At 42.6% G+C, this 144,179-nt stretch overlaps 3 protein-coding genes across 4 annotated transcripts in view; 1 reads left to right on the top strand and 2 right to left on the bottom strand.

Moving 5' to 3' along the window:
• Nucleotides 1–20,803, bottom strand: part of ALDH1A2 (aldehyde dehydrogenase 1 family member A2) — a 135,898-nt gene extending 115,095 nt beyond the window's left edge. Inside the window, exons 1-4 of the mRNA XM_034660919.1 lie at nucleotides 20,652–20,803; nucleotides 4,203–4,368; nucleotides 3,604–3,716; nucleotides 1,774–1,825 (exon numbers count right to left, since the gene is read on the bottom strand). The gene's annotated coding sequence lies outside the window, so the exon portion shown is untranslated. The remainder of the gene's footprint in view (nucleotides 1–1,773; nucleotides 1,826–3,603; nucleotides 3,717–4,202; nucleotides 4,369–20,651) is intronic.
• Nucleotides 20,804–46,207: 25,404 nt separating this feature from the next.
• On the top strand, nucleotides 46,208–117,597 carry AQP9 (aquaporin 9). 2 transcript variants are annotated; one of them, XM_034660918.1, is made up of 7 exons: nucleotides 46,208–46,704; nucleotides 72,958–73,084; nucleotides 78,281–78,418; nucleotides 79,778–79,896; nucleotides 82,595–82,812; nucleotides 114,205–114,341; nucleotides 115,530–117,597. In XM_034660918.1, the coding sequence occupies exons 1-6, from the start codon at nucleotides 46,594–46,596 to the stop codon at nucleotides 114,317–114,319; spliced, it is 828 nt and encodes a 275-aa protein (XP_034516809.1). In that variant the 5' UTR covers nucleotides 46,208–46,593; the 3' UTR covers nucleotides 114,320–114,341; nucleotides 115,530–117,597. The 2 variants fall into 2 exon arrangements, with proteins under 2 accessions (XP_034516809.1, XP_002920714.1); XM_002920668.4 differs by lacking the exons at nucleotides 114,205–114,341; nucleotides 115,530–117,597 and adding an exon at nucleotides 87,416–89,347 and having other exon boundaries at nucleotides 46,211–46,704.
• A 20,087-nt stretch (nucleotides 117,598–137,684) lies between these two features.
• On the bottom strand, nucleotides 137,685–139,423 carry LOC105238270 (calcium uptake protein 3, mitochondrial-like). The gene is given in 3 exon segments (XM_034660917.1): nucleotides 137,685–138,621; nucleotides 138,624–138,924; nucleotides 138,926–139,423. Coding segments are annotated over 3 exon segments (1,557 nt in total). The 3' UTR covers nucleotides 137,685–137,863.
• Between the last annotated feature and the right edge of the window lie 4,756 nt (nucleotides 139,424–144,179).

The following is a 144,179-nucleotide window of genomic DNA, read 5'->3' as shown; positions in this document are numbered from 1 at the left end:
AGCTTCAATCTAGGGGCAGGATGAGCTCAGCACTTTATCGATAGTCACACTTAACAGGCACAGGGAGAAATTAAAATCCCAGCTCTGCCGCCTTCTCTGCCAGGCCTGAGGAAAAAGGCATTAGCTCCCCCTGCAGTTGATGGCATGCATGTGCAAACGAACACGAAATGTCGAATGCCCAAAGTTTGGATTTAGTGTCTTTTATCTGCTACTGATGAGAAATGTTTGGAGTTGTTACAGTTTTAATTTGAACTAGGCTGGAGGGGAAAAAGAAATCTCAGAATTCAGGCAAATTTCAAACTACAGTTAATTTAGGAGAGGGACTTTCATTAGAAAAGCTTTTGACTTTTAGAAACAGAATGATTTTGTTCATTAGCCGACAGTCCTGCTCGCACAGTAGTCTATGGCATGCGGTGTCCCCGAGCCAGTCACACGGGTGTGTCTCAGATGGGGAGCAACTATTTTTATCATGCTTGGTGAGGAAGAGTTACTAAAAAAAAAGAACCCCTTTGGCATGTCACTAAGTTAAGTTTGCTTCTGTGTTTTCCTTTCATGTTCCTTAATTTGCAGTTTTCCTTTCACTTTTAAAATTCTTCACATCTACACGTAACTCTTAACTGCTGCTGCTTACTTTAGGGCTCTCCCCATTCTTTTTTTTTAATAATATTTTTTATTATATTATGTTTGTCACCATACAGTACATCCCTGGTTTTTGATGTAAAGTTCGATGATTCATTAGTTGCGTATAACACCCAGTGCACCATGCAATACGTGCCCTCCTTACTACCCATTACCAGCCTATCCCATTCCCCCACCCCCCTCCCCTCTGAAGAAACAAACTGAAGGCTCTCCCATTCTTAAACATAGCTCCTTCCCCAAGTCCTTCTGCCCTTAGGCGGTCAGTCATCCAAAGGGTCTTTCTTCCTGTGGAATGGTCACGTGAACTTTGGTGATATTTGGGGCAGATCATGTTCACAAGAAGACGAGGCTCATTGAACAGTCATCGTCTCCCTCTTTTCCGTGCTAGAATGAGCCACTGAAACCCTTTTCACTTTAGATGTCTTGAAAACAGAGGGGGAGTGCCGCTTCTTTCTTCTCAACCACACAATTCAAGCTGTGAAAGACACAGGGCAAAACTGGGGGGCATTCAGAGCCGGGACATTGACATCCAAGGTGGGACAGCCCACCCCAAACTGCAGAGAACGGGTCTCCTGCTTCAGGCATACATAGTCCCCCTTCTAGGGCGTCTGTGACTCCCTGACTACTGGTGCTAAACATAGACTCTGTCCTCCCTCTCCCGGTCACAGAGGTCCTACTGAACAACTATTCCCTGACAGTACATTAAGAGCCAAGCATTGACATGGAGTCTCGAAAGAACAAAAAAGAAGCGTATGGGATGACAGCGGCTACGGACATGAAGCTATCCCAGGGCCGGATGAGACAGGAGAGCAGAAGCTGCGGTGCACAACGCGAGTGAAAGGCTGTGGCACACAGGGCACAACCTGTTTGCAAACCCCTTTGTCCACCTTTCCATGGGCCTCTAGGAGCTACGGGTGGGGGGGCATATGACACAAGCGGTAAAGATAACATCTCCCAAAACATGGCCCAAAAAAGAACTCCTTTGAAATCTTTTAGTGTGAAGCCAACTAATGTGATTGGAGAGGTTGGCTATTTGTAAAATTGCAATTCCCAAAAGCAAATACTCAGAGCCGAGATTCCTCCTACTTAAATCCAAGTTAAATGTTCTCAAGTATAAGACCTTTTGGTACAGACCTATCCAGAAGAGAAGGTAGAGGGACCAAGGACAGCTGAATTTTTTCCTCACCTAGGAAGAAAAGAAAGCACTACGTATGACATTAGGTCATGATTCTAATGGTTACATCTCTGCTATGGATTGATATTGCCACCTTACTCCTGCTTAGTTGGGATGATCAGACATTTCATGGAATGGTCCAGTGGTTTTCAACCCAGCTTCCAATTATAATCATGTCGCGAGCCTTAATGGAGGCCTGGTTCCACCTCCGAAGATTTCAGTTAGTCTAAGGTAGGGCCCAAGGCACTGCTATTTTAAACAAAACTTCCTGGTGTCTGTAAGACACAGCCAATTTTGAGAACCACTGGTTAACCCACAGAAGGTTAAATCTGTGGAGTTACTTGAATCCACTCTGCAACCTCTGGGTTGGAAAAGTGGATTCCATGCTTCCTACTCTGTAGTGCTCTTTGATTTGCTATTTTTAATTTACTATTTGAAAAACACATCAAGCCTCAAATGGATTGACCTTTCTGCTAATGTATTTCACCTAAATTAGCAGAGGCAATTAACTAATTTATATTGGAATTGTGCACTTTCCAGTTCACATTTATCAACTCTTAAATGCTCGATCTGGTGTTGCAGTTTAAATTTTTTATTATTACCCTTTAAATCTGAAGAAATGTCTTACATCTAATTAGCCAAACTTACATATTCAATTAATAGATTCATTATGGGCTAATGAATATGGAGGCAGCACGAGGGCAACATCTGCTTGCCAGTTGAAAGGACTCAAACTTTCTGCCATGAAAAAAGAAAAATCTGTTCTATAGCTAAAACAGCTTGAACTTTCGGTTTTCACATTTCTGCATGCTGTAATGCCCATAAGGAGTTTTAGGGGCCTACTAACACAGGAAAGACAATATATTGTCCAGAGATAACTGCTGTTCCAGAGAAATATGAGAATAAGAACTGCAAAAGAAATACACCTCTGCAGACCCTTTTTGATATAAAACCCATACAGGTCTAGATTTTCACCTCAAATTATTGAGGTTTTTCTAACCTGCATTTTTCATGAAAAATGCTTAAGAAAATAAACTCAATGGAAAAACGAATATCACAAATGAAACAAAATCTTTAACTTGCTGTAATATACTTTAGGATCGTTCCAAACTCATGTGACTTCATAGATTTAAAGATATGGCCAGACATTACCTTGGGAACTGGACATTTCAGTTATCAGTTATATTTGGAATCTAGATAATTCAGAGACCTAAAATGAATTTCCACAATATTTTCAATTATTGAAATTCTGGTTTTTTATTTCTCTAGCTATGAGAAAATTAGACATTTTTAGTAATCATGAAAAAGCCATGAGTTTCAGGAAAGGTGGCTGAGAGCTAGAATTCATGTGAAAGACTCTTTTTAGAGATGGCAAGATTGTGGGGAAAATAATCAGAAATCCCTTCCCAAGCACGTGTTAGGTCCCACGTCAGAGCAAGAATTAAACGAGTGACTTTGGACTCGTGTCTGCGATGTGACAGTAAGGGTATTTCAGGACATGTGCATGCTACCATACTGGGGCATTATAAATCTTTTTTTCTTTTTTCATTTTAGACTCCTTACATTCAAGCCGACACCTGGAATACGAAAAGACCATATTTCTTACTTTTAACGATAGAAGTGCACAGTCCCAATAATCCTTGCTATCGTATCAACTGCACATTTGTCAAATATTTTTAAAATGAATTACTGTGCTATTCCTTATGACTACTACTGATGGCCTCCTACGTGCCTAGCACTGGCCAGACTCCCTGGGGGTATGACAAGAAAATTATAAGGTCTGGTCATACCTCAAGGAATTAATAATTTGATCCTCATAAGAAAAATCTCTGTAAGTGACAACACATATACCCAGGCGAATAAGATTTACTGCATTTCAAAGGTGGTTTATCCTCTTCGGCATCTGGAAAAAAAAAAAAAAGTGCCTGTGTGAGTAAATGTTCCCCATGCTGCTCCCAGTAGAAGCAGCAGAGGAAAAAAGAAAAAGAAAAACCAAAAAAAAGGCCCCTGGTCTGCTCAGGGGGCCTGGAAGGAGAACACATAAGCAATACCTGAGTCAGAGGGATGTCAGAGGGGCACCCCTGCTATACAGGGCCCTGAAGTTACAAATACAAAAAGAACCAACTTAATAAAAATACCCAGGCGCCTTGGTCATTCAAGATCTGCCCCTCAGTGCTCGTAAGCCCTAAATATCCACTGTCACCACTAACACAGTTCAGGCCCCGAGGAAATGCTCCTTCTCATCTCTTGTCCTGTGTCCTGAAAACAAAAGACAGCACGCGTGCTGGAAGATTGATTGGCATGTCGAAGCATGGTCTTCGTGAGCGCACAGGGAGGTCTGAGCAGTGCAAGCGTGGAGGTGAGGAAAAGGACAAATGAGCTAGCTTACCAAGTCCTTTCTCTCCGACAGCATGAATGCAACAGGCTTCCAGCGTGCAAGCATTGTTGCCCGAGAGTGCCAAGTGTCCATTTTCTTGCTTCTCTTCATATTCCAGTAGATGGCTTTCATGGTAGTCACAAATTAACATGGTATTCTTATCAGGTGTATGCATTCACTGAGGAATATTTTGCAATATTAAACAATTTATAATACTTTAAAACATGTATGTATGTACGTCTAGACATAGCCTGCATTAAGTGTGATATTGATTCTTTATCTTGGCAACTAGATGGATATTAAACTCTAGAATTTCTAATAGTTTTATGTTTTTTAATTTTTAATTCCAGTATAGTTGACGTAGAGTGTCATACTAGTTTCAGGTGCACAATATAGAGATTCAGCACTTCCATACATCATCCAATGCTCATGGCAACACGTGCCCTCCTTCATCCCCATCATCTGTTTCACCCATCCTCCCCTTATCTCCCCTCTGGTAACCATCAGTTTGTTCTCTGTAGTTAAGAGTCTGTTTCTTGGTTTGTCTCTCTTTCTCTTTTTCCCCCCTTTGTTCATTAAATTCCACATTGGAGTGCAATCATATGGTATTTGTCTTTCTCTGACTGACTTATTTCACTTAGTATTATACTCTCTAACTCCATCTATGTCATTGCAAATGGGAAGATTTCATTCTTTTTTATGGCTGAATACTATTCAATTGTATGCACATACAACATCTTCTTTATCCATTCATCTATCAGTAGACACTTGGGCTGCTTCCATAATTTGGCTATTGTAAGTAATGCTTTTATAGACATAGAGGTGTATGTATCCCTTTAAATTCGTGTTTTTGTATTTTTTGGGTAAATATCCAGTAGCGTGATTACTGAATCATAGGGTAGTTCTATTTTTAACTTTTTGAGGAATCTCCATTCTGTTTTCCACAGTGACTGTACCAGTTTGAAAGCCCACCAACAGTGCAAGAGAGTCCCTTTTACTCTGTGTTTTTGATCTTAGGCGTTCTGATAGGTGTGAGGTGATAGCTCCTTGTAGTTTTAATTTGCATTTCCCTGATGATGAGCAATGTTGAGCATCTTTTCGTGTGTCTGTTGGCCATCAGTAGCTCTCTAGATCCATCCATGGATCCATCCATATTGTCACAAATGGCAAGATCTCATTCTTTTTTTATGGCTGAGTAATAAGCCATTGTTTATATACTACCTATTCTTTAACCATTCATCTATTGAGAGGCACTTGGGTTGTTTCCATATCTTGGCTATTATCATCAATACTGCAATAAACATAGGGGTGCATATATCTTTTTGAATTATTTTGTTTGTTTGTTTTCTCTGGGTAAATACCCAGTAGTGGAATTACTGGATCATAGGATATTTCTATTTTTAATTTTTTGAGGATCCTCCATCCTGTTTTCCGTGGTGGTTGCATCAATTTACATTCCCACCAACAGTGCACAGAGTTCCCTATTTCCATTTATTTGTCAGGATTTATTATTTCTTGTCTTTTTAATATTAACCATTCTGACAGGTGTGCAGTGATATTTCATTGTGGTTTTGATTTCCATTTCCTTGATGATTAGTGACATTGAACATCTTTGCATTTGTCTGTTGACCATCTGTATGTCTTCTTTGGAAAAATGTCTGTTCAAGTTCTCTGCCCATATTAAAATCAGATTATTTGGGGTTTTTTTGGTGTTGAGCTTTATAAATTCTTTATGTATTCTGGATAGTAACCCTTTCGGATATATCATTTGCAAATATCTTCTCCCATTCCTTAGGTTGCATTGTTGTTTCATTGGTGGTTTCCTTCGCTGTGCACAAGCTTTTGATTTTGGTATTTATTTTCATGATAATTTTTTGTTTGTTTACCTTATTTCAATATGGAAGGGGCACTGGATCAGAATTTAGGAAGCCTAAATTCTATCCTGAATATTCCCTTACTCGCTATGCTTTAACCATTGAAATGTACCCTGCTTTCCCCAATAGAAAATGTTTATGCTAATGTGAGTATACCCTCATGAGAAAATGCCAAAGTTTGTATTAGGAAATCTGCATTTTTTTTAAACCAAGGAAAACAATGTCAATTTTCTATGTTACAAAGCCGTTCTCAAAACTGTGGAATAGTGAATTAGGGTATAGTTGAGCTAAACAAGTTATGGTACAAGTGCAGTGTGATTATTACATTACACCTTCACAATCCAACAAAACTAACTACAGCACGGTTAGGAACTCAGGGCTCTAAAGATGCATAAACTGTTGCCTCAGATGAAAACTCTGTGTTCAAGCCAGCAGGGAGCGTAGTGGTGCTCTGACAGGTGTGCAGAGCTACAGAGATCAGAAGAGAAAGTTGTTAGGTCTCCGTGGGAACCAGAAGATGGCATTTGAGCTGTACGTACATGGTAGGGCACATAGGCAAGACTAGTATGGTGGCAGGAAGACTGGAGCAAATTTTGGAAAAGTGTTAACAGACCTGTAGATAAATGGTAAGGACATAGCCTAGAAGATAAGCTAAGAAATCTATTTAATAGAACAGCGAGCTAGAATAAAGTACCTCTTTCTTTGTCTCTGTCTTTGTCTCTCTCTCTCTTTCACACACACACCTCTTTACATGAGGATATTACCTGGGTTACATAGATGGTAGCAAATCCTAGAGAAGTGTGATGTGTAAGTTATTGCCCTTCAACATTGTAAATAGCCAGGCAAAACCAGAAAAAGGTCCAAAAGATCAATGCACAAATCAAAAGATTCCCAGATATGAGGGAAATTCCTAGGGTCATAGGAGGGGGAAGCAAGGTGATGAAAAGGAAAGGGTTGTGAGATGCCTGGAGGTGTTGCTAAGAAGGGGGTAAAAGTCACTTCCACCTCCTGGCTGTAATTCCTTGCAAGGTACAGGCTGGTCTCTGCGTTAACCCTCTCCTCCCCCAGTTCTGTATCTTCTAGCTCACTACCATTCTCCCTGTCCCGCCCTTTCTCTCACCTCTATGCCACTGCTTTGGTCCTGCTCTTCCCCATCTCTTGAATAGCATAGGTAGCTCTGCAAAGTCCTACACCGACAAGAATGAATTTCAGTTAAAGTGAAGTGATACCAGGTCAGTTCCTGTGGGATATGGGAAGCGGGAATGCTCTGAGCCACTGATAGGAAAAGAGGATGTTTGGACTATTATAATAATTTTGTCCTTACTGCTTCTGGCCTTGTACTGCCCTTCACATGGCTAATAGAGTGGCCTTTCCACATCTCATTTATCATCATGCTACTCTTCTCTATGGTGGCTTCAGTGCCTATAGGATGAAGCCCAAACTCCTTGATGTGGCCTTAGCTGATCAGAGCTGTGACTTTGGAGGGTTAATTATATAACCAAATGTGAGAGAAGTAGACCATTCATTCAAACCCAACAAGAGAACTTGAGGTCATCTAGTCTGGGCTTTCCTAAACTCCCCTCATCACTCATGAATATAACAGAATCCCAGGGTCCTTCCAGGCCCACTGGATCGGTTACCCAAGGAAGGGCCCAGGAGTCTGTGTGTTTAACAACCGGAGATCTCCCAGAGTATTCTTATCTTCAGGTGGTTTGGGGAAACAGTGAGAGAGCCCACCACCTTTTACAACAGATGAGGATAAGCCATATTCCAGAATGGAGGGACCCAAAAGCAGGAGAGCTGTGAATGAGACTCAAACCTCATGATTATGTCACCAAAGTGTCCATGCCAGAGCCTAATCTAAGGTCCACCTTGGGGCTTCTGGGAGTGTGTGATCCTGGTAGGTAGGGGCCGTTCTCCCACTCCCATCAGCCCTGTGGAGCTACAACAGCAGCCACTCTTGGGCATCAGTGGCTGTAGAAAGTACTAGAAGAGCAGGAGAAAGAGGAAATTCCTAGGCTGCATTCCCACTGACTTACTGAGATCAGGCGGAACACGTGATATTTTTGCCCCCAGCTTCTAGTTGCTCAGAAAGTGAGCAAGATTTGGCTGAAGGCAAAACTGTGAGTGCAGCAGACTTTGTTGCTGGTGTTTATAGCCTTCCCTTTTTGCTTTCTTTCCCGGCTTGTTAGTGTCCTCGCCACCTCATCCCCTCGGTGAGTCTTTGTTCTCAACCCTTTCTTCTCTAGATACATAGAAACGGCTTTGTTGTCATCAGCCATACTGTGACAGAGGCAGTGACTAGCTTTCACCGGGCATTTGTACTACCCAGCTTTCTCTCTCTTCATCTCTCTAAGGCTTAAAAAAGTAAATTATTTCAGACAGCAGTAGAAATAGAAAAAAAATAATTGCACTGGAAGGTCAAGGAAGCCACCTTGCCCTTGAAATGATAATTTTCCAAAGGTTGCCTTAAAGTTTTCTTCAGCCATTCAACTCACAGTTAGTGGGTGGAGCCCTTGTGTTAAGTAAGCACTGTGTTGAATATTTGGCAACCAGAAGAGAACACGGAAACATGGAGATAATAATAATAATAAATAATAGAGCTTGGTCTTTTTCTTTGACTTGCTCACAGTCTGGTGAGGATGAAAAGTCAACCAGATAACACTGTTAAGACAGAGATATGTGTAACATACATAAGATCCTAGGGAACAGAAGAGTTCACCTTCCTTGGGCTGAGACAAGAAGGCTTTACAGAGATGCTACACTTGAATTTGGACTTGAAGTGGAAGATTTTTACTAGAGAGTTAACATGGAGAAGGAAGGACATTCCAGGTATAAGGAATGGCATATACAAGGGTGCAGAGGCATGGAAAATTTGACATGTTCAAAGAAAAAAAAAAAACTAAACAAAACAGTCAGTTTGAGAAGTGTAGAGAGTGGCAAGGAATAGAAGGAAATAATGCTGAAAAGGTAGGTGGGAGGTGAAAGGTCTACCATGTCACAGACTGTATTTTTCAAGTGATACCATTTTTCAAAATGACTTCACTAATATATGTCCCATCCCAAAGGATCTACAATCCTCCATCCAGAGGTGAGGTCTTGGTTCCCTCTCCTTGAACCTGGGCTATCTTTATAACCTCCTTGACCAATAAGATGTGGCAGGAGTGATGCTGCATGACTTCCAAGGCTTCTTCTAAGGCTAGTTCATGGAAGACAATATGGCTTCCGCCCTGCCCGCCTTCTCTCCCTCCTTCTTTCTCTCTCTTCCTGCCTCCCTCCCTCTCTTTCTGGACCCTTGTCTTTGGAAGTCAGCATGTTGTGAGGATGGCCGGGTGAAATGGAGAAGCCAAGTGTGGGTGCTCTGGCCATGGCGCCCCAGCTAGGCCCCAGACGTGAGATGAACAGGCCTTCAGATGACTCCTGCCAGTGAGTCTTCTGGCGGGGACCGAGACATTGCAAAGCAGTAACAAACCACCCCTGCTGTATTCTGCCTGAATTTCTACGCACAGTGACCCTGAGGAACAATAAATGATTATTATCATTTTAAGCCACTTGGGTTTTAAGCCAGTGAAGGTGTTTTCATCAAGGAGGTGGTGTAAGAATTGCAAATTAGAAAGATAGCCCTGGTGCGATATGGAAATAGGTTGGTGGGGGAGGGGTGGTTTAGAGGCTGAGAAAACAGGAGACTATTACAGTTATCCAGACCAGAGGGAATGGTAGGGCAGGAAAGCACTTCATTTTTAAGGCAAACTTTCTAAATTTTAGTTTGGTTTAGGAACTCTGTTACTTTTATGTACCCAAATGGCGACAGTCAGTAAAGACAGCAAAATGTTTGACCTGATTCTCTTTCACTCTCCCTGAGCCCTGCCTTTTTATCTCCTTTCTTATATCCAGGTCCTAGAATTTTAGTCTATTTTCATGGTGCCCTCACTCCTTCCTAATGATGTCTCATGGCCAACAGCACACTTCTCCTAGCTGGTGTCTTCTCCTTGCTTACTGAAGGTCATGATGCCAGTCTTATAATCTAGAGTTTCTGTTGCCTCTAGCTCATGGGCATCTGGGTTCAGAGGAAACCTTAGTCCTGGAGGTCTGTAGGGGGCATGGAAGGATGTGTTTAGGGGAAAGAGGATCTCAACTGTAGCAGAGGGAGACCCTGGCTCTTTCAATATAGATAAGTGAAATATTGATAATCCTGAGACTTATATGATTTATACTATTGAGTCCTATTTTGACACCAAAGATGACTGTAAATACCGAAGAAGTAACGATGTGTTTCTTAATATATATTTGGTCATATAGTGTTCACTGTATGATATCATTCACCACTTAAAGAAAGACTCTTTAACCATTGCCAATTGTCAAGTATATATTGTAGAATGTGAAATCTAAGAGATATTTAGAAAAGCAGTACAAGCCAAAAATAAAATGAATTAAAATTTTTCTTGCACTTCATTTTGCTTCATTCTTCCTGTTAAATATTGGACTCATCTCTAAATTTATCTAGAAGTAGTTGGCAATAATATCTTACATGAGCTGTCATGCAATTTTATTCATTTTGTTAACATTTCTGTTTCAACTTTTTCAGAATTCCCCTATTGAGCAATTTCTTTCTGCCGGGATCTTTCATATTCACAACCTTACCCAATCCTCGCATTAAGTTCTTACAAAGTAGTATTTTATCTCTATTTTATAGTTAAGAAACCTTTCCTGATTTTAAGTTAAGCGACACGCTCAAGGTTAAATGGCTCTCAGCAATAAAGCAGGGCCCTGATGCTAAGTATTTGAGCTTTCAGATTCAGAATTCTTTTCACTGTGTACCAGAAAGTATATGATGGACTGAGGCCACATCTTTACAACGGCTGTCATCGAAGGCAAACTGCTTTTATTGGTTATGATCACTTAATTTGTTTTTATCCGCATAGTGACAAACTGACAGGTAGTACCCAAATCGTTGGTTAGATGTTCAGATCTGTGCTGCTAAGTCTTTTAATATGTGGTCAGTTTTACACGCCGTGTGTGAGCATCTGTCCCAGCACTCGATCGCTTTCCATTCCATTATGAGAATTTGTGGACATTTCTGGCACTAAAAAAATTAATCTCTTGAGCCAGCTGTTTAGAGTCAGATCCTAACTCTGCCTCTTGTTAGTTCTGTGACCTTAAGGAATTATTTAACCTCCCTGTGCCTTAGTTACTTCACCTTTGAAATGTAGATAACAACAGTGTGTATCTTGTGAGTTTGTGTTTAGGGTTAAATAAGTTAATGTAGATAAAGTTCTTAGAACATTGCCTGGAACATAGTAAATGCTATTTAAACGTTATCATTGTCATTATCATTATTATTATTATTATTATTATTATTATTATTATTACTATTACAATTCCAGGGACCTAAAGAAATCAGTATAGCAATTTAGTAGCACACATTATGTGTGGTTATGTGTGGATATGTATATAACTGGGTTTTTTTTTTCTTTCACAGTCTAATTTTCCAACCGAAATTTAAGAATCCCGTTGTCTGGAACTTGAAAAATCTCTCTCTCTTCAGTCCTCATGGTATCTAGACAAAATAAGTGATGACTTGTATCAGTTTGCTAGGGCTACCATAACAAAATGCCATCAACTGGTTGGCTTACACATAGAAATGTATTTTCCCCACAGTTCTGGAGGCTGGAAGTCCAAGATCGAGGCACCAGGAGGTTTGATTTTTTTCTGGGGTCTCTCTCCCTGGCTTGAAGGTAGCTGCCCTCTGGCTGCTTCTTCATATGGTTTTCTCTCTGTGTGAGCACATCCCCAGTATGTCTTTGTGCGTCCAAATTTCCTCTTCATATAAGGACACCAGTCGGATTGGATTAGTTTCTCATTTTCAGCTTTATCACCTCTTAAAAGCCTTATCTCCAAATATGGTTACATTCTGAGGTGAGTGGTTAGGACTTCAACATAGGAATGGGGCAGGGATGGGGGGAGGCATCGTGTGACTATTCGGATTATTTTATGTTAACGTGTCTACTGGGTGGGAGCTGTGGTCTCTTACTAGTATTATGTAAATCCCCAGAATTTCCCAAGGATATTGTCCCTGGCAGTTGGAGACTTGCATAGACTGCTGGTTGAAGTATGATAGCTTGTAAAATACTCTTGGGCATTCAGCTGGATTGCTGGGAAGGAAGGTAAGTGAGAAGTATAGCCACCCCTGAGAGTCCCCTCTGCGACTTGTCATTGACCTGCCAGGTGCTGCTATGCTTAAGTGACATAGAACCAGGTGGGACCCAGAAAGTGGATCTGCTGGAAAATGCCAAGATTGATCAGAGTATTTTCCCTGGGTTTACTTTGAAAGTTTTTGACCATTGAACTTGAAAATAGCTGTAACTTGGCTTTTTCAAGGAGGCAGTGCTAGAAGACTGGAGCAGAAAGAAAAGAGGGAGGTTGGAGGGAGCAGTTAATCATGTGCCCTTAGGGCAAGAAAACTCCAGGTTCACATCTCTTAGATCAGTCAGCCCTGGAGGCATCGGGTGGTTGACATGGTGGGACATGCTTGTGCATGGATGGGCGTAATCAAATAGCCCTAATCATCCTGGTGCTCATTTGCAAATGGTTTTTCTCAATAAAATATCATTAACATAAGGAGAGGGAGGTGCAACCAGGGCCATGGGGAGTGGAGTCAGTGCAGTTCAGCATCAGCTATCTTCAAAACTATCTTGTCTGAGTTCCCGTTTTCCCAGAATGCATTGCTGTCACTAGTTCTTGTTTTCCTTCTCCTAAAGCAGATTTCCCCTTTGATCAGTAATAGTCAAATCTTCTTCACCTTCTTTCTCAAATTTTATCCCCTTAGGGGCACCTGGGTGGCTCAGTACATTAAATGTCTGCCCTGGGCTCAGGTCATGATCCCAGGGTCCTGGATAGAGCCCTGAGCGGGGTAGGGCCCACTGCTCAGTGGAGAGTCGGCTTCTCCCTCTGCCTCTGCCCTTCCTCCTGCTCGTGTGTGCGCTCTCTCTCTCTCTCTCAAATAGATAAAATCTTAAAAAATAAAATAAAATTTCTAAAAAAAACTTTATCCCCTTATAAAAAAGAAACGAGCTTCTGAATTTTTTCATAGCCTTCTCTTGTGCTCCGTCTTCCCATCATAAATAACATAAAAGAGGGGCACCTGGGTGGCTGAGTCAATTAAGCATCTGCCTTCAGCTCAGGTCACGATATCAGGGTCCTGGGATCGAGCCCAGGCTCCCTGCTTAGCGGGGAGTCTCCTTCTCCCTCTGCCTCTGCCTCTCCCCTCCTCTCCTGTTCTCTCTCAAATAAATAAAATCTTAAAAAATAAATAAATAAAAGAATGATCAATTTAATGTATGTGCCTAAAAATCATGTTGAAATTATCGATAAGATTGTGAAATAACGGTGATGCAGCTATGAGAGTTTTGGATTTGGAGTCATAGGATCTTGATTTGCATCCTGATTCTGCTATTTACCAACCCTGTGAAGCCGAATCATTGCTTACTTCCTCATTTATAAAATGGGGAGAGGAAGACCTCTCTCAGGATTATACTGAGGATTACATAGGGCATAGCTTATAAAAGTGCTACACCTAGCACAGGGCCTTACCTATAGAAAGTACATGGCATATCTTCATTAAATCCAAATCTGTTGTATTAAGAATTTTTAAAAAATCTTTATATTATGGAAATTTTCAAGCATGCACAAGAAGGAAACCAAACCCAATGTACCCAGTACCCACTGTTCAACGCATGCCCCCAGTGTGTCAAATTTGTTTTACCTATCTATCAATACTTTCTGTTCTGTTACATGTAAATACTTTAGTACACATCTCTAACTTACCCCCATATCACTATTATACCTAGAATTAACAGTGATTCCCTAATACCATCTATAACCTGGTTGATATGTAAATGTTCTCGATTATCTTAAAGTGACTATTTTTAGTCAACTTATTGGAATAAGGACAAGACCCTATACTGCATTTATTTTATCTCTTAAGTTTCTTTTTTAAAAAATAGTCCCCAATTTCTTGTATTTTTTTTTACTTTATGCCACTGACTTTTAAAAACAAACATGTTAATTTGTGTTATAGAATATCTACATTCTGGATTCAATTGTTGTTCTGGATTTGTGGTGTTATTTAACTTGTTCCCCTATCTCCTGCTTTTCCTGTAAACTGATGGTTGGCTCTAGAGGCTTGATTATGCTCATGTCCAAATTTTATAGACCAGAATGCTTCATAAAGGATGCAGAGTTAGCAGTCTTTTGAGAATGATTAATGATGTTTTTTTCACTATTTCACCATCAACCGCAAAAGCCTTCCTCTGCCACAAACCGAGGGATATAGTGACCATGATGGTAGTTCCATTCATTTGACCACAGATCTCCGTCAGCTTACTTTGCCATTGAATGTGGCTGTATTGTTTTGTTGTTGTTTGTTGTTGTTTTTGTTTTTTTAATAAAAGGCTGAGATCTAGTACTGTTTTGGAAACTATGATGCCCCTAACTCTAGTTAATCAACTACTTTTGTGAATCACTCACCATTCACTTCACATACACAGATATTTAGTTCGAGGTAGTGTTGAGTTAGAGTATATTTAAAAAAAGTAATTGTCTCAAATTGAATATGATAGGAAGGGGCACCTGCATGGCTCAGTCTTTTGAGCATCCAACTCTTGATTTCAGCTGAGGTCATGATTTCAGGATCCTGGGATCAAGCCCCATGATGGGTCCCACACTCAGCGTGGAGTCTGCTTGTCCCTCTCCCTCTGCTCCTCCCCCCACTCATGCTTTCTGTCTCTCTCTCAAATACATAAATAAGTAAAACCTCTAAAAAATATATGATAGGAATTGGTCAGAAGACAATAATTATCTTCTCTATGGTCATGCATCAAATTAAAAATAACTGGAGTTCTGGATTCTGGATAATTTAGAATCCCAAAATAGCTCTTCCCCCATTGTCTAGATATTCTTTTGAAATATTGAGTCAATTCACATGATTTCCCTCAAGTAGTTTCACAAATTAAAATTTATCCAGCCCTACTTTGAATAAGTCAAGTTTGCAAGGTGCTACAAGATAAGACTTAGTTTCTTCCCTCAAGGACTAAGTCTGGTAGGGAAGACAGTGAGTACACACATATTTATAATGTAAAGTATGTGTTATAAGAGAGGCAAAAACAAGGCATGCATAAATTTAGTTTAGAAAGGTTATGGGAAAGTTTTTGGTGGCATTTGAGATGAACAGTGATGATCTGGAAGGTTTTGTTTGGCCCTTGAAAGATGGAAAATTGTAACTTTGGCAGGAATGGAATATATGAAAAAGCATCTAAAAATCCAGGCTTAGGGACACCTGGTTGGCTCAGTTGTTTGACTGTCTGCCTTCAGCTCAGGTCATGATCCCAGGGTCCTGGGATCAAGTCCTGTATCAGTCTCCTTGCTCAGCAGGGAGCCTGCTTCTCTCTCTGCCTCCCACTCCCCCGCTTGTGCTCTCTCTTTCTGACAAATAAATAAATAAAATATTTTGAAAAATGAAAATAAAATAAAAATCCAGGCTTGAAATCACTGGATATGGTTTGCCTCCAGCTAAAAAGATAAGCAGAGGGGCGCCTGGGTGGCTCAGTCTGTTAAGTGCCCAACTCTTGATTTTGGCTCAGGTCATGATCTCATGGGTCCTGAGATTGAGCCCCTCGTCAGGCTCTGTGCTCAGTGGGGAGTCTGCTTCTCTCCTCCTCCCTCTCCCTCTGTCCTGCCCCCTACTTGTGCTCTCTCTCTCTCTAAAAACAAACAAATAAATCTTTAAAAAAAGAGAGATGAGCAGAGATTGAGACAAAAAAATAAATCCATACCTTCCTTCGTTTCTTTCTTTCTTTCTTTCTCTCTTTCTTTCTCTCGTTCTCTCTCTCTCTCTCCCTCTCTCTCTCTCTCCCTTCCTTCCTTCTTCAGAAGGTAACAGAAAAACCATTAAAGTACTGTGACATACAGTGGTGTCAAAGCCAAAAGAAGGAAGAGTTTTAAGATGAAAAGAAGCATCATTATTCACCATAGCCAAAAATGTAAACAACTCAAATGTTCATCAACTAATGAATGGATAAACACATGTGGTATAGCCGTACAATGGCATATTGTTTTAACCATAAAAAGGAATGAAGGACTGTTACACATTACAATGTGAATGAACCTTGAAAACATGCTAAGTGTTTTCACTTAGCTAGTGAAGAAGCCAGTCAGAAAGGACTACATATGAAATTTTATTTATATAAACTGTCTAAAATAGACAAATGCATAGAGGCAGAAAACAGATTAGTGGTTGCCTAGGCCTGGGAGGGCAGGTGGAAGGATTGGAGGGTGACAGCTACAGAGAGTGGTGTTTCTTTGGGGGTAATGAAGTGTTCTAAATGGATTGTGTTGATCAGTGCCCAATTCTGTGAACATATTAAGAGCCATTGGGTTGTATACTTTGTTTGAATGAATTTTATGGTATGTGAATTATATCTCAGTCTAGCTGTTTAAGAAGAAAAATAATGAAGGGAGTGGTCCATTGTATCACTTTTTGCAAGAAGGTCAAGGAGAATGAATCCTGAATAAGGCTATATAATTTGATGATGAAAAGTTCATTGGTGACCCTAGAACTTGATGATTAAAAGTTCATTGGTGACCCTAGAACTTGATGATTAAAAGTTCATCGGTGACCTTTAAAGGGGAATTTCTTCCCTGAAATGGTGGGAGTTGAAGTGAGTGGGTGAAGAGGAAGTGGAAGCAGACTTGCCTTTTAAGATATTTGGCCGTACGGGGTGAAGCCGTAGGACATGGCTGCTTCAACTTCCCCTACTCAGCCTCATCATCTCATTAATAGTGGTTATTTCTGAAGAAAACACCATCCTTTGGGGCTGAGGCTCACCTTTTACCTTAGTTCTTGAGCTTAATTTCTACTCCCAGTTCCCAAATCTTGCCTGGCTTATTGTGTTCTAACTCAATTCAGTCATGAAGAAGCATCATACAAATGCAAGCTGTGGGGCATTCTACAAAGGAAATTGGTCTGTCATGATTAAAAATGTCAAGATCAACACAGTCCAGAAAAACTGAGCAATCCTCCTAATTCAGGAGGCTGAAGAATTAATGTGATAACAAGGTGTAACACATGATTCTAGACTGGCTGCTTCTGTTATAAAAGACATTACTGGGACAATTGCTCAGACACGAATGGGGTCTGAGGATTGGGTAATAGTAATATATCAACGTTAACCTCCTGATTTTGATGGTTGTATCACGTCTACATGGGAGAATGTCCTTGTGTGTAGGCAATACTAAGGTAAATGGAAGCGATGGAACATCACTTGGCAACTTAATTTCAAATAGTTCACGGATGCAGTTCTTTGTATAATTCTTGCAACTTTCTGTAAATTTGTGATTATTTCCAAAATATAAATACAAGGATCATCGTGAAGTAAAAATAAAGTGAGCCTGGAAAGATAATCCTCCCAGCAACCTGCATAAGTAAGCCCAAATCCTTCCTGAAGGAACAAAAGTTTAGCCTGGGTCTCAAAGAATTCTCACTTATGAAGTCATAGTTAAAATCGTAGAACACAAGAAAGTAAGTTATGAGGAAAAGCCAGCAGAAATAATGCATAGCATAATTTGAGCCATAAAGACTTCAGATTTTGGAATTAGCAAAAAATGTAACTTTTAAAATATGTATTAAAAATATGTTTAACATGCTTTAAGAGGTAAAAAGAAGATTTGAATATATACAGGAGACTATAAAAACAACCAAGAAGACTTGAAAAAAAAAAAAGATCCAAATAGAAATTCTGGAAAAGAAAATTTATTTTAAAGTAAAAATTTTAATTTTTGATATTAAAGAAAAGATCAGACATAGTTCAAGAGAGAGCTAGTGAACTTAAAGATAGTGTCAAAGAAACTTCCAGAATATAGTTCAAGGAGATAAAAGGATGGAAAATATGACGAAAAGAGCCACAGAGGCTAGATTGTGAAGGACTAATGAATATGTGATTGGAATTTCAGAGAGAAATAATAGAATTGGGAAGAGTCAATATTTGAAGAGCTACGAGGTTGAGAATTTTCCCAGAATTGTTGAAAAACAATCAGCAGTTGTCAAAATAAAAATTACCAAAAATCATCTGGCAAGTACCAAAGAGAAACTGGTCTTTATCTAATATTAGCACCACACTTACATAAACGAGAGATATTTAGTGTTCAGGTTAGAAGACTTAATATTGTAAATATGCCAGTTTGGCCCACATAATTACACTCTCAATGCAATTCCAATAAAAATCCCAATAGAAATTTTTATGGAACTTAACAGACTGGGTCTAAAAAGTATGTGGAAATACACAATACCCAGGAGATCAAAGATACTCTTAAAAATGAACGAGATGGGAGAACTTGCTCTACCGTGTATCAAGATTTATAATAAAGCAATAGTAATTAAGTTAGTGTGACATTTGTCCAGGGATAAAGAAATAGACCCCTGGAATGAATATGGAGCCCAGAAAAAGATCTATATGAGTACTGACAGAGGGGCACTACAGGGCAGTGGGGAAAAAGAAAGACTTTTTAAACAAATGGGGCTGAAACAGTTACCTATCCAAATGAAGAAAAATGAAGCTAGATTTCTACCTGACACCATACAGAAAGATCAATACTAGATGTTTAAAAATCTAATGTAAAAGGCAAAATTAGAATTCCTTAAGAAGATTATATAGAAGGTCATCTTCATGACCTTAGGATTTGGGAAAAAATTTTTTTAAACAAGCTATAAAAAACCACACAAGAAGAGACTGATAAGTTGGATTCCATTTAAAATTAAGAACATTGAGTCATTAATTTTACGTTTAAAATGTTGTATTCTTTTTCTTAAAGAAGGCACCCAAATTGTATATCTTCACTCCCCACAAAACCTGCATCCACATCTAGTCCTTTCAAGCAATACCTTCTTCATTTCCCAAGCATACTTTATTCCCAAAGACAATATTCTAGATATAGGCCTTTTCTATTTTCTCCTTCACTTTCATGTTTGTAATAATTCCATTAAGAAATTTCTCTTCTGGAACCCAAGAAGGATACCATAGTCTCTTTATAATAAAAGCTTCTGTTCTTTTTGATTGGTTCATGAATACGATTAAAAGATGGACAATTTTGTGGAAGAAACCAGATCTCAAATCATGGTCATAGCTGATAAAACAAACAAAACCAGGGCCAACTTGAGAGCACCTGAGCCTCTGAACAAACTATGTAATTCTAAAAGGGTAATTCATTCACCACTACTTCTCTTGGCCCTAGCAACAGCTCAAACACAAAGGGGCTTATCTGGTTCTTCCTAACTCGGCCTGGCAAGAAACTCACATGTTAGTGCTTTGTAGCCCAAGTAGAACGGGCCTAACTATCTTTACAGGCTAAAGTCACGGTTGCTAACTTTGCTGATAAACTAAATAAAAACAATGAAAATTGTTCCATAAATCAAAATCAATGCGTAAAACACCTGTACCTTGAAGCTTTGTCTATAATGAAGTGAAATTTTCCTGGAGTTTTATGATGAAGTTCCCCATAACCTAATCCTTGTTCCAACCAGGCTGAAACTAAACTGAATCTGTGTAGGCCAAAGTCACGCCTATCTAGGTCATATGAAGGTTCACATGCTACATGCGCTTATTAAGGCCGTGCTGTCCCTCTCCAGGTATAAATAACTACGTAGTTATAAAAACTTGCCAACCTACAAATTCTTTCAAACTGTCAAAGGTAAACACCATGTGACTCCAACGCCTAGAGTCTTCTATTTCCTCATGTAATTGCCCTCAGAAGCCTCAACCACTATGTGATATTTTAGATTTCACAGTATCAGTCCTTATACTTTATATAAACAATTAATTGGATATGTGTGTTGCGTGTATAAATACAGCTCTCATTTTCTGCCTGTTTGCTTGAAGAATTCTCTCCTCATCAACTAAAAATGCCCTTATTTATCATTCTGTATTACTTTTACTGGTATGTATGGTTTGTCTTTTCAATTTGAAGATTCAGTTTCTCATTTACTTTAGAGATATTTAAAATGTTCCCTGGAACTCTTTTTTTCTCTGTCTCATTTTTGGGGCTTTCTATAATAGAGGTAGCAATTACCCTTGTGTTGGATTGTCTCCTTTGCTTCCTTCTCTCTAATTGCTTTAATCTCTTTCCCTCATTTTTTTTTTTTCTTTTTGGCTTGTTGGTTTCTTTTTGGTTCACTCTGAATAGCTCAAGACATCTGATCTCCAGAGTTGTAATATAATAAATTTATGTTGTTTCAAGCCATGAAGTTTGTGATAATTTGCTACAGCAGCTATGGGAAATGCACACATCATCCACCAGGGCCCATCCTCCTGGGCAGGGGGGAGTACCACTTCTGTGGATGCCAGCTGACTCCCCCAAACCCAGCAGCACGCCCCGGATGATGTCAAGTCCTGCAGTCCCTCCAGCCTGGGCTAGGGCTCCACAGTGACATAGGAGAGCACCTGCTTCGCTTTTACAAAGGCTGCTGACTTGTTGCTATAGCATCCTCCTTACAAACTGAAGAATATTCGTGAGTATCCTCAGGGTTGAGTTCACTCACCTTCTCCCTTCGTTAGGCCTCCGAGAGGTGGGGGCCAGGTTACGGCCACACTGCCTCAGACCCATATTCTCCATGTTTTCTTCAGTACGATTTGTGGAGTGTTGTCCTCCTTTCTTGACTGGTTGCTGCTCATGAATCTTCGACCCTTTATTTTTAGTTAATTTCCTAAGGAATTGGGGGAGGATACATCAGTGATCTCACTCCAGTTTACCACTTTCACCTGGAAGTCTTCCACTATGGTTTTTAAGTTTTCATCTCCATGCATTTATTTCTTGATCTCAGAAATTCCTTCTTTTGCTCTTATGTCATCTTGAAATCATGAATGAGAAATTATCCAAAGTTATGTTTTTCCAAGTAAGAAGCTAATTTTTTTAAAAGAAGACATTTGCTCCTATTACATAAAGTGATTTTTTTTTTTAAGAGCAGAATCTTTTCATGTGCCTGGTGATTTTATTTTGTTTTCTATTAACGTATCCTTAAAGATGGCTATATTTGTCCAAACTTTGAAGATGAGCTATGTTGCACAGAAATAAAGGAAGAAGAAAGAATTTTAAATTTTCATCTTTTTTCTTTATTATTCTAAATATGCAGCAGCCTAGGGAAGGTAGGAAGAGAGCTGGTGCCCATTGCATTTCAGAAGAAAACTTTGCCATGGCAGCCAAGAATTAAGCAGGCCAGGGCCTCTGTTTGGAAGGTAAGTTAATAGAAGTGCTGCCACCTACTCCCTCCAGGTGCTCTTCTAAGCAGAAGCTAGACTATCTTTGTGTTCCCTGAGCTGACCCATGGCATATACATTCACCTCCAGTCCTCACCACTGAGTGAGTATTTTATGGATTTCCAATAAAATGCCCTTTTCAGTCTAGTCACTTATCTGTTCAAAAAAATTTAGAAGTTCCCTGTCATTAAAAAAACAAAAACAAAAACAAAAAAAACCCCACAAAAACCTTGCATCTCTAAGGGTGAGTGGAATTTTTATAAAAACAGGACCACGAAACAATGAGAAACAGTGGAAAGTGAGTACTCACATTACCTTTCATTACCTTTCCTTTCTCCTTTTCCCATTAGCACCTCAGATTTGCCTGTAGACTTTATTCATTCACTCAGTATTTATAGGCCTAAGAGCCTGGTTATATGTTGAGCAAAAAGAACTCAAAGATAAGTAACATGAACTTCTGGTAAGATAGTGATTGGATCCTTGATGGTCAACAGGATATAAATATTATAAAATAAATCAGCACTAGAAACTTAAAAAGGGATTCAAATATTAGACATTATAGAAGAATTTTTGCTAATTATAGTTTATACAGGACTAGATTAAGCAAGGGCCAACCTTTGGCTCTTCTCGTGTAGAAACCAGCAGTCAGCCCTCAGGTCATTCAAAGGCTTAACAGTCTAAAATTGGTCAAAACAGTTGTAATCACTTGGGGGGAGAATTTTACCTCAGGTTGTGAGAAGCAGAGGCCCCAAGGAAGTGATGGCAAAGAAGTGCCTCTACTGACGTCAGTGACAGCAGAAGGAGACAGGGCTTTGGGGCACACGTAGTGCTACTGGGGGAAGTGGTGATGAGGGTAACAAGAGCAAGCTGAGCCCAAACCCACCAGGAAGAAGGGCCACAAACCCTTCTGTGACTCCTAAGCGGGTCGAGTCACATTTCTTTGCCATTAAGCCCAAGACAGGCATGGTATGAACAAATCGATATTCCATTCCTAACAGGGAACTCAAATACGCCTCCTTATTAATTCCACCCCTTGATCCTAGTCCTGCCCCTGGAGCCATCTGCTTTGTCTTCCACATCAAAGCCCTTTATACATTCAAAGACAATTATCATGCCCCACTCTATTCTTCTTTTCCCAGAATACACCTGGGCAGTTCCTTGGACTCTGTCCACAATTTTCAGGTCACCTTCCTCTGCAGACACTTTATTTTGTCAGTTCCTCGTTCAGTTCCTCTTCTTTCAGTTCATGCTGGAGAGAAGTTGCCGGCCTTTGGTTTAGTCTCCAAACATGGTTCCAATTTAAGGGTTTGTCTATTTGTTTCATTATTTGTTTGTGCTATAAATCTAAGTGTTTCGGGACCTTGACCTCGGTTCTACTCAATTCAATTAGTTGTCTCACTCTCTGTTGATGATATTTGGGTAGTTAGTAACCTAAGGGAGACCAATATAAATAGTTTCGAAACTGAAGTTTCTTGGGTCAGAGGTGGAATTTCCCGCCAGGTGTATGAACATGGGTCTTGGCCAAAAATAAGAATTTGGATGTGTATACATTAAATTGGCATGGGCTTTCTCTTCTTGATTTGGAATTTGAAATGGGTTTTGTTGTTGTTTTGTTTTTTTGTCAGGACCATTGTGCTTCTTCTAATCCTCTTAACTCTCTGTGCCCTGGCGTACTCACTTATTCAGTTTCAGGAATTAAAGAAGGAACCAGAATAAAAGTGAGGGCTAGAAATGTGAACAGTTTACATTCTTTAAGATGATTTAAAAGTATGATATGAGAGACTCAAAATATGTGCTGACAAGTTCTTTATGTAACAGTGGGCATTTTTCAAAGTTGTAAATGACAGTAATATGTTGTAAGAGGATTCGCCTTTCTCAGCATCCTTGCCAACATTTGTTTTTTCCTGTCTTGTTAATTTTAGCTATTCTGACTGGTGTGATGTGGTATCTCATTTGATTTGTATGGAAATAAAGTGATTTTTTAAAGCCTTCTTTTTAAGAAGCTCATTAGAATGCTAGTTGAAAATTTCAAAACTCATAAGCCTGAAAGGTTGAGCCCAATAATAAGTTTAGACACTTTTGTTGTCTAAAAGTCTTGTATGATTTCCCCCTCTGCAGAAGAAGTCAATAGAGCTCATGTTTTGTAGCTTTAGTGGTTTGTTCCCTTCCCTTTGTATTTTGGAAGTTGTGGGGGGGGAGGCTTTGTCACTTATTTTTGCTATAATTATTGATTATGGACTTTTGGTTTTGCTCTCCAGTCATTCTCTCTCTTTTTATGTGGTGAATTGGGAAGATAAAATTATGTTGCTGCAGCTACTTTAAATGTGCTAAATTTTGTGCCAGGGCTCTAAGAAAAAGGTGGCTATCAGGAGAAATAAGTTGTAGCTTCTGCTGGCAAAGAGCTCACAGTTTAATAAAGGAGACAGAGAAGCCAATTAGGATGGGTGTTGCTGATAGCTCTGTGTACATGTATTATGTATGCAAAAAGAGAGTCACCTGACTTTATAAAATAGTAGGGAGGAGATCAGGGACAATCTTCTGGAAGAGGTAACATTAGAGCCTAGTGTTGACGGATGATTGGAAGTTAAATGGAATGATGGACTCTGGGAAGCTTCCCTGCACCAAGGAAACTGCATGGGCAAAGGCGTGGAAGTTGGAGGTGACATGGCATAGCTGGGTACCACATATTAAACTGCGGCTGTGTAGGAAGCCTGAGCAGGATTCAGGGAAGTGATGATATATGAGCCTAGAACAGTAAGTGAGTTCATGAGGGAAGGGAAGTGATGATATATGAGCCTAGAACAGTAAGTGAGTTCATGAGCTAGTTCATGAAGACTGAGGTTGTAAGCTGAGGGAAAGGAATAAACTGGGCAGGTATCACTTACAGATAGAAGAGAGCTGTGTGTAACTGTCTCACAGGATGCCCTGCTCTGCCTGTTGCTCAGAGAAATCACTCCAACTCTGACCTCCACCTCTGACCCCTACCTGACCCTTCTAGGTCTAAAAAAACAAGCCCCTGTGGTCCTACTAACTTGGGCCATTCAGCTAGTTTGTTTGGGGCTCACTTTTCAGATTTTGCCCCAGCTTCTGCACATTCTTTGGCTGCAACCTCTTTATGATCACTGGTTCCCATTGGGGCCGACTCTGTTCACTCCCTAGCATCCCATCCCCACTCATCAGCTCTGACTCTAGGACAACTTCCTGGCTCCTGGAGTCATTACAGCCCTCATTAATTTATTCTTTTGCTCATATATTAAACTTATCAAGCTTTTGAAATGTGCCAATGAGATGAATAAGAAATTCTCAGTCTTCGATTGAAATCCCTCCAAATGCAGACACTGAGATGAGGATTAGGGTGCAGTTTGTTTACTTGGGGGACGATCCCAGGGAATATAAGTGGAAGATCAGGGAAAGCATGACAGGGAAAGGATAAAAACCAGTAAATGTTACATTACTGAGTGGGTAACCAGTGTGGACAATCGAGGCTGAATGTCTCTGTGAATCCTCTTTGAAACTATGTAGAACATGCCTCAGAATTGTTCTATCAAGGGCCAGAAAGCTGGGACATCTATCCGTAGATTTCTGTCACTCACTGGTTGAGTGACTCACTCACTGGTTGAGATTTCTGTCACTCCTGGAAACAATACATCCTTGGCATTTCTGCTCTGCAGAGTAGAGCAAATTCCTATGGCACAGGAGAAAGCCCTCAGGCAGCCAAGCATATCAACGTAACACTTGAGCCAGGAAGCTGTCAGTGTGCACACTAGCTGTCAGCTGTAGCTGCAGGGAGGCTCAGAGTCAGCAAAAGGGGCATAGGGCAAGGCACCAGCTGCATAGTCTTTGCTCTCAAGAGGGTTTCTTTGCATAGGAAAAGACAAGCGTATGAACAACTGTGTGTCATAGTGTTGTGGGTGTTGTGGTAGAAGAACATACTGGGTATGTGTGAGAGAAGGCACAAAGGAGGAAGCGGTGCATTCTACCTGGAAAGAGCAGGAAACATTTCCTAGGAAAGTCACCCATGCAATCCACCCCATCCCACTTGGCCTGATCCTTCAACTGAGACACAGCCTGACTGAACCAGTGGAGGGTTGACAGTAGGAGAATTATATGTTCTAGTCTGCATTTTAGATAGTCACTCCTACGGCAGTGTGGAGGGTGGACTGGAGCAGAACAAGACCAGAGGAAAAGCTAGTTCCATTAGAAAACTCTTGTCATCCACACAAAGTATATCAGCTTGGATTAAATCTGTGGCGATGGGAGAAAAAAGAAATTCTAGAAGCATAAAGGAGATAGGATTGAGACAGCATGATGATGGATTGCAAATAGCGTTTACAGGAGAGTGAGTTTAAGGATGTTTCTGGATGAAGTGACTAGGCGGACGGTGATACCATTTGTGGAGATGGGGACACAGGAGAGAAAAGAAGCTTTACAGGGAAGAGAGTCAACTCAGTTTGGGGCATGGAGAATTTGCATGCTCTTGAGGCATAATGTGGCCAATGAATTTGGAGCTCAAAGGAAAGAGGGTGGAGGAAATAATGAGGATTCAGAAGAGCTGGTCTCTTTCCCTTGTCTTGGAGATGCAGGGAGGCAAGGGGATGTAGAGGAATGAGTCGTTGGATTAGAGTCACAAAGGAAACTGGGTTCCTAGAGGAAAGACAATTTACAGTTAGAGCCAAGAAGAGAAGCAAATGGAGAAGGTGAAGGTGGAAGGGTCCTGTTATCAACCAGGGGATTTGCCCAGAGTTCTAAAGAGAATTTTACAAAAATTTGTCTAGGCACTTTAACCATCCCTATCCCCAAATGATGGAAAGAGGAAAAGATAGACTCAGCGTGTTTTCAACTCACCATAAATAAACAACACATTATTTTGTACTAAAATTAAAATAATCCCCCTCTTCAAACTTGTCCAAACTGTGCCCTTTCTCCATCCCTTATAGGGGGGAAAACCTGCAAAACTTCTCTTGGGCTTTTAAATATCAGAGGTTGAAATAAAAATAGTTTCGTTAGTTGAATAAAATTCTTTTAAAATTCTTGTCCATCAAACTTTTTTCTTTGTGTAAGTCACATCATGGACCATATTTCAAAATCGTTACTGTTGGATAGTGGAGGAAGGACCAGAAAGAAGGCCGCAGTGTATTTGTAGAGTATAGACTTGTTTTCTGGGGAGAGGTAGAAGAGGTAGAAGGAGCTCTTCATTCATAAGCTCCTCTTAGTGTTTTGAGGAATGTAAAAGAAACTTCTGCCCTTAGAATATTTGGTCATCCTCAGCTAGAGATAATACATCATTGTAGTTTTGGTCAGCATTGACTCTAAGCCTTCATAAAGGAAAACATGATAGGTGCTAAATGACATGAAGGAAGGTCTTTGCTAAAAAGGAAAGAAATTACAGTGATGGAGAGGACTGAGTCAGGAGGTTATGTGTGGCAGGTGAACAGTGTGAACAGGGGCAGAGCTGGGAATAATAATGCATTCTTAGGGGAATGATTTTGAGTGTCTCGCATTGCGGAACTTTGGGAATGAGATTAGAAAGATCAATTAGGGCCCATTGGCTAATAGCCTTGAATGCTGGGCTCAGAAAGTATGTTAATCTGATAGACAAGTGGAAGTCATTGTCAATTTATACAGAAGATGGCAAGATGAGAGTGATGTTTGAGAAATAGTTGTGTGAGTATTTAAAGAAGCCAGTTAAGATAGCATATTTTGGGCATTAACCCCTGTGGTAAATTGAATAATGCCCCCCCACAAATCTTTCTAATGTTCTAATCCCCAGAACCTGTGAATGTTATCTTATATGGCAAAAGAGACTTTGCAAATGTGATTAAATTAAGGGTCTCAAGAAGGGGAGAATATCCTGGATTACCTGAATGGACCCAATGTAATCATAAGAGTCATTCTAAGAGGGAGGCAGAAGATCAGCATGAGTAATAGCAGATAATAGTAACAGAAGCAAGAGGTTGGAGAGATGCAAGGAAGGGGCCACAAGCCACAGGATGCAGGTGGCCTGTAGAAATTTAAAAAAAAACGAGAACATAGCCTCCAGAGAGATTGCACCCCTGACAACACTTTGATTTCAGACTTGTCACTTCCAGAACTGTAAGAGAATAAATTTTTGGTTTTTTAGGCCTGTAAATTTTTGATAATTTGTTTCAGTGATAATAGCAAGTCGACATGTTTCCCTTTGAGAGACTGATAAAAATGATTATTTTACATAGAAAAATGCATGTATGTCCTAAAGCAGAATACCCATTCTTTTCTTTTTTTAATTATTTATTTATTTTAGAAAGAGAGAGTGTGCACAGAGGGAGGCACAGAGGGAGAGGGAGAGAATGAATCTGCAGAAGACAGCCCTCTGAGTGTGGAGCCCAATGTGAGGCTCAATCTCACAACCCCGAGATCATGACCTAAGCCAAAATTGAGTCAGATGCTTAACCGACTGAGCCACCCAGGTGCCCCAAATACATATTCTTTTCAAGGGCACATGGGACATTCTCCAGAACAGATCATATACTAGGTCACAAATCAGGCCTCAATAAATACAAAAAGATTGAGATCATACCATGATATTTTCTGACCATAACACTATAAAACTTCAAGTCAATCACAAGAAAAAATTTGGAAAGATCACAAATACATGGAGGCTAAATGGCATGCTTCTAAAGAATGAACAGGTCGACCAGAAAATCAAAGAAAAAATTGTAAAAATACATGGAAACAAATGAAAATGAAAACATGACAGCTCAAAACATTTGGGATGCAGTAAAAGCACTCATAAGAGGGAAGTATATAGCAATACAGAGCTACCTCAAAACGCAAAAAAAAATCTCAAATAACCTAACACCTAAAGGATCTAGAAAAAGAACAACAAATGAAGCCTAAAGCCAGTGGAAGAAGGGAAATAATAAAGAGTAAAGCAGAAATAAATAATACAGAAACTAAAAAAAAAACAATAGAACAGATCAATGAAACCAGGTGCTGGTTCTTTGAAAAAAAATTAATAAAATTGATAAACCCTTAGCCAGACTTATTAAAAAGAAAAGAGAAAGGACCTAAATAAATAAAACCACAAATGAAAGAGGAGAAATAACAACCAACACCACAGAAATACAAACAATTATAAGAGAATATTATGAAAAAAAAACACACGCCAACAAATTGGACAACCTGGAAGAAATGGATAAATTCCTAGAAACATATAAACTACCAAAACTGAAACAGAAAGAAATAGAAAACTTGAACAGACCAATAACCAGCAAAGAAATTAAATCAGTAATCAAAAATCTCCCAACAAACAAAAGTCCGGGGCCAGTTAGCTTCACAGGGGAATTCTACCAAAAATTTAAAGAAGAATTAATAACTATTCTCAAACTATTCCAAAAAATAGAAATGGAAGAAAATTTCCAATTCAATCTATGAGGCCAGCATTACCCTAATTCCAAAACCAGACAAAAACTCCACTAAAACAGAGAACTACAGGCCTATATCCCTGATGAACATGGGTGCAAAAATTCTCAATAATAACTAGCAAATAGAATCCAACCGTACATCAAAAGAACCGTTCGCCATGATCAAGTGGGATTTATTCCTGGGCTGCAAGGGTGGTTCAGTATTTACAAATCAATCAACATGATACACCGTATCAATAAAAGAAAGGATAAGAACCATATGAATCTTACAGTAGAGACGGAAAAGGCATTTGACAAAGTATAATATCCATTCATGATAAAAACCCTCAACCAGGTGGGGTTAGAGGGGAACATATCTCAACATCATAAAGGCCATAGATGAAAAACCCACAGCTAATATCATCCTCAGTGGGGAACAACTGAGAGCTTTTTCTCTATGGTCAGGAACAAGACAAGGATGTCCGTTCTCATGACTGTTATTTAATATAGTACTGGAAGTCCTAGCCTCAGCGATCAGACAACAGAAAGAAATAAAAGGCATCCAAATTTGTAAGGAAGAAGTAAAACTTTAACTATTTGAAGATGGCATGCTAGTCTATACAGAAAACCCAAAAGATTACACCAAAAAATTGCTAGAATTGATATACAAATTCAGTTAAGTCTCAGGATAACAAAATCAACATACAAAAATTTGTTGCGTTTCTATACACCAATAATGAAGCAGCAAAAAGAGAATTCAGGTAATCGATCCCATTTGGAATTGCACCAAAAACCATAAGATACCTGGGCATAAACCTAACCAAAGAGGTAAAAGATCTGTACTCTGAAAACTATAAAACACTGATGGAAGAAATTGAAGAGCACAAAAAAATGGAAAAGTGTTCCATGCTCATGGGTTGGAAGAACAAATATTGATAAAATGTCTATAATACCCAAAGCAATCTATATATTTAGTATAATCCCTATCAAAATACCAGCAGCATTTTTCACAGAGCTAGAACAAACATTGCTAAAATTTGTATGGAACCACAAAAGACCCTGAATAACTAAAGCAATCTTGAAAATGAAAAGCAAAGCTGGAAGTATCACAATTCTGGACTTAAATTATTTAACAAAGCTGTAGTGATCAAGACTTTATGATACTGGCACAAAACCAGACACATAGATCAATAGAGCAGAACAGAAAACCCAGAAGTCAACCCACACTTTATGGTCAATTAATCTTCGACAAAGTAGGAAAGAATATCCAATAGAAAAAAGTCTCCTCAACAAATGGTGTTGGGAAAACTGGACAGCAACATGCGAAAGAATGAAACTGGACGACTTTCTTACACCATACACAAAAATAAACTCAAAATGGATGAAAGACCTAAATGTGAGACAGGAAACCATCGAAATCCGAGAGGAAAACACAGGCAGCAACCTCTCTGACCTCGGTCATAGCAACTTCTTCCTAGATATATCTCCTGAGGCAAAGGAAACAAAAGCAAAAATAAACTACTGGGACTTCATCAAATAAAAAGCTTCTGCGCAGTGAAACTAGAAAGCAACTTACGGAATGGTAAAAGATATTTGCAAATGACATATCTGGTAAAAGGTTAGTATCCAAAATATATAAAGAACTGATAAAACTCAACAACCAAAAAACAAATAATCCAGTTTAAAAACATGAATAGACATTTTTCCAAAGAAGACAACCAGATGGCCAACAGACACATGAAAAGATCTTCAATATCACTTGGCATCAGGAAAATAGAAATCAAAACTACAATGAGATATCACCTCACGCCAGTCAGAATGGCTAATATAAACACAGGAAACGAGGTGTTGTCAAGGATATGGAGAATGGGGAACCCTCTTACACTGTTGGTGGGAATACAAACTGGTGCAGCCACTCTGGGAAACAGTATGGAGGTTCCTCAAAAAGTTAAAAATAGAGCTGCCCTATGATCCAGCAATTGCACTACTAGGTATTTACCCAAAGGATACAAAAGTACTGATTTGAAGGGATACACGCACCCCAATGTTTATAGCATCATTATCAACAATAGCCAAATTATGGAAAGAGCTCAGATGTCCATAGACTACTGAATGGATAAAGAAGATGTGGTACACAGACACAGACACACACATACACACACACACACACACACTGGAATATTACTCAGCTATCAAGGAGACTGAAATCTTGCCAATTGCAATGACATGGATGGAGCTAGAGAGTATAATGCTAAGTGAAATAAGTGAGTCAGAGAAAGACGAATACTATATGATTTAACTCATGTGGAATTTAAGAAACAAAATAAATGAACAAGGGGGGAAAAGAGAGAGAGGCAAACCAAGAAACAGACTCTTAACTATAGAGAGGAAACTCAGGGTTGATGGAGGGAGGTGGGCGGAGGATGGGCTAGATGGATGATGGGTATTAAAAATGGGACTTGCTGTGATGAGCACCAGCTGTTGTAAGTAAGTGATGAATCACAAATTCTAAACTTGATACTAATATTACACTCTATGTTAACTAACTGGAATTTAAATAAAAACTTGGAAAAAAAGAAAAAGAAAAATGTATTTTTCTCATCAGTATTTTTAAAAATAATATCAGGGTTTTACAGACCCATTAGAGCTTATATATTGACTTTCTAGGGGGTGTTTGGTTCTTAGGTTGAAAACTCTGGAGCTCACAGGTTATGTTACTACCTCATACACATAATGGAAAGGCTTAGGACTATGACAGCAAGATAGGAAAAGATGATGTAAATTCATGAGCAACTATGGTAGAAGGCTAGGCATGCAGTCTAAGGACAGACATACATCGAAGGTGACTCCAAGACTGTAAATCTGAGAGACTAAGAGAATGAAGATACGTTAATAAGAAATGGAGAAGGTGGAAAGACGAGTAAGTTTGCCGGGAAAAGTTATGGGGGAACGCCCATGATACAGAGCCTGAAAGAGGACTTCAACTACCTCCATTCTGACCTCAGTCTGTACTTTCTAACTGATTAAGTTAGTTCTTCTTTCCAGCTTATCTCTTAATCCAGGCGAAAGACCCTGCGGGCAAAGCATCCCGCGAAGGGAACCGAAAATACCCCCTCAAGCAATAACGACTGCCCTGAGCCAGCAAGACCCTGCAAAACTGATACCAAGTCGAGGATGGACCTGACCTGTACTGCCCACCTGCCCATACCCACCAACCTCTGTCCCACATTCTCTTTATGTAAACCTGGAAGTGTTTTTGGAACTTTGGAGAAGGTCTTCGAGACACTAGTCCACTGTCTTCCGGGTGCTGGCCTCACTGAAATAAAGTCCTTTCTGGTTTTGCCAGCGCTCATCTCTCTACCTCGGGATTTTGTCAGTGGCCAGTGGCCACGCCTGGTCTGTGTGGGACCCCTGGACCCAAGCACTCTGGCACCCGTGGGCCCCAGTCACAAGCCTGCCCTATGGGACCAAAATCCAAGTTCCTAGTTTATCTCAGAACTTAGGATCTCCAAGGGGAGCATTTGTGTGTGTGAAACACCCAGAAGGCAGACTCAGGCTGGAGGGAGCATCCCAGGACAGAGTTTTGGGGACTGCTTCCTTAGCCAGGAATTGAGTAGAGCCAAGAAGGGATGGGATGATCACCATGGAAGATACCATGGAAGCCTCATGGCCATGAGGAGGATGCCCTCAATATGTATCTATTCCTCTAATAGATATGCTGACTCTTCCCAGGGAGTCTACCCCACATCCAATCCTGTCCACAGCAGGAGAGGAATTTAGAACTCTAGGTTAAGAATTGATTAACTCTATGATTAGTAAATTGGTTTTCAGTCAGAAGGATAGTCAGATAGAAAAGTTCAGTTCATTGGTTCCCGTTAAGGTAAGGAATCCTGAATTGGTACCAAACTAACAATAGCAACAATAGAAACAAAACAAATAAATAAAATGCAGAGAGTGCCTAGTGCCAAAAGGTACAACCAAGGTTGTCCCAAGAAGTTCTGGGCATCTGGCCTGAATTGATTATGGACAATGAGATCTGTGTCATTCTTTGGGGAGTCCATAAGAAGGTATCTCTCCAATATGCAGACAACTTAAGGAAAGGGTCACTCTGCATTTTATGAAGGAGACAATAGAGCATTCTGGAGAAAAGCATGGGTTCTGAAACTAGGAAGACCTTGGTTCAAATCAGGGCTGCTCCAGTTTCTACCCATCCCAGGCAAATGTCCTAAGGCCAGGAAGCGTAGTTTCCTCATCTTTAAGAACTGCAAAAACAATACCTTCCTTTACAAGGATGTTGTCAACGTTATGTGTGGTAATATTCATAAAGCAATTTGCGTGGTGCCTGGCGCATAAAAAGTGCTCGATAAGTGGTGGCTGTTGTCACTGCAATTAGGCACCTACTAAGTTGTGTACCCTGGAAATGGTATGCAAATGTGAATGTGTGGTCTAATCTAATCTAGTCCTACATCAAATCAAGAGGGTGTTACTCTGAAACTATAACCCACCCAATTGTATTGTGAAACATCTCAGGTCATTGTGCTGTCCTAGAGGAAAGGGGCTGCTTGGACTCTAGAACACGTATAGACCAAGAGGAGGAGCAAATATTGTGCGCTTCCTGTGTGCCTTATGGATTGTGTTATATAAAAGAATTCATTTACTCCTCAAAACAGTCCTCTGAGGTATGAGCTATTATAATCCCCTTTCTAGAAAAGAGGAAGCTGAAGTGCAAAGCTGTTAATAACTTGCCTAAAGTACCACAACTGTTGAATGGTGCCAGGAAAATAGACACTCAAGCTCTCCTAACTCCGGGCCCTACACATTCAACCCCATACTCTACCCTCTCTCAGAAGGAGGACTAGTCTCCTGAACTGCTAATGGAGTCCTAACCAATGGGCACATGTTCTAATTCCTCCACGGACACGTCCCCACAGTAGAAACAGGTACACGAATCAGGTTACTTTCTGAATCCTCTCCAGGGCAAAGTGATCAGGAGAAGGGTGCTAGACTATTGATTGAAGAAGGATTCTGGCTGCTGGAAATAAGTAGATTCAGTGCCAAGAGTTATCTGAAGGACAGAACCCAGGGGTGAGAGTCAGGTGGAAAACCAGGGACCATCTAAGGAAATATCAATCCCAGACCAGTTGAACTGAAAGGTGAAAACCTGGTTGAGGGAAAGGAAGTATGAAAAGAAGCCAACAAGATGCGGTCATCAAATTCAGCTGAATTTGGATCCTGGAGAGAGAATCCCTGAGTGCGGAATGGGAAGCAGCTCCTTTTTTGAAGGGAGCCAGCCTGTGTATGGAAAGAGCAATTATTAAGGCAGCCAGTTCCTCCCGTGCTAATCCATGTTTTCCAAGTCGGCCTCTGTGAAGACAGTACTACTGAAGAGGTGTGCATGGATCAGTGGAGTGACGTGGTGGTTTTTCACATTACAAACTAATAAGCAGGCCAGTCATTTATTAGTCAGCACCAAGTGAATTTGGTAACTTGAGTCAGGCTTCCAGGGCTTAGTCACATGTAGGAAACATAGTAAAATGAAGTTTCAGACCTAAGGAGCTGAAGACAACATCCTGGGTCTCAGGTGATTCCATTCGAAGGACAATCTCCTTTCAGAAGAGAGTTATTCAGCCTTTTTCCTTAATGCCTTTTTAGGGACAAGAAGTTCAGGAATTCTATGAACTTAGAGTTCACCCAGTTTGATCATTCATGCATTTGTCAGATTTATCAACAACAATCTATGTGGTTTCTTCATTGGAGTGGGATAATCTTAAAGGCCCAGGCTGTTCTCATTGATCTTCATGTGCCCAGCACCTCGCACAGTGGCAGGCACGTGTATACTCAAAAACTGTTTGTTGAACTGAACAACTGTGGATAAGAACAATGTACCAGACTATAGACAATACGGGTATAATATACCCAATATGTTTCAGGGAGTTGATAAAGATATCATTTTATCTCTCTGTGTGTACCAAATATAAAAGATATTTTTAAATGATAGATGGAATGCTCATTTGAAAAATGTGACTGCCATTTTGTTTCAAACTGATTGTAATGTTTTCCTTCATGTTCTTTCCGTGAGAACATGTTCCTCATGTTCTGGTAGCATACCAAATTTTAACAGTTAAACCCTCTGATATCATAGAACAAACAAAAATAAAAGTGACCTTGCTTTAGTCAACACATTTTCCCTTAAACAAATTCTCTCTGAGCAAACATTTGGGTAAACAGATATCCTTCGTCTTTGTACCCAGAAGATCGATGAACTCAGATAGTAGAGGTCATGAAAATAATGGAGTCAAAGATCCCTTCACTGAGCACACATTAGTTATGTCTCTGTTCAAGTCAGATGATTCAATCAAAATGGAGTTGACTAGATTTTTTCTGTAGTGCCTACGTGGTTATTAATTGATTGGTTACTTTTATTAATTCAACTGTTTAAGTACCTCAGCTATGTGGAGATTTGATCAATTATTCAGAGATTAATCTGCAAAAGGACTATATGGGGGGGCCACTATCATAGTCTCTAAATTCTTTGTATTAAACTAGAAGACATTTAGAGGTATTTTGAGAGTGTACTTCCATTGGGAAATACAGCATTTCAAAACACACTCTTCACTTACTACCAAGGACAAAAGTTTTGCTGCCAACGGTGTGTTTTGCAGTGAGTTCCTAGATCACGGTCTATTTGAAAATATGATTTTTGTTTTACAATTTCTAGCGGTCATTGTACTTTTCATCAGCTAAGAAGTTAATTTTTAAGAATCGTAATAATTAAGCCCTCAGTGGATTCAGGAGATGAGAGAAACTTACCTCCCATGTGTGCCTCGGTGTCTCATAGGAGTCTCCTAAAAGTAAGTCTTGGAGACAGAGCTCCAGGATGTTCTTTAGCTTAGGATGCCACATCTTCTCTGAGGATCAGGTAAATGTCACCTTCTACTTAAACCCTTTATTAAATGTCTTTACTGGGGAGTGGACCAGTGATCATGGCTGTCTCTCCCCATTGTGTTACAATTAATATAAAGTTACCCCCGAAAAGAGCTCTAAAAACCGATATCGGTGCTCTGTGCTCTAATGGAGCAGTTAGAATTAAAATTTGTGGAGTAGCTTCTAAAAGCAAGGCCTTCTGATCTAGCACTCTCATGGATATGACTGACAATGTAACCAACGGAACGAGTGCTAGCTACTTGCTAGAACAAGAAGGAACTCCAGGTCCTGGAGAGCACACTGGGCTCTTACACAGCACAGTAGGCATTTGGGGCTCTCCACTGGCAGAGTTTGAAAAACAAGCAATGCATTTCTGTCCCAATTGCTGAGAGATTTGGAGGGGCCCTTCGGTGTCTTTCTCAGGATATCGCGTCCAGCATCCTTGCTAGTGGGGTGATGCATGGACTTCCAGGGCAATGGGTGTCCTTGTGGGACGTGTGACTCCTTACCCTGATCCCCAACCTAACAAATATTTTCAGGTCCTGAAATCCTAAAGTTGCAGCTGTAATAGTAACTGAGCTATGCCCAGCTGTCGTTGCAAATGCACTGTCAGGAGGGCACCTGCTTTTGTTTTCACAGTTCTGCAGATGGATTTGTAGATCACTCCCGTCCTGTGTGATCAGCTTTGTGTGATTGAGAGATGCACGTGGCTGGGGCCGTCGAGTCCATCCAGACCTTAAGGCCTCGGCCTAGGCCTCATTCTCACAGAGCTGCAATTCTACCTGAGAAATGTTTTCCCAATTATAGTGTGTTCATTCTATGAAATAGCACACTTATAAAGAAACTAGGAAAGGTCGAATAAAAATCTACCCATAAGCCGAAATCTTTCAGTTTGTGACAAAATCAGACTTCTCTATTGTGTTTGAGCAATGGTAGAAGGTACATTGGATCCAGAGTCCAAAGGTTCCAATTTGAATCCTCACTGTCCCACCAACTGCATGGTTTTGGATAGGTCACTGCTCTTTCTTGGGCTTCAGTTTCTTCAACTGAAAGTGAAGATTCTCTTCACTCCCTAACTCCACGTGTTTGTTCAAAGCTTACATGCCTTGGGCACATGGGTGTCCAACACAGTCAACATAGTTTCTAACCTTCTAGAAAGCATCAGTGTGGTATGAGAGACCAGCCAAGTAGCAAAAAGTTGTAATTTATATCTGCCTCTTTTTCTTTACATAATTGTTTTGAGATAAAAATAAATGATTTATGCAATGCTAGATAAACTGTGAAAAGCTATTTTAAAAGGCCCAGCATTCTGCCCATACTTTATTCTCCATGAATATTTATTAAATTGTACTTCTATGATGATCATTTTATTGTGAGAGGATTTGTGTGTTTGGTAAAGACAGATTTATAGGCTTTCTTAATTCATGAAATTGAAGAACCTTAAAATAAGACCATGTTTCCAAAGCAGAATATTTGACAGGACCACGTGTAGTCTCTGACGGGCTCTCTGCTCTCTCTAATTCTTTCCCAAAGCCTCATCCACCTCCCATCAAACTCTAAGACACACGACTCCTTACCTCACTCTGAAGTGAGTGACTTAAGCCCACTGACCAGGGGTCGTGTAGATAGGGTGAGTCTCAGAACACAGGGGGCAGATCAGGATGGGGGAGTCTGTCGTGCATATTACTAGTCAATTTTGTTTAAGCTGAACATTTAAAAGTTTGTTTCTTGGGTCATGTAAAAATGTCCCTGTACCATGGTGCCTGATTAAAAATGCCTACATTGGAATGTCACATAAGTGAAAATATTTCTGAAAGGAAAGACCACTGGGAAATTTGAATATCACAGCACGTAATTGTAAGCTAGATACAGTCCAATACATTAACGTTAGAATTAATTTTGAAAACTGTTTCTAAGTTTGATTTGAGTCATTTTCAAAGCATTCCATGCCATGAAAAAAATGGAGAAAGCTTATTTATTCGTATGACAAATGTTTACTGTGCTAAGCCTTTTAGGTCATATCAAGAAATATAAAACATAGCTCTTACTTTTGAAGAGTTTATCACCAAATGGTGAGGAAAAAAACACACATATGCATACACATACACACACACACACACACACACACATACACACACACACACACAAGAAGGGTTAAGAAACTGTATATGATTAAGAGTGAAGTGAGTAATTTACACCATGAGTGGTATGGGCATTTGATTGTGGGAATATAAGCATTTCATTGTGGGATATTTCACTGTTCAGTGGAATTATGAGAGTTCATAAATGAGTTAGCAAGTGGGCTTGACCTTCAAAAGAAGAAGTGAATAGGGTTTGGACAGGAAGAGAGGCAGAGGAAGGGCATTCCAGATGAAAGGATAGAGCACAAACAAGGACTTGTAGGCAGAAATGAGCAAGGCATTTAGTGAGAACTGTATGGGCCCTTCTAGATAAAATGGAGTGCATCTTGTTGGGGGATATTGATATGTATATTTGGGCATATGAGGAAGAGTGATATTTGTGGAAGACCTTGAATGTCAGTCAAGGGAGCTTGGACTTGACCCTTCAGAGAATGGGGAGTCAATGAGTTTTAGGGGAGGGAATGTTGTAATTAAATCATGTTTTGAAAAGATTTCTCTCTCAAGGGTGTATACGGTGAATCAGTGAGGAGAGGGAAGCAGGGAGTTCGTTTTTTTTTCTGTTATTTTCAATGTTGTTTTATTTTTTTCTCTTTATTAATAAAACAAATATGAAGTATAAAAATTCATGATACAGTGAACATCCATTTCCCAGTTTCTGATGCGTAGTGGGACCATTATTTGACAGCCCCCTGTTTGGTTCCTCAAATCTCTCCCTTCTCCCACCACCTGATAACTAACCCCTATCTTGAGCTTTTTGTTTATCATCCTTTTGCATTTCTTCATAGATCTAGTACCTTAGTTTGGTCCCTAAAAATATATTAAACAATTTTGTATAAAAATGAAAATTAATTAATCAGTAAACTTAAAGAAATAAACAAGAACAGTAAAAGAAATTAATATAAATCAGAAGAAATATATGAAGAAAAATGAGAAACTAGTTGACCTTAAATAAAACAAAACCATAATTGACAAATAAATTCAAGGCATGCTTCTTCAAATATAACAATAAAAGTAATACACTTCTAGCAACTGAGATCAGGAAGAAAAGAGAGGAAAGTATAAGTAAATAATGTATGAAATGAAAAAAGGTGTTTTAAAATTGTATGATGTATCTGTATTAATTATTTTGAGACTCTGCATTGAAAAAAAGAATTTATAGGAAAGTATAACTAACCAAAATTCACTTAAGACATATAAACAACAGTAACTGTGATAGATATTAAAACATTCTCAAAGATGTACTATCCAAAAAGGAGCTTGGCTCATATTTGTATATAAATGGAGATTATCATTTTTTAAGGAACAGATATTTCTTGGATTATTTAAATAGTTCAATAAAATAGAGAAATATGGAAATCTTTCCAGTTCATTTGTTCATGGGTAGTATTAGTATGATATCAAAGTCTGATAAGTAAAACACAAATCACCTATTTATAATTTTAATGGTGAATATCCAAGCCAAAAAAATTTAAAAACTTATTAGAAAATTATATCCAGCAGTATATGTATAAGTGTATCATGACCAAGTAGGGTCTTTTCAGGAATGCAAGGTATTTTAACAGTAGAACATTTAAAATACAGTATAATTAATTAATGACATATGGTTAACAGAGTAATTTTTTAAATGCAATATCCTCATTAAATATCCAAAAGACATTTGATAAAACCCAATATCCATTCCTGTTTTTAATAACATTTCTTAGTAAATTTTTTAAGTCTTAGTATGATAAATAGGAAACATGAAACTTAATGAATGACGTAATAAAAACATGGTCTTCAAATTCGGAAACAGTACAAAGATGCCTATTTTCATTATTATGATTCAATATTTTTGTATTTTGTAATGATTTCTGCCCATGTAATGATTTCTTGCCCAAGGCAAGAAAAAAAAATAGGAACAAATAGGAATATTAAAATAAATAGGAATATTAAAAAGAAAAAGAGTAAATGATGGTTATTTATAGTTCATAGTATATTCTATTAGCTTAATTAGAAGCCTATTTCCCTCCAAGGTTATAGGATGGCTATATGTAATAATTGAGGCTATAAGCTTCCCTGTACACGTCCAAGAGATGATAGAAACCTGGATTCTTATAGCTTTCAAAGAATTGAGAAATTCCTTTCCAAAACCTTAGAAAGTTTCTTCTCAGATTTATTGGCCCAACTTCAATCACATTATTATTCCTGAACCAAACATGTGTTTGAGGGTGGGAAAATGATTCTGATAGTCTTAGACTAATCAGTGTTTACCCTTAAACGTGGGTATAATCGATCTTTCACCCAAAGCCTATAATTACGTAGAATAAAGGGTAGATATCCAAATGAAAATCTGGTACTATTAAAAAGAGGATTTAATAGATGCCAAGTAGGCAACTAACAATTTTCACTACAATGTCAACTAGAAACCTATGTGAAACTGTAAGAAAGTTCATTAGGGTGGACAGTTAATATATATATATATAGAAATAGAGTTTTGTTTGTAGCGGTCAGTCAGAAAAGAGAATAAAATAAGGGATTCCATCCTAACTCCAAAAATAAATACAACTAAATATCAAATAAATTTAAGAATTTGCAAGACTGGGTACAATGTAATTTTGTTTGAGAACATAAAAAAGACCTGAATAAATGGTGAGATGGGAATTATATTTCTGAATGGGAAAATTCATATTATAACTTTATCTATAAAGTTAATGCTTTCTCATTAATTATAGCTGAGAAGACTTGGAACTTAAAAAATGATTCTAAAGTTCACCTAACTAATAAATATTGGAAAATAATAATGAGGGGGGTACCTCATCAAAAAGCAGAAAGACATCAAAAAGTATAGCAGGACTAAAGTAATTAAAAATCATAATTTTATGTTGGGGAATTTTTTATATAGGATAGATGAAATTTCAAATCAAATGGTGTTGGAAAACCTGTCAAAATAGTTGGGAAATATATTAGAGTCCTACCTTATGCTATACATCATACTCTAGAAAACTGCAAAATTTAAGTGTGAAAAGTAAAATCATACTAGAATACTAGAAAATACTAGAAAAAATATAGGACAAAGTTTAATATTTTTGTAATTTTGATGTATATCAGGTCATTTTTAGAATAAATAACAAAGTTGGAAACCATCTAGAAAAAGGTTTATAGACTTGAGTACATAAATTTTCTAAACTTCTATGTGGCAACCAAATACCATCGTAAGTTAAAGATAAATGATTAACTGGAAAATGATTTGCCACATATAACATAAAAGATTTACATCCTATATTGTAAGAGTGACAAAAATTAATAAATAAAAAATTAAACATTACATTAAAAATTGGGGAGAGGACAAAAAATATGAAATTCATAAAAGAATAAATACAAATAGCTAACACATGAAAGATGTTCAACCTTACAATTAACCTAAGAAATGTATATTAAAACAATATTAATTCTTAGCTGTTATATTGGGAAAAGATTGAAAGGATTTACATTAACCAATGTTGAAAAGAATGGGAGCAATAGGTACTTTTAAAGCACTTGATATATGCATATTCTTTGGTCAGTAAATAATTCGATTTCAAGGAAGTTGTGCTAAGAGGTAAGTAAGTATATACATAAGCATGTTCATTTAATGGTGGAAAATTAGAAACAACTGTCCATCAAAAGGAGCTAGTTCAATTATGGCATATTTGTACAATAGAATGCTATGTAGTCATTAAAAAGATGAGTTATACAGGGGAGCCTGAGTGGCTCAGTTGGTTAAGCATCTGACACTTGATCTCAGCGCAAGTCTTGATCTCAGGATCTTGAGTTCAAGCCTCTCGTTGGGAGTTATACATTGGCATAGAAAGATGAACAGAATATTTTAAGTGGAAAAAAGCCTACTAACCTAATATCAGGGGGAAAAAGAAATATTTATATAGATCTACTGAAAAAGAATTCTAGAGATATATATTCTAACCTGTTAACAGTGGTTATGTCTGAGGGCCGGGATTATGGGAGGTTTTTATGTTTTAATTTAAATACTTCTGAATTTGGTTTTTTTTTTCAATGTAATATGATTTTATGCTCAAGGGGGACTCGTTATATTTTCCCCAAATAGAAAAGAAAGAATGTGGAGAAAACCAGTGAAATGGTTGCTATGAATTGCTTGTTTATATTTCCCCCAAAATTCATGCATTAAGGCCCTAATCCCCAATGTGCTAGTATTCAGAGATGGGGCCCTTGGGAGAAAACTGATTTTGAATGAAGTCCTGAGAGTGCAGCCCCCATCATGGGATTGGTGTCCTTAATGGGGGATGAAGAGATAGGAGCCATGTGAAGATACAGCAAGAAGATGGCTATCTACAAACCAGGAAGTGTGCCCTCACCCAAACCCAACCATACTGCCATCCTAATTTTAGTCTTGCTGTAGTGGCCCAAACTGACTAAAACAAGGAATTTGAGGTGGAACAAACCTGAAGGAATGTTTTTCAGGATAGATAAGACCTGAAGTTGTTTGTAGGTCCTGGGAAAGAAATCAATGGAGGAAAGAGATTGAAAGTGTGAGGACATTATTAATTAGCTGAGGTCTTAGAGGGGCTAGAATAGTACAGTAGCATCAGGACTAGGTTTAGAAAGAAGGAAAGAAAAGAACAACACAGATAAAATTAGGGCAGTTTTTTGAGAAGGAGAGGCACAAAAGGTATTATAGCTAATGAAGCTGTGTTTTTCCCCAATGGATTCAGAGAAAAGTGCATCAGCTGAGCGGGTGGTTTGGGACAGCTATCTGGAGGGGTATAGAAAGTGTATTGCTGCTGCATAAAATGAAATGAGGCATGGTATCTCATTGTCAGGTAATGCTTATTAGATCCCTGAACTCCATCCCAGCCTTACTAAATCATAATCTCTGAAGGCGGGTGACCCTAATGTACACTAGAATCTGGAACCTCTGACATAAAAGGTTAACTAAGAATACGCACCCCCTGCTGATGCTAAATCACGATGATCTGAAATAGGATCAATCAATATATTAATATGATTTTCTCCAGCATCATTCAACGTCCTGGGAAGAGAATATTTGAGAGAAATAGGTGGCTAGGTATACTCAGAGCTGGGCGTTGGCAATGTGGACGTAGAAGGAAGTCAGTGTGTCAGTGGAACCTGAGATACTAGTAAGTGCCTTGTTAACCTGGGTGATCATGAGGTTAAGAGCCGCGCGGGGAGGAAGGAACTGAGGGCCTGAAATTTATGAGGATGTGCAGCACATTTGTGAAAGAGAGTGGGTGAAATGTGAGAAGTGGAAGTTTTAGTCAGTGAGATGTGCCTTGTTGTGAAAGGTTCTCAAAGCGGAGATGGTGACACATTCCAACAATGGAATCAAAGGGGCTTCTGAACTTGAGTGGAGATAGAGTTGGCCAAGTAGAAGAGGTTGAGGAAGTGAGGTCAGAGTGTGAGATAGTTCTCCTTTATGAACACCAGACTTGTTGAATCCCATGAATGGAGGCAAAGATGGTTACTCAAGGAACAACCAGATAGAGAAGAAGAGAACGTTGAGGTCAAGGAGTGACAGAGTCACAGAGAACTATAAGAGCTGGGTAGGCTGGCTCTGGAGAGTCAGCATGGCACTGCATGTAGGGGAGCATGGTTCTAGAACTCTTGGTGACAGGACGAATGGATATGTTAACAATGTACGGTGACCTCTCAGATGTCTATATGATGATAGCTGGAATTTCAGTTCAGTGCTTTGCATATGCTTCTATTTTACTATATGATGTATTCATTTGGAGGTCTTTGTCTCTTAGACAATATAATGCCTTAGCACTAGACATCTGTTTTCCTAATTTTTGAATCCCCCATGTCTGACACATGGTATATACTCAGTAAAAGCTTTTTCTGAATGAGTGAGTGAATGAAGGAATGAGTGGATGGATGAATGAATGAATAAATGAATGAAACTTCATTTTTCCAATAGGAACTTTAGTGTAAGGGCGCAAAGGAGAGTATGAGTGAGTTACGTTTGATGAGAAGTTGTTCATGGTGATGAAGATGAGAGTGTGACTGTCATCTGAAAGCAAAATAAAAGAGATAACAAAGATTTCATTCTCCACATGAGCATGGAATGTCCAGTACTGCAAACTCAACCTCTGCTTTCTTCAAATTCTCCCCCTGGGGAAGCTCACTTTTATTATTGGCTTCAATTATCGTGTTTGTGACATGATAGAGGTCTGCACACAGACCTCTCTTCTGACTTCAGAACCAGATCCCTTCCTACTCACCATCTTCTCTCTGAAGTACCAGAGAGCCCCTGAGGCTTAATCTGCACATGCATACGTCAGATCTGCCACAGCAGTCCTGGTCCTCTTCGGGTGTTTTCTCTCCCAGTACTTAGCACCTCCTTCCCCAGCAATCAACTTGCTGAGTCCCTCTTCTCACCTTCCATAGTCAAGTTTCCAGGTTCTTCTAATTTTAAGATATAAAGAACTCTTGAATCCTTCCATTTCTCTCCATTATCAAAGCCACCCAGTCCTGGAATTCTGTAATATCCCCCAGTGGGTCTGCGTATGCCCTCTTTAGGCCACCTCCAATCCCCTTTCCACCTCACAGCAGGGAATTTTTTTTTTAATTCAAATTTAGTAGTGTCGTATTCTTGTTTAAACCACCTGTGCAATTTATCATTGCTTTTAGCCCTGAATGTGATTTATAGGCTCAGAATGTGTGGTCTGACTCCCACCCATGGCTCAGGGTTCATTTTGTGCTGTGTTCCTTCACTGTTTCTGGGAGTCAGGTAGTAGGTTTCTTTTGTTCTTGGACAGGCATCATACTGTTCCCACCCCTACTCCCCAAGGCCATTGTACATGCACTTCCTTCCCTGCTTCATGCAGTTAAACCCTACACTTTCTACTGATCTCATCTCAGACATGATTTCTCTGGAGAAGCCATCAGAGATCTTTCTGTTGAGGTGAAATCCCCCTCTTTTATTCGCTCATAGAAATATGTCTTCAATCCTTATAGCATACATCTCAGTTGCAATTTCATATTTCTGTGTGTATGATTATTTCACTATGCTTATCTCCCTCACTAGGCTCTAAGCTCTGTAAAGGGCAAGAACTGTGTGTGCTTTGCTAAGTGCAGTGCTTGGCACATAATGAGTATGCCATAAATATTTGTTAGATGAGTGAATGAAGAGACCAAAGAACACCCTTGTGTGGTGTTAGTTGTAGTCACAGCAATAAAGTCCTGTTTCTCTGGTCCATCCACTAGGACTTGGGAATAGTGTAGTCATAAGTAATCCTTCTAGACAATGGTATCCATGATAACTTAACCAAGAGTTAAAGCCAAAATGCTGCATTCCTGTCCTGGCTCTGCTATGGTGTGCCCTCTGGCAAGTTCTAATTGCGTTAGGCCTAATCTCTGTATTTCACCTATGGATTAGGTATCTTCTTCTGTACTTAGGTTCTCAACAGCTGTTTTCTCCAGATCTCTCCTCCCTGCCTGTCTGCCTGCTTCCTCAGCTGGAAATGACTGTAGCCTTCCTGCAAAGGGAGGGGAAGGCCTGAAACAGAACTGGCTTCTCTGTGGGAGGACTGGGAGGAAGCACAGAGCGTGGGTACTAATTCCATGGAACTGCCTTGGTATCAGAAACAACTACTGGATTCTATTTTTTCAGACAAACAGACAAACTAGTTTTGAGAAGCAAGGCTTGAATACTTGACCGGACAGAATCCTGGTCTTAAACAGCCTGTTGCCTGCAAGGATGTTAACTCATCAAACTTAAATGGTATAACATGGAAGGCTTGTTTCAGTGTACTTAATCCCTTTCTTGTTTGACTGGAATGTCTCTTTCTGGCTCAGCGATCTTCAAGCAGTATAGACTTTCAAGACACTGTTGTTTATTTTCTGTGTATTTTGCTTAAATATTTCATGGTAAATGAGGGGGAGAAATTTGGTTTTCACACTGGAATCCTTCTTCAGGAGAAAGTCAACAAGCTGCTTTCTCCATCATTCTGTGGATCCCAGTCTGTCCTCAGTAGACGAAGCCCAGCTATAGCAACCAAGGAGGAGATCCATCCTGTCCTAAAATCTTGCAATGTGAAACTTGCAGTGGTCTATTTGTATGTTAATTTCTCCATCTCTAGAATGGACGCAGTTGTTTTTACCACCCTTAGGGAGGTGTCATTAAACCACCAAAATGATATTGGAAGAAAACAAGAGTGATTAATCTTGCAGAACAACACATCTGTATTTTCTCCATATTCTCCAATGTGCATGAAAAGGTCCTTCAGAAGAGAATGTTTACACGGGATGTATGTATACCTGATTTGATAAACCCAAACTACACCCCAACCACCCACTTCTGAATAGGAGAAGAAAAAAATCAGAAGCCTGCAATTGTGTAACATGCAAATCTTTTCTGGACCGGAGCCCATCGCTGTGGTTTGGCAATACAACTGGCACAACATCTCTTTTCTCATCTCTTGAAAAACAAAACAAAACAAAACAAAAACCAACAGAGAAAAAAAAATACCTTAAGAATAAAGGTAATGATTAATCTATCAGGCACAAAAAGGATCGTTTTGGGGATTTCAGATTCTAACTCGCAAAGTCAGATAAATAACAGTGAACAGGGGATGACAATTGCACCAGAAGAGGATTAAGTCACGGGCTGTAATTGGGACAGCGTTTGTACAGTCAGAGAATCTCACCAGACATCTCCAGGAATCTGTGAGCAGTCGTCAAAACTTCCATTTTCACGTGCGAGTGAAGGAGGGACCAGAAGAAGCAGGTACTGGTGGAGAGAGTGGTCCTTGGAGAAACCCACGATGCAGCCTGGGAAGGGGCGAAAGGGGAAAAGCTTCAAGCAGAGACTGGTCTTGAAAAGCAGCTTAGCTAAAGAGACAATCTCTGAGTTCTTGGGCACCTTCATAATGATTGTAAGTATTTCCTGAATTCTGACCCACTTATGCCTCTCTTTCTACGTAGTTGGTGGCGGATACTTTTGTTTTGTTTTCTTTAAGTTTGTCACTAGATTCATCTCTTCCAGGAAACAGCATGTTACTTCCAGGCTGTTTGGCTATTTACTGGCCACGGGTTTCCATTTACTCATTTCATTTATTCACAAGAGTTGATGGGGGTGGGAGAAGGGGAGTAAACTACTTTCTTCATTTCAGAGATTTAGTCAGACCCTGAGCTGGCTTTGATTAAAGTCAGCCGTTAGAAATTTTTCTCATTGATTAACTGATGTATATCTTGTTTGTTTCCCACAAACATTGAGGTAACTCAGTCCCCTGAAACAAGGACTGGCAGTCAATAAATACGAGTGGCAAGAAACAACTCAGTAGTACAAATGCTTGGCAAGGATTATGTTGTCAGATCACTTGACTTTTAGTAAGTTGAAAATTTCCCTAGGTCGAAATATGTATTCTGCAATCATCCAGCTATGGTTTTGTGTGATTTCCCCCCTCTATTTTCCTTAAGATAATCTCTAAAGGTCTTTAATGAGACAGTTACAAGAACCTTCTATATATAAAGGAAGTAGTGATTCTAAGAACCATTCAAGGATCTTGCCCAGGGAATTGCGCAGCTATTAATGAAAGACTGGACAGTTTACTTAAGTGGGATGGGCTCTAGGCTTTCATCCTATTGCATGTTATAGTATTCTTCGGATGCTGAGCTTTTAGCTGGAGCCAGCTGGAATCTGCTCACATTTGTGAGCAGAAAATGAAATGCTCAATTATTCTCACATGGAACGACTACTGACTTTAACTTGCTTTAAAAAAAAAATAAATAAATAAACCTGCTCAAAGATTCCCTACTTCAGGTATTAATAATTTCATTTTCTCAAAGTTATAGAGAGTTGCCCATAAATTTTGTACTTTAAAAATTCTCTGGTAATGGACAGCATGGTGACTACAGTTAGTAACATTCTATTGCACATTTGAAAGTTCCTAAGAGAATAGATCTTTAAAGTTTGTTATCAGGAGAAATAAATGTGTAACTATGTGGTGATAAATGTTAACTAGACTTACTGTGGTGACCATTTTGCAATATATACAAATATTGAATCATTATGTTGTATACCTGAAGCTATTATAATGTTATATATATCAGCTATATCTCAAAAACAGTTCTTTGCTTTGTATAAATACATAATAATTTAGGGGAATAAGCCAAGATCAAGAAACAAATGTGAACTCAAAAATTTGAACTAGTGTAAATTGAGAGAGAGTCGTAAGTTTTCTGGTCTCTGAGAGCCTCTTTTTGCTGGATTCACTCAAGTGCTTTCAAGGCATATGGACAACTCCTTCTTGACTGTCCTCACTCACTTGAGTTAGGAATGTGGATGGGGTGCGTAGTTTGAAGGAAAAGAGAGAAAATAAAAGCCCATGATTCTTCTGATCCTACTCAGTGCTTACTGGAAAATCACCCTCAGCGAGACGAGAACTCTGGGGTCATGCTACTTGACAGTTTGGTCCCAGTGAGGAGAGTGGATGTCACCACAGACTCAATTCAGCTCTATGGTGAAGTAAAGCAAATTCAGTTACAATCCTTAGTGCCCTGCAGAAAACACAGAGGAGGAAGTGAACTAAACATCCATTTTGCAATTGAAAAAGCTAAAACCTCCTTTGTTTCTTAATGAGAAGCTGTTTCTGGGTGCCTGGGTGGCTCAGATGGTTAAGCATCTGCCTTCAGCTCAGGTCATGATCTCCGAGAAGCTGTTTCATAATTCCATCCCCTCTGTGTTGAGTAAATAACAGTTGTTTCCAGCCATTCACCATTCTACTCATACAGCTAATAGCATGCCTTCCTCTAGTATTCAAGGTGGGAGCTAAAGAAATATCTTCATATTATATGTTGAAAATAAAACTTTATATCTTCTGGTGAAAGCCAATAATTGCCTTAATGTTTCATTTGTACGTTGTACATTTACTTTTAAAGCAACCTCTGATGAAATTCATGATTGTGATTATAATCTTTTTATTGAGGTTTTGGGGGTATATAAACAGGATATATTTGCACAAACACAGTATTTTTTTAACCAATTGACCTTCATGGTTTTGCTCAACTATTAGCCAAAGTAATTGTTTCTGCTTAGTTAGAAAGCATGCGTTGTGTTCCTATGTATAGTAAAAAGCTTTGCATGTTGATAAGCCATGGGCAAAAGGGAAGATAAAAGAAAAAAAAAGGATCTACAGGATTCGTCAGTCCTTCAAATCTTTTTTTTCCCCAGATGTTGGAAGTCTGGTGCCATTTTCCCTCCTCCTCTCCAAACCTGCTCTTCGGAGAAGCATCTTAAACTCATTTACACCATGGTGTAAATGACTGATGAGGCCCACTTATCATTAGCATTAAAGTCCTTGAAAAATTCTCTGTAAACTACAACTAAAAACAGCAATGATTAAGTTATAAGCCGATGAACTAGCTCTAATTCGGGCTTGTAGTCCTGGGATAAGTAGGCCTTTCGCCTTTGCTAGTGCCCGGGAGAGGTTTTGTAATGTATCTTCCCTAATGCGTAGAAGAGGTCTTGAAGCCTTGAGCTGCGAAGGTAGGGAGAAGGCATGATTAAGTACCTACCGTATGTTAACTTCTTTACATACATCTGTTTAATCCTACAATAGCTGCCCTGGGAAGGCTTTATTAACACTCATAAACAGCGGGAGAAATGAGGGCTCACAGACATGAAGTAACTGCCCCAAACCAGGAAAGCACTGAACTGGGATTCTTTCTCATTCTAGAGCCTACACTTCCCATCTGTTGCTGGAATTCCTTACCCATTGTCCTTGATAGATAGTAAATCAGACTCCCTCTTCTTTAACATCTCCATAACTTGGAACCGTGAGTGAGCTCTCCTTTGCTTGTGGGCATGTGAGTTTAGCTGATGGGCACTTGATAAGACCAGACCATGAGTTGTACCCCAAAGCTCTCTGAAGCAGAAAAGATGGCTCAGCGTGAGCCGACAGTTATGGGGGGAAGGTAGAGCACAGGGGACTGCTCAGCCCCCTGCTCGTGGCTCGTGGCTCGTGGCTGGGGATTTCAAGCTACACATTACATACCCAATTGCATAGAAAGTTCCTGACGTAAGAAACACTCATTAAATGCCGATTCCCTTTCCCAGTGCTTGCCCCTTCCCCTCTTCCACTTGAAAGTCTTTGTAGTGTTTGAAAACAGCTGCTTTGTCTCCTTCTGGACATCTCGCAGCCTCCTTCCCCAACATCTGCCACAGAACCCTGCACGTACATAACTGGGACCCCATAAAGGTGTTCAATTAAAATGTCTTCTGGGGGCTCTACTTCCCAGAATCGCCGGTCATTTCTCGTAGTAGCTATGTTCACCCCTCCCTGTTCTACAGTGGAGTGATATACAGGAGTGATCCTTTGATACAAGGGCACCCTTCCAGGGCAGGATTTATGAGTGGGTAATCATCTACTTGTGTGTTGAGAAAGATTCTAAATTCTTGTCTCACTCTGTCAAGCTTCCACATTAGAGATCTACCTTTTGGCATCTCTAAGAATGAAAAAAATGTAAGGACTTGCTATAGGCTTGATCCGTGCCCTGAAGGGAAGTAGAATGAGCAGAGACCTGGGACACAGGCTATGGAGGGCGTAAGGGAATGGGCAGTGCAGGAGGGAGGGAGGAAGTGGGATGGATGGTACATGAGAAATGTCAGACCCTATGTCTGCTGTTGCCTTCCTCCAAGACTTCATGATCAAACTTCCCACCTTGCCAGAGTCACTGAGTTTGACATTCTGTCTTGAAGAGATCTCAGATATGCTGACTATAGAAATTCTGGGGCTTTAAAATGATTGTTACAAAGTGTGCTCAGATCTTGGAGTGGGTTTATTCCAGATTGGAGAGCTTTTGAAACAAAAGAATATATGATTAATGTTTAGAGTAAAATAGGAAAATTTTTAAAATAAGCTAGTTCTTAAAACAAGTGCTTTGCAGGGCATAATTCAAGACATTCTGGACTGTTCCATATTTAGAATTCCCAGGTACTAGTAGGACAGCTCTGAGATAAATGCTGCTGACGCTTCTGATTGATGGGGAAGCTGAGGCATGGGCTGATACAATCGTGTGTCCTTTGAATTGGTGTGGAGCCCAGGTGCCCTGCCTTAAGCGTACACTTGCCCTTGGTTTCCATTGTGCTTTCCCCTCAAGAAGCATAGAATGCTTTCTCATATGGATTCTTTTTTTAAAATTCCAGTATCATTAACGTACAGTGTTATATTAGTTTCAAGTGTACCGTATAGCGATTCAACTATTCTATACATTACTCAGTGCTCATCATGACAGGTGTGCTCTTAATCCCCTTCACCTATGTCACCCATCCCCCTACCCTCCAACCCTCTGGTAACCATCAGTCTGTTCTCCAGAGTTAGGAGTCTGTTTTTTGGGTTGTCTCTTTTTTTCTTTGTTTGTTTTGTTTCTTAAATTCCACATATGACTGACATCATGTAGTGTTTGTCTTTCTCTGACTTATTTTGCTTAACATTATACTTTCTAGATCCATCCACGTTGTTGCTAATCTCATATAGGTTCTTGTTTATTTTTACATTTATATCTTTCCTGGAAGAGAGGGGCGGGGAGAGAGAGGGAAAGAAAGAGAGAGAGAGAGCAACTCCATTTTGCCAGATGGAGAAACAGGTGTAACATAATTAAGAGGTTCACCCAAGGTCACCCAGCCTATGAATGCAAGAGCTGGCCTTGATATTTGACTTCAGTTATTCCTAATGTACCGTTATTTGATGAGAATTAACTCCTTTACTAGGAAAGCCCAAGAGAACTTTACTAATTTTATAGCGTAAAATACATTAGACAGTAAAGGTGTCAGAAGATAATTATGTAGAACAGACATGATCATGGCAGGGAAACCATAGAAGATCTATTAGCGTAGAGTTTATGGACCACTTCAGTCCCTACAAACATACCCAAACCTCTTGTAACATGAGGGTTCTGACGTGGTTCAGTCCCTAATGAGCACATTGACCATGCATTGCACTGCGTTTCTTCCAGTGCTTCTATTTCCTGGGTTCTCCTTGAGACCACCCTGTGGCTCAGAGCAAAGGATGGACAGGCAAGTGGTCATAGAGAGACACCATAACACCTCTCTCTTGCTTTCTGACTCAAAAGTCACTTGCCCTTTCTCTGATTCCTCCCTGCTTGTTCTGGCTTACTGCTTTGCAAACACCTGCCCCACTCTAAGCCTGGATGTCCAAGATGAGGGTCCCATTGAGCTAGAGCTGTCGGTCTGCCCACAGATGATAGGACAGAAGCCTCTGCTGTCAGTGGTGCCTGGCAGATTCTGGCCACACATGGCATGTCTGCCAGAGCGGTGGGAGAATCTCTGTCCTCGGGCTCTCATGCACCGGCTTTGGAATGAAGGGGCCTGTGTTGTCCCACCCCTGTGTCTTTCAGATGAGGAAGCAGAGACCCACACTCTCACAGAATTCTGTCAAATGCTTTTTCCACCACAGTAGGACATCAGAGAGAACTTGCACAGTCAGTCCCACCTGATTCGATTATGTACTTATGATTTATGTTTAGTTCTCAGCTTCTCACGGATTTGCACTTCTGTACTGGGGGGGTTCTGTTACCTTAAGAAAGTGCCAGCTTCTAAATACGAACATGGGAAAGAGCTAAATAAACATGGAGGGATCTGTGTGGGCTCTTGCTCTGTGCCTTCGGCGGGTGGGCGTGGGGGTGCGAGAGGGCCCGAAGCAGGAGGTCCTTTCGCTTCAAGTCTGGTGGTGTGATGAAGACAAAAGACAAGAGGGGCTAACATTTATCGAGCATACACTATACCCAGACACTCTTTAATTCGAGAAACATCTTACAAGGTAAGGGTATTGTTCTTATTTTACGGATGAGGAAATGAAGGCTTAGTTTGACCAAGCACCTTGCCCACAGGTGAGTGTGTGGCGGAGCTGGGATTAGAGTCAAATCCCTGCTTTTCTTTCTCCATGCTGGAATTACTCTCATGTACCCTTGGCTGAAACAATATATGTTACTGTTCTGTGTGCTTTACAAAGATACATATGTGGCTTCCTAGTCTGCGTAACTTCTACAATTTGAGATTTCCCCCCAAATACACTTCCCGAGAACCACAGAGATGTGGGTAATTCATTTTAGTTTTGTAATGCAGCGGCTTTATGCCTCCACTCCCCTCGTGAACTGTTAGATGGTTTGTCACTATGTTCGTCACGATGACCAGCAGTGTGGCAATGAACATCTTTGTACATGTCTCTTTGTCTGTGTGTTTCAGAGTTTCTTCTGAGTATACACTCAGAAGTGGGTTTGGTGCCCTGAGGGCATGTGCCTCTTCAACTTTACATATATTGCAAAATTGCTCTCTGAAGCGGTTTTAAATTTGCAGTACCATCAGCAACCTGTGAGTTTCCATATTGCGCATACTCCCCGACCCTTGATATTATCCAACTTCTAGATTTTTGCCCATTTGACATATAAGAAATAGAATTTCACTAGTAATTTCAATGAATTCCTCATGCACTTGACCATCTTTTCACGTTTACCGAAGCTTTAGATTTCCTCTTCTGTTAATTGTCTGCCCATATCCTCTGCATTTTAATTTTTTCTTATTGGTTTTAATAGGACACTGGTATTTTTTTAAATCTAGACATTGGAGATATTTTGTGTTTTCTTATTATATAGTTTAATGTCTTACCTTTGATATTTCGGTCTTTAAATCATTAGAATTTATTTTGGCGTATGATGTAGAGCAGGTGCTCTTTATCTGGTAGGATAGCCAATTGTTCCAGTTACGTTTTTGACAGTGTGTTCTACTCCTGTTGCTTGTGATGACATCATAGACCAATTAGATAGACATCAAATAGCAGTTCATATATAAATGTGGTTGTAGGCCTAGGCTTGATTTAGTGCTATTGATTTCTCTGTCCAAACCAGCACCAATGCCATATGTTTTTGTTATGATTACTTTCTAAATTGGTTTTGTTATCTGGTATTTTTCTTCCTGATTTTCCCAATATTGTCTTGGCTATTTTTAGCCCTCTATTCTTCCACATGAATTTTAGGATGAGTTTATCAAGTTCCATAAATACCCTGTAGACATTTTGACTGGAATTGCATTAAATTTATATAGTACTCCAGATAGAACTGGCACCTTTAAGATATTGAATCTTCTATCCATGAACATAGTATAGCTCTTTCTTCACAGGTTGCTTTTTAAACTTATTTTTAAGTTTCATAATTTACTTGATATTAGTCATATATATCTTTTGTTTAACATATTTCTAGGTACCTTGTGGTTATTACTCTTGTGAACAGTACATTTTAAAATTCTATTTTCTAAAACAAATTATATTTTCTAATTGGCGATTACTAGGTTTAGGAGCAGCATGGACTTGTGTGTGTTGATCTTGTGTTCAGCAAACTAGGTAACAGTCTTACTAATGCAAGTAAATTTATAGGTTACCTTGGATATTCTCTATAGATCAGGACTAGCAAATATGATAGCCACTAGCCATATATGACTACTTAAATTAAAATTAAACTTAAATAAAATAATTTTTTTTCATTCTTACTAGTCCCAGTTTGAGTGCTTAAGATCCATATGTATGACTTCTGGCCACACTGGACAGCGTGGACATGGAACTTGCTCCTCACTGTAAAATGTTCTATTGGACTGGTATAGGCAATGTGTTTTTTTCTGAGAATACGAGAACTTTTTCTTTCTTTCTTGACCTTAAATATTTAATTTCTTCTTATTACCATGGTTAAAACCTCTCTAGTGCAAGGTTACTTAGAAGCTATAATTGTAGCATTCTAGTTTTACTCCCAACTTTAAAAAATCTGCTTCTCATGTTTTATCATTAAGTATGATAGCTCCTGTAAGCTTTCGGTAGACATTCTTGATTTGAGTAAGGAAGTTCTCGTCTACTCCTAATTTACTAAAACTTTCATTAGGGATGATTGTTGAATTTTTAAAAATATCTCTTCTCTATTTATTGAGTTAAGCATTGGGTTTCTCTTTTATCTGTTCATGAAGAAAGTTACATTGACAAATATTTTTAGCATTAAATCATCCTTACATTCCTGAGATGAATGCAGCACTAATCATGCAACATTTAGTTTGCAATGTTTTATTAAGGATTTGGCTATAATTTCTTTTTATTATGTTGTCCTTTGTCCAGTTTTATCACTGAGATTATATTAACATCGTGAAATGAAGTTCTTTCCCTCTTTTTATATTTTCTGAAACACTTTGCATAAAGTAAAGCTTACCTATTACTTGAAGGTTACTTAGCATATGCGCTGGAAAAAAAGAGAGGGAGAGGAAGGGGGGAGGGAGAAAGAGAGAGAGAGGTGTGTGCAAGAAGATTTCCCTAAACTTTATGTCTAATTTAGATCCTCTATTCTTTTTCTTAATTTAAATTCAATTAGCCGACATATAGTACATCATTACTATCAGATGTAGAGTCCAGTAATTCATCAGTTGCATGTAACACCCAGTGCTCATCACATCACATGCCCTCCTTAATGCCCAACACCCAGTTAGCCCAAAGATACAAATGTAGTGATCTTAAGGGACACTTGCACCGCAATGTTTATAGCAGCAATGTCCACAATAGCCAAACTGTGGAAAGAGCTGAGATGTCCATTGACAGATGAATGGATAAAGAAGATGTGATACACACACACACACACACACACACACACACACACTCACACAAAATGGAATATTACTCAGCCATCAAAAAGGATGAAATCTCACCATTTACATTGAGGTGGATAGAACTCGAGGGTATTATGCTGAGCGAAATAAGTCAATCAGAGAAAGACAATTATCATGTGGTTTCACTCGTATGTGGAATATAAGAAACAGTGCAGAGGATCATATGTAAAGGGAGGGAAAACTGAATGGGAAGAAATCAGAGAGGGAGACAAACCATCAGAGACTCTTGACTGTAGATTCTCTATTCTTAATTACATTTTAGCAATTTACATTTTTTCCTAGGAAACTGTACTTTACGTGTGTTTTCAAATGTTGTTTTTCAAAATCGCTAATATTTTCCAAATCAATACAATGAAAGCAATAATTCTGAAATAATTTTTCATACTATTTGCAAAGGCTTTTAATATCTCTACTGTATCTGTGGTGATGTTCTCTTTCTAATTTTTAATGTGGTTTCTTTATTTTTCACTCAGTAGTTTCTGCTTTGACCTTTCTTATATTGTTTCATTGAGTTGATCAGCTTTCTTTATTTCTCCCTTTTCTCCTGTGCTTGTTCTTTCTCAGTATTTACATTTACATTTTAAAAATTGTATTCTTGAATTAACAAAGTTTAAAGTGAGTCAACATCTCTTTCCTTCTGATCAACAGGAAAACTTTTTAAAATCCTGATTGTAATCAACCACTCCATCTTACATGTCATTATTGCCTGATATTTAAATTCTACCCTCGTTATTTTTATTACTGGTGTTTTTAATAGTGATCACTTAAACTTACATAAATTATCAGTTTATTTGCTAATTATTCCTACATGCATACATCTCTTTTAGGTGCAGTTCCCTTCTTTGTGCAGTAAAAAAGCTTTCTTTGGGGAAATTTTTCAGGAAGTGTGTGTGAGAGATAAACTTTCTCGGTCTTTGCCTGAGTTTGTCTTTATTTCACTCTCAAGTTTCAATGTTTAGCTGATAAATTTTAGGCTGATGATCGGTTTTGCTTGGCATTTTGCAGGTGTCATCCCAATGTCTCTTGTTGCTGTTGACAAGTCTATTGTTCATTTAATTTTTGTTCTTAATCTGAATTTCTCTGATTACTATTAAGAGTTTCTCTCTTTATGTAGCACACGCGTGCACACACACAGAAATTCTCAGCCATAAAAAAAGGATGAGATCTTGCCTTTTTTAACTACATGGACAGACCTAGAAGTTATTATGCTAAGTGAAATAAGTCAGACTGAGAAAGACAAACACCATATAATTTCACACAAATGTAGAATCTAAAAAACATAACAAATGAATGAATAAATAAAAAACAGAGTCAGACCTATAAACACAGAGGACAAACTGATGGTTGCCAGAGGGAAGGGGAAGGGATGGACACAAAGGGTGAAGGGGAGAGGGAGGTATACTGGCTTCCAGTTATGGAATGAATAAGTCACAGGAATAAAAGGCACAGCAGAGGGAATCTAGTCAATGGTATTGTAATAGCATTGTATGTTGACACATGGTAGCCAACTTGTGGTGAGCATAGCATAACCTATAGAGAAGTTGAATCACTATGTCATACACCTGAAACTAATGTAACATTGCATGTCAACTATACTGAAATTTTAAAAATTATAAAAACAACAAGAGTTTCTCTTTCTTTTCCCCTGAAATTTCACTGCAATATGACTAGTGTTATTTTATTTTATTCGTAGTGCTCAGGATGCATTGTTTATCAGAATTTAAAGATTCACAATTTTTACCAATTCTGGAAAATTCTCAACTTTATTACTTTGCCTTTCCCCCAGTCTTTCTGTTTTCTCCTTTTAGAAGTCATATTATGTGTGCATATATGCTTGACTCTTTCTTTTTTTTCTTTATGTCTCTAACCGTTCTCTCATATCTGTATCTCTTAATCTCTCCATGATAAATTTTATGTAGTTGTCTCAAACCTGTCTTCCAGTTCACTAATTCTTCACTCAGTTGTATCTAATCTTTTGTTTAATACACTCATTAAGTTTTTAGTTTCATTCATATGTTTTCATTTCTAGAAGTTCTATTTGGTTCTTTTTAAAAATTGCTTTTCTTTTCTTATGTGTTCACTTCTTTTGTCTCTTTAACTCACTAAAGTAATATATTTATGGTATTTTATGATTATTCTGTCATCTCAAATTTTAGGGGAGCCAATAATCCCATTTATTTTACCTACTAACTCTCACTGACAAAGGATCATTTCCTTTAGTGTTTTGTAAATTTGTATTGTAAACTCTTCAGGAAAGTTTGTTTTCCTCTGTGGGAATTCTATACAGCCTGAGCCACGGAGTCGTTCTTCTACAGCAGGTTTGCATTTGCTTCTGCTAGGTTGCCCAGGTATATCACCAACCGGAAATGATTATTGTGAAGTGGAGAACTGGAAAAGGAAGACTGATGAATGTGCACGCCCTGTTGAAGGGCACTCTCCCAAAAGAATGGCTCTCCACTCCCTTTACCGCACATGGGATGTGTGGCCATGAATGATTAGGAAATCCCATGTTTTCTCCAAATGAAGCTGGTTCTCAAGTCCTTAGAGCCTGAGTCAGGACCAGGTGAAGGAGGACTTTCCTACAGACTTCCCCTTATCAGCAGTGAACATGAGGGCCAGACTAGCCCGGAAAATTTCAGAGTTCCAAAGGACTTGGGGAGAAAAGTCCATTCTGGGTCACTGATCTAAAGGCTACAGATATCTAAAGCCAAACAATCCTGTCAAACAGAACTCTGCTTTCGATCCCTGAGTTTGAATTTTGACTCAGAAACTTGCCGCTTTCATTAACTTTCAAAGAGGAAGTACTTATGTTTTCTACTTTCCAGAATGGGTTTGGTTGGTTTTTCTTTAGTGACAAAGCCCATTGCAACATGTTTCCATTACTTGACAAGAAAGGAGAACATAGAAATGAGAGCAGAAGTTGGCTTCTCTTTACTCATCAGCCTTGTGATGAAGATACCACATAAAGTGAGGGACCAGGAGGAAGAGAATCCTCATATAAGTGAGGTAACTTATAGAACTGATCAAAATGCTAAACTGCCCAACAATGAAGGCTACTCTGTACATCTAGTGGACACCTTATTTCATGTCTGATTGCTAAGCCCACTGAACCCACAAAGCAAAGCAAATGCTTTAAAAGAAAATATGCCAACAAAATGTGCCCCCCTCTTGATAGATTGACTGATCATGCTAAGACACACAGCCCTGGTTTGGCCAGCCAAGACCAAAAAAGACCCGAAGGCCTAGTCCTTCTCAGCCTAGAATCAGCCCACATGCATTAGCCTCTATTTTGAAATTTAGATTTTCTTAGGAGGAAACCTCCCGAAAAACCTATGCCTCTATCACCAGGTAAGTGGTTAAAGAAATAAGGTACATCCTTACGTTGTCCTTATGGATACCTATATAACCACTAAAGACAATGAGGCCAATTTTTATATGCTGATATGAGAAGATTAATTAAACTATTAAAAAAGCAGGCAGAAAATGGTATATATAAAATACTCCTACTTGTATAAACACACATACACAATTTTTGACAGAATCTACCAGAAAGTATTGATAGTAGTTCCTGTAAAGAATAAAATATAAACTCTGGGCTAGAAAAGGAACAAATTTCTTATATTTTATGATACATCTTTTGTAACTGAAAACATCTTACATATTTATGTACATTTTCTTCACTCCCCTACTCCCCCTAAAAGAGCTCACTCAGCAGAATTTCTCCCTTCCAAGTGTTTTAGGGAGTTGCTCAAAATGTGTTATAAAGAACACTAGTTATGTGAAATGCAAATAAAAATTTGTGAAAGAAAATATGCTGACCTTCCCAGATATGTTTGGAAAACACTGGGTTAACCAAGTTAAGCCGTTTTTTCAACTATAGGACTTAGCAGAGTTGTAATGTTCACTATAAACTCTAAGAGGGGAATAAAATATATATATGTCCCCAGACTCACTTGACCACAAATCCCTTTCTTAAATTTTAATTCCAGTCGAGTTAACATACAGTGTTATATTGATTTCAGGTGTACAATATGGTGATTGAACAATTCTCTGCAATGCTAAGTGCTCATCAAGATGAGTGTACTCTTAATCCCCTTCACCTATTTCACCCATCCCCCCATCCACCTCCCCACAGGTAACCACCAGTCTGTTCTCTAGAGTTGAGTCTGTTTCTTGGTTTGTCTCTATTTTTCCTTTGTCCATTTGTTTTGTTTCTTAAATTCCACATATGAGTGAAATCATATGGTATTTGTCTTCCTCTGACTTATTTTGCTTAGCATTATATTCTCTAGATCCATCCATGTTGTTGCAAATGGCAAGATTCATTCCTTTTTATGGATGAATAATATTCCATTGTACACCACATCTTCTTTATCCATTCATCTATCATTCGACACTGGGCTGCTTCCATAATTTAGCTGTTGTAAATGATGCTGCAATAAACATAAGGATGCATATATCCTCTTGAATTAGTGTTTTCTTATTCTTTGAGTAAATACCTGGTAGAGCGATTACTGGATTATATGGAAATTCTATTTTTAATTTTTTGAGGAATATCCATATTGTTTTCCACAGTGGCTGCACTAGCTTGCATTCCCACCAAAAGCGCACAAGTGTTCCTATTTCTCCACATCCCCACCAATACTTGTTTTTTCTTGTGTTTTTGATTTTAGCCATTCTGAAAGGTGTAAGGTGATATCTCATTGCAGTTTTGATTTTTATTTCCCTGATGATGAGTGATGTTGAGCATGTTTTCATGTGTCTGTTGTCCATCTGTGTGTCTTTTTGGAGAAAAATTGGAATGACACAGAGCAGATTAGCCCAGCCGCTGCACAAATCCCTTTTTTTTTGAGGAGCATCTCATGGAACAGATGATCTGTAGAACATACTTTGGGAATTGCTGGGCCTGGAATGAATCTAAGAAACTAATCAGCCCCAGAATTCCTCTGTCTTCAGGGATCTTCCAGACTGAAAGTGACCCAAGATGTACTTAACATTGTTAGACCACTCTGAATAAAGGGAGAGCTGTCTTGAGCAACCCTCCATCCACACTCAGCATAATCAGACCGTGGTTATCCTAACATGAACACTCACACCTTAATAAGTAAATGCTTAATTTGTTCCTTATTCTGGCCCTGGGATCACGACCAAGTTCTTGCCAAGCTAGCATTAATTTGGTTGAGTTGAGGGATGTGAAAGCCTATGATATAGGTCAGAAAATAGAACATTTTTCTTTTTAGCTTGTGAGAAATAATGGTGTTTAATCACCTTATATTTCTGAGGCCCAATTTTGTTCTTGGTACTCTTTTCTACTCTGAGATCTCTGAGGTTGGCCATCTGCCCATTCACCTGGTTCTCAAATCTCAGATTCCTCTGTTTTTATGAGCCTGCTTTAATATCACCTCTTTTCAAGTACAGCTGGTTCTTGAGTGGTGATTGATCTTATCCTGATATTCTCTTAGGCTGTGTGCCACCAAATACTTTATTTTTAACCGGAATGTCCAGGTTTCAGTCTTGGGTTTTTTTGTGTGTGTGTGACTATTTGGTTATGACTGAGAAAATGTTATTTTCCAATTGGAAAACTAACTGACTGGAAAGCCATACATAAATATGCATTCTGCCCTAAGAAAGGGAAAAAGCAGACCCACAGAAACAGTAGCAGTTGTCAGAAGAGGAACACAGAAGTAAGAATCCAAAAATCTGGCTCCAGGTTCAGATTCTGCCACTAATTAGCAATATGAATTTTTTTTAAAAGATTTTATTTATTTATTTGACAGAGATAGAGACAGCCAGCGAGAGAAGGAACACAAGCAGGGGGGGTGGGAGAGGAAGAAGCAGGCTCCTAGCGGAAGAGCCTGATGTGGGGCTCGATCCCATAACGCCGGGATCACGCCCTGAGCCAAAGGCAGACGCTTAACCGCTGTGCCACCCAGGTGCCCCAGCAATATGAATTTTGTCAAATTGTCCAGCCTTCTCCTTTTTAAGTCTTTATTTTAATTCCAGTTAGTTAACACACAACGTAAGTTTCAGGTGCACAACACAGTGATCCAGCACTTCCATGCATCACCGGGGGCTCATCACAACACGTGCCCTCCTTCATCCCCATCACCTGTGTTACCCATCCCCCCACCCTCCTCTCCTCTGGTAACCATCCTTTTGTTCTGTAGAGTTAAGAGTCCGTTTCTTGGTTGTCTCTTTCCAGTCTTCCACTTTTGAAATGCAGATTAGATGTTGGCAGGTAATAGGCATGATAGTGTGGTATACATGCTATAAATGTTTGTTTATTCACCTGTCCAGTGGTCAGAATTATGTGTAGTCAAACCTGGGCCCCATCGTTGACTACCCATGTGAGTGTGAGAAATTTTCTTAACCCCTCTAAAAACCTCATTCCCTTATTTGTGAAATGGAGGAGGTAAGAAGACCTGACTCCCAGGGCTGTTATGAGGACCAATGGGCTAATGTATGGAAAGTGCTTAGCTCATAAAAAGCACTCAGTAAACATGGAGTTGTTGTTGTTACTCTTATCGTTATGTGTTTCAATGGATGTAGTCACATAAACTGAGTGGACATATGATAGGTGAGATGTAGGACTTCTGGTAACATATACCTACAGCCCGGGCTGGAGCGCCAAGGTTTGCAGAGAATATACTGGCAGACTGGCATTTGTTCTCCTTCCTCTCCAGTCACAAAAAGCAAAATGTTTATAGGAGGGGGGAACCCCTGAAAGCCCCAAAGTGACTTCCATCTCAAAAGTGGGGACTGGGTTTTTGGTCTCCCTATCACTGCCACCTTAGTAAAGTCATGCCCATAGTAAGTCCTTTATTGGAAGGTGGCCACAGAGTCCCCCTCCGGGAACTGAGAGGCTGTGCTACCTCACCCCAGAGATGTTATCACCATGCCATCTGTGGGACCAACAAGTCACTGGCACCAGAAGCTAAATGGGTTTCTCCTCCCAGGCCTTCAGACGGGAGTGAGCAGCCCCACAGCTTATTGAGATGAGGCAGGTCATATATATGAGTGAAGTGGATATGGTGGGATTGAGGACTGTATGTCCTGTCTTAGGACATGTCTGCCACCCAGGCTGTCTCCACTGTGGCTGAGTAGGAACGGGGTGGGTTTTTATCAGATTTTCAAGTTTTTCAAAAATGGTCAGAAGTTAAAAGTTCTATGCAATTTTTCCTTTTTAAATACTGGCAACAATTTCTAAAATTAAAAAAAAAAAAAAAGCACCATGTAGGCCAAACAAACATCTCTGAGTCAATCCCACTCATAGGCTGTCTCCAGCCATGGACCACCAGTTTGTGACTCTGCTCTAAAGGTGTCCTTAACCGTGTTCTACAAAGACAAACTATACTCAGCAGAAAAGGGCAAATGGAGAGATTGTGAGGGTCTGAGCCTTCTGTTCAATATCATCTGTTTTAAGAGGCCTGGCTATGGGAAATCTAATTCCTACATGCAAGATTGTTGTCCTTTTCTTTTCCCGTCCTAACACCTAGCAAAACTGATTGAGGCAACAGTGTGAAAAACATTTTTTAAAAGATTTTATTTATTTATTGGAGAGAGAGAGAGGGAGCAGGAGCAAGGAGAGGGGCAGAGGGAGAGGCAGACTCCCCACTGAGCCCAACACAGAGCTCAATCCCAGGACCCTGGGATCATGACCTGAGCCAAAGGCAAGTGCTTAACCAACCAAGCCACCCAGGTGCCCCATGTGAAAACCATTTTTGTTTCAGGCAGTATCAGAAGAGAAATCTTGATCGCATATAATTTTAATCAAGTTTCTCATGAGGACAATCTGTCATGTGCATATATTTATATGTCTCAGATTTAATAGTGTTATGTCAGATGATTCGATAATTTAGGATAGTAATCAAATGACTCAAGAATTTGGAGAGACTTAAATGTCAAAATAGCCATCACCTAGTTAGTAAGGCAAAATTACCAAACCACATCTTCATGTCCACTTTCCCTAGGCGTAAATGCTTAAGGCATTTTTTTAAATAACAAGCCTTCAATATGAAATAACAGTACCACCCTTCTCTATACTTTTCTTACCAGTTCTCAGCTGTCTTACCTTTCCTACCAGTCTCTGAGTTCTCAGAGGACCTGTATATGATTATTTTTGCATCCCTGCTACCACCAGGCATCGTGCACGGCACTGAGAATTTTCAAATGTACCTAAATACGGAGGAATAAATGAAGAGAGGAAGGAATGGCTGAGTGACGGCCAAATTCCAATTAGGGCTACTTGTAGATTTGAGGATCTTCGTTTCCTCCAATTTCACTTTTTGAAAGACAGACTTGTAAAGCACAAACCTGAAAAAACTACTTATTTGGCGCAGGTGCAGTTGAGGGCAGTTTAGTTTAAGTGGAAAAACACAACCTCTGGACACAAATGTTAATTTTAGGTTCCAAAAGATCTTTTCACTAGCTGTGTGTCCTCGGGCAAATTACTTAATTTCTTTGTCTCAAGGTTTCTTTGGATGAAAACAGCGAGGTATTCCTCCCCCTCAAGCTATTATGGAGACTAAAAGAGAGTTTGCAATTGTGTGTGTGTGTGTGTGTGTGTGTGTGTGTGTGTGTGTATAAACAAATCAGTTTATTTAAACACAAAATTATTTAAAAACAAATCAGCTTATTTAAAATACAAATGTTGCCCCCGATACACTCTTTTAATGCTGACTTCTGTCTTGCGAACATTTACATCAAATGACAAATTTTCTACTGAAGGATATTTTTCATTTAAAATATATTGCTTACCGATTTCCAAGAAGACCAGCAGCAATGCACAAGGTCAACAGACATACATGACTCACATTCTTGGGTCCCATTGTTGCTGCCTGCGTGACTCAGAGCAACCATGCCTCAGGCTGGCACAACCGGATTAAAGGACACTCACTTCCTAGAAAAGTTTTCAAGGGAATGGTAATAAATAAATATTAGCCAGGTGAGTTTGGAAGCTAGGGGACATTTTATTATCAGTGGCTACTTGGGTTACTTCTTTGGCTCTGGTTAAAGGGGCAAGTGGGAGTGAGGGAATTGCTTGGCTTCCTGGTCTTGGTGTCGAGAACAGACATGGGTGCTATGAAATCCCCAGACTCTGGCTACGCTGGCTAGTGCCGCAGGAAATCTGTGCGGCTCGTGGGTGTGGATCATCTGTGCAGAAAAGGCCTGACCCACCATTATGTCAGCCCACTAGCTTCCAGGGCCGGGCAGGTTTGGTCAACACTGGGGGCATGAGTGTGCCTGCTGCGGCCGACCACGAAGCTGGGAGACATGATGAGAAAAGGAGCAAGCCAAAAAGAGCAAGAGGAAAAGGTTTGATGGGCTTTCTGGCCTAGTATTCTCCTGGTGAGCGCTCAGTCATCTAGTGGAAGCTGTCTATGCAGCGGAAGCTAGAAAGGAAGCAAATATTACTCAGTAAAACTGGTTTTGTATAAACGGAAAAGCTGCGCTTAATCGCCAGCCTGTCTCACTGACCTCTGAGAAAGGAGGCAAATGGGGCTGAAGAGGATGTTTCCCTAGGTCGTTGGAAGCTTTGGCGAAAAAGCACAAGTGTTGAACCAGAGTGACCACATGTTGTCACCAGGAAAGCCACCTGTCCTGGCACAAAAACGAGAATTACAAGATTCCCAAATGAGCTTCATCCTCAGTCATTTCTCCTCAGACTGACAATGTGGCTTTTTATACGGGGTAGATGGGGAACAGACAGCTGTTCGGGTCTCCACGTCCTTCAACACTCCTGGACAGCCCTTCACTTGCAGCGTGCAGATGGGAAAGCTGGGGCCCCGACCCCACATTCTGTGGGACCTCACTGGTCTCCCTGAATATTGCCATGAATTCTTGGGGGTGTTCGTTGCCTTGGGTGACCTCTCACTCCATCCAGTGTGTAATGGTTAAAAGCACAGGCCTCCGAGTAAGACAGACCGGGGATCAAATCCAGGTTTTGTCTCCTTTGTTTTTGTTGTGTAACCCTGGAGAACTTGTTTGGCCTCTCTCAGCCTCCATTTGCTCATCCGTAAAGTGGAGCTAGTAATCCTGTCCTCTTCTCCGAGGCTGAGCAGACATTGCTAGGGACGAAGTGATACAGGTAAGGCACTTTGCCTGGGCCTGAGCACAGAGAGCATACGTGGTGTTTGTATTTCTTTACCCACACTGCCCTAAACAGATGAGTACAGACACTAAACATTTCACACAGCCTTAGCTCCGAAGTCCAGGACAATATTTGCCGAGAAACCCTTTCAGCTGTTCTTTCAGTATGGGCTCTGAAAACACGGAACTACAAAAGGTAGATACAAGACATGTTATCTTTTCCTTCTTTGGACGATGTTTGATGTGCACAGAGAATCGCAGACTCCTCACAATAATCACAAGATCCCCTCGTGATCCCTGGCCTCACGTTGCATGCATTTGCAAACATTTTCTGAAGAATCCCTGGCCTTTATTGCTATGGCTTTCCCGCAAAGGCTCAGGTTTTACATACTGACCAAACAGGTGTTTGTTCAGTGTCTATTATACACTGTGTACCTTGTTAGGGACATCTTACTTTGCACTCTAAAGGACGTAACAGATACCGAGAGATTTGAGAATGGTCAAATGAAATAAAGTCTGTAGGTTTATGATTCTCCCCATCCCGGCATTTGTTTGTGATAATCACTTTTATCTCTTTACCTCTCCTTTCCTTTAGGTTTTATATTGTGTCCAGTAATCAGCTTGTCATAGGGGTCATGGCTCAACTGGGAACTTCCCAGCAACCCAGCTGAGATTTCTTAGAAATTACACCTCCCACTTCTCACATCCTATCCCCTGTTTCTATTGAAAAGACATTTACACAGGGCTCCCCCCCCCGCTTATGTTTCGATATTTTCATATATTCCATCAGCTATTGTTGGAGATGGAATATAAAGAGGCATGGCTGCTGCGGCGGACACTGCAGTCTTGGTGGGTGTGACCCGGGGCGAGGTGGGATGTAATGAAACGCCACTGCAAAGACAGAGTAGAAGAAGCGGAAGAGACCCCTGAGGGCTTAAGTTGTCAAGAAGGCCCCACAGAAAGGGTAGGATTGTAGCTCAGTGTCAGGAGTACATTGAGTTTGGTTGCAGAAAGGGACAGAGAAGGGACATTCTGCTAGAAGGTAGGGCATGAGCAGGTGTGCTGGGTGGGAATGAGTGTCATGAGCTCAAAGGTCTCAGAGCGACAGGGATGCCAACCTGGCTGATGCAGATTTATGCTGAAGAATACTGGGCATGAAGTGGACGGGGTCGCGAGGCAAGACCCTGAGAGCCCTGAGTACCAGGGGGAGGGTTTGTGCTGCCATTTCCTAAGTAGTGGTCAGGGGAGCAGTGGGCTAAGTCATGCTCCATCTGGCATGGTCCCTGAGTGGGGAGATACTGGGGGTGGAGACGCTGGTTGGGGGCTGCAGAAAAAGCCTCTGAAGATTTGAGAATGATTGGCTATGGATGGCAAAGGGAGAGAAGAGGAGGGAATACCAAATGACTCCAGCTTGTTTGCCCTGGATGATTGAGAATGACTAGTCGCCAGTCAGTCTTTCGTAGGAATTCTGCCTTTCAAAGGTCCTTCTGCTTTTCCACCGAAGTTCCTTTTCCCGTTCCTGCCACACATGGCACCTGAGAAAAGCAACAGTATTTACCCTCTCCTCTTTTCTAGTGTGGCTTTCCCACCAAAAGCGCTAACATCTCGCCGACTATGAAGGGACCCATCTTTGAAGAGCAATCACAAATAGGCAAAACATAAAGCCCTGTCAGCTTCCCATTTCCCCTCCTCTGCAAATTTTGATCCTATGACTAGGAATGAAACAGCAACTATTTCTAATATCTGTCACAGATGTGGTTTTCTGCCTGTTTTTATTGCCAGTCAGTGAGTCAGTGGTTAAGTTCACGAGTCCCTTCGTCTTAACTTATTCACCCTAAACTGGGGTTTTCCTTTTGAGTTTATACTAAAAGCAACAATATCCTGCACTGGCCATTGCCCGTTATTGTGTAAACAGTGCTTTCATTATTGTTATCCCATTTGAACCTTTACTAAACTATCCTACGAAACGAGCCTGGCCGGTATCATTACTGTGCTTTCATGATCAAGCTGACACTGAGAAGGGTCATTTACACAGACACCGACTGTCATACCTGGAAATGGCACCCGGAATCCGGTTATTTAGTTACCGCCAATATAGTAGATGCTGTTACAGTGGCAAAGATGTTTCATACAGGATCTTGAGTACCTTATAAAATTGGGAAAACCGGGCACAGATACGTGAAGTTAAAGTACTTCCCGTGCCTGAGTGCCCCACTAGGTGGCAGTAGAAGCAACTAGCAGGAGGTAAAGGGTGAATGACCCCGTTGTAACACCCTGTACAAATATGGGAGAATTGTGTCCATTTCTGGGCTCTGTGTTTCAAGAGGGCTGCTGACAACCCAGAGCTCAACTGGGTGAGACTCACCAGGAATCAAAGATGAAGAGACAGGCGTCCAGGAAAGAGAACTCAGAGAGGATCTTACGCTCCCTCCATTTACTGGAAGGCCTGGCATGTGGAAGAGGCTTATGCTTTATGGTCCCGAGAATGGGCATAGAGCTAATGGACAGAAATTACAGGAGAGAGGATTCCAACTTCCTTTAAGGAAAGACTCCCTAGCCACTGGCACAATAAAAAATATATAGAACAAGCTGCCTGATGTGGTAATGAGCTCCCTATGTCTCACGGGGATCCAACACAGACCAGATGAACACCTATTTAGGATGTCCTAGGGAAAATGTCTATGTGAAGTCCAGTGTGTGTGCCATTGGGTTCAGAACCAGTGTAGTGTTGAGACTGAGGAGAGAACATCATGCAGGGTTTGAGACGGCAGGCTCTGGAGACTCCATGGTGCTCACTGTTGGAACTCAGCTACTGTGTTGTAAATGGCCACATGGAGAGGCCATTTGTAGGCTCTTTGGCCAACACTCCAGCCAAAGCATCAGCTGACCGCCAATATCAACCACTAACACATGAATGTGTTAGCCTTCCGATCATTCTAATCCTCCAACTTTGAACCATCACACTTGACCCCAAATGGAGCAGAGATGAGATGCCCCGCCCAGCCTTGTCCAAATTCCAGATTCGCAAGCAAAATAAATGTTATCATTTAAGCCACTAAGTTTGGGGGATAGTTACGTAGTGCTAGGTAACTGGGACACAATGCTTATATAATATTCTAAATTGCCACCAATCTTCAGGGCAACTTACAGGTGCTGGGTCAAGCAGAAGGTGGTGTTATTTGCAGAAAGGGGGTTGGTGGGTTGGGCTGAGGAGAGAAGAGAAAGCTCGGTGAAGCTATTGGAGAATATGAATGAAAGATAAATGAGGAACTTTGGGGGCGCAGTGAAGGGCACAATGAGGACTAGATTCATGATTTGTAACACCTTCCCTCCTCTACATGGTTCTGTGAGTTTTCTAACTCTCCCGGAGAAGGAAGCTAGATTGAGCAGACGCCAGATCCTGACGAGAAGGTGGAAGAGAACTTGAAGGTGTGTTGATGACCGGCACAGGAGGGGGGGTGGTGGACTTGGGAAACACAACACCTAAGGAAACAGAATGAAACAAAATAGGCCAGCGTATTGTTTGCCGTTGGTATGGAAAGGAATCTTAGAGATTGTTTTCTAGATAAGGAGACCAAGAACCGGCACTTGGAAAACAACTAAGCACTAATTGTATAATACGGACGGTATAAGTGAATTTCAGAGAACACAGGTTAGGTGTGGCAAGAGTATGAATGGGTGATGGGTCCAAAACAGCTTTCCAGATAGGGGGGACCAGAAAATTGAGGAGAGCTGGATATGATAATAAGCTCTTTCTGTATCTAAGAAGGGGAAAGGTGGGGTGGTTTGTTTAAAGGTGAGGACAGGGAATTATGTTGGAAATTCTCTCAGTAATACCATGAAGGACAATTCTCCCATTTTGGAAGGGAAAAAATTATACTGGGCACACAGAAAAAGGAAACCAGAGTGGGTGACCAATTCCCCAGCAATCTGGCCGCAGTATTTAGGATATCCAAGGTCGGCTTCCCTGGTGCTGTGGATGCAGGTGGGAGGAGGCAGGCAAGGGATGATACTAGAAGGTAGCTACCTGACTTCTTCATTGCCTTTCAAGCTATAATAAATATATTTTAAAATTAAAAACCAATGATGTAGGGGCACCTGAGTGGCTCTGTCAGTTAAGTGTCTGCCTTCAGCTCAGGTCCTGATCCCAGGGTCCTTGGATCCAGCCCCTTGCCTAGGGCTCCCTGCTCAGCAGGGAGCCTGCTTCTCCCTCTTCCTCTGCCCCTTCCCCTGTTCGTGTGTGCTCATGCTCGCTCTCTCTCTCTCTCTCTCAAATAAATAAATAAATAAAAATATTTTAAAAAATTAAAATAAAAACCAATGATGTAAATCTGGGCTGAACTCTTCTGGGTAGTGATTTGTGACGAAGGTCACTGAAGTCCCCACACTGTTCATTTCTCCTCCCTCCTTTCCTGCAGCACACAGCATCGATTATCCTCTTGAGGAAAGAACAAAAAAACAATTTCAGGATCTAGGGTGGAAGAGGAGAGTATTAATCATGGTGAAATTTGACAGGGCAGAGGCCTCCCTGAACCCGCCTAGGCCATTTAAAGCTTTTCTGCCCCCTCTAGACTAGCATGGACGCACACGCATCAGACCTCAAAAAAGGGAAGGCGCTTCTACAGAAAGCAGTAAGATGTCAGGACTGGCCGTGTCTGGATGTGTCTCCTCTTACCCTCAGTTGTCTAAATCATCAGGTCATGTCAGCTGTCAGTAACATTTCATTCCTCTTTTCAGATGATGCTGTCAAAAAGTTGCATACAGGGCAGTTAATTGGCTTTAAATTAAAAAGAAAGCAATGTGGTGGTGATTTGGATTCAGAGAGTTATTATAATAGATAGGGATTCTAGAAAAAAATTAGGTCACGTCTAAGTGGAATTGCTAGGCTATGAAATGGACCTAGGCGATGTTTTTGAATAAGGAAAAGGGAACATGTTACTACTATGACCTTCTTTAGGATTCTTTGTAGGGTCTGGAGCCCAGCCTGTGCATGTGTGATATGTAGCCCAAAGGCTCCACTCAAGATGTCAAGCCCACCTACTTAACCCTACTGTCTAGCAGGTGGAATGGAGATGAGGCAATATGTCTTAGAATTGGGGATTACAGAAGCTGTTGAAGGTTCAAGATAATTTCTCTGCCTTCAGGGAGGAATAAACTAAAATCATTCTCTATGTATTAAATTATTGTTTGTAAATTATATTTCTATGAAAGACCTCACAAAGGCACCCTGGGGGAGCTATTTAAAATTAATTCATCGCTGTCAGGAAATTGTTCACATGTGACCTCTCATACTTCAGGCTCAGATTTTCCTTCTCATCCTTTTGTGAAGAGACACACAATGGCTGGTTATTATTTTCCTGATAAGAAGCACCCACATTCTTAATCGCTTTTTCCTTACATATATTTGCTTCTGAAACCTTTCTTTGTATGCCCTTAAATAATATTCATTTCTTGATGCTAAGCCCTTCCTGAAGTCGGTTGCTGTTTTGTTATGAAACCCAAGCTGGGCTGTGTATTCTAGAAAAGGTTTGGCCAATTCAACATAAAAAGAACTATGACTTAATGATCCTACAGTCTAGAACTTACTCCTCCAGGACCACACTCGCTCTTTAAACCATAGCATGAGGATGGCTGACGGCCATTCATTGTCTTGTTACTTCTTGTTACTTACTTGTTACAGAATTGCACGTGACCATTCTGTCTTTCCCAATTATACTCCCTCAACAAATGTTTCCTTCATGGACCATGATTAAATGGTTTTGATTGGTTGTTCAGTGAGTATATAGGACCCATTTTCTAAACATAGGAACTATATGGCGCTAAAGTCAGAATGTTTGTGTCTCCTCCCCCCCCAAATTCATTTGCTGAAAACCTAATGCCCACAGTTATGGTATTAGAGGTGGGGCCTTTGCGAAGTGACTGGGTCATGAGGGTGGAGCCCTCATGAATGGGATTAGTGCCCTTATAAAAGACTTTCAAGAGAGCTCACTTGCCCAGTCTGCTCTGTGAGGATGCGACAGAGAAGTCTGCAACCTGGAAGAGGGCCCTCAACTGACCACGCTGCCGTCCTGATCTTGGACCACCAGCCTCCAGAACTATGAGAAATAAATGTCCGTTGTGAACAAGCCACCCAGTCTGTGGTAGTTTATAGAGGTACAAACAGACTAAAGCACATGGTAAAAAAAGAAAAAAAAGATATGCAATGAAAAGTTTTCTTCCAGTATCTGCCCTGGCCATCTAGCACCCCCGCCCCAATCCCATCTCTTGCTCTTTTGCGTTCATAAAGACGGCTCATGCATATAGAAAGAAATACATCTAATGTGTTTTGAATACAATTGGCAGTGTGCCTTAACACTGCTCTGCATCTTTTCTTAAAAATTAATAATACCTATGGGGGATCTTTCCCTCTGGACACACAGACCTCCGTCATTCTATGGTATAGCGGCAGACCACTCTGCTGAGTGGACGTACCAACATTTCTGAATACTGATCCCATTCTCCACAGTACCCTCTACAGCACAGGACTGTGGAAGACTCACGAGCTTACTTGCTCTTCACCGGACAGCGGTTTGCAGAGTGCTTCCTATGAGCACAACTCCGTGCTCGGTGCTGGAGGGAATACAAGCAGCAGTGAGTTTGGCCATCTCTGCTCCCCGCAGAGAAAAAACACACGGGACTGAAGAGGGCTTGATTGCCAAGTCTCTCCCCCTTCCAGTTTGCCTTTGTTTTCTTGCACATCAGGCACTCTTTCCCATGCCCTTGTATGTGGTACCCGTGGTCCTTCCACTAGTCCGATGTGCAACTGATTGTGAGCCTGAGACGGCTTGTGCTGGAAACTTCTGGAGCAGGGCTTGCCAGCTCCCCTCCAGGGACCAGGAAGGAGACCCACGTGAGGGCAGTGAAGTGACTGAGCATGCAGGCTCTGTTTAAAGGGAGTGGCCCACCGCTACTCTGCCCCAGGAAATTATTTCCCTGAGGCTGCTAGATCTTATGAGTGACTAAAAGGAACCAGAAAGTAAAAAGTACATGGGATCTTTCTGTGTTATTTCTTACAACCACAAGGGAATCTACCACTGTCTCAAAATAAAGAGTTTGATTTAAACTAAGAGCCAGAATCCTGGATCAGTGTGTGAAATTACCCAATTGACAAGTGGGGGAAGAACGTTAACACTGCCGGCCCAGCAAAACTCATCTGTAATCCCGATACAGCTTTGGGATCACCGTTTTGCTGTCTGTGCCTAGCTGGATCATTATAATTTGATTTGCATGAAGTCGGAGGCAGCCCAATCCACGCACTTGCTTGAAACATATTTCTTGCTCCTGCGACTTTCCATTGTCCTTGACAGTGGATTTTTCCACTTACTTATTGAGCTTCCTCTCATTCCAGGTCCTTGGATGTGGCTCTGTCGCCCAAGCTATCCTTAGTCGAGGACACTTTGGAGGAATTGTCACCATCAATGTTGGATTTGCCATGGCAGTTGTAGTGGCCATTTATGTGACTGGAGGTGTCTCGGGTAAGTAATAGAAATAATAGCTGCCGTTCATGCAGCCATTCCAATGTGCTAGCACAGCGTTGGGGGTACATACCCCAGTTTATTTGGGTCCCAACAACCCTGTAAGAATATGTATTGAATTCTGTTTTTATAGATGTTAAAATCAAAATGGCCAAGAAACAATAAGTGAATTTGTGCAAAAGACATTTAGCAAGAGACAAGAGATGGGGATTAGGACTCAGAACTGGATGATTCCTTTTTTTTTTTAAAGATTTTGTTTACTTATTTATTTATTTATTTGCGTGCATGACAGAGAGCATGAGAGGAGTGAGGGGCAGAGGGAGAGGGAGAAGCAGACCCCTTGCTGAACAGCGAGCCCAACTCGGGGCTCAATCCCAGGACCCTGAGATCATGACCTGAACTGAAGGCAGACACTTAACCAACTGAGCCACCCACATGCCCCTGAACTGGCTGATTCCTAAATCGAGCCACTGCATTCTGTTCTTCATCTGTCAGTATGATCTTTTGCCTGTTTCTACCCCATGCTTGGGAGCCATTCCTGGAGACCCTGTGCAAAGCCCAGGGAATATCACTCCAACAGAGGCAAGTCCCTGGACCTTTATGCACGGCAATCAGAGAAGCCTAGACCACTTGCAAAACGGCTGGTGCTTTCGTGGAAATGCAGGTTCTCACTGAACAGCGCTCTTGGTCGAATTCCGCCCCGAGGGGTGGGCTGATGAGAAACCCTTCACAAAGTTCTGAGAAACAAAATGAAATGATGCTACTTAATGCAGTCTGGGAACTCCGGGGAGGTCCATAGAAACGATGCAGTTCTCAAAGGCGCTCAGAATCTTTCAGCAGCCCGGTCCGAACGCTAAGGCAAGCGTGCTGAGGCTGAGGGAAGAAAGGAAAGCCCGCGCAGTGCCCTGTGCGGGCCACTCTGCACGCTCTGCCCCCTTTCTCCACAGCAGCACTCTGCGGCAGGCGTTCCCGTCTCCATTCCACCAAGAAACCTGCAGCTCCGAAGTATTAGGAAAATGGTGAGAGTCCCACAGCCGGTAAAGAGGCAGAGCAAAGACTTGACCCAGGTCTACACGACAGCAAAGCTCCTGTCCCCACCGTTATGCAGTGTTGGCAGTGGTCCGTTATGGGAAGGCTGTGACATGACAGGCAGGGCCTTTGGGCAGAACAGTCCTGGCGGAGGGTCCTGCAATGAAGCCAGCTGACCTGGTGCCAGATGCTGCCGTTGGAACACTGAAGAATGGCTGCCCAGACCCCCTGGGAGCCCCGTGGCGCTGGGCACCTGGAACACTCATCTGCCGGCTGCCACCCTTTGCATAGCGCGGAGACTCAGGCTCTGGGCGGCCCCGGTTAGAGATGCCTCCGCGTGTGATTTGTTTGGTGTGAGCAGCGTTTATGTTCACAGTCTCATCAAGTGTTTGCTGTGATCCCGCACTGTGTTGCCTGCTAAACACGAGAGCAGTCAGGGGACCGTCCTAACTATAGTGCAGGCCTCGGCCACAGACGCAGATCACAGCTGCGGCCTAAAACAAGCTTGCGGGACACCCCGCTGCTGCCCCTTATGTGCCCCCGCTACATTCACACCGGCTGGTGGCCACAAACTGGGGGATATAAATGTGGGCTTATTGTTTTAGGTAGAGACATGCTTTTGGAATATTTCACCTGTGTAACACCCTGAATTGAGCATCATCACACAGTTATTTAGGAGAAATTTGTCACAGACCCTACCAGTGTAGGTAATAGCTTTCATCACCAATGTGGCCCACGTCTGTTTGCATCTATTGATATACTCGGGGATTTGGGCAGTCCACATAGGGAAAAAAGGGCAGAGACCAGCAGAAAGGGGAAGAGACGGTGAGAGATGGCATGAAGTCTTCCCTTCTGGGCCCTGGACTGGGGGTAAGCCCCTGTGCTCAGAGGGTGAGGGCTAGAACCTGTTGGGAGTATTTCTACTAGGGGTTCTTTCCAGATGAGGGTTAAGAGCCGACCAAATTTTTCACAAGAGACTGTGAGACCCCAAAATACAAGTAGAGCAGTTCCTGAGCCTGGCTGACACAAGGCAGTATTGGGCTGGAAAGGAAGCTTATCTCGCCGTCTCTGGAACCTAGCGCTGTTCAGACTCCTGGAGGACTGCTGGCTTTGGGCACACCCAGGAACCATACACCAGCCCACCGCTGACAGCCATGCAGACATCAGTATTGGTTTCAGCAGCCACAGGAATGGGACGGGAAGACTGTGTGGGGAGGTGACTTTCTCCTGCGGCTGCAGCTAACAGGCTGGTTTGCGAACACATAAGAGGCCCTCTTTGAGGGTCCCAAAAGTAACCAGCGTACAGGGGGCCGAAACACAAACAAGATCCTGTTTTGTGGTCACAGACTGGTGAAGTCAACTGACACTGATTTTGCAACATAAAGCATTACCTTCCTGGAAGGAAGTTGCCACACCCTTCTTCCCTGTGAACATGCCAGCGATCTGCCCCTCAAATTTGGCTGATCAGAACTCACTCATCATTCATGATGCAACGTCCAACATTAAGTGTTTATGCTGCCTCCTTGTACCGTGGCTGTTTTTGATGTAACATTTTATAAGCCATATAAATTCTTAAAAGAGCTCTGCATCATGACAAACAAAATATTAAGGTTGTCTCTAGCACAGAATGGTCTGTGAGTGTGGGAAGGGAGGCGACTTGCCTAGAGCAGTCCCGTGAAAGGGTTCATTCTGCTCACTAAGACTTTCATCTCGGGCCTGGTGGGCTCCAGCTCCACCCTGGGCTCTCTTATGAATCATCAGATCGTCACAACAACCCGGACGGAGTCCAGACTTGAGGGCGGTGCTCCCTGAGTCCAGCACTCATGTTCTTTCTACCACATTTCCCTTCTTTGCGGGCAGTGGGCCAGGCCGAGCCCTCATCCCTGCAAGGAGATATCTTCCTGTTGCTTTGCAAGGCAACTTCCCAGACACACCCTCTCTGCTTCCCAAACAACTGTCCCTCTCAGCGGACCTTCGCAATCTGAGCTACCCGAATAAAGGCCTCTGACAATTTACTGACTCAGCTGTCATGTTTTGAACACCTACTGTGTGCCTTGCCTTGTGTGAAGTCCGAGATGAAGAATGAGCACTGCCTCAGAGTGCTTCGGAGGGGCTGAAAAGCAGAAAGCTACCTGCAGGACGTTTTATTTTGGAAGAGGAGCTTGCCAAACACATAGCTCTCGCACTGGCGGACTCATCTGAGGGGAGGTGTTTTGATTGGAGCTGATTTCTTATAGGCCCTTGTCCTTTCACAATGGATCCCTCTGCGCTGGCTAGGTGGCGGCTCCTCTCCAAACAGCCTTCGGGAAGAGAGAAACAGGGCTGGCTTCGGGAACTTTCCACTGCCTGTGTGCTCCTCTCTCCTAACCCCTGTTCCCAGGGTTGCTTAGTAAGTGGTGCTCCTGCTGGTCTCCAGAATTGTGGCTCTCTTAGATTAAATAAATAAATAAATAAATAAATAAATAAATAACCAGTTGAGGTGTTTGTAAGGCTTCAGGAAATCACCCATGCTTTGACCTATTGGCATTTTTTTGCTCATATCAGCCCCTAATATGAGCAGGGGCAGGAGAAGAAAGGACCCTTGTGGCTTAGCCTGCAGTGAGAACCACTCCGTGGAGGCCAATTTGGCTTAGAGACTCAGGAAGAACATTGCTTTCTTCACAGGGGGAGGCCTTCCAGAAACAAGCTGACCTATAGGTTCTGTAGGGCGTCAAATGGTGAAATTTCTTCTTCTCTGCTCCTCCTCCTTCTTCATCTTCATCATCATCATCACCTTTTGTTCACAACTATGTCCCCATCCCAAAGGTCCAGATTTCCATGTGGTCACATCGACAGTGACTCCAATTCCCCCTCCACACAAAGTATACTCTTCAAATGAACATCTTTCTTTCTTTCTTTCTTTCTTTCTTTGTTTCTTTTTTGGCTTTTATTTTTTTATTATGTTCAGTTGGGTTGAGCACTGGGTGTTATATGCAGCTAATGAATTGTTGGACACTACAACAAAAACGTATGATGTGCCATATGCTGGCTAACTGAACAAATGAACGTCTTTCATTTTTAGGAGCTAAGCCCGTATGCACTCAAAGATGATATTTGAAAAGTGTTTTTTCTGCCCACTAAGGCAAGGAAGGCTTATAAACATGGTGAAGGAGGTCTGGAAGTGGTATAACATAGAACATAGACTCTAGAATTCATATCAACCTGCATTTGAATCCCATCTCCACCACTTAACTAATCATATGGCCTTAAAAAAGTTACTTCATTTCTGTGCCTCGGTGTCCTCACCAGTTAGTTGGAGTAATACCCATCTCACTGGGTTCTTATAAGGGTCAAATGTATATAATACCCCAATAAGAACGTATGGCAAATGCTCAGTAAATGGTGGTGTTGTTACTAGCAAAGCCGGCTAGGGTATTGGTGACCTACGACTGAGCAAACACTCTGTCTGATCTGGGGGCCAGATGGGCAAACAGGAGGCTGATTTCTCTAGCTGGAGTTTGGGTTAGGGTGTTGGAAGTGTTGCTGTGTTTGTGTGTGAGAGAGAAATACATTGTTTATGCAGAGGAACTGAGCAGAATCCACTCAGACACTGTGATCACCTCAAAGTAAATTGAGCCCCTTACCTGAGTGAGAGGCACAGCCCGCCAGCCATGGTTCATTTCCCCTTAGACATCTCTTTTCCATCTTAAGATTCTTTTATATCCTCTGGACATGGGCTGAGGAATTACTAGATGCAGATTTAAACATTAAGCAGTATATTGAATAAGTATATTGACTTAGAAATGTATTGAAGTTAACAGTTTATATCAGTCTCTTTGAGGTTGTTGTTACTTAGACAGATAAAAGCCGGGTGAATAGATGATAGCCAGGCAGATGGTAGGTCAATGATAGACAGAGATAGAAAATGAACCTCGTAAGTACGAGCCTCTTCCCATATCCGACTTCCTTTTCACAAAGCTAACCTTCCCAGACAGTGTCTAATGATGCATGGGAGTTATTGGTTTCCCGTTCCTCCCCGTTCAAGCACAAACACACACACACTCACACCTAAGCCTCTGTCTCTTCACACAGACTGAGCTCTGCCTGAGGTCTCTAAGTGAGGTTTTCTGTGTAATAATTCTCCCTGGCCTGCTGCTAACATCCCTAATCATCTTATCTTTCTTGCAGGTGGCCACATCAACCCAGCTGTGTCTTTTGCAATGTGTCTCTTCGGACGAATGAAATGGTTCAAATTTCCTTTTTACGTGGGAGCCCAGTTCTTGGGAGCCTTTGTGGGAGCTGCAACCCTCTTTGGCATTTACTATGGTGAGTAGGGCCCCTGAGACCAGAGGTTAGGGAGAGCTGGCCATAATTGGAAAGTCGGAATTACTTGCTAGGAAGAGATGGGATAAGGCAAGAACAGGGAAGTGTTCCACAATTGGCCGGCAGTTCTAAGAATTCGAAGTTCTGAATAATGGGGCCAACAATATCATTAGGACAAATTCATGAAGCTTTTTTAAGAAAATGGTCACCATTTAAATGGAGGGCAGAACTAGAAGTCTATCTTGAGGTCCAGTCAGCACTACTCGGTGTGAACATGCACAGAATAAGCAGTAGGCCAGTGGCTTCTCCACAAGCTTTCTCTGACTCGGCTGGGAGAGAGGGTGTTGACTGATAACAAAGGTTATGATGATTAAGTATTCAGAGAAGGAATCTGGAACAAAATCTTTGAAGGAAGGAGCGTGGTTGAGAATAGGCTAGGTGGGGAAGCTCTTCCCCCATTCTGTCCAACAACCAGGACCTCTGTTCTGCAACAGTCCTGGGAGAGAAACAGTACTGGCGATTGAAGACCCAGACTTTAACTCTGTGCTGTGTCAGTAAGCAGCTGGGGGACTTATGTAAGTCACCTGACTCTGTTTCCTCCTCTGGAAAATGAGACACTTGCCTATGAGACCCTTCAAACTAAAAAATCTTGAGATTGCATGATATTAACTGTTGAAGTATTTCCTTCTGTCTAACCCAAGGTAAGTCTCAGTACATTAGGACTCTCAAATGGAAGCCCCTAGGAGCTAGAAATTATGAACCATGCCTTAGAGAAACACATTGTGGAAGGAGACGCCTCCCCACAGAGTGTCTTTCTGAGATATAGAGCTTAAGGAGGACTGATAGAGATGTTGAGACCAGATCAGAAACTTGGAGAGCCAGCTGCTGTGGCAGGAGAGAACTGGGATCGGCGCTGACTGTGTCGAGGACTGCGGTCTCCTTTGCTCTATAGGCATCTTCGCTGTACACAACACCATCAATTTCTGGACTGGTATTAAGGGTTAATGAGAACCCCTTGGGAATTACGAATTCTGCCTACAGTAGACCAAAGCTCCATCTTGACATTTGGTTGACCTTAAAAATTCCAAGAATTCCCCCCAAAGAATATTAGTTCCCCGGACCCACCGGCTAAGGATTTGGCTCAAGTGAGGAGTGAACAGGGCAGTGAGGGCTTTCTGTCTTTGACCTGACATCCTAGAATCTCTCTGGGCATCTCTAAAACTGCCATGCTATGGAGTGAGGTATGGATCTGCCCAGCTGAAGCTGAGTGTTGGATTGCGGTTGTTTATCACAAGACCAGGCATAGGCCTCCCTCAGCTTTGCCCAGAGAACACTAACGTGCCAGATTTCTATCTTCCATAGATGGACTTATGGCCTTTGCTGGTGGAAAATTGCTCATTGTGGGAGAAAATGCAACAGCACACATTTTTGCAACATACCCATCTCCATATCTGTCTCTGACGAATGCATTTGCAGACCAAGTAAGTGTCCATTCAACAAAGATCAAACTTTGGTGAAAAGATATGATCTAATAAGGGGAATGCTACAGGAGCATTCTCGTTCATCAGAAAGGAAAGGCTGTGTTTCCAAAGTCAGAGGTCACTAGGCATAACCCAAGCTTTTTTGGCAAGTTTTTCCCTTTACCAAAGTTGATACCACTAAAAAAGTTTCCTGCTTTCTCTCTAGTAGATACACTTGAGGGCACCTGGGGGCTCAGTCAGGTGAGCATCCGACCCTTGATTTCAGCTCAGGTCATGATCTTAGGGTCATAGGATTGAGCCCCACAGCGGGTTCCCCACTGGGCAGGGAGTCTGCTTGAGATTCTCTCTCTATCTCACCCCTTCTGTCCCTCCCCCTACTCTCTCTCTCCCTAAAAATAAATAAATCTTTAAAAAATATGCATACACTTGTTTTGCATTGGTTGAAGTCCAGCAAAGAGTGGACGACTGGACATTTTAACCCCTAAAGGGGCAAATAGGGTTTGCTTTATGATCACTGTCTCTTCTGTGCTCTGAACATGGAAGCCACAAGAAAAGACATTTCTATGTCAATTCAAGGACTGTGAAGTGTGGCAATTGAGCCCAGAGTATCACTGATCCCCTCTATCTCCTCATGTGCATGGGTTTACCTAACCTCTCGAGGTATCTAGAAGTGTCTCTGCCTCATTGACATCTAAACAAGCTACATCCAGGCATCGGTCTTGTAGCCAATAGCACAGTTCTTCTGGTCAATTTGTGGCAGGATTAATATTGTCAACCTGATAGCCTCCTCCTCCCTTACTGTATCCCAGAAAGGCTGCTGGTCAGCCTGGAAGGAAGGAAGGACAGAGGGAGGACATCTCCAGCAACTCTCAGTTATTCTCTTGTGATCACGATGGGACAGGGTAGAGTGGGCATGTGTATAAAATGGGTCTTCCAGATTGCCAACTCTGCCTGCCTCCATTTAATGGATAGGTGAAAAAAACCATGCCCTCATGTCCTCAGTCTTTTTCCTTTCCACTTTGATCAATAAACCAAACAGGCAACAAGTCTTTCTTGAGCACTCTCTCTCTGCTCAGCCCTGTGTCTGGAGCTTGAGGGACTGAGAGTAAACGTGATTGTAAAGATCCGAGATTGGGAGTCTGAGTGCCTGAATGAAAATAACAGTTCTGTCCCAACTCCCTGAGCAACTTCAGCTAAATTACTGACTTCTGGGGGTGTCAGGTTTTCATTTGTAAAGTGGGCATAATGTTAGCACTTATCAGATTCCTTTGTAAGGACAAAGGGAATAATATGAGGAGAACGCATTGTCAGCAGTCCCTGCCCAGGAATTGTGGATTTAGAGTAGAACAAAATTATCACCTAAAGACAAAGGCAGCAACGCAAAAGTGAAGACAATCAGATGGGAAACTGGACTGTAGCAGTCACTTTAGTCATATGGAACCGAGAGACTAAATGAGCTAGGATGATGAGAAAAGTTTTGGTGGAAAAGATACAGAGAGATCTAGCTGCCAGAAACAGGAATATTCTCATAAGCTGAAAAAATAGAAGGATAGTATTCAAATGAAGTAGGTTAGGGTCTTAGACTCTACTCCATACCGGGAGTATTAGACTCATTTCCAAACGTCACAGTTCAAGGGGGCACCCTACCAAGAGAGAGGAACAAAAAGCTAATGATGTCACACAGCAGTGAGTGGAGAATGGGGATGTTTGCTCAAGAGCGGGTGTGTGTGCAAGAGCTGGGGGGATGGAGGGCATGGGGTGGACTAGTAGCTTTCAAAGAGTTGAAGGAATGTCAAGTGCAAAACAAGTTAGACTCGGTATGTACAGGCTCCCCGGAGATTTGGTGGAAGTTAGTACATAATAGGTGCTCAATAAATATTTATTAATATACTTACGTATTATTTATGTAATATGTATACACTAATATTTATATACTAATTATAAAATATTTAGTCCATAAAATTATGGTGAGATAAAGTTGCATTCAATAAAAGGAAGACTTTTCTAGCAATTGGGGCTAGGCTATCTCTTTAGAGATTTCTCACGTGACTTTAGCTCCTTTCCATTCGAAGTAAGAGAGAAAGAATGCTGACTTTCTCTCTCTCAAACCTTGGCTTGCGTGGAAAAGGACAGTGTCTTCATTTCTTTTGAAAGTGGCACGTCTCGTTCTACTAGAGAAGCCCGAGAGGACTGGTATCATGTCCCTAATGTTTAGTACTGTTTTCATTTTTTCATTACAAATCAGTTATTCCCACGTACTCGTTTCTTAATTCCATTTTTCTCTTATGAATCTTTTGCTCATTTCCTTTGCCCGTTTATCCGTTGATGCCTCGCATTGTTTTTCTCGCCAGTTTGAGTATCTTCAACCATTTTGCCAGCTGGCAGCTTGCCTTTCTATTTAGCGGGATAGCAGCTTTGCAGGATAGTTGTAGTAAAGGTAACAGTCTCCAGAGCCGAACTGTCTGGGCTCACACCTGCCTGCCGTGACTGGGTAGGTGCCCTTGGCGTGTCACTAATGTGTAAATGAGGCTAGCCCCACATGTAGGGTCGCTCTGATGAGAAGAGAGCCTGGCACAGTGTGCTCACCAGTGCGTGTTAGTTATTACCAGGTTTGTTTTTAACAAGAGGGGGTGAATTTTGAGGCGGGCAAGGAAGCTGAATACAAGTTAAATCCCTTGTGCATTTTCTCCCCCTGCAGGTAGTGGCCACCATGTTCCTCCTCATGGTTGTCTTTGCCATTTTTGACTCCAGAAACTTGGGAGTCCCCAAAGGCTTAGAGCCCATTGCCATTGGCCTCCTGATTATTGTCATTGCTTCTTCCTTGGGACTGAACAGTGGCTGTGCCATGAACCCAGCACGAGACCTGAGTCCCAGACTTTTCACAGCTTTGGCAGGATGGGGGTTTGAGGTCTTCACGTAAGTAACAGCGGTGTCGGGGGAAGAGAGATGCATGCTGCGCCTTGCTGGGAAGGGCTGTGCTTGGACCAGGGAGGTCCGGGAGAGTTCAGTTGGGCGCGTGGAGATTAAGTGTGTGCTCCGGTCATCGGTGTGGATTGTTTCCCTGGCAATTTGTGATATGGGGTGTGGGGGCAGGGAGGAGAGTGGGGGGAGACACACATGGACACATACAGAGAAAGAGAGAGGGAGAGAGAGAGACAGAGAGAGGCTCCAGGTAAATTCAAAAGAGATAGGCCTACCCTATATAATAATAATAAATCCTCAGTTGGTAGATGGTTTTATTTGAGTATTTTGGTTGTATAACTTGTCTGCAGATTCACTTTTTGATAAAGTTGGGCCTAGAATTTCCATCTTCTGATACTATTACAGGGCCGTTGCTAGTGAACCATGCTATGCTTCACTCATTCAGCAGATCTTTACTGAACACTGTCTATGCTGGTCACTGTGCTACGTAAGGAGATTTCAAAATCAGCTAAAACACTGGCCTTGAGCAATATTAATGCTCTCGCAATCCCCAAAACAAAGTGCTGAGCGAACGTAGATAAGAGAATGACTAGCCACGCTTCAGAAGTTGGGAAGGGGATCACCAAAGAAGTGAGGGCTGAGCTGGGTCTTGAGGTATGACTAGGAAATTCCTGTCAGAACAGACGTGAAGGAGAGCCTGTGCACAGGAAACGGCAAGACACCATACTTTCTACCTCAGAATGTGCTGAGGAAATACGTCAACTGTTGGTACCAACCTTCCAGGACACACTGTGCCCATTTATTCCTTCCCACTTTTGCCCCATGCAATCACAGTGGTCTGGCCCCACCGACTTTAGCACATCTCTCTGCGGGAAAGGAGCTCACTTTGATTCATCAAGAAACAGGACTCAAACATGGAGAAAGAGAAGTAGGAAAGACACGTGTGAGGAAATTCTAGTCTGATATTTGCTGTGAGAAAAGACTAGAATATCCCTAAATGCTGACCTGTACATATAATCATACACATGTGATAACTTATTTAAGTAAAAGTTTGGGTTGCCTTCACCAGTGTGAAAAAGTAACTTTAGAACAACTGACACCAGTCAGATCATCGCCACAGACAGGGCTGAGAGCTGCTAGCACGTAAGCATCCTGAGGACAGGGACCCAGCAGCCTCGCCACCGGAGCAGCAGCCACAGTGAAGAGACCAGGGCCTGGCATATACAGAGTCTCAAGGGAAGTTAAGCAAAGTCTGAATGAAAGCATGGGCAAATGCTTCGTGCCAGACATGTCTTAGGAGATGAGGGATACAAAGAAAATCAAGCAACATCCCCTATCTTTAGGAAACTGATAATGCAGTGAGTTTTCTGGAGCAGCGGTTCTCAAAGAAAGGTGACTTTTTCCACCTGAAGATATTTGGCAATGCCTGGAGATATTTTTGGTTGTCACCACTCGGGAGGGTGAAGGTGAAAGTTGTTACTGGCATCAAGTGGGTAGAGGGCAGGGATACAGCAGCCAGGACAGACCCCGCAGCGAAGAATTATTTGGCCAAAAATGTGAAGAGTACCACGGGTGAGGAGCTCTTGTTCCAGAATAATTACCACTAGAACGTGAAAAAGTTGAACAAAATGTCAACAACTAGGAAGGTTCTTTTGTATCCTTCCAATGGAGTATGCAAAACCTAAGTCAGAAAGATTCCCAGAGCCCAGAATTAACCTGAGTTTCGTTAATCCCACCTCCCCGAGCCTCCCTCTAGGAGACCGCTGCCCCCACCATCAGGTCACCTCTGTTAGCTTCACACAGACGCCTGGAACAAAGGGGCCTCGAAGGCCTCCCTTTGGACCCTGTGTTGTGACTCACCCAAAGCTCTAGGAGTGATGGTGGTTCTAAGATAGATAGAGGTCTTGCCTATCCTCTCTTGGTTTTGTTAAGTATATGGTAGGAGATCACATCTGTGGCAAAATGCTAGAATTCCCCTACTGCCAGACAAGCTCCATGTTCCTCTGTGACAGGGTCTTTTCCCTTCAGGCATTCGTATATTCACGACTGCAGCTCCCTGATCTCTTGCTCAAGGCCCTGGGCTGTAGGGGATGGAACCCAGCTGCTGCCCTTCTGCTTCCCTTGTGTTCTGTGTCAGAGGGCTCAGCACAGGCTCTTACCCAAGCTGAAGCTGTCAAGCGCCCTTAAAGAGATTTGACTTGTCAACTCCAGCACTTGAGAGGTTTGCCGTTCCAAATTTTGGAATTATGGGGGTGGAAATATTTTATAGTATTTGGACATGCTTAAATGGCAGACAGAGAGGAGATTTCAGGCAGAGAGTAACAAGTGCTCTTGTCTAGCTGGAAGGGTGCAGGGAGAAGGCTGGAAAGGACAACTCGTGTCAGATCATAGAGGATCTAGAATCCCAGAACGAAAAATTTGGGTTTGGGTTGCCCCCTCTTCCGTAGATTATGGGAAGCAGCAAAGGATTTAGAGCAGAAGTTTGACATGTTTAGAACCCCAATTTAACTAGATTAGTCTGACATCACTACATAAAATGGACTAAAAAAGAGAGAGTAGAGGAGCAGAAGCCAGTTAGGAAAGAGCTGGCTGGCTGGTAATCTTCAAAAATTCCCAAGAAAACCTTGGAGGGATAACAGATCTCCAGAGTGTTCCTAGATCGTCCTACCCTTCCAGGGTTCCTCATCCATGGTAAGCATCTCAGTAGATATCCTAGCTTGGTATCAGGTAAAACCAAGACTGCCTAATTCTCGGGCCCCCGCTTGCCCCTGTCTGGCAGGCAGTGAGGATGACTGGGGGAGGGGGGGCACCAGAGGGTCTGACAAGGGCAAGTCAACAGACCCTGGCTGACTCTGGCTCTTCCCTTAAATATTACGATGTGTTCCATCTAAGTGGTCTCCACGAATTCACATTAAGATGTTAATGACTTCATGGATGAAGGATCTCAGGGGTATTGTTAATATTTTAAATACTTTACCCAAAGGAATGAATCCCTGATGATGACATGTACCTTAAGCAAGTAACACAGGCATTGTCCTGGCATCCCCCAAATTATGGCGTGCAGATGACTCTGTGGACACGTAAGATCAGTCCAGGCAGGAAGCCATGTGCGAGGGCATCCATTTTCCTATCTGTGACCCTGGCACAACACGTTCAGCCCCGACAGAAGGAAGAGTCCGACCGGTGAAAGGAGGACGTATGTCCTGGCAGCTACCTGGGACCGGAATCTGTTAAAGGACAGTGAGATTCGCGGTTAAATCATGACGAAAGAAAGGAAACGAGAGACAAATAAGGTGGCTTATACTTGCTTCTTGTGTTTACCAAAGAGAAGGCTCCGAGCTCTTTAAAGCCCATGTGCCTCTCATAGGAAAGCCCTCCTGGATATGGATGGGGGCTCTCCCCTCCTGGATTTGGGGGCACTGAGAGAGCAGCGAAGTGCAGCGTCCTAGCTCCTACGCAGTAAGGGTGACATCTGGTGGCTGCTGTCCTCACCCTCAGTGCTCTGCCCCCGAGCCTGCATTCCTGGGCTAAGGTTTCTGGGGATGGTCCAGGTAGGAGGGATCACCATGCAGAGGGAAGAATGAAGGTCAAGCGCAGGGCTTAGTTCCTTTATTATCCTTTCTAATCCAAATGTGATACAAACAACAGGCCACCTGGAACATATATGTGGTTATTAAGCATAATGATAAAAAGAACAGCCATGAGCCTTTCCCCAACTGTGAAGTCCTCAAGGACGTGCGTGTGCTCCTGCTGTTTCCCCTGCCTCCTCCCATTATCCTCAGTGTTGGTGTTTATCATTCCCTTGCTTTGAAGAGTTTTATCTGAAATGGATAAATCCTTAAATAATACTACAGTATTATTGCATAATTTTGCTTGCTTCTGAGCATTGCGTTTCTTCCCATGGAGTTATTTAATGGATTTCCTGTCTCCGAAAAAGATGGTGACAATTTACGAAGGGACCTGCTTTCTCCCGGAACTGTGCTCCTAGTATAATGTACTGTCATTGAGGACTTCTGCAGAAGACAGAGAATCACGGCAGGAAAGCCTTATCAGAGAGTAGCTTTAAGCTCTGACCTCAAAAAATAAGCATGAAATTAAATTTATTTAGTAGGTAATTCTTATATAGACCTTTCATTTTTTTAATTCATTCATTGACAAACATTTCCTGACTGTTTATTTTGTGAGTGCCCTCCTAGACCAATGTTACCTAAGAACCTCTCCACATCCTTCCATTCATAATCCCCAGGACTCATCATTTCAGGATGAGGGAAAGGCAGTTCCTGAATAATCGACCAGCACTGTCCCTAGATGCCTTCAATTTTGACAGTGGGTTCAGGGACTCTATTTCCTGAAAAGAAAATAAATGAGACGTATTCTTCCACGGGTACTAATAGGACAATGGACTAGATCATCCGAAATCAGGTATATGAAAAATCTAGGCTGATGCTTACAAAGCTACAGTGAATGCCCTTATACTTAGCTCTTGCTGAGTTAAAAGGGAACCATGAGCATGAGAAAGGCTGGCTTGCTACTGAATAGCTAGTAATACCAGGGGAAGATCTGAGTAGCACATCACTAACTTCTTGTTTGATTTCAGAGCGGGAAATAACTTCTGGTGGATTCCTGTAGTGGGCCCTATGGTTGGCGCTGTCATTGGAGGCCTCATCTACGTTCTTGTCATTGAAATCCACCACCCAGATCCTGAGCCAGACTTCGAGACAGAACAATCTGAGGACAAACTAGACAAATATGAACTTAGTGTGAGAATGTAATAGTGCTCGGTTCGGGGTTTACAATCGGCTGCACTAGCGTTCTCTTCAGCAAAGATGGCGCCCACGTGTCTGCGTTCTCATAAGACTCAGATGGAATCGCCCAATTTTCTCTGCTAGCCATGTGAGGCACCTAATTGTAAAAGCATTCAAGTGAAAGTTTGCAAACGCTGGCCTCTGCTTCATCGGTTTCCCCCAAGATAGCACTGACCGTCCCCTGAAACAGCCTTATCTCCTGCTCTGTTTGCTTCATCCTTTCACGGGAATGCTTATTACTAGGCGAGCACTGATAACGTAGACCCTTGACCATGGACTTATTTGGATGGTCTCAGCTGCACTACCTGTATGAAACAGCATTACGAAAGCCTTGTTTTTCCACCAAGATCATGTTTTGAGTATCAACCGAAACTAAATTGAAAGACAAAGCATTTCAATTAATTTTGATTTCAATTAATATGTCCATGAGTTAGGGAGCTAATAGGTTAACTCTGTAGTTACGTTGTGCCACTATATTTGCATAAATACAGATATTCTTCAAGCCTAGGGATATAGGAAACAGTAGAATACAGCTGGAAAGCGCAGGGGAAGGACACTGTGGCATTCAGAAACCTCAGGAGACAAGATAAATTTGGGAAACCAAATGGAATTTTTTTAATGGAAACCATTTATCAGATTAATCTCTTGCTCTTTGCATTTTAGAGGGCACCAATTAATTTTCTTGTCTTTGGTATATAATAACCTAAAATACAACTGTAACTTCAGTCATGGAAATTACATCACCTTGTATTTTTAACTCAAATGTATTTCCCTAATTGTCCACTTGAGGACAGACATTTGACAAGTTAAGTCAATGGCTGCACTCATCCATTATTCTACACATGCCCTAGAAGCCAAAACTGGAAGCCATGGGATCCTGATCTAGGGGAATCTTCAGGATAGGAGGTCCCTGGAAAGATACTGTTACCTTATTGGGCTTTACAATTCATAAAAACACTTTCACATGTATTATCTAATTTAATCCTCAGAGTGACCGTCTGAGGTAAATGCCATGTTGCCCATTTTGTCCAATAAGGAAACAAAGTCTCAGGGAAGTTAAGTGAGTTGCCTAAGGTCACATGGAAAGTTGAACCTCATCTAACGCATCCCTCACCTTTCAGAAGATCAGTAACTAGTCAAGAATCTCTGCCAGCCCTCCTTGGCTGGCCAGAAGACGTGGCATTGGCAGCTGCCAAAATGTGTACACCTTCTGGATATAATGTTCCTGGGATCCTAAAATATAAAGACCTTCATTGTGTGGTTTTATTCCTGCCATTACTGAAACACTAACAAAGGAAAGAGGTAGTAATTTGATCATATTTTTCATGTGTCGAAAAACATCAGACGGCCTCCCTTCCCAAGTCTCGCCCTCCTTCCGTGCCAATCACCAACAATACATTTGGGGAATTTCCCCTTGGTCAGCCTCTTCCCTGTGAAGTTCCCTAATTGATGGCACTTCGGTGACAAGTCTCTGTGAGTTACAGGCACCAGAGAAATTGCTCTCCGTCAAATGAAGCACCTTCAGTCAAACAGTTAAAAAGCCCGGCATTCCCAGACGTATCCATGTTCCCAATTGCTTTGCGATGATCACAGAACAAAAAGTAAATGTGATATGTCTCCAGTGGTCCCTGTTCTGTAGTCTACCAACAAGGAATTTTTTTTCTTGCTCTGAAACTACCTGGATGTTTCCTATTTGAAATAAAATTGGTGGCTTTGTTTTTTAAGTTTTTACGAGTATTATGACTGTTAAGCACACGTTTCTCCTGTCTACAAATTGAAATCTCCTGGTGAGCTTTTAAAACATACTAATGACCAGCTAATCATTTGTAAATATTGCAGTGATTCAAACGTACAGCGGGGGTCGAGAGCACTGACTTGGTTAAATTACGTGTGTCTAAGTTTCCTTTGAGAACCATGTCTGGTGGTGGCCAGGTGATTTCTGGTAGGATTCTCAGGCTTAGGATCCTCATAGATTTGAGAGCAGTGGTTCTCAATAGGGGGCAGCTTTACCCCCTCCCACCACCCCTGCGAGGGGATATTTGGCAATGTCTGGAGAGATTTTTGGTTGTCACAACTGGGGCGGGAGAGTTACTAGTATCTAGTGGGTAGAAGTCAAGATGCTGCTAAAATTCCTACAAAGGACAGGACAGCTGGCCACCTCCCCACAATAATTACTCAGCACAAAATGGCAATCGTGCAGGGGTTGAGAGATTCTGGATTTGAGAAAAGGCGAGGGGAGGAATAAGAAAAGACATTGAAGCCCTGTGCACTGATTCAAGTTCTGCAAAAACAAAAATGCCAAAAAAGTGAGGACCAATCTCTGGGGGTGGATTATAATTATTAGAGGAAGAGGCAACCGAAATTTTGAGTTTTCAGGTTGGTTGTGGGATCTATGTTCCATGCAGGTGCTCATTAAACACTAACTGGTGATTAATGACCAGGACCATGAAGAGGAAATGCACACTTAGGAAATCAACCCCAGGATGGCTTTTTCAAATGGAAAAACAAGTCCTCTTGTTCTAGGTGCTCACATTTAAATTCTCCCTCCCCCCCAGTTCACAAGTGGGTTTGCCTGTGGTGGGTTCTTATGTCAGAGAATGTCTTTGTGGTTGAATGATCTGTATCAGAAGTCAAGTAGAACCAAATAACCTATTTTTTATATTGATCCTTTAGGAGCTGGAATTTTAACATCCCCCCTTCCTTGTCAATCACAAAACTTAGTAGAAGCATTTATTTTAATGCGAAAAATAAATTTCTCCATGATTCCCCAACCTGTTGAGATCTCAAAGGATGTCAAATGTTGTAGGACTTTTCTAACCAGTAGGAACCAGAGTTAATACTCAGCTGTTGAACAGGCTAAGCAAAGTAGAAATGCCACATTTTAAATCTGATCCTTAAGATATAAATTATTGTTTCTTTTAAATTCCTTACACACACACCGACACACGCAGACACACACACACACACACACACATACATCTTATATAAAGACACATCAGTACTCAAAAATATCATCATGGAAAAGATTTACAATTTCCAGTTAAACAGAATGGTTTACAAGTTTTATTTAGCCACTCGAACCTATTGTTCAAATAAAATCTTATATGGTAACCACTAGTAAACCAAAGCTACTATAAATAGAAAGAGGGTGGGGTAAGGAATAGAAGTTTCACCCTGCCTGTGTATGGTCATACACCCCCCCCATCTGCCCCCTAGCCTAATACTGAAGGGTCTCTGAGAAGAAACTGTATGTGTGTGTGTGTGCGTAAGAGATCTTCAGAACATAATTTGAAAGCCATTGATAAAGGACTTGGGACAAGCTGTTGATGAACATTTTTGTGAAAGGATGAGATTCGAGGACAGAGCCTACCAAAGATCACTGTAGTTCAGTCTCAAGTAATTTTCCAAAGACTTCTTAATAAATTAATTAGGTAGGTTAAACAGAACTACTTAACCCACCAAACATCACTCACAAAGAGATGTATATCAGTTCTCAAGCTGGGAGTTTAAGTTCTCTGAGATAACATATTTACTGATCACAGCAAATGGAGAGAAGCAATGTTAGTTCTGGGTTAGTTACTGGGTTGACTCTCTAAGTCTCTATAAAAATAAGTAGGTTGGGGCGCCTGGGTGGCACAGCGGTTAATCGTCTGCCTTTGGCTCAGGGCGTGATCCCGGCATTGTGGGATCGAGCCCCACATCAGGCTCCTCTGCTATGAGCCTGTTTCTTCCTCTCTCACTCCCCCTGCTTGTGTTCCCTCTCTCGCTGGCTGTCTCTATCTCTGTTGAATAAATAAATAAAATCTTTAAAAAAAATAAGTAGGTAAATAGATGATAGGTAGGTAGGTAGGTAGATAGACTGATCCACCAAGCTCCAACCTCTTACTTGTTGCTGGAAATGGACTAGCTCTTATCTAAGAGAAACTATCTCTATATTAAGGAAAGAAAGGCCTCCATATGAACTGAACACAAATAAAAGAGTTGAATGAGCTGAGAGAACCCAGGGAACTGTGTGTGGATGGAGATGCTGCCCAAGCACAGTTTAACTCTGTCTCCCTCTAGATGTGTCATTTGTGGACTTTAGGCAGTTTTGCCTTTGTGGGCCCCTTCCCTTACAGATTTTTTAAAAATAAATCATGTTTATGATTATACTGGTAGCAAGCTAGATTATAGATTACATATATATTTTTTTCATATGATGTTAGAGAACATTAAAACATTTTCATGGACTACTAAAAGTATCCTGGGCTCTAGGAATCGTGCTTAATGAATAGGTAGGCCTTGCCTCTTACCTCCTCCCTCTAGACTGCTCCCCACCCCACCCGCCTGGTGTCCCAGAGCCCAGTTACAATGCAACGTCTCCCTTGTGTTTCTCAACTCTCTGCCCCTGGGGTCTGAAGATAATGGATCGAAGGGCAGACTGAACCCAGGAGTAGGGATGGAGAATAAGGAGAGCCTTGAGAGTTCTAGAGTTTGCGAGGGATACTCCAGAGGCCAGACCTACAGCCAGGAGGATTGTACACATCTTGGCCCTTCTCCCCCCTTCTCAAACATTAAGCAGGAAATGGACTTCCTGACCTGAGAAAGAAGCAGGGAGGTCCTAGGGCCTAGACACCATAAGTTCCAGAGATGCTATAATATGTTATTAACACATAATTCTTGTGTAGTGTCTTACAGTTTGCAAAGCATGTTCACATTTAGTATTTTGTAAGACTCTCAGAACAGCTGGACAAGTAGATTATTATCCCCATTTAGAGATGAGGAAACTGAGGCTCAGAGGCCTAAATGATTTGCACCAAGGTCCAGAGTGCAAGAGTGGCAGAGGTGGAATGCAAATCCCATGTCTGAGTAGGGTGACCACCACTGTTTTATTCACCACAACTGCCCTAGCGCGTGGAACATGGTAGTTGCTCACTAAATATTAGTTGAATGACTGAAAGAATGGATTATGGAATCAGACTCCCTGGGTTCAAATCCTGGCTCCTCAGAATTTTAGTTACTAGTACGGTAGTCAAGTTACTTAGCCTTAGTTTACTTATCTATTAAGTAGGTATAATAATAGAGAGATAACCAATGTGAAGCTTGTAGAACAATTCCATGCTCATGATATGTATTCAATAAATATGAACTGGTGCTGCTATAGCAGCTGCCATTTTTATTAATGTCATTACAATATGTTGTAGTTTGAAAACATGGAATAAGGAAATCAGAATTTAGTTAGGAGCTCTTCTCTTACCCTCCATAATGTAATAATTCTTGGTTATACGTATCTTCTGGAGCTTTAGAATGGAATCAAATGTGAGTTGTTATCAACTTAAAATAGAGTCTTCCAGATAATTTGTTATATGTAAGCCTCATGGTCACTACAAAGCAAAAACCTATAGTAAAAACACAAAAGATAAAGAGAAAAGAATATTAAGTATACCACCAAAGAAAACCATCAAACCACAAAGGAAGAAGGAGGAATGAAAAAATACTAATGAACAATTAACAATATGGCAACAAGTACATACCTATCAATAATTACTTTAAATATAAATGGATTAAATTCTCCAATCAAAAAATATAGAGTGGCTGAATGGATTAAAAAACAAACAAACAAAAAACAAGACCTTATCTCTATGCTGCCTACAAGTGACTCACTTTAGATGTAAGAACCCACACAGACGGAAAGTGAAGGGATGGAAAAAGACATTGCATGCAAGTGGAACCCAAGAGAAAGCTAGAGTAGCCATATTTATGTCAGACAAAATAGACATTAAAATAAAGACTTTAATAATAGACAAGGATGGGTGTTACATAATAATAAAAAGGTCAACCCAACAAAATGATATAATATTTGTAAATATTTATGCACCCAATATAGGAGCACCTAAATATATAAAGCAAATATTAACAGAATTTAAGGGAGAAATAGACACCAGTACAATGACAGGGAATTTTAATACCCTCTCTTACACCAAGGGATAGATCATCCAGACAGAAAATCAATAATTAAACACTGGCCTTAAACAACATGTTATACCAGAGAGACTTAACAGATAGACACAAACCATTCCAACCAAAAGCAATAGAATATACATTCTTCTCAAAGGCACGTGGAAGATTTTTCCAGGATAGATCATATAGTAGGCCACAAAACAAGCCTTAATAAATTTAAGAGGATTGAAGTCATGTCAAGCATCTTTCTGATCACAATGATATGAAACTAGAAATTAATTACATGAAGAAAACTGGAAAATTCACCATTTGTGGAGATTAAACAACATACTACTAACAACCAATGGGTCAAAGCAGAAATCAAAAAAGCACATGAAAATGGAAATATACCAAAAGTTGTGGGATGCAGCAAAAGCAGTTCTAAAAGGGAAGTTCATAGTCTAACATGTATGCACAAAGAAAAGAAACTGGAAGAGCCAAAACAAATGAAAAAAGGAACAAAGTAGGAGGACTTACACTAATTTCAACACTTTCTATAAAGCTATGGACAATGTGCTATTAACATAAGGAGGGACAAATAGATTAATGAAACAAAATAGAGAATACAGACTTTGATCCACATTTATGCAGCAAATTGATTTTCAGTAGAGGAGCCCATGCAATCCTAAAGAGAAAGGACACAAGTTTAAAACAAACAAACAAACAAACAAAAACCAGTAATGAAAACAAGAAAAAAGGAAACCTTGACTCCTACTTCATAGTAACATAATACAAAACTAATTCAAGATGAATCATTGACTTAAACATAAAAGCTAAAACTATAAAGCTTCTAGAATAAAACATGCACAGATATATTTACAACTTTAGGATTGAAAAAGATCTTGTAAAAGAATATAAAACAATAAAAAATAGACTAATTGTACTTCTGCAAAATTTAAAACCTCTACCCATTAAAAGACACCATTAAGAAAATGAATGTGTGGGTTGCCTGGGTGGCTCAATCAGTTAAACATCTGCCTTTGACTCAGGTCATGGTCCCAGGGTCCTGGGATTGAGCTCCATGTCAGGGTCCCTGCTGAGAGCCTTCTCCCTCTCCCTCTGCCACTCCCCCTACTTGTGCTCTCTCTCATGCTCTCTCTCTCTCTCTCTCTCTGTCAAATAAATAAATAAAATCTTTAAAAAAACACCACAGACTAGGGAAAAAATATTTGTAATGCCTATTAGCTAACAAAGAAATTGTACCCAGAATATCTAAAGTACTCTTTCAACTCAATAAAAAAGATAGATCAATTTTTAAAATGAGCTAAGGACTTACATGGACACTTTATTAAGGAATATATATGAATGGACAATAAGAATATCAGTGAAGTTCAAATTAAAATCACAACAATATGTTATGTTACAGGCACTAGAATGGCTAATTCCAAAATAGACTGGACAACATCAAATAACGGTAGCTGAACCCATATATTATCAGTGGAAGTGTAAAGTGGTACTTACTTTTAAAAGTGTTTTTTATAAAGTTAAACATACATATATCCCATAACCATGCATTTTACTCTCAAGTATTTACCCAAGTAAAACAGGAAATATGTCCACCTAAAAACCTTATATGAGAATGTTCAGGGGTGCCTGGGAGGGATCAATCATTTAAATGTCTGCCTTCGGCTCAGGTCATGATCTCAGGGTGCTGGGATCCAGCCCTGCATCAGGCTTCTTGCTCAGCAGGAGTCTGCTTCTTTCTCTCTCTGCCCCTCCCCCCACTCGTGCCCACACTCTTTCCCTCTCCTTCTCTCTTTCTCACTCAGTCTCTGTCTCAAGTAAAAAAAAAGAATGTTCATAGCATCTTTATTCATTATAGCCCTATCTGGAAAAAATCCAAATGTCCATCAACAGGAAAATGGATATATACTTTGTGGTATATTTTCACAATAAAACATTAGTCAACAATAAAAAAAAAGTTATCATACATGCCACACCTTGGATAAATCTTAAAATGTGCAGTGTAAAAAAAAATCAAACATAAAAAGTACATAATACAGGATTCTATTTTTATAGCACTCAAGGACAGGAGAAAGAAAGCAGAGTAGGAGGCGCCTGGGTGGCACAGCAGTTAAGCGTCTGCCTTCAGCTCAGGGTGTGATCCCAGCATTCTGGGATCGAGCCCCACATCAGGCTCCTCCACTATGAGCCTGCTTCTTCCTCTCCCACTCCCCCTGCTTGTGTTCCCTCTCTCGCTGTCTCTGTCTCTGTCGAATAAATAAATAAAATCTTAAAAAAAAAAAAAAGAAATCAGAGTAGAACTGCTGCAGAGGGGACAGCAGTATTGGTTAGAAAAGGGCTGGAGGAAATTTCTCGTAAATGTGGAAGTTTTACAGTTTTTGATTGAGTAGAGATTATATAGACGTATACATATGTCAAAACTTATCAAACCTTACACTTAAAAATCTGTGCAGTTCACTGTGTATAAATAAAAATAATAAAAGAACTCTTTAAAAATATTAACTGCTGATTTCTCATTAGAAACTATAGAGACCATAAGTTAGTGGGATAGTAAATTCAAAGTAATGAAAGAAAAAAACTATAAACCAAGAATTCTATGTCCAGGAAAACTATCCTTTAAAGTGAAGGAAAGTTAAGACTTACTTACCCAGATAAACAAAAGCTGAGAGAGTTTGCCACTAACAGATCTGCACTACTTGAAATGCTAAAGGAAATCTGTCAGGGCGAAATTAAAGGACATTAGACAGTAACCAAATCCATGTGAAGAAACAGACTAGTAAAGGTAACTTTATGTAGGTAAATGTAAAAGGCAGCACGCATGTGTTTTTGTTTGTAACTTTTTTTTCCCATGGTCTATTTTATTTTATTTTTAAAAAAGATTTATCCATTTATCTTAGAGACAGAAAGAGCACACAAGCAGGAAGAGGGACAGAGGGAGAGGGAGAGAATCTCAAGCAGACTCCTTGCTGAGCAGGGAGCCCGATGTGGGGCTGGATCTCACAACCCTGAGAGCATGACCTGAGCTGAAATCCAGAGTTGGCCACTTAACTGACTGAGCCACCCAGGGGCCCCTCCCACAGTCTATTTTAAAACAGAACTGTGTAATTCAATAATTACGAGGCTCCATTGATGGCTTTATAATGTATAAGTATGTAATTTGTATAACAATGGCACAAAATGGGGAGAGAATGAAGCTATATTGGAGCTAAGTTTTTTACAATATTGAAATCAAGTGGGTATTCATCAGAACTAGATCGTTACAAATTAATAAATTTATTGTAATTTCCAAGGTAACCATTACAAAAATAACTAAAAAAATATTAAAGAAACAAGAGAAAATGGTGAACTAAAAAATAAGTTTAACGCAAAAGAAGGCAGGAATGGAGGAATAAAAGAACAGAAAAGACATCAGACGTATAGAAAACAGAGAACAAAATAGCTGTTGTAAATTCTACCTTTTTAGTAACTACATTAAATGTAAATAGATTAAACACTGAAGTGGGAAGATGGAGAGTGGAAGAATGAATTCAAAAATATTGTTCAATTATATACTCTCCACAAAAGACGCACTTTAGATTGAAAGCAAAAGGTATGTTGAAAATAAAACAATGGAAAAAGATATACACCATGTGAACAATAATCAAAAGAGAAGTGTATAAACTAAAATCAGAAAAATGGGTTTTAATGCAAAAGTGTTACTAGAGACAAGGAGAACATTTAAAGATGATAAAAGAGTCCATCTATCAAGAAGACATAAGTATAAACCTACATGTACTTAAAAATAGAACTCCAAAATACATGAAGCAAAAGCTTACAGAATTAAAGAGAGAAGTAGACAAGTCAACAATTAGAGTTAAATAGGCCAATACGTCACTTTCAACAACGGACAGAACAACTAGACAGAAGATCAGCAAGGAAATAAAAATCTTGAACAACACCATAAACCAAATAGGCCTAACAGATATCCATAGAGCACTCACCCCATAAAACAGCAGAATATCTATTCTTCTCAAGTGCACATGAAAAATTCTCCAGGACAGACCATAGGTAGGCCAATAAATTTGAAGGGATTGAAATCACGCAAAATATGTTCTCTGACCACAATGAAATGAAATTAAAAATCAATAACTAGGAAATTTGGGAAATTCACTAATGCATGTAAATTAAACAACACACTATTACATAATCAATGGGTTAAAGAAGAAATCACAAAGGGAATTAGAAGAAATTTTGAGATGAATGAAAATGAAAACACGACATATGGAAATTTATGGGATACAGTGAAAGCAATGAACAGAGGAAGGTTTATAGCTGTAAATGTGTAAGAGAGAAAGCTCTCCAATCAACAACCTAATCTGCCTTAAGACACTGAAAGAGAAGGTCAAGCTAACCTCAGAGCAACAGTAACTCCACTGGAATCGAAAAAAAGCAAAACTAAGAGCAAGCAAAAGGAATGAAATAATAAGGACTAGAGTAAAAATTAATGAAATGAGAAATAGAAAAACAATAGAGAAAATTAACAAAATAAGTCAGAGAAAGACAAATATCATATGATTTCACTCATATGTGGAATTTAAGAAACAAAGCAGATGAACGTGGTCCACAGGAAGAGAAAGGGGAGAGTGGCTGCTAATAGTTACCAGATTTCTTTTGGAGGTGCTGGAAATGTTCTGGAATTAGATGCACAACCCTGTGAACTCTCTAACACCACTGAATTATACACCTTAAAAGAGAGAATTTTACAGTATGCAAGTCGTTTCTCAAATAAAAAGAATGTTATGATCATTTAGATTAGTTTTTTTTTTAAGTAAGCTCTACACCCAACGTGAGGCTTGAACTCACGACCCCAAGATCAAGAGTTACATGCTCTACCGATTGAGCCAGCCAGGAACCTCTGTCATGACCATTTAAGTAGAACAACCTAGAAGCATTTAGTTGTAGTTGATATTTCTATGCCTATGACTCTGCAGGCTCACCCCTGTCCATATACCTCTGGAAATCAGATCCATAGGGACATACGCATGGGGATGTTTACTGTGTTGTTTTTGACAGCAGGATGTTAGAAATAATCTAAAAGTCCGTGACTCAGGAAATAGATAAATGAAATGTGGTGGACGCACGTTACCAATCACCATGCAGCGGTTAGCAGGGAGCCAGGTGGACATCTCGAACTCTAAATAGATCATAGAAATAGTGCTGAGATAAAACATAAAAAGAAACAGAACAAGACCTATAGCAAGTACCTTTTATGTAAATTTAAAAATACATAAATACAATATATTCTTCAATGATGCATACAAACACAAGAATATAACATCTTAGAATGGCTACCAGTGGCAGGAGTGAGGACTGGGAATAAAGATTCAGGATGAAGGGGGAGAATAATAAAATAAAACAGAAGCAAAGCCAAGGACATGCAATTGTTGATAATGTGCCATGACTGAGAAGTATAAATAACTCAACTCTCTGACCTTGAGGTCCAAGGAGAGAAAGAGAAGGAAGAGGACAAGAAGGAAGGATGGAGGGAGGAGAGGAGGGCAGAGAGAAGCTAGCTCACACTCCAAAATGTTAAGAGATGTTATGTCTGGAGGTGGGCTTGGGGTGGGGTTTATTTCTCTAACTCTTAAAAAAAATGGGAGGGGGTATTTTTTTTTATTTAAAAGGTTAAGAAATGCTAAAAGTCATAGATGCCTTTTGAGTGACGTTTAAGGGCACCTTGATGCTATAGACAGCTGAAGAGATATAGCCAGTACCATTCCCTTAGGTTGTTAAAGTGGATTGAAAATGACTGCCTTGTGAAGTGTAACCCGTCACTGCCTCTCTCCACTCTTATGAGATCTGTTCTAACACAAACTTGACACTTGGAGTACTCAGAGAGTCACCGGTGACCTGGATCCCACTCAGCTGTAGTCAAATGTCGTCATCCTCCTGAAAGGCAGGCATCTGATAGGTTTCTATCTAGTCTTACAATAAGGCCATGTTCCAAGTCTCAGAAATTGGTTAAGAAAGGCTCTCCAAGATTTCATTCAAAGCCAGCAGGAAGAACTGGATGGGATAAGCAAGTGTCAGGAATCTTGGACATTCTCTCAGAGGACATCACTTGGCTGTGCCGGGGCAGCACAGTAACCGCCAGCATCACCGGGGTCCACCTATTACTATTTACAGATTCATCTCAGACATAAGATCTGATACCACCAGTTTTAGGGGTGGTATGTAAGGAACCCTAGATTTGGTACTTTCTAGTATCTCAGTATGTCAGCTTTGTGCCCGGTTCTATGACTTGGTACCCACATCCTTGCTACTATAATTCTATTTCATTTCCCTTTCTGGTGCCCCAGTTCCCCTTACTTCTCCAAGCCCTGCGCCCGAACCCTACATCTCATGACTTCTTAGTGTTGACTGGCTTTCTATCCCATCCTGGCAGAGCTAAATAACTTCGAGGTCTGGCCCAAGCTACTCCTGGGTTGACAGACCTATAGCAGGATGACAAACCTATGCAAAATATGGCAGGAACAAGATTGGCCCCCATAGGTCTCTGTCTGACGTAGGTTGGAGCCCCAAATGAGTTGAGCCACGTGAAACATGCTAGGGACACAAAAGGTATGAGTTGGGTGCAGGGGTGGGGGACACACTTTAATCAGCGTTTTGAGCAGGAAGAAGAAAAGGGATAGGCCCACAGCTTCGGGCAGATGGTTAATGTTAACAGATGGCACATAGAAAGAAGCACTATTTTTATTGTTTGCTATATTCTTCAGCACGGTGCCATAAAACTAGGGATAGGCATATATTATTCAAATTTTCAGAGAAGTGCAAAGAAAAGAGGTCAATTTTAGAAACTACAGATTGAGTAACAACTTATTGTTACAATAATAAAGCAGGCACAATAATGAAACCCAACATGCATTGAGGTATGACAAGATGAGCTTGGTGATAAACGCTTTCCGTACAATATCTCGTTTTAATCATCACATCAAACCGCTAAAGAAAGTATTATTGTCCTCATTTTACAGCTGAAACTGAGGCTCAGAGAAGCTGAACAATTTGGCTTAGTTCACAATTAAAAATAGCCAGGCTTTCAACGCAGGTGTGTTTAACACCCAACCTGTGCTGTTCGAATTCTAAAACAAATTGTTTCTGACGGTGTAGAAAATAAAGTGGTGTTTGTTAGGAGCCTACGTGAGTTGATTAAGAGCCAATCGTGTCAGACACTAAATTGGAACCACTTTATTGGAAAGTTATACTCACAAAGTTCAGGGAAGGCAGATGCCCCGCGATGTCATTATGAAGGACAAGAGAAGAAAAGCAGCTTCGTGAACAACAGACTAAACACCCTTGTAGCTGGAATGATCACTTCCTCAAAGTGTCGCTCTATCAGTAGAACCCCTACTCACCAGGAAGTCTTCTGTGCCCGGCTGAAGGACTCTGAATGTGCCTGGTCCCACTCGACAGTTTTATCACAATGATCTGAATAAGATATGTATTGTATGGCTGTGATTGCAGAGGGCACAAGAGATCATTATTACCTTAGATAACAGGGCAAAACTTTTTTTCTAAAAATCTCTTCGAACGGGAATGGTGAGTCAGGACAGAGAAGATGAAAATTATCAAGGAAAAAGATACAAAATCTTTTCTATGGGTCCCTAACACCTTTTAGGAAGACACTGGAGAGAAGTAGCCAAGCAGCCGTCCTGTGACAAACACGAGAGTTGTACAGCGAGCTACACACTCAATCTGATGACACAGTCGTTAAATGTAATGTAAGTCCAGAGCAGCGTTAATAATGTCAGGATGAACAGACGCTATTCCTTCCGTCCTCGGCATTGGACAACCAATTTGGGTTCTGGAAATAGTTTTTGAGGGGTTTGTTTCAGTTATCGGTGTAAAACAAACCACTCAAATTTAATAGCTTAGTAAATTTTATCCTTCTCTCTCATGATTCTGTGTGTTGATTGGTCTCGGCTATGTGGTTCTCCTCTTGATTCTGCTCGGAAACTCTCTTGCAGCTGCGGTCAGTTGGCAGCTGGGGCTGAAGTACTCCTGAGGCCCTTGGGCAGAATCATTCAAGATGGCCTCGTCACTCCCAGAACTGAGGCCTCCATCCTCTGTGTGGCATCCTACCCTCCCCAGCAGGGCAGCCAGACTTGTTACACGTTGGCTAGCTTGCAAGGGCACAAAGACGCTAGGTGTCAGGCTTTCTTAAGGCTTAGCACCAAAACTGGCACAGTCACTTCTGCCCCACCAATGTGGGTCAAAGGGCAGCCAAAATTCAGGATGGGAGGGACTCCACAAGGACATAAATACCAGGAGGCCATCTTTGGAGCCCACTGGAGGAGGACAATGAGGTTTATAATGAATTTATATGTAACGTGAAAGACAAATACATTTGGGGATTTTAGCACAGACATGACATTTTATAAGTTCACAAGGGTTGTTTCCAAATTTTGGGAGGACTGTGTACGGAAGATGGCTTAAATACATCCTGGGTAGCTCCAGGGAAAAAGATTAGGACTGGAGGCAGGTTTCAACTCAACTGCTAAGTATCCAGTTGTCAGGGGTATGGAGAGAAGCTTCTGTCAAAGCAGGAAGTCATACTAGATAGACTCCAAGGCCCCCTTCAACCTCAAAATCTGTTCTTCTAATTACATGCTTCCTCCTGTTAATTATTAGGAGATATTAGTTCTATCTCCTCAGCCAGATTTTAAATTGAAGAAGCTGGACACAAAATTAATTAATTAATTAATGATTTCTGGACTAGCTTCTAGAGTTAGCTCTACCTGCAGTCAGCTGCTGTATAACTTCGGGTAATTCACTTAATGCCCCTGGGCCTCGATGTCTTCATCTGGAAAAGGAGGGGTTTGGATTGTAACTTCCCTCCCAGTGCAGAGTGAGGAAAATAAACAGTAACTTTGGGTTACTTTAAGAATAAAGTAGAAATAAAACTAGATAAAGTACTTCAGAGAGTGAGCAGCCTATTGTCTGCTTAATAAATATTAGCTCTTGTTATTTCCATGATGGTGATAATGATGATTTCCACGTATACAATAAAAATTTGAATTACTTAGACCTGCACTTCTTTTGCTCTGCTGAGTGGCGATCAGGAAGTGACTTATAATTATTACTTGTCTAACTTTTCCCGGCAGGTAACCAGGTGCCCACCATGACCTTGGAAAGGGCAAACCTTTGATTAATAATTGAAATAAGCCTGAAATGGTTTGGGCAACAAATGTGTTCTCTTGCTCCGTGTCAGCAGAGGGAGCCAAAGAAAAGGAACAAATCCTTTCTCAGATTAGGTGCCAAATAGCGAGACAGATCAGGGACTTTTATAAAAGTATCTTTATTCACCTTCTCCATCTTCATTTTATAGATTGTGAAACAGGCCAATGGAGGAAAGGGGACTTCCTAAGGTTACCAACTAATAAGTGGTAAGATTCTCAGAAAAGCAAGCCTGTATTCTCTCAGTCCTGGTTCCTGGGTCTTTGACTCATGGTCCTTCTTATGCTACCATATTGCTTTCTTGCTCTCCAAGGAAATCAGCTGCAGGTAATTGCAACTTCAGGTTCTCTTTTGCCTAACTTAACTGATAGCATAGTCTTGGGTTTGAATCTTGACTCGGCTCCTTACTAACCGTGTGACCATGGGCAAGTTACACAGCCTCTCCAGGATTCAGAATCATATTTTTTAGGGGGTTATAATAATTATACTTATTTCAAAGGGTTTTGGGGAGGAGCAAATGAAATAATATAATATAAAATGCCTCACAAGGCATTTCATGCCTTGAATGCATGAGATGCCTTAATAGATATAAGTACCTATTTTTGTCAAAATAATTTTATCTAAGTGAATTGAAAATGGATAATGTAGGTCCCCAAGCCAGATGCCTCCAGGAAGTAGGCAATTAAATAAAGTTGCCTGGGTCTATAACAACAGGGACTTCTAGGGACCGTGGCAAACCACAGAGCTCATGGCCGTGGGAGACAACCTTTATGGAGAGGAAAATTCAGGCCCACCATTGGCAGATCTTCCGACATGTTGGGAGAAATTGGAAATCTGGATTTTTATGTGCAAATTTCTGATTTTCAAAAATATTGTACAGGCCAAATAAAATCCAGGCCGGCAGCTCGTTATTTTAAAGTTAATTTTAGAGCGCCGCATGCAGCAGCCACACAACACACTAGAATTGAGAAACTCAGCCCAATAAATGCAGAAGATATTATGTCTCTCATTTGGAGTGCCAATAATATGAACCCACAGGAATGTTTTTCCAAGGACCTTACTCAGCAAACACACTGAACCCCCGAGGATTATTTTGCAATCTCTAGAATATCCTCCAGCTTTTCTTGGTGACTTCAGATTTTCTGCCCACTCCACGGCTGATGCCATTTGCGTTGCCAGAGTCTTCCAGCCTGACTATAAATTATACATTCCACACTGATATATTTTTTCTTTACAAGGTAGAAAATAACATTTCACAATTTTATACATAACATTCATTTTTATTTAACAGCTACCTTCATTAGATATTCATTGAAAAGAGGCTCATTGTAAGCAACAGCTAGGTGGGGGAAGGGGTTGTGTATCTAGAATTTTGTATACCAAACTTCCAATACACACGAAGAATAACAATCATTTTGTTCCGGTCAAAAACAACAAAATAAACTGCAGTCACATCAGAATGGGAAAGAGAAAATGTAATGGTAAATAAAAATGAGAAAAAGGGGAGGTATCAACTAGCAGAGTGGTTCGATCCAAACTGATTAAAGATACTTGAGCTGTTCCCACTCTTCCACCCCAGCGGGCTTCGGGCCCCATGCCCGATTTCCAGAGAGAATCTCTACCACTATCTCCCTTCCCCCCGAGAGAAGAAAGGCTACTTGGGAGAAGTTTCGTTTTCATGGTGTCACTGACTTGCAAAATATACTCAGCCTGGTAGTTTTATTTATAGGTTGGTGTGTTCCAAACTACCTTTCTGGAGATTGTGGGAAGATAGTGCCCTGAGTATAATCTTTTGTTTAAAACGGAGGTTTCAAATTAAGCATGCTGAATGTGTTCTTGTTGACTTGGTTCTATTAGAATTTGTTTCAGTACTGCGAAGAAGCTGTTTAAAAATCAGCCCAGGAATACTAAGTACCAGTGTTCGGCCAGGTCAGTGGGAGTGGCACCAAGTTAATGAAACAAGGAGACAGTGAAGCACTGGGGGCTGAGCGAGACCACCTGGGAGAGCGCCTGGGCGTCCTGTGGTCCAGAGGCGCAGGTCTGGGGAGCAGGGGAAACCAAGGCCCTAAGGAGAGAGACAACGTGCCCTGCCCTCCCCCACTCATTTTAATATGGGAAAGCCAGTGCGATGCTAGAAGAGATTAAAAAGAATTTTACATTAAAATGTGAGTCTAATTTTCAGGAGACAGCGAAGAGAGTGGAAATAACCCTGAGGGCCGAGCTCTTTTGCTTGCTGACTCTGGGGCCTCCGGCAAGCTGCTTTACCCTCTTGGGTTTTAATTTTACAATTCACAAAAGGAAAGATTGAGAAGATAAAAATCGAAGGACTCTTCCAAGTCTTATATTATACAGTCAGGCATTTCCCCCCAGCATGTTGGGAAAAATTTCAAGTTTGTAGAAAAAAAAACTGAACTAACATCCATACACTCTTCATCTAGTTTCATCAGTCGGGAACATTTTGCTGCATTTGCTTTGTTTCTAGCTATCTCCTACCATCGATCAATCATCTATCCATCCATATAACCACAATATCATAATCACATCCAAGAAAATTGACAATAATTCCATATACTCTAATATCCAACTTGTATTCATATTTCTTTTTTATAATAATTTTTTATTATGTTATGTTAGTCACCATACAGTACCTCCCTAGTTTTTGATGTAAAGTTCCATGATTCATTAGTTGCGTATAACACCCAGTGCACCATGCAATACGTGCCCTCCTTACTACCCATCACCAGTCTATCCCAATCCCCCACCCCCCTCCCCTCTGAAGCCCTCAGTTTGTATTCATATTTTTTTTAAAGATTTTATTTATTCGACAGAGATAGAGACAGCCAGTGAGAGAGGGAACTCAAGCAGGGGGAGTGGGAGAGGAAGAAGCAGGCTCATAGCAGAAGAGCCTGATGTGGGGCTCGATCCCATAACGCCGGGATCATGCCCTGAGCCGAAGGCAGGCTTAACCGCTGTGCCACCCAGGTGCCCCTGTATTCATATTTCTAATTCTTGCACTCGATTAGGCTTTTAGCCTTTAACATTTTAAGATATTGAACAGTGCTTCTCTTCCTTTTTTTTTTCTTTTTAAAAAATTTATTTACATTCGCTTTCCAAACAGTCCAATTATTTTGAAGAAGACGTCACACATTCTGGACACAGCCGTTTCCTTGTCGTAAAATCTCACGTGTTCTTTATCCCTATATTTTCCGTACGCTGGAAGTTAGGTCTGGTGACCCGTCCGATGCAGGACGACACCTCTGCAAGAATGCTTCTGGCATAGCTTTGTGTTCTCCATGTGAATTCCTACCAGAAGCCACTTCATGCCAGGCCGGCCCAGTATTCGTGATGTTAAGTTTCATCCCTTGGTTAAGGTGGTGACGGCCCGGTCTCCCCAAAGTAAAGGCGCATTTTCTCGGGATAACACTTAGATCGCATATGAACAAACCTCTCACCTGACTGTTTTAGCACCATCGAGATCCTTGCCTAATGCATCGTTATGTTGGGTTTGCGGGGATCGCCTCATTTCACCCTCCCTTCTATATTTAGCTAACATTCTTCCGTAAAGATGAACTTCCCCTTTATTTTTTCTTCTCTCTCTCTCTCTTTGTCTCTCAGTCTCTCCCTCTGTCTATCTCTTTCCCTCTCTCTATCTCTCTCTCTCTTCCACTCCACATGTGTGTCTCTCCCTGGATTCCCCACCCCTTTCCTTCTTCCTCTCCTTCATATTACTGTGGTCTCATGAATTTCCTTTATATTTAATTTGTAATCAGTTACTCTCTTTATTCTTTTTGATATCCAAATGGTTCCAAACTTGGCCAGGGGGAGCCCCTTTAAGATGGATCTTGTATCCTTTTCATAAGAACACATTGGCTTTTGAGTTCCTCCTTGCTATCTAGCAATATTAAATATTTCTGATTCACTTCACATTGCCCTCCCTGGATCTGAATTCAACCATTCTCCAAGGAGTCCTGCTTCCCTTTAATGGAGAATGATACTCACGTCAAGAGCTGGGCAGTAAGCACCCTCATTGCAATTAAGCATCATTACTTATAAGACTTTTCAAGTGGGCAAAGCTAGGAAATGTATGTATTTGACATACACGTATTATATATATATATTCAATAATTCATATATTCAAATATAGTCCAGAAGTGTTTTAAAAAATTATTTTATTTTCTATTTTCATTTATTTTAAAGTCTTGATTCCTCATCATATTACTATATCTACTTCTTTGTTTTTTCCTACAATATTTATATATAGTTGCAAAATTATAATGTTAACATTCCTAATACCCAATAAACATACTAAAGCTTTAGATACCACTGAATTCTTCTTGTTCTTAGAATATATCCCACTAAGGGATGGTCAGCCAGGGTCTTCATATCACAATTTACTTGAATCAATTCTTTTCTCTGTGTGGTTATTTTATCAATACAATATACAACTAGATTAGTTTGTTTTTTATTGTATTCCAATTTAGATTTGCTTCTTTCTGTCGCCTTCAATTTACTTTTTCCAGTGTCTAAGACATTCACATGTTCCCATACTTATTCCTTCCACCTCAGTCCCGCCTCTCCCCCTTGTAGGTTTTAATTTCTGTCTTATTCTTCCTGTATTTCTTTTTGCAAAACACACACACGTACTTTCCCTTCTTTCTGCGCAAAGGATATCCTACTATACACATCTTTGTACCTTGCTTCTTTCACTCAACAATACATCCTAAGAGTTCCTTCAGATCCACTCATAAAGATCTTCCTCAGTGTTCTTCACGTATCACCAGGTATTTTCAGAGGCCTATTTATGAAACGAGACATCGGGAAGCAAGAACCAAAAAGTACCTGACACCATGATAGGAGATTTTAAAATTGGAAACCGACTTTGAGATCCAGTGAACCAATTTCCCCACTTTACAGCTGTGGGCACTGAGGCTAGAGGGGGAAAATGACCTTCCCCCGTATCTCCTTTTACATTATATTATGTGACCCAAATCAGAGTAGCTATCTTTTAACATGTGGCTATTTTAGCTGCAAGGATGAGCCCGGGGATGAGCATATGACCTGACCCAACCTCTAAGAGTACCTTCTGGGGCTGTAAAAGTTAGAACTAGGGCAGGGGAAGTCTTTTCCTCCCTGGTAGCAAAGCTCCGAGCTTTGGAGCCTGAAGCTGCTGCCAGCCAGATCCCCTGTTGAATGGAGAAAGTTTATCTGTGCTTGGAAAACATAAAGCCAACACTAAAGATCAAGAGAGGGACCTGATGAGGCTTGAGTCCCTGTGCATCATAGGCCGGCTCCACCTTTTCCACGCTGGGAACTGAAAAATGACATGACAGCCAGCGGACAAACCTACCTCCCCAAAATGTGGGGGTGATGATAACCGGCAATGATTGTAGTACCAAACGAATGTAGAATTAGAAAACGGCACGGCACAGGAACAACAGGCAAAGAAGGGGTGTCCGAGTAAGAGTTTCTGCCATGCTCCATAGCTCATTGGTGGGTTGTTCAAAATGCATACTATAACCAGAGAACAATTTCTCCTTCCCACTCCACCCCCGCCCTTTACTCACCAGCAACATTGAGGATTCCAGAAAAGGCCCTGGTTTCTCCCCCAGAGGGGCTACCCACAGAAAGGAGTTTACCGGTTTCCCCCATCTGACCTCCCCACCCTACTTCCTTTGCTAACTACTTATCAAGAAGGCTTCGAGAGCTGGGAGGGTTTCGATTGTCTATGCCCTTCACAACAGTGACCTTTGAGTGAACAGAACCACCTTAAGTTGGTTGTGGACATAGTCCATTTCATCAAACAATCACAAATCTCCCATTGCCTGCCCCAGCTCTGTGGGAAGTGGAGGTTTCTTCTTTTACAAACAACGGAGGCTGCTTGCTTGCTTTCTTTCTTTCTTTCTTTCTTTCTCTTTCTTTCTTTCTTTCTTTTTCAAAGCCAAATATTTTATTTTAGCAAATGAAACCCAGCAGTATGCCATAAAGGTGATATTCATGAAAAAGTTGAGTTTATCCCAGAATTTTACAAATATACAAAAATTCATAAATTTGTAACTTTTTTATAATAATTTTTTATTATGTTATGTTAGTCTCCATACAGTATATCCTTAGTTTCTGATGTAAAGTTCCATGATTCATTAGTTGCGTATAACACCCAGTGCACCATGCAATACGTGCCCCCCTAATACCCATCACCAGCCTATCCCATTCCCCCACCCCCTCCCCTCTGAAGCCCTCAGTTTGTTTCCCAGAGTCCATAGTCTTTCATGGTTCATTCCCCCTTCTGTTTACCCCCTCTTCATTCTTCCCTTTCTTTTCCTACCGATCTTCCTATTTCTTATGTTCCATAAATGAGTGAAACCATATGATAATTGTCTTTCTCTGCTTTCTTTTTTTCCCCAGAAGGTAGCCTTAAATACCAGAGAAAGCAGAGTTTTGTTTCAGTGGAATTGATTTGAAAAATCATCCCACCCCTCCCCCCCCCTTGACCCATTGAGTCACCCAGCGGTGCTGTTCAAGCAAGATTCCACCAAAAGCCTCCACATACTGGGGCCTTTGTAGTTCTTACAGATGAAGGGTCTTCTGGCCATCATACCTTGGTTCTTCCTAGACAAGGGGCATAACTCCAACCGGGTAAGTCACTGCTGGGGTCTTGAGCATGGGCATTTTCCTAGGGATGAGACCTCAAAATTCTCCAGGATTTGAGGTGAAATGTTGACTACTGCCTGCAGGAAGATCATAAGGAAATGGAAAACACCACTTTCAAACACCAAACCCTCGATTATAATACTAATCTGCACAACAAATTTCAAGAGCTTCAATTTCTGCATCCACAAGAAGAAAACGAATGCCTACCTCACACGGGTGTTCTGCTCAGGGAATGCTAATTAAGCGAATCACTGAACTAATTACTTTGCAGAACAGAGGCATCAGAGTTCTGGGTTGCAAGCAACAGAAACTCAATAGGACTTACTTGAAGAGCAAGGGAATCTGCAGACAAGACACCAGAAAGCTCACAGAACTGGCCAGAAGCAGAAGAGCCAGCCCAAGCGTACGGGCTGGAACTATGGCAGCAGGAAGACAACCAAGGTCTTCCAGAAACAGTCCCTTGAGATGTGGTGGCCGGCACCCTCGTCCCCCAGACGTGCCCCCTGCTGCTGTGCCTTCAACACCATGCCACCCCCACTCACCCAGGGCTACTCTCCTGTGGGACAAATAAAAACCGAAACAGGTCCCATTCTCCCTGTCTGGTCTCCTAGCTTCACCACATAATGTTGAAAAATGTCTGAATGTAACCACGTGAAGGGATTACTACGATTTTGAAAAGGCCATTTCTTCCACATCCTGAGGAAATCGTTTCGAGTTGAGTTTACAGCTGCATGTCTGCTTCTGCCAGGCCCTTGAGCACTTCAGTCAAAAAAAGATGGAAGGACAGACATGTCGATGGACAGAAAGGTAAACAAAAAGATCATCTAATTCAAATAATAGCTGAAGGAAAATAGGTCTCAGGCACCTGACTTGAGCAAGTGAGGACACCTGGACAATGGCCTCCACTCGAAGCTTTCTGGTACCCAGGACTTGGAGGAAAATGTGATGGATTATACGGTTTTAATTTTCCTTTTCACACCAGAATTTTATCTGTAGAGACAACATGCTTTCTGGCAATAATCTCGTGCAGAAGATTTTCGTTTGGGTTTCACATGAAAGGTGTTCCATGAGCTAGGAGACAGCCTCGCCGGCGGCGGTTCACCAACACGGAAAGGCTGCAGACACGGATGGAACCGCGAGAAGCACGTTCGGAGGGCGCGCTGTACCCTGGCCGCGCTGCAGCCGGCCACCCCCGGGAGGGCCCGGCGCTTGGGCAAATACGGCGCAGCCCGCGCCCCCGGGTCCGCCTGCAGCCGGCCTCCCCCTTCCCAGGCCCGCCGCGCAGCAGCAAGGTCAGGGTTGCGGTTGTGCCCCCACGCATGGGGGACCCAGCTCCACCCCCGGACCCGCAGGCCTGCGGGTCCTCCGGGGGCTTCGGCCTCAGACTGCAGACAGGAGAGGGCAGCCGGCCCCTTTGTTCTGGAAGGTTAGAAACGCAGTGTGTGCTCTTGCCCAGACAGCAAGGCCTCAGCGGCAGGAGTGTGTGCCGATGGAAAGCCTTCTTTCTCTTCTTTTGTCTGCCTTTTTCTGGAAGGAGTTGAGCAGCGGCTCCGACCCTTGTACAGTGATAGAACCTCTATGACCTGGGAGGCAGCCTGGCTGCGAAACTGCATCACCACGGGTGGGAGTGGCAGAGACGCCGGGAGGGAAGCCCTACGTCGTTGCACGACCCAGAGGAGGGCTGCGGGACGCACTGAGCGCCTCAAACCCGCACGGAGTTGGACTGCTTCTAAAAATGACCGAAATGCTGGAAGCCTCCACTTCGTTTCAAAAACAGGTTTGAGACAGGTGTTGTGGTTTTTTTCTTTTCTTTTTTTCCATTTTAGGAAGAAATCAAGATGAAGGCAAAAATAAAATCAGGTTAGTGAGATGAAGTGTGTCATCAAAGTGGTTTTCCAGAAGTGTTTGCCACATAATCCCATCCGCACAAGCCAGCTGTCTGTGCGTCTGTGCAGAGAGGTGGGGGTAGGTGAGGTGTGGAGAAGGGGCCCGGACCCCGAACAGGAGAAGGAACGACAGAAGCCTGGACGGGCAGACGGCTTTCACCTTTCTTGGAAACGACCGACCGTGTTTTCTCATACTCGTCTTCAACAGACTGAACTCCACTTCGACAGGAGTGGGTGCAGACCTGATCGCCCCCCATGCTTTCCCTGCGGCAGCCCCGGACCCTCCACCCGGACTCAATCACTCCCCACTCCCCTACCCCCCGCCCCCTCGGGTTCCCAGAGCACGTCTCACACCTTTCATTCAGTGAAGCCAGATGCCTGCTTCTTACTGAAGGGACATCAGTCACAAGAGCTGGTGGAAGAGAAGATACAGTGTTTATGTGCCCCCTCCCCCTTTCTGAGATGGGGAAGAGGGGCAGGGAGATAGAGGATTCTCCTTTGCCTGGAATCAGATTGTTCCTAAAACTAGACCTGAAGTTGTCATTATTTCACTCAGGTCAGAGGGCCTAGATGGAGGGTGCGATGCAGGAGGACCTCGCCTCTTCTTGTCCCCACTCCCCATGCTCCTCCCATTTCCAATTAGCTCTAGATGTTCCCTCCATGGCAACAAGCCCAGGTCCCACCCACACTCGCTGAGACTCCCCAGCCCCCAGAACCCCACAACCAGTCTAGCCTTCTTCTCTGGTGCAGGTGGCTTCCATCTGGTGTGGGGGACGGAGAGGCTGGGGGCATGGGCAGAGAAGGTGAGGGGGTCGCAGGGGGGCCTGGCAGGGATGAGGGCCAGCACGCTGAATTTCTGGGGAAATTCCAGGGAAACTCAGTCCTGGCAGCCGGGGGCTGGGAAGTAATATCTGGAAACTTTGTCTTCAATTTAAAATTGATAATCACGCTCCCGAGACCACAGAGCACACACACACACACACACACACACACACACACACAGAGTATTTGACTCTTACACCAAGCTGATGACAAACATAATTATTATCTCAATCTTACAGACCCGGAAACCCAGCCCTAGGGAAGTGAAATGACTTCCCCCCCAAACAAGCAAAATGCATAAGTGAGGGTTGAGTCTTCTGCTCCCACAAAGTATGTTGATGATGAACTTTTGCAATTATTTCACAAGCTGAAGAATTAACGAAATAAAAAGAGAAAATGTAACATCAAGGGGGGGGCAGAGATTTACCTGTGTAAAAGCGATTACAATTAAGTCCCCCACCGTGAACTAATTACTGTCAAACTCAGTGTGATAAAGGTTATGATGAACCATGTCTGGTGATAAAATTTCTTATTTTATTTGATTATTATAATCTAAGATCTATACACTTATGATATTTTCACAAATTACACACGTCACGGTGTCTGCTTATAATATTCTTATATTCCCTAAGAGATGAAGGTAATCAATTATTTCGTAAGGTTTCATGGGTTTATAGTACTTCACAGGATGAGGTATAAAGCAAATGTAAAAACATAGTCTTTGTTTCATATTAACCCTGCATTCCAAACCAATCGGTATCTTCATAATTTGGCTTTTAAGATTCAATTCCTAAAAGGAAGGCCCTTAGCGCACACAAAAAGTGGAAGTTAGGGTGGGTGGTCAAGACTGAATTTACGTACACCGCCACCAGGTGGAGGTAGAGTGCCATGGGTTGTGGCATCTGCAAGGGTAGTTGGAGAATTTGCTAAAATTGCAGATTTTGGTTCTGGGTTCAAGCCCTAGAAATTTAAAATCATACGTGTTTCTATTTCTTATTTAGTAGAAACATTTGCTGAAATAGCAAAATGCAAACAAACTATTAACTGGCATTTTAAATAGCTCTTTAGAGGGGTTTTACAAATGAGAAGTACAGTTTCATTTTCCCCTTTAATCTCTTAAGGTTCCTTTTCTCACACATACTTTCCAAAAAAATTATTGGCTCCTTCTTATGTTGCTTTCATGCAAAACCCCCCAAATCTCTGGATTGTTTGGCAAAAACTTCCAAGGTGCTGACTCAGGCTATGCCCTATCTCCCTGCATTTCCTTCACTCACTCAGTGCAAGAACCAATGGTGAAGGGCATTTGGGGGGTGGTGACAAGGAAGGTGATGGAGAGTGACCAGCTGTCCTGATGTGTCCTAAACCGCCCCAGGAAAGCCCCTTAGTCCCAAGAAAACCAAAAAATAGACATAACTTTCCATTTCAGGCTCTCTGCTAGAAGACCTTCATTTCTTTCCATTGGGGAAAACAAGGCAAAGTACCCCCACCCTTTGATGAACTCTGCAAATCCCATGTATAAAAGCCCTCCTTTAGCGTGAGTCTTTGCTGCTAGGTCAGGGGACATGCTTTACATTTTACACGGAGACGGGTTACACAGAGGTGTATAAATGTGTGTGGGGGGAAGCGACAAGGCCGAGCAGGTGGGGCAACCATGTCATGTAAATAGAGCCTTTAAGAAGTCTCTGAGGAGGCCGCCCCCCCAGGTGGAAGGGAAGCAGGAAGGAAATCCGCTCCAGCTGACCGAGGACACCGGCGCGGAGCCGGAGGCTCCCGGAAAGGATGTATTTAGCTCAGCTCCATTAATAGCTGACCCCCTTGGATCTCCTCAGGAACGGGATCGGGGAGAGTTCTTGACCGTGAATCAGGAGTGAAGGAACACAGACAGGTCTATACCTGGAAAAGAAGAGTATCTTCAAGGAAATGACCTATAAAAGGATGACTCTAGGGGGATTTGATGAAAATGTTAATGTTATTTTGTGAATTGCTTTCCTGCACAGTTTATGTTCATTATATCCATTTCCTGTATTCTTTCATGGAACTAGTTCAATCATAACTTCGCTTTTCTTTAGGACAAGAATTCTCTGTCCGGTTTGCGTTCTTGGGCACCTGGCACTAACAAATCCTTTTCCGTACACCTGGCACCTGGCAGCGTCTATTAATGAGGAAACCAACGGGATGTGGTAATGTCCTTAAACACGGAGATCTGGTAAGAATTACCTTCCGACCCTGCAAAGACCAGCCCAGAGAGGCTGACATGGAGGCAATGTCACGGCAGGGTGGCAGGGCCATCCCGCCCCAGCCCCAAGTGGGCACAGACAACGAACAAAGGCAACACAATGGCACAAACACTGTTAGAACAACATTTATTTATTAAATCTGAGGCTGGGGAACTGAGACAGCTGAGAAATATGGTTGAGTTTCTAACTTGACGATGAATAAGCAGGCTCTAATTTACAATCACACGGGTGTGAGACTGCCATATGTTATGTAAATAGCTCTGGGTCCCTTTAAGAAAAGAAATGGTGTGAAGACACAGCTTTTTTGTACCACTGACTGAGGCCTACCTGATCTCCAGAGAATAAAAGAAAGGCCACCTGGATAGAGTTGCCAGATAAAACACAGGATGCCCAGCTCCTTTTAAGTATCAGATAAACAATGAAAATGTTTTGGTATAAGTATGTCCCAAATACTATATAGGACATACTTATACTAAAAGTACCATCTGTTGTTTACCTGAAGGTCAAATTTAACTGGATTTTTATTGGCTGAATCTGGTAACCCTAACCCTGGGAACAAAAAGGAAAGACCCCTGAGATGGGAGTGAGGTAGGAAAGAGGTTAGGGTTTGCAGCCGGCGGCCAAGAAAGAATTCTTGAGACGTCTTTGGTGCAAAAAGGTGGTTTTACTAAAGCACAGGGACAGGACCCGTGGGCAGAAAGAGCTGCACCGGGGTCATGAGGAGTGGCTCATTATGGGAGGGGGTTAGGGATAGCGTAAGTCTCTAAGGAATTTTGGAAGCAAGTTTCCAGGACTTTGAGGGGGCTAGTTATTGTTGGGAAAAGGTTATTTATTGCCATCTAATAAAACCTTAGTCATGAGACCCTTCAGGTGTGTATAAGGTCATACGCTTGGGGAATGATTGCCAACACGTATCTTGGAGGGTAGAGATAAAGGAAATTTCTAAAGGAATTTTTGCATGTTAAAGTAGCCTTACAGGATCCAAGATGGCAGCGGGGCCAAGCTAGGATCGCCTTTTGCTCTTAGCAAAGTGTCAACATTGAGGCAGTTGAGTCCCTAGAGGAATGTCACTCTACCTGTTTCAAGGACTCGTCAATGGGCTGTAGGTAGTAAGGAAATTTAATAATTTCTCTTCTGCCTTTGTTTCCCACATGAAGAGGGGAGTGTTGTCACTAAGACAAAGGAACGGAAAGTCGGACAAACATCAGCTTGCCCAAGAGGAGAAACTTCATCAATGAGAGAGCCCAGGAGTGTGGAGAAGAAATGTTGGATTCCACGCAGAAGCTCCCAAAAGCCCCTCCTAAAAGCTTCTACATTTTCCAGCTTGCCTTGTTTCTGCCCGAGTGAATGATCAGGCGTTGAAAACTATTCTATTGGCCGTGTTGGGGCATATAATGCTCCCTTTCAAATGCTGGGAGGCTGACCTTTCAAAAGAGGTGACAAAGTTCTTCTGATTAAAGACCCACTTGAAGGAAAGTAATGGGGAGTGGGGAAGAATGAAAGAACAGGAGGGAATGATGGAAAGAGACTGTGGCTGATTTCTAGCAGGTGGGTGGAGAAGTAAGCGGGGGGACCTAAATTCAGAAGGGCCAGGCATGCCAGAGGAGAGGAAGCGGGCTTTATCATCAAAGAGCAGAAGCCCTACAGCCCCTGGCCGCACCAGCAGCTGGCAGAGAGCCCCTGGCCAGGAGATCTGTGCCGAGACTGAAAGGGAGAGGGGTCAGTCTTAGAAACTGCAGGTCTGGGAAACAAACTGAGGGCTTCAGAGGGGAGGAGAGGTGGGGGAATGGGATAGACTGGTGATGGGTAGTAAGGAGGGCACGTATTGCATGGTGCACTGGGTGTTATACGCAACTAATGAATCATCAAACTTTGCATCAGAAACCAGGGATGTACTGTATGGCAACTAACATAATAAAAAAACATTAAAAAAAAAAAAAGAAACTGCAGGTCTAGCTGAGGACAGGAGCAAGTCGTCTGGGCTGAAAATAGTAGGAGTGATTGAAAGTCTGCAGATGGAGTGATTGGGACCCAGGCATCACCCTCTGCCCCAGACGGATGCTGATTGCAGGCCCCACCCCAACCCCAGCCAGTGGAGGAGTTTTCCCCCCCCAGAAAAAGGGAATGGCCACAGAGGAAGGACCTCCACGTGCCTCCCTCCCTCTGCCCCTTATACACAAACATAACTCCCAGAACTCCGAGTCAGTTTATTTATGCCACAATCTCAAATACAAACCGACAACCAAGGATCATCAACCATTGGAGGAAATTTCCTACCTTTCCCAGGAAGCCCCCCTCCCCTACCTGAAAATGACCAAAATAGACAGGGAAAAAAGAAAAAAAAAAAAACTGTATGAGGGGCGCCTGGGTGGTTCAGTTCGTTAAGCGTCTGCCTTTGGCTCGGGTCATGATCCCAGGGTCCTGGATGGAGGCCCAGAGTCCCACGTGGGATTCCCTACTCAGCAGGGAGTCTGTTTCTCCCTCTCCCTCTGCCCCTACCCCTCTCCTTCTCTCTCTTTCTCTCTCTCTCTTGCTTTCTCTCTCAAATAAATAAAATCTTTTTTAAGAAAATAAGCTATATGTATAGGTAATAATGTCTGATCCAGGGGGGAAAAACATTGAAACTTCTAATTAGATCCTTAAATACATGCAAGAAAACATCACCTACTCTGCGTCCTGTTAAAAAGAAAAGCAGCCCCCAAACACAAGCATTTATGCTAGGCCCTGTCAGCAACTGGGGCTAAATACTGAACCTAATTACGGTTTCAGCCTCCCCCAGAAACACAGTCTGAACCGGTCAGTCAGGAATTTTCTGGTCAGCAGCAATGAGGTCATCTGTCACATGGGCCTTCTCCATCCCCCAAAGGAAGATGAGGTCATCCACCTAAGGGAAGGTGACTCGGCCTGAAACAGTCCTTTCTTTTCTTTGGCTAATAACTTCTTGCCCCACCCTCCTTGCTGTGAAGTCCTCCCATGTTGTACAGCTCCCGGGAGCATCTCTCTGCTTGCTGGCTGGGTGGGATGCTGCCGCATTCACCAATTGCTTAAGAAAGCCAATTAGATCTTCCAATGCACTCGGGCTCAATCTTGGTTTTTTTAACATCCCCCCAAGAGAAGAAAATACAATTAAAGTGAAACAACTACAGGACAAAATCTTGGAAATTTTAAGCATGTTTCCAAAATAAAAGCCCAATAGAAGGCGTAAAATATAAAATATACTTTGTTCCTAAAGTAAAACAAAAAGGGGCGCCTGGGTGGCACAGCAGTTAAGCGTCTGCCTTCGGCTCAGGGCGTGATCCCGGCGTTGTGGGATCGAGCCCCACATCAGGTTCCTCTGCTATGAGCCTGCTTCTTCCTCTCCCACTCACCCTGCTTGTGTTCCCTCTCTCGCTGGCTGTCTCTGTCTCTGTCAAATAAATAAATAAAATCTTTAAAATAAAATAAAGTAAAACAAAAAGACAAAAACGTGGCTAATACGACAGAAAATATAAAAGCCATAGAGAATCGATTCAGGAAGACCAGTACTCACGTGAGAGATACTCCAGAAAACAGAGAACCGAGAAAAAAACTATCAAAAAATGATACTGCAAAATTCACATAACTGAATCATAAGAGCTAACATGTATTGGGTGTTTCTTCTGTGTTTTATAAGTATTACCTCCTTTAATCCTCCCAGTAACCCGAGGAGATAGCTACTAGTATTGTCCCATCCTACAGATATAGAAACTGAGGCACAGAGAGGTGAAGAAAGGGCCCAATGCTAGGATTCAGACGCGGAGCCCAAGCTCGTGAACTCAATGTGTCTTAATCTGGGTTCCCCGCGAAAGGCCCAAGTTTACTCCGTACCTTTTCAGCCAGCTGTGCAACTGCAGACAGAGGCAAGAATGCGGGAAGAGAGAGAGGAAGGCAGGAAAGGAGGGAGACCAAATACAAGAGCTCGCCTAGGCTGGGTACAGGTGCTTAACAAATACAGTGGATTGCTCCTCAGCCTCTTAACCGTCCAAGCAGGGGGAAGTAGGAGACGTGATCACCGTCTCCCATCTCCACTGGCCGCGCGTGCCCGTGGGATTTTTCGCCTCCCTCCCCGGCCCTTCTTGGTGGCTCCATCGGGGCCTTCCAGAGACCGCAAAGGAAGCCAGATGGTCCTGCAGCCAGGCAGGTGGGCGCGGGCCCAGGGCGCATCCAGATGCTGGCGCTGCTGCCGCCGTGGCTCAGGCCCCACTGGGGAGCCAGCAGCACGCGCTGGCGCTCAGTGGACCCGCGGAGTCTCGGGCTCCAGTGGGAACAAGGAATTCCTTGGGCAGGGTTTAAGGGCAGGTGGCATGAGCCATGAGGAGAGTCCTGTTGAATCATGCCCATTGGTGACAGGAGGCCTGGGGGCATCTGCCGCCGAGGGCTTGGTGTGGACAGAGACAGAAGTCCACAGGGATCCACACCTTGCTTTGAGGCCGTGAAGAACGTTGGCTGATGCCAGGGATCCCCCCGCACAGCCATCGGTAAGTGGCAGCCCGACGAACGGGGGGAGACCCCCAGTTGGATGCGGCGCTCTTGCCTGTGGGTGGAGTGCGGACAATGCGTCAATCCTGCAAAAACTTCTGAGCGGCCACCCTGTGCCAGGACTGCTCCAAATACTGCATTTATGTTAGTTATTTCCATCCTCACAGCACTGTCACCAGGCTCTTCATGATTTTACAGACAAAAATGCTAGCACAGAGAGGATCGGTAACTCGATCAGCCCCACAGCCGGCCGGTGGGAGGGCCGGATTCTGAATCGAGGCCATCTGACCCTGGTGTCAGGTGCTTCACCATCGCAGTGATCGGCCAACAAATGAAACCGGCTTCCCACTGTGTGAAAATTTGGAAAACCAAGAATAAAAAGATGATCCTAAAAGCTTCCCGGGGAACAAAGCACAACAGAAGGAGAATCAGAAAGGCCCTAGTCTTCTTAGCAGCAATCCTGAACAGCAAGGAAATAATGGAGCAAAACTTCAAAACTTTAAATTTTTAAAATATTCAACCTTGGATTTTACCTCCAAATTGTGGGTCAGTATGAAAAGAGGGCTAGACTCAGCAAAATGAATGTTCTTTCTTAAAAAGTGACAGAGGATACGCACCAGCAAGACCAAGAAGTAAGCCAAGAAAGCAAGAGGAAGACACAGCATCCTGAAAACAGTAAATCCAACCTAGAAAAGCCACTAAGAGAAGATGCCAGGTGGGGCGCCTGGGTGGCTCAGTGGGTTGAGCGTCTGCCTTCAGCTCAAGTCATGATCCCAGGGTCCTGCGATCCAGCCCTGCATTGTGGTCTTTGCTCAGCGGGGAGTCTCCCTCTCCCTCTGCCTGCTGCTGCTTGTGCGTGCTCTCTCTCTCTCTGTTAAATAAATAAATAAAATCTTAAAAAAAAACACCAAAAACAGAGGAAAAAGAAGATGTCAGGTTGATGACTGTGTGGTGGGACTACAGAAGCTCCATTTCACGGTGAAGCAGGAGGAGACAGGACTTCATGTAGGAGCGTCCAGAAGAAAAGGGGACCACTAGAGAGGGCGGTGGGGTAGAGAGCTGATGGGGCATGGGACAAGAAGATGCAATCTGTGGTGCATAATATTTGCAGTTACAATGATGCAAACACTATTGATATAACTAAAAGTCTGAGAAAATTGGGGGAGAGGATGAGGAGGGAAAGGTGGAGACATTAAAGCTTCATCTCTTATACATTTATAAATTTAAAAATTGCAGTGTATGCATCACCTTTAAACATGGGAAGGTAACTACCAGAGAAAGCTGGTAACATTTCAGAGCAGTTCCCCTTAGCAAAAAGACTGGCAACTGGGGTAGGGTTGGGCGGGGAACTACTGTTTTGTATTATAAGCATTTTAGCACTATCTGATTTCTTAATTACATAGATAATTACTTAATTTTTTAAAAAACCACAAAACTTCGTTTTAAAAGAGGCAAGCCCATGAGAGGAATCCATGCAATGAAGAACACAGCTCAGGGAGCACCTGGGTGGCTCAGTGGGTTAAGCCTCTGCCTCGGGCTCGGGTCCTGGGATCCGTCAAGCCCCACCTGCTCAGCGGGGAGTCTGTTTCTCCCCCGCCCCCACCCAGTGTGTGTGCATGTGCTCTCGCTCTCTCTCTCTCAAATAATAAAGACTTAAAAAAAAAAAAAAAAGGAATACAGCTCAGGGATCCCCCAGGTTCTTTCCACAGTTCTGCTCCATGGCGCTTGACCAGCTCTTCATGAATCCCCATCCATGGCTCCTCACCTCTAGCTCCTGTGAGCACGGTCTTTAGCTTTGAGGATCTGGTATCTTCCAGCTCCCCATACTAACATCCACCATCAGTTTGCTTTCTGTCATTGACTTTGATATCTCAAACTTTCTCTTCCTCCCCACCCTTTCTGCCAACTTGTAACCCAAGTGGCTCCAAAGCATGGCTTTAATCAAACAATGACAGGTATCCCCCACTTTTTGAAAGTTCATGTTGCACCACTTTGCTTTTAAGAAAAATCAACATTAACACCAGGTTTTGCCGGCCAAACGTAATCCAAAGGGGTTTTTGTTTCTACCAAAAAGGGAGGAAAGCAAAAACAGCCTTCAGCATTCGTTTTCCGCAGTGAGCTGTTCCAGAGGCGGGGTGCGCTGTGGAGCAGCAAGCGTGGCGCCACCAAGCGTCTTCTTCGGGAACTACACTTAGCGTGTCAGGGTCAAGCTGTGGCGGCTTTCAACAGCGTGTGTGAGCGTCTGTGTTTTATCTCTTTTTTGTACTTCTCTTAGAAAAATGTGTCCTAATGTATCAGAAAAACCTAAAAGAGGTTAATTTTCAAGGCCTGGGAATTCTCCTCTTTTCCACATAAATTAATGGTAATTGTTTTTTTGCTTTTTGCCATTTCTGCTGATGAAAGATTTCATAGGAAAGCTCTCTACTTCCGGATAGCAGGGGAAACCTGCGAGGAAATATAACCTGTTGTAATTTTGTGACTCTGACCAAATCACCTCACTTCTCAGATTCCTTGTCTGTGAGGTGAGGGATTGAGTCTAGATGGTCTGAAATCTCCTTCCACCTCCCACATTCTATGGTTTGTATCCTGATCATAAGGCTGAGCTGGCAGAGGTATATAAAAAACGATTACAAACGAAGTGATGTCATCTGTTCTATGATTAAGGGAAATAATTCACTGAAAAGTCATATTGGATTCCATTCACTTTAAAAAGAAATGTGAGGGGCACCTGGGTGGCTCAGTGGGTTAAGCATTTGCCTTCAGCTCAGGTCATGATTCCGGGGTCCTGGGATCGAGCCTCACGGCAAGCTCCCTGCTCAGCAGGGAGTCTGCTTCACCCTCTCCCTCCTCCACCCCCCCAACCCACTTGTGTTCTTTCTGTCTCAAATAAATAAATCTTAAAAAAAAAAAAAGAAAGAAAGAAAGAAAGAAAGAAAGAAAGAAAGAAAGAAAGAAAGGTGAAACTCTACACCTGAAACTCAGAATCAACGACCCAGATCGGAATCAAGCTAAAAGTGAGCTTAAATGGAGAGCAGAGGGTCCCAAAGTCATGGAACTAGACAGTCTTGATCAAATTTCTCTTATGGCCTTTTTATGAGAGAGGTATTCAAATCCATATCGTAATGCCTAAGTGACCCCTTAATGCAGAGGAGGGAGTGTGGTTTTAAATCCCCAGCCCCTTGGGGAGGACAGAGGTTAGCTAGAAACAGACAAAGGCAGAGGATTCCATTAAGAAAGATGGGCCCAGAGGACAAAGGAATAAAGTAAGAGCCCTCAACAATGCATACATTTCCCCTTAGAGGAAAGAGGGATTTCACTGTTACAGGCAGAAACTTTTTTCTTTCTCTGAAGGTATACGACACCCAACTGTGAACCTAAGTGGGTCTTAGAACCAAAAGAGAAATAATGGTGTGCATTTATAATTACTAACGGGGAAGATGTAAATGACAGGCTTAGCATACCTTCTAGACTTAGGGAGAAAAATCTTGTTACGTATATGAGATTCCAGAGCCCTCATGTCACTTAGCAGATTAGACTTGATGGGCCCTTGCAATTGTATTCCTGCAGAATGCACCGGGATCCACGGAGATCAGTCCCTTGAAGTACTAATAATTTGTAAGTCTTTCAAAATACAAGAAATTAAGTAAATATGATATGTCTCGAAGTAGTGTACACACACACACACACACACACACACATTCTGAGGAGCAGAAGAGAACAGAATGCTATGAGAAAAGGAACAGAAATGAACCTTAAAAATCCTAAAGGAAAAAGGGAAATCACTAAGGATTCTCTGGCCTTTGCTGAAAGTAATTGATTTTTTTGAGATAGATAACTGTATCCTTATAAATGGACTCATTCTTATGTTATGGCTTTGGTCCCTAAACTGGGGCACATGAAGACAAAATAATAAGGATATTTCTTGGTGATGAGCAGTTTTCCACCTTATATATATTGAATATAGTCTTCTTGAACTGACAGGGACTATTTACTGAAACTTCCTAATGCCAGGTGTGTCACTCAGCGCCTGACATAGTTTGGTCGTTTCATAACAAGCCCAGTGACATATGATCTAGAAGTGGCCACGTTTGCAGATGAGGAAATTGGCAGAGTGAGGTTAGGGCGCGTGCCCATGTCTCCCAGCTAGTGAGTCCATGTTCTGAACTATGGTACTGCTGGCTGGTCCATCAACAATGGTGGGAGAGGTGACCCCATCCCTGGCTGGATTTAGACATGTTCACCTGAGGGGGAGCCTAGAAACATTCATGAGAAGTAGGGAAGCATTTAAGATCATACAATACGGTGAATTGTTAAAAATAAACACTACTTGGGGCGCCTGGGTGGCTCAGTCGGTTAAGCGTCTGCCTTCGGCTCAGGTCATGATCTCAGGGTCCTGGGATTGAGCCCTGCTTTGGGCTCCCTGCTCAGCGGGGAGCCTGCTTCTCCCTCTCCCTCTGCCCCTCCTCCCCACTCATGTTCTCTCTCGCTCTCTCTCAAATACATAAATAATAATAAAAAATAAAGACTATTTGATGTTAGATATGAATTTCAAAATATTTAAACACCAGTCGAGCAAGAGCCGTGATTGATTCAATAACCATGTGCGGGCCACATGACCCGTGGGTCATCCCAGGAACACAGGCGGCAGAACCGCTTCTCTGAGACTTAACATCTTACAGCCCTCTGATCTGGGAAAGAGGGCCCAGCACTGTGTAATAAAACAGCTTTTATGCTCCAGGCCCAGGGAAGAGGATGTACCTCTCTGGCTTTTAGTGGCGGTTCCGAGGGTTCCGTGGGTGACCTGGGCCTCTGGATGGGAAATTGCTGCCGGGCGCGTGTCAGAGAGACCCAGCGAAAAGGACCCTGTTCAGAATGGTATTGCAGACTTGCCTACAGATTTTCCAAACTGAATGATAAGAGGAGCAGAATTAAAAGGTTCCTTCACCTCTCCAACCCTAGAGGCCCTCATGCTCATCAAAGAGGTCATGGATGTCCACCTGAAGCTGGTCTAGGTGTGGGTCTGATATGTGGGGTTGGGGGGGTGGAAGGGAGTGGAGTCAAAGGAGTTCCCTACAAGGCCAAAAATGTGTTTGAAATCTCATATTTCATCTTCTAACATCAATCTCATTTTTATTTTGTCCCCATAATGAATCTGTCCTTGACCTAAGACAAAAATCCCCTCCTGAAATATTCGGTAAATCTGACACTCTACAGAGAGACCCCATAATTATCTAAAAGCTTTCCTGAAGCCCAGCTCAGACCGAAGTCCCTCCGAAGAGAAGCAGGGCTGCTAGAGAGAGTGCTGCCCGGGGAGGGGCTGTGCCCCACACGCCCCAGGGCCTGGTCAGCTGGTTGTTCTCCGGACAAGCCAATGAAGACATGAATGAATGAGTGAATGAATGAATGAATGAATGAAATGAACAGACAGAGGTGGGGACTCCTCGTGCAATACCACTTTCAAGGAAGCTGGTCCCAGTCAGTTATGACCTGAATAGGAGCAGTTTTCACTGATGCCCAAGGGACAAGCCAAACACATGCGCTCAAGACAGACTTTCAGAGCAGACCCCGGAGATAGCAAAGGACACATCTAGCAGGAATAATTAATCACCTGGGAAAAGGGAACCTGAACCCGAGGGACCGAGCAGCTGACAAGAGGGGACTGCTATATGGAAACCGATTAGACATGGGTGTTAAACATCCCCACCGTCTGCGACAGGAGAATAAATCATGTCTCCAACAGCAATTTGCAGGTGGGGGAAGGTTAAGGAGAAGGAACAGGAGAGCTGGGACACACAGAAAGGTCTCTAAGGCAGAATGGGGCCTCATAGCCCCTGGCAAGGACCCCCCCACCCCAGAGAGGGAGACACACCAGGTCATCTGAAGGCAGTCGTGGTGACCCGGCTCAACACCGAATGACAGGAAGGCTTCCAGAGGGCAGGAACGGAAAGGTCTGGTCTCGGAGCGCTGGAGGGTTGCCTGGCAGAGTGCTATGGCAGAATGGCAAGTGTGGCCGTTGAAATTCATTTATATGACAGCTAAATGATTGCATGCCATATTTTATTCCGATATGGAATAATATTTGCATTTTTGTAGGCTTCAAACAAGAAGGATGTACCATTTGTGCCTTCTGTGTACTTTCAAAGTTAAATAAGAAACAGTCTGTAAAATTAGGAAAGGGATTTATAATCTGCCTTCATCCCTGGGTTAGAGTTTGATGACTGTGGATTTTAGAGTCTAAAACCCTGGGTCAGTTGACGTGACACATCCAGAACAGGCACGTCCATCCACAGAGACAGAAAGTAGATGTGTGCCTCGGGCTGCAAGGAGGAGGTGGGAGAAATGGAGAGTGACTGCTGGGACACAGTTTCTTTATGGGGTGATGAAAACTTTCTAAAATGTATTGCACTCATGGTTACACAACTCTGCGAATCTACTAAAAACTGTTGGATTGTGCACACGAAGTGGGTGCGTTGTGCATAAATTGTATCTGAATAAAGCTTTTAAGAGAGAAAAGAAAACCCCGGGTCCATGCCCTAATTCTGCCACTGGCTAGTTGTATTCCCTTGAGAAAGTGACTTAACCTGCCCTCGGTTCCCTCATCTGGACGACGGGATGCTAGGATGGCACTAGCTACTTCTTAAGGTGATGGGCATCCTCGGGAAGGTCATGTATGTGACCTTGGGCCGAGCCCAAGGTCCTGCCCATACTAGAAATGCAGCACATGTCAGCCCTCTGTCCATTCGTCCCAACACAACAAATCAATGAATTTATTTGAAAAGTTAAGTTTGAGGTTGGATTGATGGTTCCCCCTGGGCCCTCAGACCTCCAGGGAGCCTAGAAAATAGTCATTGCATTTCCTCTGGCTATTTTCTGCCAGAAAGTCGACCTCAAGTTGTATTTAGTGGAGATCTGGCTGCCCCAAACTGTGAAACCATCCAAATTCTTTGCTTTGGGCTGGAATTAGATGAACTCAGCATGGTTATTCACCGAGCGCAAGTTTGGTTGACAATTATATGCGCCTTTGGTTAATTATTTCATCATGACTTGGTCAATGCTGTTCATCCAGGAGCCGAAGATCTTTCAACACACAGGGCCCATGGAGTAAACTGATGGAAGGAGTTTTGGTGGCGAAGGTATTGAGAACCACTGAACCAGGGCCTCTAAACGCCGTCAGCTCTGTCATTCGAGTTGAGTTTTGGAGAATGGGTGCTTGTCGGAGACAGGGAAGGATGGCATCTTGGGCCACTCCATTGCGCTGGAATGGCAGCACAAGTGACGGCTTAGAGCATGAGAGGTCCGGAGTGGGTGGGGAGGAGAAGAAAGTTCTCTGACTCCTGCTCCTTCTCCACTGCTAAGACCTGGTTGTCACTGCAGGATCCAGGGCATTTTGAAAGTCACTCCAAGGTAATCCAGCCCACATTCCTGTCACTAAGGTCATCTTTTATCCAGTGACAGAGCTGGGGTCAAAGCCATGGTCCTAGTCACTCTTGTCCCAGGACGAATGGAAGCTTGATGTGGCTTGATTCACTTCCTAAATCAACGTGTATGGGAGCACTTAGGGCCTCAGGCAGCATCTGCCCGCCCAGCAGCAGAGTTAGTTGCTAGAAGGAAGACCCACCTGGGGACCTGGGTTCCAGGTGGGTCTGATCTTGCTCAGGGTGTTCAGTGTTTGTTCTTTGCCAACAATGCGCGCAGCTTATTGGACGCTGGCCCTCCCCAGACTCGGGAGCTGCGCCTCGCCTCTGTGTCAGCTGGCAGCTGGCAGAGTAAGGCTTCTGCCTCCAGAAGTTCAAAGGAAGAAAAGGGCTGACAGCTGTCTTCCGAGAGACTTCCTAGTGTGCCAGTTACTCACTTAATCCTGACCGTGGGCTATGGTCTGACCTTTGGTCTTGCATAAACGAAGCAACGGGGCGTGGTCACGGGGCCATAAAGCCGTTCCCTTCCTGGAGGTACATCTGGGAGGGAAGGACCCTGGCTGTGGAAGGTGTTGGGTGTCCTCTGATCGGGACAGAGAGGGGTTAGGCAGGTGGAAAGGTGGCAACAGTTAAGGCTGCCTGGGCCAGTCACTTCCACTTTAGGGTCTGACTTACCAGTAGGTCAGGAACCCTTAAAAGATGAGGATTAATGCCTCCTGGGCACCGTAGCCAATCAAGACAGAGCTCTGACGGACGCTGCCTACCTTTGTCTTGGGGTCTTTCCTTTTCCTTAGTTTCCATGGCGACTATGCCCTTGTGATTGATTGGCACCGTCTATCTTTAAATGCATTAAAATAGTCAATCAAATTAATCAAATCTCAAAGTCTCGGAAGCTAGGCCATCTCTCTCAAATTTCGACCAAGACTGCTGGGATCTAGTTGGACCCCCAAAAGATCATCTATCTTCCCATCCTTTGAGGGAGTCTCGCCGGGCATGAATGATAGCAGACTCACATTTCCTGAGTACCTATGCCGTTCGAGGCAGCATAATGCTAAGAACTTGGCTTGTCCTAACCCATCTAATCCTCTTATAAAACTCACGAGGAGGGTTCTGCTCTTATTGCCATTTACAAATGCCGAGCCTGAGGCACGGAGAGGTGAAGTAATTGACCAAAGGGCGTACAGTTCCTAAGTGGGGAAGGCAGTGTTCAAACTCAGGCAGTCCAGCTCCACAGTCAGTACCCTAACCCAGCGTGTCACAAATACTAAGGACAGTCTCCACGTGAAAGCTCTTCTCCAAGGAAAAGAACATTAACTAGATGCCACGCTGGAGTTTGCTGGAGATTTGACAGCCTTGTTGGATGTCGAATCTAGTCTTTATGAATAAGTAGAAGATGCAGGGACCAGCCTGGAAAGGGGAAAGAGTAGCCGCTAAGCCCCTTGTTCTGGGAGTGCCCTCCCCTTCTGTCTCGTTGGGATTCCCTGCTCTTGCAGTCACTCCTTTGACCTGTTGCATATTATTCATTCAGTGGACTTGTATCCAGCACTTTCTTGCAACCGACACTAGAGAGGCCAAAGAAAGACACACAGTCACTGCACACCCTGCCCAGGACCTCTCAAATATGGTAAGAGATTGCCGTTGGCTTCCACCTACATTATCTGGTTAATCCTCAGAATCACCCCACGAAGTAAAGGAGGTGGGAACTGATACACCCATTTTGCAGTTGGGAATACTGACGCACTAAGTAGCTTATTGCTCTGCCTCATGTCTCCAGTCATCACACCGGCTTGAACCCCAAACGAAGTTCTATTTCAAGTGTTCTGTCTTCTTGCCTCCATATATCTAAAGTACACTTACATGGCCAATCTGGTAGGGGGTTTTCACTAGACAACAATGAAATTAAGATGATGGAGAGTTTTTCCATTAAACTAAATTTCTTCTATTTGAAGAACTATCCTGTATCCTGAAATTATGTTCTTCCTACCTTTCGGTATTAAAATACCCTTTTATAAATATTAGTAGTGGGTTTTTTTTTTATGCACTTTCATGGCAAAATAAAACATGGGTGATTCTGGTCTTTGAACCATTGCCCCAAAATGCAGTAAGCGCAGTCCACCTGCCGGGGCCATGGATGGGCCTCTCACTACGCAGAGAACCTAAGGTGCCTGAGAGCATGACCTTGACAGGGAGGGCAGGGACGCTGTGAGGAGACTTGGATCAAGAAAAACAAAGAGCGGGGATACCTTGCCATCCCTCTCCTCTGATTTGCACAAGACACATGGCTTTCCATAACCATGGCAAGTAGCCAAAAATGATAAGGCTGATTAATTCCACAAGTGCATTATTCACATGTCACCAAATATTGACTCTTACCTACTCCCTCCCCTGCAGCCATCTGCCCTGGTGTGTCAGATGAAAATAAATCTGCAAACAAAAAGTGGCAGGCAGATGACACCCCAGGAATGCCACAGTCAATTGCGTAAGTCCCAGGGCTAGGCTGAGTTCTGAGTGGCTGCCCCCTTCTTCATCTTTCTTCTTCCCCGGTGGCCAGGAGCACACGTGTATTCACACAGGCGCCCAGGCGCGCACACGTGCACGCACACGGGCTTTAGAGGGCAGCAGGATGGGTATGCGGGGAGCAAGATGGTCGGGTGGGAGAAGCTCGAGTGAAAAAGACTGAAGAGGTCCTAGGAAGTCATGCTTATAGTAGACCATTTACTGATACATTTTTGTGTACCAGGCACATAAGCGCTGTAATGATGTTCAACCCTCACCACAGCTCTGAGCTGGCAGACCCCTTGTTATTCCCACCTCATGAATGAAGAGCTACAACCCGTTTATGTTAACTGACTCGTCCAAAGCCAGACATGGAGCATTTCACGGTCTGAACTCAAAGTTAATGCTTTCATTGCCGACCTAAACCAAGCCGCCTTCCCCGCCGCCTGCACGTGGCTCTCAAGCTCCCTGGGCCGCCGCCTCTGCATCTCGATGATGGGACAGGTACGGTCCCCGCGTGCACGGTGTTGGGAGCAGTCCAAGAGCTCACACGAGCCACGTACTTAGCAGAGGCTCGGCACACAGTAAGTGCTCAATATGCGTGGCTATGATTATGGACATTGTTGCTATTTTTATTACGCAATATCACCTTCCTTAGCAGGACGGAGGGAGTGTGGAGGACACAGGCTTTACAACAAGCAGAAGGTATAATTGGGTGTGTGAGCATTCTTGGGGACCGAGTGCCCAGAGAGTGACGTTTCTATCCCCAGCAGAGGATAAGTCATTTCCTCTGCACCTGCTCCTGTTGGGCTGAACAGTTCTACGCCCTGTGGACTTCCTCGGCAGCTCATTCTCCTTCTCGAAGCCTTTTGTCTCTTCTCTTCGGACAGCTCTCCAGAGAGGTGACTCACCCCATCTTGCCCAGCCCTCTCTCCCGGAGTCAAAAACTGCCAGACTGTCGGGTGAGCGGTAGTTTAAATGAATCTTCGCATCAGTGGCCCTCTGGTGGTGTGTGTCTGTGTGTGTGTGTGTGTGTGTGTGTGTGTGTGTGTGTGTACCACACCCATAGAAACTCCCGACCAAGCACCGAGGAAGGTCAGCTTATTGCTCCAGCCGGCTCATTTTTAAAAGCAATTTCCAGCATTTTTCCCCTCCACTGCTTTCCACCAAAACAACAGGCAAACGCAACAATTAATTGACTGAAACTCCCCGCACAGCTGCTACCCATCTTCGCGCAAGGCCAGTGACGCATGCCAGCATCTTTAAATTGTGTCTTAAATTTTGTAACATGGAGAATACAACCAACAACCCCTGCGAACGAGAGTTATTTCCATGACTTTTGCTTTCCAGCATGTGAAACCGATGACTAAAGATTCAGTCACCAGCTTGAGTGTGTCACAAATATGCTTCTTGCCCACACGACCCATAGCCACCAGTGACTGCGTTTTCAAAAGTAGCCCGAGGCCAGAGAACAGCTGTTTGCTGGGTCCCTCAAGAGCAAGTTGCAAATGGCACATCACGGGCTTGTGGTTTTTGCTTCTCTGAGAGATGCACTTCAACATGCCACATGGAAGGGAGGAATCATAGAATGGAGAATAGGATGTTAAGACTGGAAGTTTCTACTAGTCACCAAGATATACCAGATGTCAGAAAAAACAAAGTATAGAGTTAAAAAAGAAGAGAGCGCCAGCATCATCTTCACTCCTTGCGCTGGACTGGTCTAGCATCAACTTGTTTCCCAGAACTACCTTTCCAGAGTGTTCCAGATTGGAGTTTATGGAATGCAAGTCGTGTGGGATTGGGGAGGTGGGCGTGAAGCAGCAGCCCTTCCCCCTGGTGGTTGCTGTGGATTGAAGGAGGTGGGAGGCAGGCACAGGGGCCGGGGATTCTGGTTTGCTTTCACTTCTCCCTGTTCTGCATCCCACTCTCCTTCCCAGCTGTGGCCCCGCCAGCCAGCTGTGGCCCCAGGCCCCCCACAGACACTTTGCTGTGAACCCCAAGGGAGCAGCGGTGATCAGTAGACAACTTTGCACAGACCTTTACCTGCCCCTTCGCAGCCCCACTCCAGCAGCCAGAAGAGCGGCTTGTCCCCGTGAGCTCTGAGCAGTCACCGGGGCTAGTGCGGCTTCGGGACCTTTCTCCAACCTTCTTCTTCTTTTCTAACTTTACTTCCCCAGCACCTCCCACAATTGTATGGTCTCCTTACTGGAATATACTCCTTATTCCATAATGTTCCTAAGGATTCTGCCTGCCTAATTAGACCTCGACTGAGGCACTCCTGGACTCCTGAGCCAGATCAAGGATAAGGGGTGGTCAAGTGTGAAGGAAAGAGAATTGTCAAGAAATTTCTGTGAGTGGCTGGCTCAATCCATAGAGCATGTGACTCTTGATCTCAGGGTGGTGAGTTCAAGCCCCACATTGGGTGCAGAGCCAAAATAAAATAAAATTAAAATAATAAAATAAAATAAAATAAACACAACACAACATAACACAACACAACACAACACGACACACATTTCCTTGAGAGATGCAACCATGCCATGCGTCCCCACCTACCCCGGTACCTCAAGTCTCATGGTGGCCACCATGGGCCCCAAAAGTGCTTTGATATGTGTGCCCTGCAGCTAGATATGGAGGGCGGCCACGTAACTTGTGCTTCAGAAAAAAAAGAACCAAACAGAGAGCCAAGATGGCTGCCCTGGGTTCCTCTCACTTGCAAAGTTTGGGGGTGGGTAGAGTGGGCAGTGGGACTGTCCTGGGTCCTGGCCAATAGGACTAGCGAGAGGGGTAGAGCAAACTCACCAGCGAGAAGCAGGAAGTGGACTCAGGACGCCTGAGGAGGAAGCATCACCAGCAACGGCCGGGAATGGAGATGCACCCCCCAGACCAAGGGACCTGCAGGAGAGCTCAGTGAAGGGAATCTTGGAGGCACCCTGGAACCATCCCACTGGAGAAGTAGTGTTTGATACCTACTGACCCAGAAAGTGTGAGCTCAGTCTCCGGCCCTGGTCAGCACCTCGTTTACCATTCCTTCCTCCCTCCTCTCTGACCCTGGAGAGGTCACAACTTGCCTAGCAAGCTGAAATGGGAGGGGGACAGAGAAAGAGCAAAGATTTGTCATAAATGAAGTTCGGAGTTTTGGTTAATCGCTTAGAGTGGACATAACTGAACTGAGATGGTGTTTTGTGACATACAGTGACCATGTGAGTGAGAGTGAGCGGGAAATGACGGGCCTTCTGGAGTTTTGACCTAGGCTGGGAGAGTGTTTCCATATCATTTATGTGAAGTCGGGAAAGAAAAATGAAGTTGAGGTTGTCACACCCAGAGGCTGGGCACCGTGCAGGCCAGTGACAAATGTCAAGGCGGGCACCGGGCCCTGTGGCCTTCACACGTGCTTGTGGAGCCCTGGGTTCCCCTTGTGAAGCCTCAGGGCACCACAGGGCACAGGGAAGCCTGAAAGTGTGGGACAGGGAGGACTGTCCCCTCCTCAAACAGAACTTTCACTACTTTTTGTACGGGAATTCTAAATAAGTTTTCATTTGAAGGCAAGATGGAATTCCACCACTTTAAAAAGATGTTGAAACCCGCTTTCTGGGTAACCCCATTGGACCAATCCAGAAACAAGGGCCATAGAAAGGGAGCGATCCACCCATGTGGGAGCAGGATGAGAACCAGCGTTCTGGATCCTAACTCTGAACCCTCGAGCCACCACCCACGCCTCCAACCCCAACGTTCACAGCCATGTCTGCTAGTTGATTTTTGATTCCTCAACTCAGAAATAAATGTAAGGGTAAGAAAAGTGAAGCAAAAGATGAAAAACTGGGTCAACAAGTGCAGTGGGGGGAGCGGGAAGAGCCTGGAAGACAATCAGAGCCAGAGCTGCTCGGGGGAGAGGTCAGCCCTGAGTCCCTCGTGACCTCAGCTGTGCCAGGTCAGCTGGGAACCTGTGAGGAAGCATCTTCCCAGTCCCGAGGCCATTCCAGCACACAAGCCTGGATCTGGATTTTAACAAGCGTCCCAGATGATTTAACGGCCAGGGAAGGTTCAGCTCCACGGAGTGGCGACACGGGTCAATGCCAGGGTGTGCGTGGTGGCCCCAGAGTTCTGGACGCTGGTCCCAGCTGCTTGCTCCCCACTGGGACACACTCTGGCAGAGTACGACAGGGCTGCCTGCAGGCTGGGTGGTGACTCGGGCTTGGGGGAGCTAGAAAGGGCAAAGGAGCAGCTGCTAAGGGAGCCCAAGGGCGATCCATGTAGAGACCCTTTCTAGAAGCTAGTCTAGCAGAGGTAGGGTGTCTGGCCACACGAGGGAAAACACTTGAAATGAAGCCAGAGGCTAGAGCCAGCCCAGGGAGGCCCTGGGAGGGGGCTGTAAAGCCTGAGAGAGAGAACGGGTCAAAGTTCTAGGCGGCAGGGGCCATCCGAGGCACTGAGGCCTCAAGATATGAAGGGGGCCCATGCTAAATGGGCAATATCAGGGTAACTTTGGCCACAGACCCTCGCGGAAAGATTTTGTGGGTTTCATAACCAGTCTGAATCCCAGAGCATCTGAAAATACGTTGGTATTGCTCATCTGTGAAAATGGTTCTCAACCCAGGGTAGTTTTGGCCCCCGGGGAACATCCATCCGACAACACCTGGAGATATTTTGTTTGCCACACCAGTGGGTGGAGGCCGGGGACGCTGCTGGGCATCCGATACGAGCAGGGATACCCCCACCACAAAGAACCATCTGGACCACAAGGTCAATAGTGCTGGGGTGGAGAAACCTTCCAGGCATCCATCCTCCTTTGGGGAAATTCATATCTGAGATGCCCATGCTATAAAGCGCTGCTTTCCCTGCGCCCACAAACCGGCACACAGGAGCCCCCCACTTTGGAGGGCAGCTGGGCCTGGAACCCTGCCCCAGCGTGCAAGCAGATGCTGGCCACTTTGTACCACAGTAAGGTTTATTAAAGAGAAGAGAAACAGCAACACATTTTGTACCAGGCAAGGATAGGCAATGAAGTCCATTGGCTTCACACCCCTATGTCCCCGCCACACCCCTGCCCTGCTACTCTCACTGCCTGCGGTGACAGTCTTGCAGTGTCATGGGCATGGAACCACTCCTGTACGACCCTCACCTCCCATGCCAGCCCCCGGGACTCCCTCACTTGGTTTCCAGCGGGCAAACCTGATGTCTCTTGCAAAGCTAATCAAGGCGGAAGTCAGAGTGGGGGGTCATTGCTTCTCCTCTCAGAAGAGCCAATTCATTTTCTTTCTGAGCTATTCAGTTTGCAGATAGGGTGACCATACCCCCACAATCTGATCCTGGCATGTGCCATACCTCTCAGTAAGCATGGACATCTGTGTCCCCAAGACATGGCCCCAACTCGTTCAGATTGAGCACCCCACTTTCACCCAACTCATCTCATTTACTCAGTTCACTGAGGCGCTCAAAATCATCCCCCCCTAAAATGTCAGGGGACACAGGTCCTCTGCCTCTCTCCAAGGGTGCGGCCAAGTGCTTTGAAGGGCACGGCAGGAGCAGACGGGTGAAAGCTCAGAATCCTCACTCTCTCTGAGCAGAGCCCTGCCAGCTTTCTTTCCTCGCCGGAAACAACCCTATTTGTTATTTTGAGCCATGACTGGGATGACACTTATGACATATAGCAAAGAGGGAATTATCTTCAGGAGCAGAAAGACGAAGACATACGGGGAGTCTGATAAGATAAAAGCAGCCGCAGATAAAAGCATTTATAAAGGAAGACGATGGCTATCTGCCAAACAGGAGCGAGGGAACTCACCCCGCACACACACAGAAATGAAAAGAAGTCAAGCCAAATTCTGCGATGGGCTGCACGCTAGCTAGCATCCTTCCCTGCAAGACGACTCAGCAACGGGAGAGAACATGGAAGGGGATGTTGGGTGTTGGGGTCTGGGGACACCTTGTGTGCCCTTGGACAGCAGTTTCCTGTGTATGGAAAGGAAGGGAAGCCACCCTGTTTACCCCTCGGAGTCATGGTGGTGTTTACGTGAGCGGATGCGGGTCAGGACACCATGTGAGCTGGGGAAGCCTCAGCTATGAGAGGCACACGGTCTCACACTGTCCCGTGCAGAGCTTGCTTGCGAGATCTGCTAAAATGGCAGGTTCTGGGCCCTAACTCCAGAGATGCTAAATCAGTAGGTTTGAGCTGGGAACCAGGAATCTGGATTTTGGACAAGTACTTCAGATGATTCTGAAATAGGAAGCTTCTAAAAACCCTATGAGGTAAATACCGTTATGATCCCCCATTTTACGCATGAAGAAACTGAGGCACGGCTGGTTTGTGGTAGAACCAGCTCCCAAGAGATCTCAGACTCAAGAAATGAGAAGAGAGGTTGTGAAGATCTGGGCGGGGACCCCTCTTCCCCCCCCCTCCCCTGAAGCAGCCAACAGAGCAGCGGCCCCTCCCCAGAAGCATCCAGCAGTCTCAGACGGGCTGTGTCTCTGAATCCCTGGAGCTTCAAGCAGGCAAATACGCCTGAGACAGGCGGAAACAGACCCTCATGAATGACAGAGACAAAGGAAGAGGGAAGGAGGGAAGAGCCACCTTAAAAATTATACCTTACGTTGAATTTGCGCTTCTCTGAAGATTCTCTGGGATAAAATTTGCTCGAGAATCTGTCAATGCCAAGGTGACTAAAATGCCATTCAGTACCATCAGTGTATGGAGAGGAGACGGAGAGGCAGCCAGGATGTCAAGTTTTCAGAAAATAACAGAAAATGAGTAAGTTAGGGTTACAGAACCCAGAACCATCGAATGGTAGAGTTGCACGTAGCTCTGGGGGTGATCTTGATTAGCCCCTTTATTTCACAGAGGGGCAAGCTGAGCTGCGGTGAGGGCAAGGGCCCCACTTGGGCGGCAGATTCCGGCTCCAGGGCCAGAGCTCTGACCCCCTCCCCCTTCCCTGTGTGGTGCTCACTTTGCTCCTTACCCTGCCATCGTGAAACCTGAAAGGAAGGGAAGTCCTTATGCAGCACTCTTTGCAAACTCCTTCTTTAACGATCCATGTCCTGGGTTGGACCGGTGGCTAAGGAAGGACAGAAGACAGGTGAGAAGAGGCAGCCAGCCGCCCACTCCGTAAATGAGAGCGAGTCTCATCTCAGACATCATCACCCTGTAGAGAAGTGCCAGCCCCGCTGCTCACTCACAGTCACAGACAGAGACGACAAGTGGTTGAATGGAAGAGACCCCAAGGAAGGCACCCCAGGATGGGTTAGGGATCATGGGCACGTCAGCTCACCTCTCACCGCTTTCCTGGCTTGGGGACCCATGGAAGCGATTGGAAAATCAACATCTTTGAGACACAGGCAGGATTCAGGTGGGATTTCCCTTCCAGGTCCAAACCCTCACAGGAGCCCTTGGCCAAGCACCCCAGATCCACCATGGTCTGCCTGTGCCCTGCCCACCCCATTTTATTTTCTACCATGGCCCTCATGTCAGCACACATCCTATACTTGGACTATACTAACCTCCCGATACCCTGGGAAGAGCGCCAGTGTCAACCCAGGAGGCCAGCCCAGGGGCAGGCCTTGGCAGCGGAGGAGGAAGAATTTCCAGGCCCTAGGGAGCAAACCTGAAACTGAGAGAGAAGGCATCGAGGACACAGGCCTGAGCAAGGAGTACCCCAGAACGTTCCCCCCACCCCCAACAGCATGCTCACCTCCACACATGACAACACCATGGCAGTGACATCAACAATAGAGAGGCATGGCCCAGCCCCCAGCTCTGGGCTCCCCATCCTCCCGCGACCAGGCGATCAAGGCCAGTGATGGAGCAGCCATTGCCCTGAGCTGTGACAAGAGCAGCCCGCGGAAGCAGAGGACAAGATGGAAGCATCCGAATTTTTGGTTTTCTTTCCACAAAGAGATTATAACCAAGATTACTATGATAGAATGAGTAAACCCTGAGGCTTATCACCAGAATGGGGGATCCTGGGAGCAAAAACAGACATAATCTCGATAGTGGAAGATAAAAGGACTGTGAACTTATCTTCCACTCAAACCCGAATGCAGCAGTGACCCTGGCATTGAAGTGATAACCGGCTAGCTTCGGCTTTCACTTTGCTTAAACCAACGTGCTCTCGAGTGCCCATGATCGCGGTGTGCACCGTGAAAACCGTCCGCTGGGTGACCTACTACGCACCAGGCCTGCAAAGTTGTCTTTATTTCCTGAACAGAACGGGATGTGTGAAGACACCAAAAAAGAATGATTGCCCTGCCCACCCCAGTAAGTCCTGAAAGAGACTTTCAAATTCCTCTTTCTTCCCATTTGTCTTGGTAATGAATTCTCTGAGTCTCTGACCTGGCAGTTCAGTTATCGTTCCCATCTCTGATAAAAGCCTAACTGTGGGGAAAGATAATATTTTCTTAATCAAATGAGAGTCAGGGAGATCTATGCAGCATCTTCTAACAATTTTTTTTTTTGGTAAATGAACAAAAACTTTAAAAACTTTATATGATTCACACAATATATGTTAAGTACTTTTAAACGTTAAAAGTACAATGTAAACATCACAATATCTTATATAGTAGCTTAATTTCTATTTGTTTTTCAGAATTATTTTAATGTAATTAAAAACCTGGTAATAATGGGGGTTTATCAACAATTCTAAAGGCCCTAAAATAAATCTCATGGAATATTCATTTTCTGAAAATAAGTTCACAGTCCAAAATCAAAGAAAAATGTTGTTGCTGTTCTAGGTTCCAGGAGTCATACATTATTTTGAAATGAGGCAATTTCTAATAAATAAATAAAATATTTAAAATACATTCTTATGTAGTCATTGGAAGTATCTATATACTTCTGAAGGGAATGGCAAAGTACAGAGGTCAGTAAATCAAGGCAAAAGCTCAACTTGGTGACACATAACATGTATAGTTAGAAGATGCATTTTATGTGTCTTATGTTCAAGAATTCAGTCAAGAAAATTGTAATTAACATTTCATCTTTTCCTTCATTTCTATGTGTTCTGATCTCAGACCTGCTTCCACTCTCTGAAATTTGTGCTTCTTGCATCGTCGTGTAGATAATAATCTTTAAAACTTTGCTTTGGAAGTACTTATCTGCTATGAAGTTCCTTCTTTAGACAGGATTTGAAAGTGGGATACCTCTGCACTGTTTTATAACCCCGGAATCCTCTATGGAGTCTGTCTTTCATAATTCCAATAAATTCTTTGTAACTTAATTGATCATCTTTATCGACGTCAAAAATCTTGAAGACCGTGTTCACTAAATGTGGTGAAAGTTTGAGGCCAGTAGCTACATAGACGGCACGCTTAAATTCATCTTGTCCTATAGAACGACTTGCAAAATTATACATATTCAAGGCTATTGCGAAGTCTTCCAAGTTGTTCAAGAACTGGAAAAATGACCTGAATTCATCAAATGTGATGCCCTTTTCTTCAGGTATACTGTAACGCACATTTTCCAAAAATACTGATGTATTCTCCACATTTGTATATCGTAAAAGAATATGAGCAAAATCTTCTTCACTGATAGTGTTCATCCCATTAGAGTAGGAAAGGAATTCTATTTCGAGAACTTCTGTCTGTAGGTTATCCATGAATCTATAAAAATCTTCAAAGTTGAGCTCAGCTTTTCCTTTCTTTCCAAAAAAGTGTACAAGAAGTGTAGTATCTGTTACTAAACTTGTAATGTCATCAGCACGCTCTGCAAGGTCTGAAAAGAGTGCTTGGCTTGTATTACGTCTCAGTGTATCCCAATAGCTTCTGGAGACAAGTTCCTCAGCATCTGTTTTAAGTACCAGCATTGCACGCTTTTCTTCATCTCCTTTTGTTTCTCTCTTTTCATTTTTTTCCTGAATATCTCTTGAAGCACCAAAAACTCCTTTTTATCCACCATCTCATTGCCATCAGTGTCAAACATGTTGAAAGCTATTCTAAAACCTGCATGTGGCTTTGTTAAAATACATAAAAGAAAAAGATATTCTGTGTAAGAAATCACACCTCTTTCTTTAAGATTACGAAAAAGCTTTGATGATCCTTTCCAAACTGGTGGTGTTTCTGAGAACATTTGATTTAATTCCTGTTTGGTAAGTGACTTCCATGTTTTAACAAATTTGGGCTCATCTGTTGTAACAGCCAAAATAAAATCATACGGAAGTCATGAATAACTGCCCTTCACATTCTATAGAAGCAAACAAACGAAATCTCCTTTCCCGAGATGTAGCATAGAGGTCTAAGTCTTCAATGTCTGTTCTGTTGATAGCAACCGTTTCCTTGGCAGCCGCAACCGGGATGGGAAGCAGACCCTGGCCGCGGGGTGGGTCCTCTGGCTCTGCGGCCGAGCAGGGCCGCCCAGGGGCAGGCGCCCACGCGGAGTCGGCCCGAGGGTCCCCATACAGCTGGTGGTAGCACACAAGGCCGACCAGACCCCCGCTGGCCGCCGCCGCGATGCTCAGCTCCCCCCAACTCCTCCGCCGTCTCCAAGCCGCCTCAGCCACAGCCCCCTCTTCCTCCTCCCGGCAGGAGAAGGGCCGGCCAGGCGGGCCCAGGGCTAACCCCTCAGGCCGCCCCCACGGCCCAGGAAAGGGATGGTGAGGGTAGGGTGGAGGCGGGAGCCGAGGCGGAGGCCACAGGAGCCTCTGCAGTGCAGCCATTGCGGGAGCTGCCCGCACCCCTAACATGTTTTAAATGTCTCGACTTTCGCAGCTTCTCTTAGGAGAAAGCCTTTGGGTATGATACTAAATTCCAGATTTATTGAACTCATAATCATTTTTAAACTTTTAGGTGGGAACCCTTGAACTTTCCAGCTTTTTGACAATGGAGAGGAGAATGTGAACAATTACTTAGAAGATGTGATCAGTTTCAACTGCCAGTCAGGACCTTCAGGCCTAGTTGCTTAGGGTCTTGAAGGACCTTGGTTAGAATGTTTTCTCTGGGGGCGCCTGGGTGGCTCAGTCGGTGACACGTCCAACTCTTGGTTTCAGCTCAGGTTGTGATCGCAGGGTTGTGAGATCGAGCTCAGCTCAGGCACTGGGCGCGGAGCCTGCTTGAGATTGTCTCTCTCTCGGCTCCTCACCCCCCCCACCCACCAAAAGAATGTTTTCTCTGTTGTTTTAACTCTCTCTGCTACAGTTTCCAAGCCTATAAAAATGAGATTATTATAGTACCTCCCTCACGGAGATAGTATGAGGATTACCTAAAATAATGACTAACCACACAGAGCTTGGTTTTATTACCAAAGGACCACAGTGGCTCCTCCCCAGGCCCTTACCTCTAGTTTTGCTCTCCGTGGGTTTAGTTACCCTCGGTCAACCTTTGCCTGGAAGCAGACGATCCTCCCTTTGAAATACTGTCAGAAGCTCAGCAGCAGCCTAACGCTACGTCACAATGCCTACGTCATTCCCCTCACTTCACGTCATCACACAGGCATTTTATCATCTCACATCATCACCGGAAGAAGGATATGTACAGCACAATAAGATATTTTGAGAGAAAGAGACCACATTCACATAACTTTTATTGCAGTATATTCTGACAATTGTTCAATTTTATTATTGTTGTTCCTTTCTTACGGTGCCTAATTTATAAGTTACACTGTATCATAGGTATATATAGGGGAAAACATACATATATGGGGTTCAGTACTATATGCAGTTTCAGGGATCCACTGGGGGTCTTGGCACCTACCCCCAGCAGTAAGGGGGGGGGGAACCACTGCAATTTCCATCTCCACTTGCTTTTGCCTTTGTAGACATGGCCTGCAAACATTCTGAGCATCTCAGAGACAGTTCTAACAGTGAGCAAATGGCCTCTCCAAGTAAAATGTAGTTAATGCAGCCTGTGATTTTATGACCTGGAAAAAGAAGTCAGCTAACGGTTTACCGTATCTGTTTCTTAGGGCTGCCACCACGATGCACCACGAAGTGGGTGGCTTGACGAAAACCCCAGAAATTCATTCTCATATAGCGGTGAAGGACAGAAGTCCAAAGTCAAGGTTTCGGCCGGGCAGGTTCCTTGTGGAGGCTCCAAGGGACAATATATTCCAAGTCTCTCCCAGCTTCTGGTGGCTTCTGGCAATCCTGGCATTCCTTGGCTGTGGATGTCCTCCAATCTCTGCCTCCATCTTTATATGGTCTTTCCCTCTACGTCTCTGTGTCTCAAATTTCGCTCTTCTTTTTCTTACAAGGACACCAGTCATTGGATTTAGGGACCACGCTAAACCCAGAATGATCTCGTCTTCAGATCCTTAATTACATCTGCCAAGACCCCATGACCAATAAGTTCACATTCATAGGTACTGGGGGTTAGGATTCAGACATATGTTTTGGGGAGACACTATTCAACCCACTAATATTATTTTAAGTTCTTCAAACAAAAGCCTTTCCACTAATTTGTTGCAGGAACGAAATGACTTCAGTGCAAGGATTGCTTGTTTTTTATACATCTTTGCAAACTCCCACAAAACATTTAAGAAGTGTGGATTGTATGAGAAGTTTAAGTTTCTTTGAAATCTGGAGTCATGTTAAGTCTTGATAGAAGATGGTAGCAAACTCAATTTCGAATTTCAAAGTTCCTGCGAATGCTGCTGCCATGGGCAGAATAAGGCTCCTGTCCCACCAAATGCCTGCGCCCTAATCTCTGGAACCTGTGAATATGTTAACTTGCTTGAGAAAGGAAACTACAGTTGCAGATGGAATTGCTAATCTGCTCATTTTCAAATAAAAATTATTCTGGATTATCCAGGTGGGCTCAATGTAATCACAAGAGTCCTTAAGGGTGGAAGAGTGGGTCTCCATGATGCCATGTGGAGGAGTTTGACCCACTGTTACTGACTTGGAAGGTGGAGGAAGGGGCCACAATCCAAGAAATGCAGGCAGCTTCAAGAAGCCAGAAAAGGCAAGAAAACAGAGTCCCACATCCAAAGCCTCCAACAAGAAATGCAGCCCAGCCAACCTCTTAGCCTACTAAGACTCGTGTTGGACTTCTACCCTCTAGAACGATTAAGATAATAAATGTGTTCTAAGCCACTAAACCTGTGGTAATTTGTTATGTGGCAATAAGAGAGGAGTACAGACGCACTCTAAACAAACACAGTCGTCCTTCCTGCTTAGATTCTACTCAAAGGCTGGGAGCAGCAGTGGGCACGAACACACAAGAACAAGGAACAAAGCAGACGAAGAAAAGAGTTCACATGTTTTTTGAAACTAGAAAGCAAATGGACAGGTGGTTCCTGACCTCACGGTCCTAGGAATTTTCATCATAAGCCATTATTGTGAAGACCAGAAGCAGCCCAGTTTATCATGCAGAGCCCACAAAAGGCCCAGAAATTGGTGGCACCAGGTATGTCTAGAAGTAGGGGGGTAAAGTAGCCGTTAAAAATGGAAGGATTGGTGAAAGTCTTTTCAAGGAGCAGTTAGGGCCCCAGATCTTGTCTCCCTCCTTGACCATCAGCCTTGCAACTGCTCCCCTCCAGCCCTAGCAGAAGACTGGAGGTTCGATCCCCACAGAGTGAATAACATACAATTTCTAGAATGATACACATGGCATTGAACAATGTTCATTGAATGGAATTGAGTTTAATTAAAAAGGAATTGAATTGGACTGTACTAGTAAGATAAAATGTATGTTACATATCATTTATCCATTCAACAGTCAATGTACAAAGATGAATGACTAAGGGCACAGCACCTTTCCGCAAGGAGTTCTGGTATGGGGCACAGACAATTCCACAGGCCATTACAATCACATGTGGGAAGGTCTACACCGGAGGTGAACCTGTGACACTCTCAAAGGACTGAGGAAGGGAGCCCCTCTCCTCGTGTGTGGAACAGACATGTCTTCCCAGATACCAAGATTCCTGACTTGATCACTAATCAACCTTTTCTATGGGCCAATAGCACAGTATACAAAGAACAACATTTTGCTATGGGCAAACCATGACACGAAGTAATGAGAGTTATTTAATTAATTCTGTGGTCCTCAGCCAACTGTATCACCATAAAGCCATGGATCTCAAGGTTTGATGGAATGAAAGGCCACCTGCGTAGAGAACAGAATGCCAAGGACTTAGCTACGTTATTGCTACCCTCAGAAGAATGCTGCCAGATGAGAATCGTTATCCTCATTTAGCAGATTAGAAAACTGGGACTCAGAAAGTATGAGTAACTTGCCCAAGATAATCTATCTGGGACTTCCAAGTCAGTCTGTCCTCAAAGTCCATACTTTCTTTATGTAGCCACACTGCCCTGGATGGTCAGCTCCCCGGGAGAGTGGCTCATGAGCCGTGTCCACTCACTGAGCCCAGGATTCAGGTGTGGCCTGAAAGTAAAGCCATCCACCCTGCGATGTAACCTTAGTGCTCTAGATAAATTGTGCTTGGGATGATAGAAGAGCGGATGGGTAAATTGTAGTCCTTAGGTTATGACACACCTTCACCAGGGGTCTATGCAAAGCCCCTGTCTTTTTATATTTACTTTGTTTAGAGCATCTACAGTGCGTTCGGCACTGGTTTTCCTGCTGGGATAAAAGAGTCAAAGTCTTTGTTCTCGCAGAGCTTATTCGAGTCATGGAAATTGACAAATAAGTAAACAATAAATATAAGGCAACTGGTGAATAAATATGATGAAGAGAAAATAAAAAGCAAAGCAGGGGCGCCTGGGTGGCACAGCGGTTGAGCGTCTGCCTTCGGCTCAGGGCGTGATCCTGGCGTTATGGGATCTAGCCCCACATCAGGCTCCTCCGCTGTGAGCCTGCTTCTTCCTCTCCCACTCCCTATGCTTGTGTTCCCTCTCTCGCTGGGTCTCTATCTCTGTCGAATAAATAAATAAAATCTTTTTAAAAAAAAAAAAAGCAAAGCAAAAAAAAACAAAACGAGAAGCAGCAGAGTAACGTGATCTGACTAATGTTTTAAAAAAGATATTCCAGCTGCTGTGTAGACAGTGCATTGCAGAGAAACGAGGAGGTAATAAGCCAAGGGACCCGTGAGGAGTCGTGGTGGCTTCAGCTAGGCTGGCTGGGAGCCACCGAGGTGGTAGGAGTGGGTCAATTCTAGATGATCTGGAAGTTGAGTCAACGTGATTTTCTAGAGATTGCGTGAGAGGCATGAAAGAAAAAGAGTAAAGGACCCTCTCAGAGGCTGAAAAAGTGGCTCCCCTGAAGATATCCACCTCCGAATCCCTGAAACCTGTGAACGTCACTTTACATGGCAAGGGGCGAGGCGAGTGGTCTTTGCAGACGCGATTAAGGAGTTTACAATGGGGAGATTATATCCCAGCTCATCTGGTTGGGCCCTAAATGTAATCACACGTAACCCTATGAGACGCACACAGGAGAAGGTACTGTGACGGTGGAGCAGAGTTGCTTGAAGATGCTGGCCTTTGAGACTGGCGTGATGCGGCCACAAGCCAAAGG

This window comes from Ailuropoda melanoleuca, chromosome 5 (assembly GCF_002007445.2).
Source record: "Ailuropoda melanoleuca isolate Jingjing chromosome 5, ASM200744v2, whole genome shotgun sequence".
Lineage (NCBI taxonomy): Eukaryota > Metazoa > Chordata > Mammalia > Carnivora > Ursidae > Ailuropoda > Ailuropoda melanoleuca.
This window is presented reverse-complemented; position numbering and strand designations above follow the sequence as displayed.

Excerpts from the sequence above, each read along its gene's own strand:
- AQP9 (XM_002920668.4), top strand. The coding sequence starts at position 46,594 with ATGCAGCCTGGGAAGGGGCGAAAGGGGAAAAGCTTCAAGCAGAGACTG. Across the intron at positions 78,419-79,777 it reads CCTCTTTGGCATTTACTATG|ATGGACTTATGGCCTTTGCT; the intron begins GTGAGTAGGGCC and ends TATCTTCCATAG. Across the intron at positions 79,897-82,594 it reads CGAATGCATTTGCAGACCAA|GTAGTGGCCACCATGTTCCT; the intron begins GTAAGTGTCCAT and ends CTCCCCCTGCAG.